The sequence below is a fragment of the Papio anubis genome, chromosome 1 (assembly GCF_008728515.1).
Source record: "Papio anubis isolate 15944 chromosome 1, Panubis1.0, whole genome shotgun sequence".
Lineage (NCBI taxonomy): Eukaryota > Metazoa > Chordata > Mammalia > Primates > Cercopithecidae > Papio > Papio anubis.
This window is the reverse complement of record NC_044976.1, coordinates 54,169,885-54,314,063: the sequence shown is the minus strand read 5'-3', so window position 1 is coordinate 54,314,063 and position 144,179 is coordinate 54,169,885. Positions and strand designations below refer to the sequence as shown.

The 144,179-nt window shown below is 40.1% G+C and overlaps 1 long non-coding RNA gene across 2 annotated transcripts; it reads left to right on the top strand.

Annotated features, from left to right (window-relative positions):
• The first annotated feature begins 57,628 nt into the window (after window positions 1–57,628).
• LOC108587161 lies at window positions 57,629–95,222 on the top strand. 2 transcript variants are annotated; one of them, XR_001905387.3, is made up of 5 exons: window positions 57,629–58,120; window positions 69,610–69,783; window positions 73,698–73,835; window positions 84,479–84,694; window positions 85,381–95,222. It is a non-coding gene; the product is annotated as an uncharacterized LOC108587161 (long non-coding RNA). The 2 variants fall into 2 exon arrangements; XR_002523703.2 differs by lacking the exon at window positions 57,629–58,120 and adding an exon at window positions 61,697–62,009.
• Window positions 95,223–144,179: the final 48,957 nt, after the last annotated feature.

The following is a 144,179-nucleotide window of genomic DNA, read 5'->3' as shown; positions in this document are numbered from 1 at the left end:
AACTTTTCAGAAGACTCGGGTATCATCCTAGTTAAGATGCTCCTTAAAGTAATACTTTCTCTCCTGTACTCAGCATTCCTTCAGATTGTCCCCTTAGGCCTGTGTGTGTGTTGTTTTTATTTTATTTATTTTTTTGAGAGTCTCGCTCTGTCACCCAGGCTGGAGTGCAGTGGTATGATCTTGGCTCACTGCAACCTCTGCCTCCTGGGTTCAAGCGATTCTCATGCCTCAGACTCCCAAGTAGCTGGGATTACAGGTGCATGCCACAGCATTCAGCTACTTTTTGTATTTTTAGTAGAGATGGGGTTTCATCACATTGGTCAGGCTGGTCTCAAACTCCTGATCTCAGGTAATCTGATCCACCTAAGTCTCCCAAAGTTCTGGGATCACAGGCGTGAGCCACCATGCCTGGCCAGCCTATGATTTTTATGAATGACTTCAGATATGCCCTGGGCCTGCCTCTTCTAGGGCCATTATATTTTTCTAGCAAGTGAAAGTACATTCTCAGTGGTCTTATCTGTAACACCAAAATGACACTTCCTAAATCACACGAGTTTGTCAGCCATACTTATTGCACTGAATAGGAAGAATTTGTGTCCTTCTTGACAGGTTCTTGGCTATAAGCATTGAAAGGAGGTCTTATCTTCATTTACTGAGTAATCGAATTTCCCTTGGTTCTCATTTGGAATTATAAAAGATTTCTACTTCTGTTCTAGCGATTAGTTTGGTCAGACTGATCCAAACTCAAGTACTGGAGGATAACTTTCTCACAAATAGTTCTAGAATACAGCTGTACTAGTTCAATGAAGAACTGCCCGAGGCTGGGTAATTTATACAGAAGAGAGATTTAATTGATTCACAGTTCTACATGGCTGGGGAGGCCTCAGGAAACTCACTCATGGCAGAAGGGGAAGAGGCATGTCTCACCTATGAAGGCAGGCAAGAGAACATGTGAAGAAGGAACCATCAAACACTTGTAGAACCATCAGATCTTGTGAGACCACATTCACTACAATGAGAACAACATGGAGTAAAACCACCCCCATGATCCAATCACCTCCACCAGGGCCCTCCTCCAACACAGGATTTTGGGGATTACAATTCGAGATATTTGGGTAAGGACAAGCAAAGCAATATCATTCAGGACCCTGGGCCCTCCCAAATATCCCATCCTTTTTACATTTCAAAACCAATCATGGCTTCCCAAAAATCCCCCAGAGTCTTAACTCACTTTAGCATTAACCCAAAAGTCCAAGTCCGAAGTCTTATCTGAGACAAAGCCAAGTCCCTTGTGCCTAGGGGTCTGTAAGATCAAAAGCAAGTTAGTTACTTCCAAGATACAGTGGGAGTTACAGGTATTGGAAAAAATGCACTCATTCCAAATGGAAGAAATTGGCCACGTTGAATGCTTTACAGAAGGTTTTTAATGTACTTTGCCACACCCATCAGAGAAATTAATGGCAGCTATATCCTCACAAAATGTATTCCTCTAAGACTTAAAAATCAAAATTACTGATCCATAAGCTGCAGAATGGATGTTGTGTTACCAAGCAGGGAAAAAAAAAAAACACTAACCTTCTTGTATATCTCCATCAGAGCACTTGGGTGACCCAGGTACATTGTCAGGGAGTATATTTTGAAAGGAATATTTTTCTGAACAGTGGGTCTCAACAGAGGGCTTAAAATATTAAGTAAATCATGCTGTAAACAGATGTGCTGTCATCCAGACTTTATTCTATTGACAGCACAGGCAGAGTAGATCTAATATAATTCTTAATGACACCAAAATTTAAGTGGTAAATAAGCATTGGCTTCAACTTAATCACTAGGTGCTTTCACCTCTAACAAGAGTCAGCCTGTTCTTTGAAGCTTTGAAGCCAGGCATTGACTTCTAGCTATGAAAATCCTAGATGACATCTTGTTTTAATAGAAGGCTGTTTTTTCTACATTGAAAATCTGTTTAGTGTAGCTACCTTCACCAATTACCTTAACTACATCTTCTGCATAACTTGCTGCTTTACCTTGTTACTTCTGTATTATGAAGACAGCGTCTTTCCTAAAACTTCATGGACTCAACCTATGCCACTTTCTACCTTTTCTTCTGTAGTTTCCTCACCTCTCAGCCTACATTTGAAAAGTGTAAGTGCTTTGCTTTGACTCTGGCTTAAGGGAATGTCATAGCTGGTTTGATCTTCAACCCAAAAGACTGAAATGTCCTCTCTATCAGCAATAAGGCTATCTTGTTTCTTATTCATGTATTCACAGGAGTAAAACTTCACTAACTTTGCCTTTACATTTACAACTTCACTGTTTGGTGCAAAAGGCCTAACTTTTGGCCTATATCAGCTTTTTACATACTTTCCTTACTAAATCTAATCATGTCCAGCCTTGGCTGTAAAGTGAAAGACATACCAGTCTTTCACTTGAAAACTTAGAGGTCATTGTTAGGGTTATTAGTCAAATTTCAATATTGTCTCAGGGATTAGGGAGGCAGGAGAAAGATGAGAGAATAAATGTGTTCTGACTGTTCCAGTGACTATCAATTAAGTTTGTCTTCTATGGGCACAGCTCATGGTACTCAAAACAGTTAAAATTATTACAAAGAATGCTAATCACATAACACTATAACAATGAAAGTTTGAAATTCTGAGTATTACCAAAATGTGACATAGACATGAAATGAGCACATGCTGTTGTAAAAATGCTGCCATTTACTTGCCTGAAACATGATTGTCACAAACTTAATTGGTAACTGCAATATCTATAATGCAACAAAGTGAGGTATGCCTGCATTTGCTTATACCATTCTGAAGACAACACGTGCTTCCATGTATTCCTAAAACTTCTTTAGATGCCCAAGAACGATGCCTACAGAGTGATACTACCTTTAATTCCAGCAGCTATACCTACACCAATGAGAGAACCATGTTCTAAGGTGCACATAACAGTGCAATTGCATAGCTGATACCTAAGTACCACTTTGACCGACTTCAAGAAGTGAGTTGGTTCATTGCAAACATGCCTGGTCATTCTTGACAATCTTTTTCTAAAGTTATACATTTGGTACTTTCTATTTCCTATCTCTTAATACCTATTTATCCTTATTGTCTGAGCCTGATTCTACTTTTTTCCCTGCTGTTCTACATTTGCCTCTATTGGACCTATGAGACAAATATAAAGGCAGAATCACTTTATTTTTGTGGTGGAAAATGAACTTTATTGAAGCTCATTAAAGAACTAGAGACTTAGCATAATATGCAGGTCACAAGGAACAGAATCTCTTACTGAATATAAGCATAAAATATAATTTGGAGAAAAATTAACTTCTGTGGTTCTGTGGTACCACTTACAACTCAAGTTGAGGCTATGCAACTTGTCACAGCTGCAAACATGTAGAATTGGTAAATGGGTGGGAAAGATGCTAACATCAGTTTCTTGGAAGGGAGTGAAGAGAATGAGTTAGCATATTTGTGTCTAAAGCTTCATTTGATTCTAAAAGTCAACACTTCATTGTAAACATCACTTCAAAAGTTTACAAAATCTTGCTCTTAGATTTCAGCAAACTTTTTCTAGAATATGTGTAGGTGTTTCTCATCAATTCTACCTGGATTGCCCTTCTAAACAGGCCTTTCAAATGACTTTTCAGAGAGACCTTCTTAGTTTCACTCTTCCTTCAGGAACACCTATCTACATGTTTCTCCCGTATCTCTCCTCAAGCCTTTGCATCTTCGTATACTGGTTTCTACTCTATCAGAAGAAAGGCTTTCTATATTTGTCTTCATACAGTGGCTCCACATAGAATCCCTAGGATTTTCACTGGACTAGATAAAAAATTCTTATCCCCAGATAGTTCTCATATCAGAAAATGTACCCATTCTTTCAAAGACCCTTAAGATTTATCTGTATTCTTGTCCTGCCATTGGGTTTCACTGGTGTACAAGTGAGCTGTTTGGATCGTGTTTAGTCGTTGCATATACAGCTTCACTCCTGTTCCCTAGCTCTTGTGTTTATCCTTATTGTCTCAGGTTCTTTTCCTGGAATTACTTTCAAGCTTGGTGTTCTTCTTCTTCCCCCATTTCCCTAAAGAGAAGGGGTTTTGAACACTTCCTCTTGTTATTACTGGGAAACTTCTTGCCACTAGTTGTGATCACATTCAGTTAATCACTGAGACCCTAGACAATGGTAAAAGTGTCTAAATGCAGATTTCTGAGTATAACACACTTCCAGTCATGTGTAACAGTCATTTATATAATCCTTTCTGTTGACTTCATTTCTCCACTCCTCACGAATCTTAGCCGTGTGGGGCTGCCAACAATGTTGGAAGGATATTTAACTGTCTTAGATATGGGATGGTAATTCTGATGTCCTTGAGTCAGTTGGGCTAATTTTTTTTTTAACCAGAAGTACAGATCTTTTTAAAGTCTTACCTCAACTAAATTGACTTGGAAAGAATGAATAAACTTAACCACTTACATCTTTAACTATAGAGAAATTCACTGGTAATGGAATATGACCTAGTCTTAACAATAAACAAGCCTTCATGTTTGGGATCCCAACTGTATTCTAATATCCCACAAACTAGCTTCAAAATGTTCTGTGTTCAGGACCTTGTTCTCAGGATTTAATTAACTACTGGGGTTGGAGGAGTCTGCAGTAACTCTAAATCTGATGGGTGTGCTAGATTGGCCTTCAGAGGCCAGATGAGGACCACCACCTCCTGGGCAGAAGCCAGAACGATGCCCACAAAGAGTGATACTACCTTTAATTCCAACAGCATCTAACTCTTACGAACCTGCAGGTTTTGGTCCCACTTTGAGGATCCCACCAAGGAAGCAGGGCTGCAACACAAACAGGATATATTTATGTCTTAGATGGAAGTAGTAAGAAAATGGAGCATGGAAGCTGGACCAGAATGGCCAGCTTGTGGGACTGAGGAAGTAGGACAATCTGTAGGTTCTATGGTCTTTGGCAGGATCCCCAAAACAAATTGCATTTTTATCTATGTAATGTGAAATCACTTAGAAACTGGCCTCTGACCAAAGGCTACTCAAAGCACTGTAACAGCCTTCAGCATTTCTTCCTCTTGAGGAGCTGGGAAGACAATACAAAGTCTTCAGATTATTTATATTCAAAATCTTGCTCTTAGATTTCAGCAAACTTTTTCTAGAATATGTGTAGGTGTTTCTCTTATCAATTCTACCTGGATTGCCCTTCCAAACAGGCCTTTCAAATACCATCACATTTGACCTGAGTCATATTCTAAAGAAGTTACACTAACACATGAAGGAGACCATAAAATTCCAGATAACTCAAACTGAAGTGTAACTGTTTGTTCTTACTTTACCCAGGGATCTTGAGAAGGGATGAAGGATACAAGTAGAGTTAGGAGTTGCTTGCTGTGACCAGAAGCCCTGCATTATAGGGCAAGTTTCCTATTTTAGGCTTTCCTGTTGGGGCAGAAAGGCTTGGCATAGAGGTGATGGCTACTACAGGATCCATTGTTTTCCACTCTGGAGTTCAAGTCAGTTTCCCTGGGCCACTGTCTTATTTTCTTCCCCTTTTCACTTTAAGCAAACAAAACTTGTTCTCTGGCCAATTTTCGTAAGGAATTGTTTTATTCCAATGAGTCAACAGGATCCTAGGGATTTGTAGACAAGCTTGACCAGTGGATCAATCTCACAACATAGGAATGTCAGCTACAATTTGACTAAAAGCCTAGCTTTAGGAGGATATGGCTTTCTCTTAGGGATGTTTTTGCTTCCTAGGAATCTGGTCAGCTTTGTGCAGTACTCCTGAGTATGTGGCATACCCAGTTCTTGGCATGGGGATCCTTGACTATAGGAAGTATTCCATATGGCTAGTCTCAAAAGCTTGCCTTCCTCCAGATACCAATCTCAGGTGCATGTGGCTTAGCAGCTTTTGCTATCAGGGTGTTTTGGCATAAAAAGTTAAAGATCTTACAACTGATTCTGAATCACAGAAAAGCAGATACAGCAAGGAGAGACAGCCACTACCCAAAATCTCCTGCTAGCTTCCTTGTTGCTGTGAGGCAACAGTGTCTGGCGGTATCAGTAAGTGAAAAACCAAAGTTGCCTATCTTGGGAAAGCTGTCCTTTGTGAATGTTGTGAAAAACTTAGGGGTAGATGATTACATTGGCGAAAAGCATGTGGCCTGGCATCTATATTCCTGTCACTCTATAACAGTCTGGATTCAGGTAGTGAGAAAGGGCCAGGTAGACCTGCAAACAACATACGTATACTGGCTTTGGGTACTTCTGAGTACCCTTGGGTCAGTGAGTGGCAACTTTCCACCCAGGTACGTATCCATTATCTTCAGACAGTTACACTTATTGGCATGGGGGCTGCCATCCGAATGCTATTCTTGGGCTGGGTTGAACTTGAATCTTTGGCTGAGAAGATACATGTGCCCATATTCCATCCTGCTTCCTGTTCCCTGCTCACATTTGCATCTTCCAGATTATCAAGGACTTTCTTACTACTTTCCTTACTCTAAGCCAAATCTCTGCTTACATTCATCTTTTTGGATGCTATTTATCTTGTTCTTTTTCTATTCAAAGCTGTTATAAGAAAGTGCTTTTATAGGGGGCAGCTGTAATTTAAAGCCTTTTACTACGTTTTAAGTCTTAAATTAGTCTCTAAAACAGATCTCCCAGAAAGACAATTTCTCAACAAAAATGTTAACGCTGAAGCCTCTTGAGTTTCCTCCCACATCAGCTGCCATGTGTATAACTTACTGTTTTTTTAATGGATTTTAACCCAATCACTGCATACAAGTGAGTGCCAGCCACAAACTTGACCTTGAGTCCAGGCACTATCTAGATGAAACCAGGAACAGGTTTTCCAGAGAATTACTGATACAGTAAGAAGACCTATTCCTTTCATGCCTATAGATAAAAATCCACTAATCTCTACTGAAGAAAAGCTTGTCACATTTCATCACAAGCCTGAGCTCTGTATTTGTAGAGACAATCTAACTTGTTGGGCATAAACTCCGCATACTAAAAATGGTTCACTTATTTTGCAAAGTCTCAGACTGCCTGACATATGTAGCTGGTTCTCCTTTTAGATCTTAAAATTGCTACTTCCTCATGCCTAATCTCTGCTTTGTTACTCAGGTTTTAACATTTCTCTCATAGTGTTTCTTTACATAAGTTTTCTCTGAAGGGGGACTGTTTTTAATTTATGACTAAGAAAGTTGTCTGACATTTTTGTCTTCTCTGGAAACAGACTAGGATCTCTGTGGCTGCCTTGAGAGCCAGCCCATCTGTCTCTGACCCCAAGGAGGCCAATCAGTCTCCCTGCCCATTGGGACCCATGCATCCCTCTTTAGTTCTTCTTTGGTTCTCAAGCATCTTAATCCTTATCAGTAAGAAGTGCCATGTAAGTCTTGAGGATAGCACCTGTATACACCTACAGGCTTTAATAACAAGGATGTTCTGGGTATTAGTTAGAATGTGGGACAAGTTAGTCAACGCAGAACTCTGGGCTTCCCTTCTTTGCTTAATCTCACCCATCTTCAGCATTATCAGCTTTTGAAAACTTCTGCTATTGTGGGTGGGTAGTGTACTAATATAGCATCATGAGTTTGTTTAGGTTTTTCTCTGCATTTTATGGTTAAAATATAGTCTACTTATCAGCCAGCATTAGGTGTTAAGAGAAAGTAACATACTTAGCTTTAGTAGGAGAAATATAAAAATACTTCAGTGTGACATACGGTATTTAAAGAATTTTTAAAGGAACACTTTGACCATATGAAAAGTGAACCTTTTAACCATATAGCTTTCTGTACCTTAGACCTAGATTTACAAGACAATGTGTAAGCAAGACTTCAACATACCTTTCAAAGCATAAACTTATTTTGCAAATGCCATGCTTAGCTACCTCACTTGAATACAGATTAATTATTGTAATAGTAATATAATTATTATTATTAAGTAAGTCTTTGAGACTTAAGACACCATCAATTGGTAAGAATAATCGCAAACAATTCCATAGACTACACCTGTAGTATGATAAAGAATACTTACAGCCTTGTTTGCCTCATCCTTTTAGGTTCTAAGGACACTACTGAAACTGCGGTCACGTTCCTTCAGCAGTCAGCCCATTGCCAGAGTAATACTAGCACAGAGACTGAAATTTCCTTAGCAAGATGCACAAGTCTCCTTCTTAAGCTCTAACACCTGGCCTCTTTCTGTGACCATTGTTCTTGAGTGGTCTGAAGGCCTGGTTGGTTTGTTTTTAGGGGGTAGAGGGCGGGTAGTCTTAGAATTTTTTTCCCTTAGCAGAGTTGCAGGGTCATTAGCATAGTCTTCATGTCTCTGGGATAAGAATGGCCTCAACCGTGCAGTCTGAGGACTTCTAGTAGTCTTGTCATAAACTAATCGATTTTATCGATAGTGGTAGACTGAATGGTGCCTCTTAAAGAGCTACCAACAGTTACTATGATGTAAATGCAATCCCTTCAGTGGTTTCTTGCAGGTTTGCCTGCAAGTTGATTTTTACAGGTTTACTGGCATGACTTTCTCTGCGTTACTTAGAAGAACAATTGGTATTTTTAATCTTCAAAATGTAGGTATCTAATGGTTTGCCATGTGTTTATACAAGTTTTCAGTTCTTACTAAAATTTTGGATCACTTATGCCCATGGTGTGAGACTAACATTTGAGTTACTGGATCCTAAGCTTAGGCTGGTGGGTATACATAGGTGTCTTCATCCCACTGGAAGTCCCATAAATGTCCTAAATATAAATGCTTCAATTGCATTTACTTCGAATCATAATCATATGATGGTACTATCATAAAGATTCTCTCATGCAGATGCTGAATACAATTCATAAATGTCCTCTGAGCCCTTAACTACATCTTATGTCGCAAATATACCCTGACTGTGCTCACTGAAAATGAGTAGCCATCCTAAGACAATGTTTCTTAGCGTACAATTATTCTCCATTTATGCACATCTGCTTCATCTCAGTTCATTCTCTACCCTTCTGCTTTTCTGTGTTCCAGTAGGCTATATTCTATAAACTATATTTCACAAACGTATAGTCTGCTATCCCTGCCTATATACTTATCAAGTAAAAATGAATAACTTGCTTAGAACTGAAATGAGCAATATTTTTCAGATTAGATAAAATGCTTAGCTTTCCTAGTAGATAAAATACTTAGCTTTCCCAGGTAGCTAAATACAGAATGGGAAGACCTAGTAGGCACCTCTATTAATAGGCAAAACTGGCACCATGGAGGAATGAACTTCTGTCCTAGGGCACCTTGAAGCCGAGGTCACAAGTCCAGCCCTATCCTTCTAGTTGAACCAGCTTTGGGACTTCTTACTATGCTTTCTCGCCGAAAGGCCTTCATGTGGCCTTTTCCTTAGAGAATAACCAGCTGACAATAGGCAGTCGTAAACATCTGTCAGAGTTCATCCCAGGTGGGCATACTAATAGAACTCAAACATCTGATTGAAATAGCACACAAAGCCTTGCATATATGGCGAGAAGCACTTTATGTGGGTCATGTCTCAGTCTTGCTGGGACACCTGTATCCCTCAGTTCAATACTTTTCTCTAAGTCTTCAGGGTCCTGATAATTTCTCTTCCTCAACCCCTGCCAGAAGGAAGACAATGGCTTTAACCTAAAAAGCATAACATCTGGCAGTCAATCACTCAGATCATAGAATCAGAGTGGCGGCAAAGGATGTTAATCCAAGTCCTATGTAAGAACTTGAGGCACACTTGCTCTAAGAATCACTAATGAAAAGCCTTATGCTTCCTAAGTTTCAATTCAAAAAAATCACATGGCACAAGTATATATTGGCTATGTGTTTGATTGCTACCTGAAAGATTCTTAAAGCTTGCACATAAGTTAATGGTTAAAAAAAAAAAAAAAGGCTACAGCTGCCCTTATGAATAGCACAATCTTGAACTTACCACCAGAGAAAAGCAAATATCCAGGATATTACTTACTAATAAGTGAGTGTCACAGGAGAGGGCTGTGCCCTGCAAGTAAAGGCATGGAGGCCTGGAATTTGCATCTATAGTGAGCTTTCCTGCATATGTGTATGTTATTGTCTAAGGGCTATGTCCACTGTTATACCTTCAAAGTGTTGTCTAAAGGGAGCTGGTACATCTGAACCCTTTGCAGAAGAGCACGGTGGTTAATTATACCAATGATATCATATAACTGGCCCAGATGAACAAGAAGTAGCAAGTATATCATAGGTACTCCAGAGGGGGGAGAGTCAAAACCCATAAAGACTCATGGGCTGTCACTTAAGAAAAAATTTTTAGGAGTCCAAAGGTCCTGGGGGAATACCACACCTTTTACTCTGGAAGCATGACAGCTAATATGCCTCTTCAGGTTCTGAAGGCGGCATATGCTACCTTTGGGAGTAATGTTCTGACTTATGTACCAGATGACACGAGAGGCTGCCAGCTTTAAATTACACCCAGAGTTGGAAAGGGCCCTGCTACTTGGGCCATACAACCTAGCATATCCCGTGGCAGTAGAAGTGCCTATGATGGTGTCATGTACAGCTTATGCCATGTTCTAATAAAATCCCAATATAGATCTGTGTTATAGCAAGGGCACGACTTCTGTGGCAGAACTATATGCCTTAGAAAAAAATAGCTTCCAGTGGGTACTGGGACAAAAGGTCTGGGAGAGATCACTGTAGTAGGTAGCTGAAAGCCACTCTATGGATGACCCTTTCTACAGTTTATTAGGAGATAAAATACACAGAAAATAAGTATAGAGTTCAACAGCTCTGTGGCAATTCTTTGAACTTCCTGGTTTGAGGCAAACTGACCTCTTTCATTTTTGAAATGCACCTTCTACTTAACTCATCTAGTCCCTGAAGAATTTTTCTCATTACTTAACAAATAGCAATTTCTCTACAGTTGACTTGCTTATTTCTTAAATCCTGACTTAGCCACAAATTCTTGTTCATCAGCCAACAAAGTAGAAACTACTAAATATCTATCTCCCACAAGATTAAATACCTCCTGCAGTGTCCTCTTTAGCTCTTGGCAACCTAGGAGTCCTTGAGACTGAAAACTCAATATCTGTCATCATAAAACAGCTAAAGATTCCAGGTAAATTCCAGGTAAATATCACTCTTTTTTTTGGTTTTGTTTTGTTTTTTTTTGTTTTTTTTTTTTTTTTTTTTTTTTTAGCAATTGGAGCCTGAACTACATGGTCAACATGGCAAGACTAAGCTTTTATATCTTTGAAAAGCAGCTCCTCTGAGTACAACAGCATTTTCAGGAGTGCAAGCACAGCCTGCTGTCAAGCATGCCTTCAGAGCTCAGACTCCTAGCTCATGGGATTAGGGAGGAGATCAGTTCATCCTGGCAATTGGCTGGCTGTGGCTCCCCTCCTAGGATGGCATGGACACACTGAACCCTAGCCCTATGCAGGGTGAGTTTCTCACCTTTTACTCTTGAGGACTTCCATGTTGCTTGTCCTAGGTCTTTCCTAGATGACTCATTCTTTTACTGGGGTCTTAAGCTGGTAATTCCTGTCTGGTTTGTGTTGCCACCTTAAATTGCTTCTGCCCCATGTTCATGGAAACTACTCTGCTGTGAAAGTGAGCATGCAGAAAAAGTTATAAGGAATAAGCCACAGCAAAATGCTTTGCTAAATTGCTACAAAAGAAGGCAACCTCTGATATCTCTCCTCTTGCCCTCCCAACTGGGACATTAGTCCACTTCTGACACTATTAGAATATCCTGCTAGTGGGAGAAGGGGGGATATCTATCTTCCATCCCTGGGACTAGGCACTCTGTCTATCCACCATTGTCAGAGAACCCTCTTGCCAATAGTGCCCCCTCTCCACTGGAGCCTCCCTTCCCTCTGCATCTGAATTGAGTAAACCCTTGAATTACTTGACCACTGGCTCTTTTGTGGTGTTTTTCACCCTTAAGGAAAAGAGCTGAAGACTTGGCAGTGGGACCAAGTTGAACCATAGCATGGACCTTCCGACTGCCCTTTGGGGAGGGCACTTTGTGTAAGATCCTTGGAGATTCGTTCTTCAGCCATCCTTTTTGAGGGCCCTAATCTTGGCTTCTGAGCTGCTTTTCTCTGACCTCTGGCTTGGAAAGCAATGACAATGATTAAGACTTAAGCCTTGAAAATCTGCATTTTCCTGTTATGATGTAAGGTGTTCATGGCTTTTTCCCCAATAAGGGCTTGGAGGTATTTGCCTTTACAACTCCAAGAATGCTATATGTACAGGATTGTATGTATCCTGGATCCCGCTCCTGTGTGAGTCTGAGTTGTATGAAGCCTGGCACTTAAATTGTATATCAGATTTGCTTAATACCAAGATCTAGTCAAGCATGTACTACAATAAAATAAGCTGGTCATGTAGTTCAGAAATCATTAGTAAATGTCCTGCAGAAAGACTTCTGAGAGCTTGATTGTTTTGGTCTCTTACATATTCAAAAACTCTAACATTTTTATGGGTAGAAATATGGGATCAAACTAGTAAGGAAGAGTTATGTATGAGAAGGGTCTGGAAAAAGAGCTGCAACAAGGCTGACTATCCCCTAGACAGTCCTGCTTTACAAACTATTAAATGATAAATATATTTAGAATTAAAAGGTTTTTTTTAATTGAAAAGGAATATTAGAAACTTCAGTGGTGATCATGGAATAAAAATATTAAATGTTTACTAGTGCCTTTCAAAATAGTCATAATTCTATAACAGATTAAATACTGAAATTAAAATCCTTCTATATACAGAGCCCAAACTGTCTGGATCTTGCTGTATCTCTGGTCAATTCTCATCTTTAAATGATATGTTTTTTTACTCAGTATATATTTAGCCCAAACCTGTTTCCTAGTGATACTGCTCTCTTGGCCTTACTACTAACTATACTAACAGAATGAGTCAAAAGAAGCATGGAAGGACATACGGGGAATTGAAATAATGCTTTAATGACTGTTACCTCTACACTACAGGGTAGCTGATGGCATTATCTCTGCCTGGCACTCTATTAGAGAATTCAAATACTAAATTCAAATTAGGATAATTCAATGAGGATTTTCCTTACAAATGGGCAAAATTGCAAACAATATAACAACCCAGAACTAGTAGCAAAGTGTCATCACCCAAAGCTCAAAGAGGAGAAAGCATTGCATGCTAGAATCTGAAAGGCAGAAGTGGGCTACCTTGTGAGAAAGTTGACCCTCTGTTAATAGACACAGCTCACTAGAGAAAGCAAAAGGAAGGGTTACCATGAAATTCCCTTCTCTACTGTCTTACTGAGACTCCCATTTGGCCCAAACCAGATATCTCAGAAGTCCTGTAACATCTTTTATGCATGTTGGCCTCCTGAGAACAGACAGCAGAATACAAAGGAGAAAAAAAAATCCAACTAGGCACACTACTTTCTGATATTGCAAGTCTCACAAAGTATAATTTTCAAGCATACATTTTTATCCTCTTCAAGACAGCCATATGAATGGACTGCAAATAATGCTTTAAAAAGCTCATCTGCTTTTTTTTTTTGCAACCTGCTTTTTCCAATTCTTATCTTTAATATACATTGTATCTGTTTTTTAATATCCTATGGAGATTGGTTTAAAAGGTTTGATATGCTCAAATTTTGACACTTCTCATCACAAACCATAGTATTCAGCAAAAGCAAAGACTTGACTTTGGTACCATGAAGTTCTCTCCTATCCTTTTGTTCTCCACTGTTATTTGCATCATATACAAAGGATTTTCTCTTCCCTCTATTGCTCTACTTTCCATGATCTTCTACATTGTTTATTTGCCAAAGCCTGCTTCACACCTGACATGCCTGCTTTATCTCAAAGACTTATCACAATACATATCATGGTACATGTTGGCATGTGGTGGGTTGGAGACTGCTTTAGTACTGTAGCATCAGCTTGAGTTGGCATGTTCCCCTAGTGTAGCTCATACTAGCCAGTTAAGCACATGTAATAGGAGTCACATGGGAATCCTGAACCTCTGAAATCTACATCGGTGGCTGTCTTTGTGCAGGGCAAGGCAAGAGTGGAGGAACAAAACCGAATTAACCCTAAAGCTGTCTGGCAGCAATTCTTGTAACAAATGAAAAGGTGATATCATTTACATATAAACCACTACCTGAATTTTGAGGTAACTGGTAACACTAAGAATATTTTCCTCCCCAAGTTATATTATAAAATTAACCCCTTAGTTTGTAACATGTGATCTTTGAACACGGAGACTTTGGTTCCTTCACCCCTTTTCCCTCAATGCAGGACATCAATTAATAGTGACCCAAGCCTTGTGTTTTCAGAGTGGAGGTGGCTATGTCTTATTCTAGAATTCTATGGACCATTGAAAGAAAAACAACTTGCTGGGGGTAGATATTGCTCAGAAGCAGTTAAGAGCTCGCACTTAGTCCTGTAGTTCTGATACCTTGATCTGTTAAGGTTAATAACTGGGAAATACCCAAAATTTGAATCTAGAATATCACTTCCCACTTACATATAACTGCAATAAGTCCTGACAGAAGCTGAGACCAGCTATGCAGAACTGGAAAACAGCCCACTTTGTCAGAGGGAAGCTTCTTTTGCCTATGGTAGTTCAGAAGGGCTACTTTATCCAGTCTCCTGTTCCTTGGGGCCCATCTTGAAATGACTCTCTTCAACCAGGTTTAAAGCTAGTATTACCACATGACTCTATGGGATTACTTTCTCTTAGAACTGATGAAACATTGGTTGGGTTAAAGCATCTTTCAGGTCCTCACTGGGGTTGATAAAGTTCAGAGGAAGAATGCTCAGTCAAGACCTCCATGAAAACACATGAAGAGATTTGAAAATTCTTTCACCAAGCTCTTAAGTTTGGTTTATGAAGCTGCATTAGACCCTAGATGGAGTTAGTACAAAATGTTTCTTAGGGTTAACAGCTATGAATCGTAAAGGGGAAAGGTGTAGGATTAGGCAAGGGGGAAGCATGTGGATGTCTACGTAGGTTTGGCACCTACTGAAGGAGTTGCAGGCAGCCCAATAAGAAGCTCCAGCAGAAAGATTGCTCACAGAAGAATCTGAGTGGAAATGGCCGGCCCTGGTTTCTAGGCTGTGCTGTTTTTGGATAGGAACTTCTGGGAGGAGTATGGCCTCAGTTGGAACACTGCAGATCAGAACTTGCAACTAGGGGTCAGCTCTGTCTTAAGGGGAGCTCTGAGGAGTGTACAACCATGGCTGCCACATGACCCAGGTTATGGAGGACATGCCATGATCATTCTGATGCTGGTTTGTTAACAATTGAGTGTTAAATTGAGCAAAGCAACCACATGACAGGATTTCTTGGCACAGGTCTAGAACGACCAAAGAAACCTCTAAACTGAATGTAGAGTTTATCCCCAACAAAGCCAACCCAAGGGAGGAGGATCATTTAATCAAAAACTGTTCATGTTATCCTTCATTGGACTGAAAGCGCTAAGCTTTTATAAAGTCCTTGGCTCAGTCTATAGAAGCAGGCTGACTCTGAAAGAGTTTGACCTCAGGTAGAATAGTTCTCTGAAGCTGAGTTGAACCCTAAAGGAGCTGACAGCTGAAGTCTTCTATTCTCTCTAGCCGGAAGAAAGCCTCTTTGAGGGAGGGGATCTGGACAGTGCATTTTTGTGTCTGGCACAGCCAGTTTCTTATCCATAGGTAAGACCAAGTTACTCTGTTCTTTGGGGCTGCTTAGGGAAAGATACCCTAGGCATCCTACCAATGGCCCAGAATAATACAACCTATATCTATCCCCAGCCTCATGGCATCTGGGGAAAGTTAGTGCTAAGGCATTAAAGTAGTTAGGCCTCAACTACACCACAAGGCAGCCATAACTTGGCAAAAGTATACCCTGTAATATTGTGACTGACTAGTATAAGTGGTTGTCTACTGTGTGTAGTGAGGTTAAAAGGAGAATGCCCAAAGTTGGAATATTATACCCAAAGCTGGGCATTAGAAATCATTGGAATAGAGTATCAGCCCTCAAGTTTGGGTGCATGGGATATAGACTCTTAGCATGTATATAGGATGACTGAATTTTGTGGGTGTGTTTAGCTACAGATAATGAAGCTACTCAGTATAGTTATTGGGGGGATATACTGAGGCTTCAGCCTCCTCAGGACTAAATACTTTATTCTTTACATTGAAAATGCCATTAGAAGCCAGTCAATTCATATGGTCTAATTAACAATAGTTGAATGTGACTATCTGGAATGCTTAGAATCTTTCAGAAATATCACCTGCATAGACCTTTCCCAGGCTGCCATCTGCCTTCCCATGTCTCAATTCTATACTTGACCTACTCTTCATTCTAGAGTATCACTCAGTTAAAAACTAAAGACTCTTGGCTATAATAAGCCTCTTATCAGCAATGGCCACAGAAAAGCGTGCCTTGCAATCACTAGTTCTGATTTCAGTAAAAAATTTGATGTTGAACCATGATCCTCATATTGGAAGGATGTACAAGTGGTAACAACCAGAAGACATAAGATTGGTCATTAAGTCTCCAAATCCTCTTTGATAATTTGTAGATCAGTGAACAGGTACTAGCCAATCTCTATACAGTATTCAAATATTTTCTGCCCTTTATGGGCTCTTTTCTACATGCCATAATTTTTTCTAATTGCCAGGTCCTGTTGTGTAAGATAGCCAACTAATGGGGCTTACTATATTTCAGACACCACTGTAGGCTCTGATGATACTTGATTAATGCAAGAGAAATATTCTTGCTGTCAAGAGACGTATTCTAATATAGCATGAATGTAAGCAAATTCACTAGTCTATATGAAAATGATCATCCTATAAAAATCGACCAAAATAAAGGGGTCTCAGGTGTGCCAAGGGTAAAAGGATATAATTCTTAATGAGTGGTCAGGGTTGAAATCACCAAAAGTTGAGTGAGCAAAAATTTAGAGGTAGAGTAAGCAGATAACAGGAGGAGGCAGCCATGAGCCAGATTCTGCTGGGGACTTCCTGAGGGGCATGTGGAGCAACTCTACCAAATTCCCAAAAGATGGGAGGCAAGATGACTTAGCCATCAGTTTGTCTATTAGCTGAGATTTGTCTCTACCTGTTAAATCTTCAGTGTAGTATAGAAACAAAATTTTTAGGAGTTTGGAATTGGTTTTTCTGACCCAAGCTTTCTAATTTATTTACTAGACAAAAGAAATGCCTGTCATCCTTCCATTTGAGAAATTTAGCCACCGTGAGGCTGGTGCCCAGAGGGAACGTGCTGGTTGATTATTCCTTTGGCTATTTACTCAATTTAGATAATCCTTCAGATCTGACTTCTGACGCACACTAGCAAACAGATGCTTTTCTACTTAAGTGTAATAAGCATGCAGAAAAGGATGCAAATACTCAGTTGACTGAATTATCAAGTGCTGCTTCTCTTTTCTGCAGTGACTTCTGGAGGCCTCTGATCTTTTGAGATGGAGACAAGCCTCCTACTTTCCCACTTTGACTCTGTACCTTCCTCTTTGGCTCATCAAGTCTGTTTTGCTTTACCTGGCTAGAGCAGCTGGCCATGCTGGCCAGATATTCATGAACCTAAATTATGGCGTTCCATCGTATCTCTGAACTAGAGATCCCCACACTCCGGACAAAAGTACTGGAGGAACTTCTTTCCTGTTCTGACTTGATGAGATCTGTGTCCATGCCAAGAATTAAGGGTTGGTGGGGATCAGATCATCCTGGGGATTAGCACACTTGGATAGCTGACTGTGTGCTTCCTCACCCCCACACCCTGTTCCACCCCACACCCTGTTCCACCCCACACCCTGTTCCACCCCACACCCTGTTCCACCCCTCACTTTAAGTCCAGGTATTTTCTTAAGACAGAAGCTTCTAAGTCTCAAGTTTCCATTTTACTACTTAAGTTTTACTCCTTGAATTTGTCACTTATGGTATAAGGTTGTACTAACTTTCTGATACCAGCCAATTATGCAAGAACCAATGTTAAAATAAGACTTTCTACCTGAAACAGAAGCCCACGGGGGCTGCCAGGCTTCACACTTGACATGACAGTGCTTCATTTGAGTATGAACATATGAGAAGAGCCAGAGTTTCTCTGGGCCTGCTAGAGTCTGATCTGAGTGTTGAACCTGCCTCAGCCCCTGCCTGGGGTGGAGTGAGGTGGGTCACACCAAGTCAAGCTGAGGACAAGCTGAGGCAGTTGGTACTGAAATATCATGGCAATGACCAGGTTTTTGAGCAAGGGACTGGGAGGGCTCAGAAGGCAGGGAGGCCTAAGAATCTGGGAGGCATGTGAATTCCTACCATGTAATGACCAAAAGGGTTTTGCATCAAGGTTCTAATAAAGATACCATATCCTCATATGTTCCTGAAATGGTATAGAAATTCATCTGATATACATAGGTTCCTTTTGGTCATAAACCTTAGAATTAGTGAGTACTAAATTCTCTCTAATATTATAGAATTGAAGCTGCAAGTTCTAAGGGTCATGGCAATTCCAGGCTTTTAGTGTAAAATCTGAGCATGCTGTATACCAATGTTGGAAGAAACCTAGATTTGTGGGCCAACTGAACAGACATCAATGTTTACCTGCACAAAACGTGACTGAGTCAAGACTTGGTGAATAAGTGTATCTTCAGTCAAACCCAGATAGAGCATGAGATCAGCTAGGTGATCTTGGAATCATTTCTGGCTGGGTCCGGTAGAGAAAAAGACATGCCCTCCAATGTGCTTTGTCATTCTGTACTCATACCTGGCAGGAACCTGGAAGAGAAGTCTGCCTCCTGGAGGTCATCTCTCCTATCTTCATCTGCTACTGCCAACGTAGAAGATTATATTCTAGGAATCACCAGCATGAGCACCAAAGGACAAACTCCTATGTATTTGACTTTGCTACTCTTAGTTTACCAATGCCAGCCTAGATCCTTCTCAAAAGACACCAAAATAGAATTGGGCATATTAGAAAATGGCCCTTAAAGGATAATGAAGGTAGTAGAAGGTGGGAGATCCTTCAGAATGGCCATGCAGGCTTATACCTATTAGGAGGAGAGGGAGAAGGCAGAAGAATTGAGTAGAAAGAGCCTCTGAGGTACAGCTCAGACTCGCACAGGCCATTGTGGAGCCCTAGAGCGGAATTCTGTATGGGGCAGGCCTAAGGCTTATACTGGGAGCAACCTGGGAAGAATGCAGGCTTGACATGAACATGGAAGTAGATCCTGAAGGGTATAGAAGCTGGAGGTCATCTACACATCTCCACGGGTGACACAATCAGTATTGAAATGGATATGGCCGGGCACGGTGGCTCATGCCTCTAATCCCAGCACTTTGGGAGGTCGAGGTGTGGGAGGATCACCTAAGGTCAGGAATTCAAGATCACCCTGGCCAATATAGTGAAACCCTGTCTCTGCTAAAAATACAAAAATTAGCTGGGCATGATGGTGGGTGCCTGTAATCCCAGCTACTCGGGAGGCTGAGGTGGGAGAATCGCTTGAACCCAGGAGGCGGAGGTTGCAGTGAGCCGAGACTGCGCCACTACACTCCAGCCTGGGTGACAGAGCAAGACTCCGTCTCAAAATAAATAAATACATACATACATAAATACATACATAAATACATAAGAAATGAATTGATAATTGTTTATTTGGTTTTAAACCAAGAAAAGAACAAATAGGTTTCATTTCATGGACCAATGGTAGATGCCACTTAGAACAACATTGGGATCTCAATATATTCTATGAATCAAGAGTATTGGGTTTGAGTTATCAACACACATTCTCAAATTCAGGATCAGTGCTTTGCAAATCCATGATTTGCTTTGCCTGTTCTGGAGGCTTTCTATCTCAAGCTGTGTCCCTCAAATTAATGAAGCGAATTAGACTTGCAAAGCAGTTTCAACTCTTATCTAAACACTGTTACACTGTTATTAGGTAATCACTTAGATTTTATGTTGACTCTTTCTTGCCATATCTTAGAACTGGCTCTACAAATTTCATGTAGAAATGTAAATTTTAACATTTTAACTGCATAGCACAGTAGCAGAATATACAAAGAACATTAGTACTCATGCTTAGTTTTCACTGAATTTTATACTGGCCAAATCTGATCATTTGAATTTGATGTTCGTTATCTTAATATGTTATACTTACACATAATGTTATATATTCAAAAAATCCAAATTCTCTTTACAATAGACATTGTATGCATCTATTTTTACATGGTTAGGTAATATGGTATACCTGATAAGTTATCTTCATTTAAGCCCATCCTAATTATAATATCTGACTGAATGGCACTTAATACCTATAAGCTCAAGTTCATCATTGTGACTGCTGGAAATTCATAGTATTAAGAATAATATCCACATTGATAAGGCTATAAGCAATACATTCAATGTGTTAGCAATTTTTGAAGAACTTATCAATTACATGAACTCTATATTTCCACTTCTGAAAACTTAGATTTGGCAGAGTATAGGGTTGGGAAAGGGTCAAACCTTTCTCGAGTTAGCAGATAAGTTTTATATTCTGGTCTCCCTGCAGATTATAAGCCTCTACTATATTAAAGAAACAAAGTTGTTTTAACTAATTTCTGAGCATTCCAAAATATCCAGGATGTCTTTAAGAAAAAGGAAGACCTTGACTTAGGCGCAAGTTCCATAGTTTCTCATCTTGTCCCTTTAGCAGCAAAGTTCTATTCTGGATAGAGGGACATATACTAGCTCCATTCAAATGCAGGCTGTTGGATAGCTGGAATTTTGGCAAGATGCAATACATCCTAGGTAATTTAGATGCATAGGGTCTTAAGAGATCATGGAACCTTAGTGGTACCAGACCACAATCCTAATACAGTCATATTAGCCTATGGAATAAAAGATATTATAGTGAAGACCAAATAGAATATTCTAAAGCTCACCCTCTAATGGTTAAGACAGAAAATAAAATATACCCTGAAAGGAAATGACATTACTGTCACAATTAAAAATTCCACTATTTTATCACATCTCCATTAAATCAGTCTGACCACTACAAAAGTCAGGATCCTGGAAAGATACAGGAGAAATGAAGTAGACAACTATAATCTCAAGAAGTATATGAGGTATCTTCTATACAGGTTTATACAGCCTCAGGGAGACATTAGCATACATATATAGTCCCAGGGTTATCTCCACTACTATATCTGTAGTCAAAATGTTGTCTGAAGGGACCTGGTATACCTGGATACTGCAGAATATCACGTTAGTTATCTTTATCAATGATATCATAAAATTGGCCCAGATAAACAAGTGGGAAATCTGTCATAGGAACTCCAGAGGGTGAGAATTAAAACCTATGAAGACTCGTGGGTCTGTCACTTCACTGAAGTTTTTAGTTCAGGAATTGTGGGGCATATGAGGACATACCCCCAGAATAAAGGACATCCTTGCCATGAAGAAAGAATTGAAGGCTGACATTGACCCTTCAGGATCTGAAGGCAGCATATGCTACCCTTGAGAGTAACATTCTGACCTACATATCAGATGACACAAGAGGCTGCCAGCTTTGAATGATAGAATTGGAAAGGGCCCTGCTGCTTGGACCATACAACCTGGAAGATCCTATGGCATTAGAAGTGTCAATGATGGCAGAAAAAGGTCACGTAGAGTTTATGGCATGTTCTAATAAAATTCCAACATAGATCTGTGTTACAGCAAGGGTATGCCTTCCATAGCGGAGAACTGTATACTACTAAAAAAAAAAAAGCTCCTGGTATGCTATTAGACCTGCTAGAGATGGAGCATCTTATACTGAATGCCGAGGGACCCCTAGAACTGCCCATCCTGCATGGGTTTCTATCAGACTTCACCAAGTCATAAGTTCAAGTAGGCCCAGCAGTAATCCATCAAAAAATGGAACACACGGTTGAACACAAGAAAACCATAGTACACAATTTGGCTCAGACCACCATGTCATTCACAAACGTTCTACTGATAGCACTCACTCCACTCACACCTATGGACACAGTAGAGGATTTCTTATGATCAACTGACAGAAGTAAAAAAAGTTTATCTCCATATGGGTCATCCCACATGGAGGTATAAGCAAGAAAGGACTGCTACTATACTACAGCTCAACTCATAACTTGAGAGAAAAATCATCCCAATGAGCAGATCATTGAGCACATGTAGACTTGCTTAGTGGGGAAAAATATGTAACTTATAACATACACAGAACCATGAACAGTAGTGACTTGGCTAGCTGGTGAGGGACCTAAAAGAACAAGTATTGGAAGATAAATGTGAAGGTCTGGGAAAGAGGCATATGGACATACTCATAAGAGTTGACACTACAAACACTTTCCTATTACATATTAACCACTATAGAACACCTTCCACAGAAAAAATCTACAATAAAGTAGACAGAATGGCTCTATCACTTGACATTAATGCTTTCACAGTAAGTCTGTGAGTGGAATAGCTACAGTGACAGAAGTTAAGTCTATATATGGGCCCCAAACCATCGGCTCCCATTCACCAAAGCTGTTCTAATGACTAGTGCCACAAAATACGCAAATTGCTAGCAACTAAAACAAATTCTGAACCTCTGAATATGGCACCACCTGTAGAGACCTACTTGTCATTTGGCAGTTTGTTTTATAGGAATAGACACTCCAGGTAAGTGTACCTTTCCTGCCAGCAGGGTCTTGACTATTGCTACCTATCTAAGGCCCATAGAATGTTGGTCCAGTGACAAAATAATGGAACAAGGGATTCACATTACAGCAAACTAGGCTGGCCATGAGCACATGACCATGGGGCTTACTGGTACTATCCCATATGGAATACCCAAAGCTCCAGGCCAGACAAAATGATATCATAGCCTGTTAAAAGTACAGTCAAGATCACAGCTTAAAAATGATCATCCTGGGAGGATTCTTTATCTTATAATAGAATATAACCTAAATTGATAAGCATATAATGGTTCTGTATCACCAATAGCAAAAATACATAACCATATAATGGTTCTATGTCACCAATAGCAAAATTACGTGGAGGCTAGGAATGGAAGAGTGGCTCTACTTCTGTCATTTCCTGTGACCAACTTTGGTAACCTGTCTCCAGTCTGAAACCCTGTGGCCTTGGTTCAGAGGCTCTTGTTACTAGAAGGCCAATCCTTTCATTAGGGGACACAGTAAGAATCTCACTGTATCTCAAGCAATGGCTGTCATCTAGTCACTTCAGGTACCCTTGTGCTTTGAGTCTACTTTGGGACATGCCTTCAATGCTCTGCCAAGCAGTTTACAACTCTACTTTAGCCTCAGCTCCTGCTCATGCAGAGCCTCAAGGCTAGTTGGAAATTCAGAACTTTTCAGGTCCTCTCTGAGAATGCATGCAACTCTTAGTGTGTGCACAGTTCTGAACATGTGTGTCATCTTCTAGATTCTCAGGAATATGTTGGAGCTTTCTTAAACTCTTTATGAGCATGTCATTTCCCAACTCCTTAAGTTTGGCCAGCTTCTTGATTACCCCAACTGTTATCACTGCTACAAATGTTAAATGATATTTTTGATAAATGCCCTAGAGAAAAAGCTGTTTGCAAAGATTAAGCTAAGTCAGGTTCAATAAAGACAAGCCCTGTGACTGAAGATTTCCAGGAAATTGCCAGATAGCTCAAATAATTGTAGTCTAGAAACTGGGCTCTTTGGGAAGAAACCAATCCCATTTTGCCCCTTCAGTGCTAGGCTATTTTTCATGGCAACCATGATTATGAAGCTCTTGGTTTACTAGACTACCCTGGATCTGGGGGAAGGAAATGGAAACAGGACATGTCAAAGCATGAGTCTGCTGTTCTTATAAGATCCAGCTGTTTTCTTAATACTTTTCAGATTCTTGCTGGTTTTCTTAAACACTCCTCATTGTTGCAGACTTTGATTTCCAGATTTCTTAGAGTTGATCTTGATTTCTGGAGTTCTAAGAGTTGATCTTGACAATTTTTTGCTAGTATTACTTTTGATGAGGACTGGATTTTTCACAGGTCCTTACTCTGCCATTCTGGAAGTGTTATGCCAATGAAAGAAACTTTTAAAGACTTAAACAAATGGAGAGAGATACCATGTTCATTCATCAAAAGACTCAACATTAAGTTCTCAGTTCTCTCCAAAGTGACCTATGAATTCTATGCAATCTCAGTCCTACTCCTCCAGGCTCTTTAAGTAAAAATAAATATGCTTATTTAAACATGGAAATTCAAAGGACCTAAAATATCCAACACAATCTTAAAAATTGGACTCAACTGAGTTCAAGTCTTACAAATCTGCTGTGATCAGGATAGTGTGGCACTGACATAAGAATAAACAGGCATTGGTCTGCACTTAATGGTAACTATCTTTGTCAAAAAAAAATCATCTTTATAGTAAATGGTGCTGGAATCATCAGACATCTACTTAGGAAAAATAAACCTCAACCCCCACCCCAAGTCACATAGTACAGAAAACTTAGTTTCAGATGGATTATACAACTAAACTTAAAATTACAATGCATTTAGAAAACCTAAGATCTTTACACTTGGAGACAGGAAGGGTTTTTTAAAGAGGATAACAGAATGAAATCCATAAAAATACAACACATCAAAATTGGACATTCTCACCAAAAAAGATCGTTAAGAAAATTAGTCATGGTATAAATTGGGAGAAAATATTTACAAAACATATGTCTGACAAAGAACTCATATCCAGAACACCTAAAGATTTCCCAAATTTAACAATAAAAAGACAGCTCAAACTCAGCAAAATATTTGAATGGAGACTTCTCAAAGACAGCCACAGAAATAGCCAGTGAAGAAGTTATCTCAACATGGCAGAAGAGAAGGTTTCCAACTTATTCCCCCACCAACAGATGCACCAAATAAACATCCATTCACAGATCCAGGCCCTCTGAAAGAGTCAGAAACAAGTTGAAGCTGGCTGAGCACACTGGCTCACACCTGTAATCCCAGCACTTCGGGAGGCAGAAGCAGGTGGATCACTTGAGGTCAGGAGTTCAAGACCAGCCTGGACAACATGGTGAAACCCTGTCTCTACTAAAAATACAAAAATTAGCCAGACATAGTGGCATGTGCCTGTAATCCCAGGTACTTGGGATGCTGAGGCAGGAAAATCACTTGAGCCTGGGAGGCGAGGTTTACAGTGAGCCAAGTCTGCACCAATGCACTCCACCCTGGGCAACAGGGCAAGGCTCTATCTTTAAAAAAAAAAAAAAAAAAAAAAGTTTCTATGTACTAGTCAACTGAGAAAGTATTCACATCAAATGAGTAGAAAATACAGCACACTCAGACGTGGACCCTGTGCCAGGGAGTGTGCCCATGCAATCACAAGAATTCCCAACACCCAACTTCTCCCTTAGGAGGGTTTGGAACACATTTATAATGCTCTAAGGCTTCCACAGTTTGCCTCTTCTCTCACCAACCCTGAGAGTAAAGGGGATTGGGCATACATGAGTCTGTCTAGATCATAGAGAGTGGTAGTCTTATGCAGGTGTGCAAGCACTCCCAGTGGCTTCATCCCTCGGGATAAGAGTAGAGAACGGGCTAAAACTCAAAGGTCTGTTTCTTTCTGGAAGAAACTTGCCAGCATGCTCTGCCAACTGCTACTGTTGGCAGCTGAGTCTGCATCAGAGAATTAATAGATTCAATAAATAGGCTTCTGGCAGACTGAGCAGGACCTCAGTACTACTTGAGCTATCTCCCCAAGTTCACCCACGTGATAACAGTTTACTAACTCCTCCTGGCAGGAGCTTGTCCACACATCAAGAACCCCAACTTTTACAGCTTACACCCAAAGGACTATATCTTAAACCTCTAAGCTCTGGAAGTAGAAAAGACTAGGAATGTGCAAGTCTCCCTAGATCACCCAAGTGGTGGTTTTAAATGGGTGCACAAGCACTCCCAGCAGCAGTACAGAGAAGGGGCTAAAACAGTTTCATGCTTCTCCCCAGAAGGGATTGACAGTGCACTCTTCCAGTGGTAACTTGACTGCCTGGCTTCTCATTAACTTGCATTAAGTCACTAAATGTGCAGACAAAAAATAGACTTGGTATCCTGAACAGGAGCTCAGCATTTGTTGAGCCTTCTCTAGTTTGTCCCAGTGATAAATTCAGGTCTTCTCATCCTTCCTGGAAAGAGCATATATGCACTGAGTGCCACAACTTCCATAACTTTCACGAAAGGGGACTGCTTTAACAACCTAGCTCTGGAAGCTAATGGGGCTCTGTATTTCCAAGTCTTCCTAAACTGCAGAAAACAAAGATGGACATAAAGTGAGCCCACTTCCAGTGGCTATCTCCTCAAGATCAGAGGGACAAGTCTGAATGTGAGTACAGGCATTTGCCACCTATTCTCTCCTCAACTTAGTGCAGAGACAGTAGGAAGTAAACATCTGGTCCCAGCTTCATGAGTATAGAAGGAACTAGAACATCTAATACCCCAATCTTTTCAGCTACAGCTAGAGGGTCTGGCTTCTAATCTGTCTCTTCTGACAGGACATGGCACATCCTGATCTCCTGGAGGCCACAGAAAAAGTCTGGATAAACACTAAGATTTGCAAGGCAACTTAAAACCTCTGGCAAGGTTAATTAGTGAGAGTCTTCTCAATAAGGCCACTCTGACAATATTGGGATAAGCAGTTATCTAAAAGAGAACATACGGTAAATGCTTCAGGACATTGGTCTGGGCAGTGACATTTTGGATGTGACCCCAAAAGCACAGGCAACAAAAGCAAAAATAGAATATGGGATTGCAAAATACTAAAGCTTCTACACAGAAAGACAACGAAGGAACAATCTACTGATCAGAAAAGACTACTTGCAAATTATAGGATAAGGGGCTAATATCCAAAACATTAACCTGAAACTATGCAATAACAAAATAACCCTATTTAAAAATGGGCAAATAATCTGAATAGACACTTCTCAAAAGACATACAAATGGTCATATGTGAAAAGATGCTCAACATCCTTAATCCAGGAAATGCAAATTAAAACCAGGAGATCACCTCATGCCTGTTAAAATGGCTGTCATCAAAAAGATAAAGTGGCTAGGGTGTGGAGAAAAAGGATCCCTCATACACTGGAAATGTAAACTAACATAGCCATTTTGGAAAACAGTATGGCAGTTCCTGAAACTAAAAATAGAATTACCATATGATCTAGCAGTCCTGATTTGGAATATATCCAAAGGAATTGATCAGTATGTCAAAGATCTGCACTCCCGTATCCACTGCCACATGATTCACAATAGCCAATGTACGGAAACAGCCAAAGTGCCTATCAATGGGTGAATGGCCAAATAGTGGTATATATACACTACAATACCACTCAGTCTTTAAAAAGAGAATTGTCATTTACAACAGCATGGATAAACATAAAGGACATTGTGCTAAGTGAAAAAAGCCAGGCACAGAAAGACAAATACCACATGATCTCATTTATGTGAAATCTGAAGGTCAAACTTGTAGAAATAGAGTATAGAATAGTGGTTGAGGGGCTGAGCAGGGGGTGGTAGAGAGATGGAAGATGGTGGTCAAAGGGTACAAAGTTTGTTAGAAGGAAGAAGTTCTGGTGATCTATTGCACAGCATAATGACTATAGTTACTAATATATTTCAAAACTCTAAAAGAATAGATTTTAAATGTTCTCATCAAAAAGAAATGAGTGGTGATAATTAGCCTGATTATAGGCCATTATAGTATATTATGTATTTAGCCCATAAACACAATTGTCAACTGAAAACACTCTTAAAAAAGCTAATGAGCACACAAATGCTCAACTATTAGTCATGATAGAAACATAAATAACTGAATTCTAGGTTATAGGAACATACCCCTTTCAAAATTCACGTGGCAAGTTTTATTTCATGATGTATCTTAACTAATACTATACAAATGTGAAATTCTTACGTGGTTCAGAGGTAAAATGTCTGATTCTAAAATTAGGAAATGCATTTTTAAAATGTTCAATTAAGTGAACAAATACTTATTGTAGAATTTAGGTTATAGACACATACTACTTGCTGTATCATTTACCTTTTCTGTATATCAATTTCATAATAAAATGTTGGAAAAATAAGTACAAATAGAGGCTAGATTTGTTTGTGCAGGTTTGGATCATAATCCTGAAAGACAAAACCCCAAATGTCATAATGCCAAATGTTAGAATCTTGAAGGATCAAAATCCCACCAAAGTTACTAAAATTCAAATACATTATTTTTAAATGTCACCATTAATTTTTAGTTTGCTATGCTATGTATTTCATCTTTGCATCATTTCCAATACTAAAGGAATAAATTTTATACTTCTAGAGTTCTAATTTGTATATCTTTGCAAGTTTGACTCCATGAAAGTTATCGCAACATTAGCTGTGTAATTAGCATGTATAAACATTGAAACTTAATAAATGAAGAGATGTCCTTTGTACATCTACATTTGTGAAAGATAAAATTTCTCGACCTCTGCTCTAAAAGTGACTGCATATGAAGTTGTGACCCATTGTGGGTTTTCATTTATCTTATCAGAAAACTTGAATTATCTGCCATGGTATTTCAGATTACCAAAATTTATAAACTCAGATGCACCCAATTGTAAGTGATACGCACTTACATATTTCACTTTATGACCTATTTCTTTATGAACATGATTCCTCTGCTCACAACTGTTATACCCAGGCAACTGTCACTAGTACAACTGAGTGTTCATGCTTGTGAAAAATGTATGTTACTGCCTGTTTTGTGTAAAGTGGCCTCTGAAGTATTGTTGTGGTTTTGTTTCTCAAATCCTTCTTCATAAATGTAAATCTCTTTAAATTTGTCACTTTTTTTCCAGAATTTGATATTTTGATCTGTCAGGATTATGACTTTCAAGATTTTAGACTTTAGGGACTTTGAGCTTTCAAGATTTCAACATTCATGATTATGGTGTTTGGGACTGGTGTTTTTATGGGGGGTGGGGGCTGCAGGGGGTGGGTAGTGGATTTTTGTGTGGCCACAGCTGGTATTTGGCTTGTTTTCTACCCATTTCCTGTTTCCCTTGGAAATCAAAGTCTTACTCCATCTATGTGCCACTTCAGATCAGCCCCCACCTGCCTGCCCTATGACCCCTGATTTTTGCCCCAGGCTGCTGCAGCCACAGTGACAACTTCACCTATCTGAGTGAAAGCCTGCTTTCTATTACAGTTGGCTGACTCTCCTTCCCCCAGCAAAGACTGACAGTCTCCATCTCCCTTCCTGTCTGGGGGTATTGAGAAGCTCCACTGCCCAGATCTGACTAGATTGCAACCACAGAGGATTTGGCTTCCCTAGTGTTCTAACAGCAGAGCCAGATTATCCAAACCTGGAAGTGTGGAAAAGCTCACACCCCCACAAGTCCCACTTTGAAGAGTTGTAGGAAAGAAATAGCATTCCATCCTTCATCAGATTTAGGGGGTCCATGTGCCTTTCTCAAGGCCCCGCCTGTGACTAAGCAATTGGCTGTAGAGCTTTCTTGAGCTGTGGCCAGCTCAGTAATACCCCATATTTTATGTGCTTTTCCTCCTTTCCTTTCCACTTCTACCCTTCATTCTTGCTTGGGATTGCACCTCCAATGTGTGAGCTTATGTTCCCTAGAAGATGGAGCTTGAGGCAGATCAAACGCTGTTTTGCTTGTTCTGCAGACATGTTTTTGTTTACTTCTCTAGTACTCTCTGAACTATACAGAGTAGTTCCACACAACTGTACTGGAGAATCTAAATAACCAACAAAAGGGAAATTGTTAAGTTATGGCAAAAGTATGATACAATCATCCAACAAAACTACTTAATATTCAGAACATATAGAACTTGACAGCATTTTTATTAAATATATTTACATATTAAAAAGAGAAATTAGCTTTAAAATCAATGAAGAGACAAAAATAACAATATTCATTGAAGCATATGTGATAGTCAATAGCTGGAAACCATCCAAAAGTTTAAAAGACTCTTAAATCTTGTGTCATAAAATTAGGTTTGCCAGATGAAATAGAGGATGTCCATCTTAATTTTAGGTAAACATCTTGTAATATAATTATGTTGCAAATAGCACATAGGACACTTACACCAAAAGTTACCTAAAATTCAAATTTAACCTGGTGTCCTGAATTATTTGCTATATCTGTTAACCTAATGTAATAGAATACCACATAACAATCAAAATGAACTATAGCCACATGGAGCAATGTGAATAAATTAAGCAATATTGAGCAAAGATGTGACTCTCCTTACACAAAACTGGAACTCGGGCAAAACTAAACAACAGTTTAGAAATCTTCAGAATAATGGTTACAAGGTGAAAGAAGGAGAGGGTGTAGTGATCTATGGGGAGTATGAGCACCTTCTAGGTAATATCTTTTAAGCTATTAGGGAGCTGTGGTTACACAAAGATTTTCACTTTGCTTTAATTCACTGAGCTGTAACTTAATGGATTTTATGCTTTTCTACATCCATAACTTAGTACAGTGTCTTAAGATTAATAGTAGTTACTTGGATTGGGTTTTCTTTGCATTTTTCTTTATTTTTTAACTTTGAATCTCAGACTTGGATTACTACTTATAATCAAAACATTGAAGCAATATTGTATGTAATGATGCAACTTTATCTTTGGATGGACAAAAAACATTCTGCCACAAAGTTTGACCATGGACTCTCTCAATTGAAAGAGAACTCTTCAAATATTTTAAGATGAGTTTATTGTTGTCCTCCTGCCTCTTCACCATTCCTCAATTTGGAGTATTCAAGGGAAAGAAAATACGATGTTGTCCTAGTGGGCTACAAAAGTTTCTGAGACATCACTAATCCCTTTGAACACTTGTCAAAAACAGATTTAGAAATATAAACAACCTGTCTCAACATAGGTTCAGAGCCTGGAAACTTGGCAAAACCAAGACTGAATCCAGACCTGACTACAGTCAATATTGGGCAAGACATTACAGCTCCCTGAGCTTGAATTCTCACTTCAAAATCACTGAAGCTTCAACGTAAGGAGTAGCATGCATAGCCTAGTGCCTGGCACAGAGCAGGCCTTTAAGTATTGACATGATAACCCCACAATTTCTTTGAAGGTCTCCAATGGAGGGTTCTTCCTTCAGCCGCGAACTTCTCATGTACCTAGGTTTGCCTTTCTTCCTCCTACTGGCAGCAGACCTCAGATTGATTTACTCGTGATTTCTTCCTTCCTTGATTTTTAGCTATAAAATACTCCATGAAAATCGGAGGCTGATGAAATTATGTAAGTTAAGATGTTTTCTTCCCAAGCCCTCTGATTCATTCCCAGAACAATCATCTGAGAAGAATACCTTGCCAGATAAACCAGCATATTTGTAAATCTTGAGCAATGACTGTGAAACCACCTAAACTACAGGATGCTTATGTTTTAGTAAAGCAAAATATCTGCTCTACCCGCACCTAATTAAAAGGGCTGATTTCATTATAACACTGTGTCACTTGGCTACCCTTCATGGTCTGTCTTTATGAATATGCTCTGCAGAAAGACATGAGAGATGTGCTTTATCTCATTTCTCTAACTCCCAGGAAACAGTAAAATGATGGAAACAGCAGTCTAAGATATTGGAGATAATTGCTGCTCAATTCTGGATTTGGTTAATGAGCACTGTACAGAAGGCAAATGACAAGACCTCTTTTACAGCACAAACTGTCACTGTATATATTGGGTATGTGTCGTCTGTGTGTATTTTTGCAAATTACATTTTTCAGTGTAAGCAGTAATCCTGCCAAACAATTACAGTGTTTACAGAATCTGATGTAATCCATCTGTTGAAAAGGCTCTTCTGTGTTTAGGCTGATAAAATATAAAACAGTTGGTGAAGACTTAACAAAATCCATAGATCTTTATTCTGCAGGAATGTTATGTTCTTGTATGCCATACAATTGCAATTCATGGTGAAAAGCTTCCAGAATCCTGTTAGACTCTGACAAGGTCTGTGAGATAGTGGCCAGCACTCATGAGGTCTAACTGCCTTCCTGAATACATTACCTTCTCATTAGCAACTGAATACCAAGGCATGGTTAGGTGCACTTGAAATACAAAGTAGAGTTGACTCTTCAACAATATGGTCTTTGTACAGGTCCACTTATATGCAGATTTTTCAACCAAGCAAAAACTGAAAACATAGTATTCTCAATATTTAGAATCTGCATATATGGAAGGCTGACTTTTTGTGTACGTGGGTTCTGCAGGGCCAACTGCAGGACTTGAGTGTGCATGGGTTTTGGCGTATGTGGGGGTCCTGGAACCAATCCCTTGCGTATACTAGGGAATGACTGCCAACGTACGTATTCTCAGTTGGGTGCCAGGGGCACATGACTGTAGTCCAAGGTACTCAAGAGGTTGAGGAGGAAGGATCTCCTGAGACCAGGAATCCAAGGCCACAGTGTGCTATGATTGTGCTTATGAATAGCCACTGCATTCTAGCCTGGGAACGTAGCAAGACCTCATGTCTTGAAGATATAGATATAATACATATTCTCTGCCCTCTTCTGGCATTCTTTTCTTCTACATTTGGCATAACATTAACAGAAAAAGCAACTCAAAGAATCTTAGTTGAATGTCCCGTCTCCCATGAGAGGTGTTTTGTTTTTTGTTGTCTTTGTTACTTGTAGGGTAAGATGAAAAAATAAACTAGATGTTTTACAAATGTTAGCTTTTTTGAGACTGTATCTTAGTTTGGGTTCCCCAAGATGCAGACCATGAGAGAAAGACTTGGTTTTTGCTTCAAGTGGTTTATTAAGGAGGTGTAGAGAACACTGGCAGGGGACTCAAAAAGTGATAGAGAATACAGCCAAGGACTATATTTAGCTACCACTATGGGTAACTGGGGCTTAATCTCAGAAGAAATAGTGTAGGTACGTGTTTTTTCAGGATTATCAAAACTGAGAGGTGAGGGAGCTGGGGTATTTGTGCACTAACTCTCATCCATCACTGGTTGACTGCTGCTGAGCAGTGGTCATCCTTCAGCATTTCCAGCCTGTTGCATGTGGCATCAAGGCAGCTTCTGAACATGAACACTTAGGTGTGCTGCAAGTTGGAAGTGGAGTGAAACACAATAAAACAGTAAATTCTGAGGGATAAAAGTGGGCACCAACAATGCCTGCTTTACTCTTTCCATCTTCCATTTTTGAGGAACTATTAATACTATCCATACTGACTCAATAGTTCTATTCATGAGGGTCACATGGGCAATAAAAATATAAAGGGAGATGGGATACAGAAGATATGTCTTGATGCCATCTTGGCATAGCAAGCAGCCTGTTTTTCATAGGTGGTACAAGTATTTGCCATAACCCATAGGGAAGAATGGAGGAATCTGAGGATGTGGTCAGAGGTACAAGTTACCTCCTTGAATCTGTGACTGTATTCTTCCTGCCTTTTTCAAATGGTGATTACAAAGGTTCTTTGAGTTGAGTTGCTTCCTTAAAACAAGTCCATTTGATAAATTTGTGTATAATTATTGCTCATGAGATACCATACCTTAGAACAGTAGAGATGTACATGGCAATTTTGCTCCTCAAGGGACATAATGATGATGACTAGAGATATCTTTGGTTGTCACACTTGGAGAGACATTACTGACTCTAGGGAACAGAGGCCAGAGATGCTGCTAAAAGTCTTAAAGTGCATGAGACAGCCCCCTACAATGAAGAATTATCTGGTCCAAAATGTCAATGGTATGAGGTTGACTTAAGAAGCCCAAAGTCAGTTTCTTCATCTCTCACAAAAAGGAAGAGCTATAAATTACCTACTTTCTAGCAAGTGATTCTCATATCTTACTGTGCATCATATCGGGGTGCTTAAAATGCAACACTAAAGATCTGCCAATTGGAGCCCTAAAAACTCTGATCTAAGTAATTCTGGAAAATTACTTAGATCTCGAGATTACTTAGGCCCTGAAATCTGTTTCTAAAAAGTACCTCTACTTATTTGAAGTGGGCCATACTTTGAGACACTTCATTTATAGGTTACTTTCCAGAATGCTTAAATTGTTTATCATTTTAGTACTTAATATGCTTTGAAGTACCTCTCAAGTGTAAGCTGCTATCATGACTACTTGTGCTGACTTAGTGGAAAAGTCCCAGCAGAGAAGCAGAATCATCCAGAATAATCAGATCAGGAAGCTGATAGAGGCAAACATCACAGACAGGGCTATGAAAACATCTGATGACTATAGTATTCAATGCCCTGCCCTGATGATGGCTTTGTGACTGGTAGATTGTGGGACTTGAGTTGCTGTATAAAATCTTAGTTAATGCTGTCTATAAAATGCTAGAAATGGAGTGCTTTATAAGAGCAAGATTGTTTGATTTATTTCTATATCTCTAAAACATATCATGTCTGCCACAGTCAAGATTTAACAAATATGCTGTTGACTAGATCAAGTGATAGTACAGTGAAGAAGTAGAGAGATTCCAGTCTTACAGCTGCCTAGATTTCCCAGATTTGGAGGTTGGAATGGGACACCTTCACGCTTAGTGACTGACAGTCATCCCAAGGTAATCCAAACCCTTCAAGATATGGTGACAAGGTATGGCAGAGTCAACTGTTGGGGTCTCACTCAGATCTTATTTCCTGGACTGGCATGGATAGGGGCTGCTAATGACTCAGATGCATACTTCTCCAGAAAACTGCCCCAGCTGATGAAAGCCACTTCATCTTGCTGTGCTGGCCCCAGAGTGGCTCAAGACAAAGCACTGCCTTGTTTCAGGATACAAAAGCACATATCCCTTGCCTCAGGGTTGGACATTACTATGGTGCCATGACTATGGTACCATTCAGAGATCAAGGGGCCATGTTCAAGTAAACTTCAGCTGAAACCGTATCTTTTCTTACCCTTTCCTCTGCCCTAATTTCCCCCCATTCCTCCTGATAGTTTGGACGTTTGTCCCCTCCAAACCTCATGTTGAAATATCCCCAATGTTGGAGGTGTTTTGATCATGAGTGAATCTCTCATAATTGGCTTGGTGCCCTTCCCATCAGTGAGTTCTCACTAAGTGCATGTAAGAGCTGATAGTTTGAGTCTGGCATCTCTGTTGCTCCCTCTCTTGCATGCATTATACCTTGCTCCCCCTTTGCCCTCCACCATGAGGGAAATCTTCCTGGGCTTCGCCAGAAGTTGCAGGTGTGGGTTCCATGCTTGTACAAGTTGCAGAACCATGAGCCAGATAAACCTCTTCATAAATTACTCAGTCTTAGTTATTCCTTTATAGCAATGCAAATGGACTAACACACCTCCTTACAGATTTCTCTTGAAAGCATTCCCTTAAATCACTTGCACAACAATGGCTGGATTTAGGAAACCTGGCATAAGGCACTGAATTCCAGGAATGAAAGTCAAATCCACATGAGCACAGGTGCATAGAGCCAACTGATGCTACCATACAACATACCACCCAGAAGCTTTCTGACCTGATGGAGTAGTGAAGCAACCTCTTACAGGTACAGTTGAAGTACCAGCTCAAGATGATACTTACCATACTATCCTTCTGGATACAGAATATACCCTGAATCCTCAGTCACTATATGGTACTAGGTTCTCACTAGTAAAGCACATGAGTCCAGGAATCAAGAGGTAGAAATAGAAATGTTCTTCTCACCACCATTCCCAGTGATTTATTTGGGGATTTGTGATTCTCTTAACTTCAGGATTTATTGATCAGGAGATCCTAGTTCTCATGTGGAATGCTTCCACTAAGGAGCAGAGTACCACTAATCTTAGCACTATGACTGATGCCTGGTCACTCTGGGATCCCTGTGCCTGTATAAGGAGTTATCACGCTGTAAGCTACTATCAGTCCTGCTCATCATGAGATAGAAACTGTAGCCTCATGATAAAGGCAGAGGAAAAAGTTCATGACTGGTGGCATCTTTTAGTATTTCCATGGTCATTATCACTCTATATGGTCAAACACAGGAATAATGGCCTGATAAGGGTATAGTAACCAGGGTCCAAGATTCTTCAGAGAGTTCACATCACATCAATTATACCCATCTAGACTAGTGGAATTGCGTAGCCAAGTGGAAGCAGAATATAGAGTTAGGTGGTAGAGGAGAAAAATATGTATATTTACCGGCTTTTGGCTCAGTCATAGCAGTGGAGGGTCTCATTCATCCACCAATATTGCTCTTCTAAGTTTCCCCAGAAATTGTCACCAACCAGAATCCTAGAGAAACTGCCAGAATTGAGTAAATTTCATGTGAGCAGTAGAGCTGAGTGGTGGGCTACAATAAATGATAATGGTGTCTTACCCAGATTTTTTATTTATTTATTTTTATTTTTATTTATTTATTTTTTGAGAGGGAGTCTTGCTCTGTCACCAGGTTGGAGTGCAGTGGCACGATCTGGCTCACTGCAACCTCCGCCTCCCAGGTTCAAGCGAGTCTCTTGCCTCAGCCTCCCGAGTAGCTGGGACTACAGGCACATGCCACCATGCCCAGCTAACTTTTTGTATCTTTAGTAGTGACGGGGTTTCACCATGTAGACCTCAATCTCTTGACCTCGTGATCCACCCACCTCGGCCTCCCAAAGGGCTAGGATTACAGGCATGAGCCACCATGCCCAGCCCCCAGATCTTTTTTTTACTAGTACAGGCATCTTCTAGCTGCTTTGTTTGCTTACAGCTCATAACAGCCTTCTTCTCTAGGGAATTTCTACACTTGCCTAGGAGGTTACACTTGCCCTCCTTAGGGTAGTCTACAGCCTATACCAATGAAAGATAACACAATCTCCTTGCCTCAAGGTGGGACAACTTTGTAATACCACTTATACTCCAGTGCCCTTCATAGAAAGAAGGCTGAGATTTAACTTCAGTTGACATCACATCTTTGATGTTCTGCTCTTCTTTGGGCATTTCCTCACTAAGTCGCTTTTATAAGAATCCTTTCTGGCTCTGCTTCAAAGGAACCCAGCCTAAGACAGGGTACCTCCAACAAAACAACAGTCTTCTGCCTTCCTTTAAGATGCAGAAGTATAATCCAACACTTAGTTTGCCAGATGATAAAACTGAGATCCTGAGAGTTAACTGAATTACCCGTTTAGTAAGATGCAAATCTGATCTTGAACCTGGATAAGATTCAAAGCCTTTTCCCTGTCCACAGCAGTATTTCTGCCGATTGCCCAGGCTATCTGTTACATTACTAGGACTCACACTGCTTTGTTGCCATATTTCACCACCCTCTTATCTGGCCTGGCTGGAGAAGGGTGGGCCTGGTCAGGAAAACAAGAATAAGATAGCCATCAATGGGATCTTAGATGGTCACAGTAAACTAGAAACGGCACTCTGGAGGTGTCCATTCAGCTCCAGCGGTGTGCACAACTCTAACCTAGCATTTCTCTTGGAGCTAGGCACATCAAGCAGATGTTTGGATATTTCTAGTTATCCATCAGTTCCAAAGATGGTGTGTGAATTATGTTTCATCAAATATTGACCATTCTATCAAAGTTCATTTGGGCCCATCTCAAACTTCCAAACCCTTATCTAGTCACGACTGGTGCTAGTGAACGTAGGGTATTTGCAGCTCTCAAAGTACCATGTGCATTTACTCTGTTCTAGTCTTAAATGGACTTTGAGAGACGGAGAGTACTCAATGGACAGAACAAGGAGGTGGAGCTCAGCGCTGATGGGAAAGGTTATGATTCATTTGCAGGGAATGAACAATCATGCAGTAAGCATGCATGTTGATGTCCACCTCATTCCACCACAAATCCAATTGCCAGGCAGGCTTTGTGCAACATATGATATGTCTCAAAGCCAGAAGGGGCTGGACTTCATGGGCATGGGCTGATCTGGGTCTGGGAAACCCTTTAGTAATTTGAGACTAGAGAGGTATTTAACAATCACTCTGGGCCAGAAGCAGTGGCTCACATCTGGAATCTCAGCATTTGGAGAAGCTGAGGTTGGCAGATATCTTGACCCAGGAGTTTGAGGCCATTTTGGGGAGCATGGTGAGACCTCATCACTACTAAAAATACAAAAAATCAGCTGGATGTGGTGGCGTGTGCCTGTAGTCCCAGCTATTTGGGAGGCTGAAGTGGGAGGATCACCTGAGCCCAGGAAGTTGAGGCTACTGTGAGCCATGATCGCGCCACTGCACTCCAGTCTGGGTAACAGGAGTGAGACCCTTCTCAAAAACAAAAATGCTGGTAGCCAATGTGGAGAAATAATTAGAAAGATTTATGGATGTTCCTTGCTTGTCCAGTCACAGCAGACTTGTATCAAACAAACTTTATGAACCTTCTTCCACCCACTTCCTGGACTCACAGCAGCTTGTTCTGCTCAACTTGACTAACAACCCTAGGATCCACCTGAGGCCAACTAGTCACTTGCTCTAATGCCAGAGTTGCCGCCCCATAGCCAGGATGACCAGCTGCATGCCTGGATTTTCTGGCTCCACTTGATACTTCTAGTCTAGGGTAAATCATCACAACTGAGGGCATGGGGTCTGGCTGCCTAAGTAGCTGAAAGAGGATCCAGATGATACAACTTCTATATGGCAACTTTTGACCAAGAGAAAACAGGACACGGGAGGTCACTGGGGAGATAAAATCTGCCCCACTATAAATTGTCAGGTATAGCTTTTCCTCATGGCTTCTCTGGAGAAGTCCCACATGCCATGCAACACGTGTCAAGCAATATGCTGTGTCTCTTCAGTTTATCATAAATCTGTTGCCAGCATGACCATGTATCACTTCACATTGCTTCAATACTTCCTTGCCTCACATCCCTTTTGCCTCATCCTTGCTGCCCTAGTTTTGTACTCTTTAATTAAATCGTCACCATTTTGGCCCTTGTTTCAGGCTCTGCTCTCCAGGGAACACTGGCTCACTTAGTTTTAGGCATGTTCTGCCTGCTTTTGGTTTGGTGAATTTCCCACCTAACCTTTATTAACACTTTTTCTTTTTGGCCTTTTCCATGACAATGACTGCCCCCTTTCCCGCGAACTGAGTCAATTCTCCCTTTATATGACTTTTTAAAGACTTTGGAATCTCATACCTCCTAGCACTTACGTTTATTTGCTGTGGTATCTAATAAAGTATGACATGTCTCACACTCTGACGCCCCCATTCACTTAATCAGACCAACCCCTTACATGAGAAGCTCAAATTTGTTGTTAATCTGCTTTACAAACATCATCCACAATGATTTTCCTAGGTCTGTTGCTCAAATATTTATAAAGTAAGTGTGGGGCAAGAATGAAGGAATCTAGTCAGTTACTCTAGTTGGCTCCTGGAAACCCAGTTAGCCATCTTAAAAGGAGCTGGAATAGTTTTATTTAATTAGGGCAGCTGGCTCAGGAGCAAGGAGGATCACAGATTTTAAGGTAGGAATAATTGGGTGGTTCGGAGCACCAGCCAAGGGCAGCTCTTATATAGGCATTGAGTATGGTTACATGTGAACAAATGCTACCCTTTTAAGATGACAGAGCAATGCTTCGCAGACAACCCTTCTCTGACCTTAGAGTGCTGTCTTGGCTGTTTGAGGTTAAATAAGAGCTCTTAATATTTACAGTCCCAAAGGAAGGTGATGTTTTAATGGGCCATAATGAAATGAAAGCTGCTCAAGGGCAGGGGTTATTTGATTACCTCAATTTCCAAGACCCACATGCTAGGTGCTCAGTGACTGTTTCTTGAGTTAATGACTATCAGAAGACTCCACGGACTAAATTTTAAAATGGTTTCCAACAGGCTGATTTGTATACCAAATTTCTAGTCTAGTGTTTAAATAAATTGCCTAGGGACCATTATATGCAGTCAAAGCTCATTCTTTTTACTAAGAAGTTACAATACTCTGGAATAGATGGACCTCTAAAACTGACAGGGAAAAAGTTAATGTAAATATTTACAACCACTTTGCTTCAGTCATACTGTCTCCCTCTGTCACGTATCCTTTCCAGGAGAATTCGGTCTTTATCAGCTTAGTTCCTGAACCTTGATTTTGCAGAATTTGGTTAATTAGCATGGGAGAGAACAGAAGCATTGCATGACCAGGGTAATAACTTATATTGGAGAAGGCAAGCATTTAGTCGCAGAAGAGAAACTAACCTATCCAGAGAAGAGTAAGTTAGATGTGAGCCACTGAAGGTCCAGGTTTGAAAATATGGAAAGTCTGGAGCAAGGGAAGAGACTGCCACACATCTCTGCATGTGAGAGAAATGGGGGAAAAGCTCTAGAACATGTGGCAACATATAGAACCCTCTATCTTTTGCATTTTTGAAATATTTCTAAAAATGTGAAATAACTGACTTTTTTTCTTAAATGTGACATTCTAAGACTGAACCACTAGGCATCTCAACTTTATTTGGATTATAATTAATCTTAATTCTACCAGAGAATTCAGAATCATGACTAGTTTTAAGATGGTTTTTAACCAGTACCCACTATCTCAGAGAAAGTAACCTATTATCAGATACTGATGTGTATGTTACACTGACATGTACATCAATATCAATTCTAAAATGAGAGCTAAGATTTTTTACCACTATTTCTAAAGTGACAATACAATGAATGGGTTCTTGCGGACCTAATTCTTTAAACAAGGTTAGCATTGTTGAGTGTTAATATTTCAACATGATTATTAAAATACAGACTACCTACCCTATGTTCAGTGTGATTTGTGATGTCCTTAGCCAAAAGCAATATAATTGGTTAGAGCTGACTTAGCAGAAACATTTGCTTAATCCTGTTAACATTCACACTAATGAACTGTCCAGTGATCTAACAAGGGGGCCAAGATATCCAGGTGCCTCCCATCACAGGGCTGATTGTTAATATTTTTCAGTTACTTTGGTCCCATATAGCAACATAAGAACTGAATGGGAGACTCGACATATCATCTTATTGGTCAATGACTTCTCTGACAAGCAATTTAAAATGGAAAAAAAAAATGTTTTAAAGTCCGATTAGCCAAGGAGTTTTTTTCTTCATTATGGATTTAGAAGTTTTGAAAAATCTTTTGGGAGATTTCCTGTTAGCTAGCATTTCTACCAAAAAATAAGTAAGTGTGACAAAGCAGACATTTCAGTAATTATAGTCTGTTGACTGGACTTTGGAATTAAGCATTTGCAGAGCCTGGGATAGTGCATGGCACAGAAAGATAATTAGAGGTGGGAGTAGCAACATTCTAAAGCTAGTTTGGAGGAGCATAAGTGTGGGAGAGTAAGAATAAAGAACTTGGCACAGGGCATTCCTTCCACCACTGCCCAGAAGCCAGAACCCCTAACTCTTTACCCCCTGGCAGGTCACTCATCTGCCTCCCACTTGCTTTGTCTACTTGCTTCCCATGTCCTTAAGATCTCTGCTTAGTTGTCACTTCCTCTGGGACCTTCCACCATCTCGGATCAAACATGTCTGATATAGTTTTTTTATGGTACTGATCCTAGCCCTTGTCTTACACTTATTTATCATGTATGACTCATCTGCCAGTCTCTAAGCTCCATGAAGGCGAGAGTTCTTCTCCCACTGTGTCACAGTGCCACAAGCAGTAAGGGCTCAGCTTGCTGAATGAAATTTCTTCTCTGGGCCTACACCTCCCTACTTTTTAAAAGGAAGATTTTTAAGAAACTACTCAGCACTAATGTGATGACTACTTAGTTTTCAAGAAAGACATTCATCTGCTCTAGAGCGTACCAGCTTTCTACTTTTAAAAGATGCTCTGTGCCATTCAGAATTTACAGAGCAACATTAAGACAGGCCTGATGCCCTGATTCCTCATTAGAGGGCTTCAAACACCGATATTGCTGGGGATCAGAGGCTGGCTGCTAAAACCCATTTGGGGTTGTTTTGGAAATGTGGGCTCACTGAAGCCAAATTGGCTTTAAAATATCACTCTGTGTAGGGTGTTGCATGGATGCTGATAGAAATAGATCTAATATTTTTAAATCCCAAACATGCTCAAATGAACCTTAGATTAGAATCTCAAATGGCTGTTTTCTTAGTTTTTTTCAACCGTTTTTTTCCTCTTGGCATGTCAGTGACTAATAAATTGCAGCAAAGCTTGAGTTTATACTAGCTTATAGGTGATTACACTGGACAAGTAGTTTTGCTAAACCCTAGGGCCCCTTGGAAAATGAAATAACCCACATATGGAAGGAATCAGCCAACAGAGGGGCCTCTACCTACCTGCATTCTCTAGCTGCTGAAACTGTTTTGATAAGATAAGAGGAAACAGGTCAAGAAGGAACTTAGAGTCCTAGAAACTGAACTACAGCTCTTGTTGCTGTAAAGCCTGCACCGAATAGGTGAGCTAAGTCTGAGTGACTGTGTTGCAGTATTGCTGAGTTTCATCCGAACTTAAATGTTTAGTCTCTCTCTATCCCATCCCTACCTACCTTTATTGCCCTTTACCCGCTACCGTGACACTATTCCAGCAACCATATATTTCAAAGTCCCATGAGAATCCCAGTTTCAGTGGTTTGGTCCTTCTATTTTCATGACTGTATGAATTTTCATTGGACCAGATATTTCGGTATCTGCCTTCCATAACAAGATCCTTGGAATTGCACACATGGTAGGAGCACAGCCCTAAAAGCTGCTGGGGTGTCAACAGAAAGGAGTAAAGCCACCCAGACAGCTAGTAGTACAGGCCTGGCCAATTGTTGGCAGGGAGAAAACTGGCAGGACCAGCTTTTTAGATCTTCTGACCTTTCAAAATGCTGAATGCCCAAACTTCTGTGGGAAGTATTCTAATTTTTCAAATGTCTATAACTAATTTAAAGTGTGAGTATGCCAAGAAACAAACACAAAACTCCATTTGTCTATGGGCCTCATTGGCCCACAGCTTGCCAGATTGTTTCAATCTTTTCCTAAAATCTCAAGGTTTTATCCCTGTTGATGAATCTGCCCCTGCCCAGATACCATTTTATCTGGTAAAATGACAACTTTGTGAGATAGCTTATCATGTCCCCATTTTTAATTTGAGGACACCGAGGCTCAGCTGTTGCCAATGCATGCCTGGTTATAGATTTCAGACTAGATTTAGGGCTTGAAAAGAATTATTTCAGATCTCCATGTCCCTGCCATTTGTCCTGTTATGCCATTATCTGAAACAAATCATGCCCCCTCTACATTTAAGACACTACAATGATGACCCCTCAAATCTATAAAAAGCGAAATAAGTCTTAATATGGGGTTATTTACCTACAAGAATTGGGAGTCTAGGGCATACAACAGTGAGAAGTAGACTCAAAAAGAGAGTAAAAAACAGTCAAACTCCTAGTGGCCAAATGGACACAAGACAGAAGAATAAGAATACTTAAATACTTGAGCTGGTGTTGTGATTGCTACTGTTAAAAACTTGAGCTAAATTAAGAGTTTAATTGAACAAAGAACAATTTGTGAATTGGGCAGCCTCCTGAGCTAGAGTAGGCTCAGAGACCCCAGTACAGCCCTATGGTAGATTTATGGTCAGAAAAAGGAAAGCGACTTACAGAAATGGCTGGATTGGTTACAGCTCAGCGTTTGCCTTATTTTGAACAAGGTTTGAACAGTTGGCCACCTTTTAGATTGGCCAAAACTTGGTGACTGTCACAAGAGTAGGATACAGTCTATTTACAACTATTTAGGTTACAGTTCATGATGTGCAGACAAACATTTAGGCTGAAATTAAAATATGTAAGGAGGAAGCTTTAGGCTAAACTTGATTTGACACTACAGTTTGAGACCCTTCTCTTTTCCAGTCATTTAGGAAAAGTCTGATGCTGGATAGCTGGTCAGTCCTCTTTACAGGAGTGAAGCAGGTTTTCAGTGTAGGAATGATGCAATGTGAAGAAAACGTGTGAGGGCCAGGCATTGATGAAATGGTCTAATTCATTAGAATCAGGAACCCATAGCCATTGTAACCAGGAAAAATATAAACCTCTTCGGAACCCTCGCATTCAAGAATCTCAAGTTTAGAAGGGCAGTGAGTTTCTCATCTTGTGAGACAGAAGTTTAAGCTAAGAAACTTTGAATCTCAAAGACCAGGATGATTCATTGTGTCTGCATTTATACCTGGAAATAAAAGATTTCCATAACCGCTCCCCACTCATGACAAGCAAAATGAATTGCTTTAGTGTGTGTTCCCATTGCAATTTGTTTTATATGCATTATATTGTAACTATATAATCCTGATAGAGAATGAATCATTATCCCCATGTCTCTAGTACCCATCATGATAGGATACAAATGCTCAGTAATAATTTAAGATGTTTTTAAAATCCTACCAATCTCCAAATTAGTAGCTGTTTATATTGTGTCTGATTCAATCCATTGTGTTTATACTTAATATCCTTGTGTAACTGAGTTTAATTTGCCAGAAGGTACTAATTTTATTGCTTCCAAAGTGGTCACTTTTTCTGTTTATATGACACTTAATGTTTCAATTTTCTTTCAGACCCCTTTGCAGACAACCAGTCAGAATACACACTTGGTAACATAAACCCAAATTAATTTGCACAGTTTTGCTTGACTGGGCTTTTTTCTGAAAGTCACGCTCCATGAAAAATTCTAACCAGGTGAGCTTTGGCAAAGCAGCTGTTTCTCCCACAGTATATAAGGGAGGAATCCTCAAGGTGTGAGCTCAGAGGGGGCAGGTGATTGCCTGGCCTATTTGGGGTCTTCGTCTAATATTGACTTTTAATTATGAAGGCCAAATGTTTGTTTTCTTATGGGATCCATTTCTGCCCCATGGTATTGACACAGTTGCAAAATGAAATCTGTCTGTTTTTTAATGGGGTAGATGAGTAAGTTTATATTACAGTAATACATTCTGAGTGTCAGCTCTTGGAAACTCAGATCCTATGTCTGTCTTGTATGAGTTTCTAATGAAATGTCTTCCATGTCTTCATCAATATAGTTATATTTTTATTATACTTTACAAGCTCACTAAAAATATATTAGATATGCCACCTATTCTGGAAAACACTTTAGAAATATATATATAATACCTTATGTGCGTTTATTCATTTAATATATGGTCTGGCACAAAGAAGGGGTCCTTAATTTATCAAGTGCTAAGCATTCAATGAAGAACAAAAAGGCCTGGCTCCTACCTCAAGAACTTTCATCTTACGGGTCACAGGCAAAAATAGGCCATTATAAGAAAGGGTGTTAAATGCTTACGGTAGCAACAGGCATGAGATATTTGGACCCAGAAATTCTACTTCTAGAAATCTATCCTAAGGAAATACTGTGTAAATCATATCTGCATTTCAGATATGATTTGTTCACTCAGCGAACATTATTGGCAGACCCAATTTATGCCAATATGGTTCACCCAGTGCATTGTTTCACTGTGAAAAAATTGTGGAAAGAGTAGAAAAACTATTGAGCCAATTTGCTATAAAAATAATAGAAAGCACAATGTAAGTGTTAGCAATTCTGTGCCAGAAAAGTTTAAAGCATTTAATCTGAATTAACATTCTCAAACACTATGAGGATTATTACTGTGATCCATTTTATATATATAAGAAAATTGACATCAGCTGGGAGCAGTGGCTCATACCTATAATCCCAGCACTTTGGGAGGCCGACGCAGGTGGATCTCCTGAGGTCAGGAGTTCCCGACCAGCCTGACTAACATGGTGAAACCCCGTCTCCACTAAATACAAAAAAATTAGCTGGGAGTGGTGATGCATGCCTGTAATCAGAGCTACTTGGAAGGCTGAGACAGGACAATCACTTGTACCTGGGAGACAGAGTTGGCAGTGAGCCGAGATAGTGCCATTGCACTCCAGCCTGGGCAGCAAGAGGGAAACTCCATCTCAAAAAAAAAAAAAAAGACTGACATTAAAAAGTTAAATGATTTGTCCAAGGTTACTTAAGTCATTTGACAGGCAGTGTGGCTTGAGAGTCTGCCTTATGTTACAGCCATTAGAAATGTTTATGTACTTTATACTGATATAGAAAGGCTTATGATATTCAGAGTTGGATATATACTACTTATCTTAGCCTGAGTTCTCCTAGAAAGCATAGACTCAGATAAGGGCTTGCTAGCATGCAATTTACTTGGGAAAGTTATTTCAAGAAAGAGAGGAGTTGTGGAGATAGAAACACTAAGACAGAAAAAGAGGAAAGCCAGTGCAAGGATGCACCCTCCATTTCATCACTGAACAGCCAGGGCTCAATCCCACTGGGACCTCTGAGGAGCTGTATAGAATGTGCCTCAGAATGATCCACTCAATAGATGGAACTAGGGGGCAAGGGAGGATATAACCACGGACTCCATTCTTCACTGGTGAAGGCCTACTCTCATGGGTATCACCCCCCTCTATGTCCAGGTCAGCCTAAGCATGAGCATTGAGTAAGTACGCATCGACCTAACTCTGAGGTGCCAGGGAAGACCTAGGGCAGAAAGCAGAGAAAGCAGGCAACAGGAGGTGTTGAGAGCTAATGGGTGAAATGAAAGGAAAGCCAAGAAGACAGGAGGCAGAACAAGAAACATCTAATATCGTCCGTCCTTTCCACCAGTCATGCCCATCACCATTTCTCCTCCATTTCAGCCTTTGAGGTTACTCACTGCAGTCTTCACAAGACTTAGTACAGGTGGAATTAATGAATCAAGATCCAATCTCTTCTATTACAGGTAGTCCCCAGGTTGTAACTGATAGTCAACACCTCCCTCCACCCTACCCATCCTTGTTTCCCTCCTGTTCAGCTTGCACCTGGGGAGGCCTAGGGTACTTGCCTCATAGAGCAATCCAGATTCTCATTATCTAAAGACTCAGGCCCATTTCAGAAGGGAATCTGGGGAGCGTGGGCTTTACCATGGAGGCAGATGACTATATGTTACAGGAAAAGACCTTTCTTCCCATGGTAGACACTAAACCATAGGCTTATAGACCTCTGGTCTGTGGTTTAAGCAAGAGATCCTTTTCTTATTCTCTGGGGATACCACAGAAGCACAGCAGATGTCGTGTCCCTTCCACATTTCTTGAACCTTGTCATGCACCTCAACAGACTCCTAGCTGCTGGTTCTGCATCCCTGAGCCCTCATCACTTTATTATCAGGCTTTGGTTGCTGAACTTAGCCTTTTACAGCTATCATGGGCATGGGATTTCCCAGAGGTATGCTGTTGGACTCCCACTTGTGACCCACACAATGGGGATAGATAACAGTTGAAGGGCTGTTACTGCTACCAAATTGTGCTCTTCATAGTTAAAATGGAAACTTACACACATTTTGCCACAATAAAAAAAAATCCTTAAAATGAGATGATACACTGTTCATATGTAATTTTAATTCCTTTTTTGCTCAACATTTATATGATGCCTTTATGTGGACATGTACATAATACTGTCAATGGCTATTTCTAGGTATTATACATGTGGTTTTTGTTTCTTCCTATTACTTTTATATATCTTCCAAACATTTTCTAGAGTTTCTACAATGAGAAGAATTAGCTTCATAGTTTTGAAATTTTCCCAAGGAAAACATTAGATATTAAGAAATGGCACCTGACCTTCAAAACCTAAATGATATAATGATATAATGTTCCAATCAATCCATCCTTTCTATATTGACTTTTTGGTTAAAACATTTTGGGAATAATTCAAGGGTAAGAAGGAAAAACAGATCTGTGTTCCTCAATTGTAGGAGATTTAGATTATGGCCCCTACAGGGTCTAGCCTCACCCAGCTTTCTGAATAGCTCAGTCCTAGAGAGGGCTGGCATTATTGGCATGATCTCAGACCCTCATCTCTGCAGCTTCTGGTGTTATTAACAGGGGCTTGTGGAGACTACTAGGAGCAGAGTCGATTGCTCCTAATCCCTTGGGTCCCTCAAGGACGTGCCCTGCCAGTGCCTACCTGACAGCCCATACCAGTGCCCCTTGCCTTCTGCCCTGGGGTTTTTGTATCACAGTTCAGATGAGCTAACTTCCTCAGTTGAACAACCTAGAAGTGTCCAGTAGAGCCATATCTGCCCAGTGCAAGGTGGTGAACAAATTCTTTCTTCCAGTGTGGAGACATAGCAGCTTCATAGGGTCCCTCTAAAGATGCCCAGAAAGACTAGGTAATTGGCTTGTTGCCAAGCTGTGGTAACCCAAAATGCATGGTTACGCTGATCTCCCTCTCCCCCATTCCTTTTTCCTTGTCTCTTCCCCATTCCTTTTTCCTTGTCTCTTCCCTTTCCTCCAACTCCTATTTCCTTAGAATTTTATTCCCCAGCAAATTGTTAGCACAGAATCTTTAGCCTCAGGCTAGATGTCTAAAGTTTCTAGAAGAACTGGGTAAAAATTCTATCCACATATTTTTTTAGGCCCTGTGTGTGACTTTAAGAAAATCGCTTAAACCTCTGAGTTACATCTTATGTAAAATGAAGCCAACAGAGCTTAAAGATTGAAGTGGTTGTACATAGAAAGAGTTGAGTGTTTGTTTAATGTAAAAAGTACCCAGCATATTTCCTGACAAAAAATACTCAACAAAAATTTATCTTTCTCATTTTGCCCTTGGCTATCGTACAGTTTTTACTGTGAGCCTGCTTGTGTGGCTGGTAACCTGTAACATAAGTGGAAATTTAGGAAGGTGAATCAAAGGAAAAATTGTCAGTAAAGAGAATAGGGTGTTGGTGATTTCATGTGGTTCAGTTTCATGTGACCTAGGGAAACAACCACATAACCCACTACAAAATGCGCTTGACCACATGAATCTAGGCCCTGTTAGGCAGAAGTCAGTCTGTGGGGTTTTCTGGGAGGTTAGCTGTGTCAGCATTTTGCTCAATGTTTTCTTTATAGGGCCAAGACAAGAACAGGATTTCCTTTCTCATCAGCTTATTTCCCACATGTTGAAGTTACCTCTGTTAACCTTCCCAATTCCAAACAAGCTTGCCCAATAGGGCTGTTTATCTTTTAAAGGGCCAGTTTTGTGTATATTTACATCTTAGTGAAGTTTCATGTTATAATGGAGAGAGCATGGGTTGTGGAGTCGGACAGAATCTGGGTCTGAGTTGACTTACTGTTTAGCTACATGACCTGGACAAGCCACTGAGTCTCAAGTGAGAATGAGAAAGGCTGATACCTATAACATAAAAACTGTTGAGAGAATGGTGACCTAATAGGAGTTTCCATTTAACATAATGCCCAATGTTTAGAGGATACTAAATCTTAAGAAAATGTGTTCTTATTTTGGACTGTTAAATGGTTGACACTTCTATTAGCAACCAGAGTTTTACTTGAATGAATTCTAACACACAGTTGCCATTTTCTTCTGCCCAAGCTGCAACTGTGCAAAGCAGCTTCTGTTTGCCCTTTCAGATCCACTCCCTGCCTTCCTGTTTTGCTCTCTGCCCAAGAGACTGACTTATATGAACCACATCAGTGTGCTCCCCTGCTCTTTGACATCTGGCTGAGTTCAGCCAATGGAGGACCAGACAGGAAAAAAGGAGTGACGTTCAGTGTACTTTAACTCCTTCCCTGTGAAATTGCCTCAGGCTGGCTGTATTCCTCTTCTCTACAATCTCTCCTTCAAGTTTCTAAGAACTACTCCCATTCCCTCCTTCTTTACCTGACCCAAGCCCCAAGTTGGACTATGCCTTATGGTTCCTTTACTGCTACATCTCTAAAATAGCCAACTGTAAATCAACTGTCAAACTCATCCTAATCAACGTGTGTCATCTATTGTGACATTGACCAATACATAGAATCTACGCATCATAGAAATGTTATTTCACCTATTCTTGTGTTGAATACACTTGCCGTTTGTGGGGATTGTATTCCTGTTTAACGGAGGTGCTATAAGAGGTTTGGTAACTCCCAAGAGAACACATGGGCAGTCAGTGGTGGTGATGAGACCTGATTAGCTGCTCTAAGTCTGAAAGTCTCTTCTGCAGCCACTCCTTACCAGCAGTGATAGCAATAGCATAGGTTTATCTGTACATCTGTCACCCTGATATGAAAGCCTCTAGACAGAGCTAGCCAACAGGGATCAGGACTGGGAGCAGTCTTGTAGTCAACCTGAGGGATAAGCCCCTGGATGGTTGCCAAGTAAGGCAGGAAGAAGTGGGCTATAGATCTAGGCAGAGTCCAGTGCCCAGAAGTGTTCAGGAGTGGCATGGGGCAAAAGGGGATGTGCTTTGATTCTAGAACAGTGACTATTTTGCTCAGTAGCCTGATCTATTTGCTCAGTGGCCTGATCTATCTTGCTTCTCTGACCAATTATCATTTTATAAACACACATACCCACAACAAATAAGGATACTGCAGAAATGTTTACCATTGTGGCACTTGTCCCAGGTGCCCCTTATTTTCTCCCCATTGTATTTATGATCCCATTTGATATTTATAGTCTTGAACATAATACATGGAATATAGATGCATTTGGGTTGATACCTCTGAAGATTTTGGTCCCCTAACCTATGTGAATCTTCTGGGCTTGCATATGGGGCCTTCCCCTGCTTACTAAGAACTAGCACACATCCTCTTGCCAAATAAAGTGCTGTAAGAATTGCAGAGATTGTGTGACCTAACTGCACGTCTTCTGTCCTCCTGGTGACCAAGCTTAGGTTATGCTATAACTAAGCCTAATCATATCTGGAAACATGGATAGGAAGTCTTCTCCTAGCCAGTATGTTACCAGCAAAGGATAGGAGAATGCATGGAGAACTGACTTCTGACATGGTTGATCAAAGAGGGTAAATAAAAAGTTTACTGATTTGGGGCACAATCTCCTAAGATGCAGGACTTAACAGCCTGCCAAGGATCTCAGGAAATGGTATGAATCTGCTATTGTGATGGCTTCTAGAAGCATGAATGTTGTAGCTCATACTCAGCAAAGCTTAAATGCAAAAAAATGCTGTGCTTAAATGGCAAAAGAAGGTATTAAAAAGCTTAGAAACAGACTTGCTGAAGGGTATATAATGTATATGACTGGAAACCCCAACAGATGTGTCCTATAGGAAGATGCTGAGGGCAAATTTATGAAGGCAGTAGAAAATGTGCCAGTGAGTAGAACGCTAGCGTCACTAAAATATGCAATGAGGGCTTTCCTGTTAGCCAGATGGAATGAACAATATACATTCACTGTTATCCCCAGGCCTAAGTTAACTTTTCTGCCTTATCTCATAATAGCTTAAAGTTGTCTGGACCATCTGGATACCCCGTAGAACATTACAATGATCTATTACATCAATGAACTTCTGTTGATTGATCCACTTGAGCAAGAGGTAGCCAGCATACTGGCAGCCTTGGTAAGACACATATACTCCAGAATATTAAAAGGTTTGCCATATCCATAAAATATTTAGAGGTCCAATGGTCAAAGGTATTCTCGAATTTCCTCTAAAGTTAAAAAACAAATTGCTGCCACTTATATCTCCTGCCACGGAGGAAGCACAATGCCTGATGGGTCTCAGGTTCTGGAGGAAGCTGATCCCACACACAGGGGAGCTGCTCTGGCTTACGTCCCAGGTGACGTGAAAGCCTGACAGCCTTGACCAGACCCAGAGCAGAAGAAAAAAACCAAAAACAACAGATGCTTGTCCAGGCCATGATGCAATCAGCCCTGTTGCTTGGGCCATATGATCTGGCAAACCCTATGATAGAAGTTTCCACTGGGGGAAAAATGTGTGGAATTGATGGCAAGTCCTGGGATGACAATCACCATACAGCCCCTGGAATGGACAGTATACATTCACTGTTATTCCTCAGGCCCACATTAGCTTTTTTGAGCCATGCTATGTCATCTCTAATGGATAACTGTACAACTTTTTATTTTACCAATTTAGAACTTTTTAAAAGGAATTCACATAGTAAGGTATTTAACATAGTTCCTCATAGATAGTGCTGCTTTATTACTTCTCCATCTGCTTAGTAATCTTTTCTAGAATTTACTAGGAGTTGACATTAAGCTCACTGATCTATAACTTTCAAAACCCTACCTTCTCCTTTTACAAAAGTTGCATATTTTCTACTCTTGCATCCTATTCTTTCTCTGATTAACAGAAGTATTCTTATGTCAAACCTATAAATTTTTAAGTTACTTTCAGATGTGCTCTTCTGAGCCTAGAAAAAGTAGAAATAACTTGATAGTTTATAATCTAGTTGATCTTTTCTCCTAACTTTATGCCCTCATAACTATTTCATATCCTGAAAAAGGTTTTCTTTGATAGAAGTAGAAACAGAAGAGTGGGTATTTTTGTACTATCACCAGTTAGTCCTTCAAACTGCCCTCAACTACCACAGAATTTAATGTTATAGTACCCCCACACTCCCCATCATGAGCTGAATCCTGCCAGACCCACCAAGTCATAAGGTCAGATGGGCCCAGCAACACTCCATCAAAATATTGAAATGGTACATTAAAGATCAAACATGGGTGGAACTGGAAGGCTCAAACAAGCTAATAAACAGATAGCTCAGACCTATCACTTATGCAGCAGTACATTTCCCTCAGTTTATGCCTATGGCTCTGGGTTTGGCCATGTATGAGGTGGTAGACAATAAAGGGGAGATAGAGTCTGTGGCTGTATGTGTGATTTTAGAGCTTAGGAGAAATTCATCAGATATCCAAGTCTTACTCTTGACACTATTCTAAAGTGCTCCACATTAATATTCTTAAGTTAACTTTTGTCCATAACTTGTCAACTCTTGTTACAACTCTTAGCCACCTTGGCATCTTGTGACCCTAATATCAGCCAAGTCCTTACTGCCTTGAGATATCATATTTCAACTATGATACAATGCCTCCTGACTTAGGATATGACCTGTAACCACTGACCCTTGACAACTGGCCTTGGTTTCACATCCTTGGTCACTCGTCTTGCCTCCTAGGTAGTATTTGCAGTCCATTTACCTCTTTTTTTTGGCTCTTACCTCTGACTTGTCCTCAATATCCTGAAATTGATGAACTGCTTGGTTCTCAGAGTAACTCTACAATGACTGAGTCACAGCCTCTTCCAAAGACTGGAAAAAAGGGTTTTTTTTGTTTTTTCACTACCAACAGTTTCAATAAGTGACGAGTAATCAAAGAATCTCTTGGAACTTTATAGAATCATACAGACATTTAACTTTTCCTAATGTTTGTGTGCATCAAAAAGCATGGACAGTGCTTCTTTATTTTTACCACTCACCGAGCAGTATTTTAGTAAACATCAGATACACTCAATATTGAAATAAAACATAGCAGTCAGAGAGCTCTCTATAAGGCAAAGGGCAGAATCCAGAAGCATGTGCCCCTGCCATCAGAAGTAAGGGAGGATAGACAACTGACAGGGATGCATCAAGAATTATTTGTGGGCAGGAGTAGAGGTGTGATGGATAGAAACCAAATGAAAGTCTTTTTTTTCTAGTACATAAAGATTATTGGGAGAGATTTGATAGGCATAGGAACCATAGTTGGCTGGTCTGGTCAGGGACCTCAGCCTGGCATGTCAGTCCCAACGCTTTAATTCAATTCCTATTCTTACAATGGGTTTACTCTTTGAAGCTAATTCTTGATATTGCTCCTCCGACCAATGCTCATAGTTTCTCTTATCTATACTCTATACTGATTTCCTTTCTTTTGGGTATATAACCAGCAATGAGATTGCTAAATCATATGATAGTTAAACTTTTAGTTTTTTGAGGGACCTCCAAACTGCTTTCCATAGTAGTTGTATTAATTTACATTCCTGCTAATAGTGTACAAGTATTCCCTTTTCTACACATCCTCACCAGCATTTGTTATTGCCTTTCTTTTGGATATAAGCCATTTTAACTGGGGTGAGATGACATCTCATAGTTTTCATTTACATTTCTCTAATCAATGATGTTGAGCACCTTTTTCTATGCCTGTTTGACCTTTTGTCTGTTGAGAAATGTCTAATTCAAATCTTTTGCCCATCTTTTGATCAGTTTAGCTTTTTTTCTAGAAGTTGAGTTCCTTATATATTCTGGTTATTAATCTTGTCAGAGGAGTAGTTTGCAAGTATATTCTCATTCTGTGGGTTGTCTCTTCCCTTTGATTGTATCATTTGCTGTGCAGAAGCCTTTTAATTTAATGTAATCCCATTTGTCCATCTTTGCTTTGGTTGTCTGTGCTTGTGGAATAGTGCTCAAGAAGTCTTTGCCCTGACCGATGTCCTGGAGATTTTCCCCAATGTTTTCATAGTCTGTAGTAGTTTCATAGTCTGAAGGCTTTGATTTAAGTATGTAACTCATTTTGATTTTCATTTTTTGTATATGGTGAGAGATAGGGGAGTAGTTCCATTCTTTTGCATATGGATATCCAGTTTTCCCAGCACCATTTATTGAAGAGACTGTCTTTTTCCTAGCATGTATTCTTGGCATCTTTTTCAAAAATGAGTTTACCATAGGCGTGTAGAATTGTTTCTGGGCTCTCTATTCTGATCTATTGGTCTATGTCTGTTTTTATGCCGCTACCATGCTGTTTTGTTTACTAAAGCTCTGTGGTATAATTTTGAAGTCAAGTTATGTGGTTCCTTCAGTTTTGTCCTTTTTGCTTAGGATAGCTTTGGCTATTCTGGGTCTTTTGTGATTCCATGTAAATCTTAGGATTTTTTTTCTTTTTTCATGAAGAATGTCATTGGTATTTTGACAGGGATTGCATTGAATCTGTAGATTGCTTTGGGAAGTATGAACATTTTAACAATATTGATTCTTGCAATCCATGAACAGAGTATTTTTCCACTTTTTTGTGTGTGTCCTCTTTAAATTTTCTTCATTGGTGTTTTATAGTTTTCATTATAGAGATTTTTCACTTATTTGGTTAAGATAATTTCCAGGTATTTAATCTTATGAGTGGCTATAATAAATGCAATTGCTTTTCAAATTTTTACGTTGTTCATTGTTGGCATATAAAAATGCTACTGATTTTTGTATGTGGGATTCTACATCTTGCAACTTTACCAGATTTCAGTCATAAGTTTTCTTGTGAAGTCTTTAGGTTTTTCATCAGCAAACAAGGATAATTTGACTTTTTCCTTTCCAATTTCCATGTCCTTTATGCCTTTCTCTTGTCTGATTGCTCTAGCTAGGACTTCTAGGAATATGTTGAATAACAGTGGTGACAGTGGACATCCTTGTTGTGTTCCAGATTTTAGAGAAAAGGCTTTCAGTTTTTCCCCATTCAGTATTGATAATAGCTGTGGATCTGTCATGACTCTTATTATGTTGAGGTAGGTTCCTTCTATATCCAGTTTCTTTAGGGTTTTTATTATGAAGGGTTAAGTCTTATCAAATGCTTTTTCCACATCAACTGGAGAGATCATATGGTTTTTTATCACTATTTCTGTTGATATATCATATTTTATTTATTTTGCATATCTTGAACCATTTTGCATCCCAGAGATAAATCTCACATGGTCATGATGAATGGTCTTTCTAATGTATTGTTGAATTTGTTTGCCAATATATTTTTTAGGACTTTTGCATCAATATTCATCAGATATTGGCCTGTAGTTTTCTTATGATATGTGTTTCTCTGGTTTTGGCACTACTAGCCTCATAGAATGAGTTTGGAAGTATTCCCTTCTCTATTTCTTGGAATAATTTGAGTAGAATTGATGTTAGTTATTCTTTAAATGTTTGGCAGAATTCAGCAATAAGCCATCAGCTCCTGGGCTTTTCTTTTACTGGAAGATGTTTTATTATGGCTTTGATCTTGTTACTTGTTAGTCTATTCAGGTTTTGAATTTCTTCCTGGTTCAATCTTGGTAGGTCATATGTATCTAGGAATTCATCAATTTCTTTCAGATTTTCCAGTTTATTGGCAGATAGTTGCTCATGGCAGTTACTAATGATCCTTTGAATTTCTGTAGTATCAGTTGTAATGTCTCCTTTTTCATTTCTGATTTTATTTATTTGGATCTTTTTTCCTTAGTCTAGCTAAAGGTTCGTTTTTAACTTCTCAGAAAACCAACTTTCTGTTTTATTGATCTTTTATATTTTTTTCACTTATTTCTGCTCTAGTTGTTATTGCTTCTAATTTTGGATTTGGTTTGCTCTTTTCTCATTCAGGATGTATCATTTAAAGTTTTTCCTCTTTTGGATGTAGGGACTTATAGCTATAAACTTCCCTCTGATTACTGCTTTTGCTATATCCCACAGGTTTTGGTATGTTTCCATTATCATTTGTTTCAGGAAGGTTTTCAGTTTCTTTAACTTCTTCATTGACCCACTCATCATGAGAAACATTGTTTAATTTCTATGTATTTGTATAGTTTCCCAAATTCCTCTTGTTTTCAGTTTTATTTCACTGTGGTCAGATAAGGTGCTTGATATTTCAATTTTCTGAAGGTTTTGTGACTTGTTTTGTGACCTAACATGGTCTATCATTGAGAATGATCTGTGTGCTGAGGAAATGAATGTGTACTTTGCAGCTCTTGGATGAAATGTTTTGTAAATATCAGATCCATTTGCAACATAATGCAGATTAAGTCTTTGATTTTCTGTCTGGAATATCTGTCTAATGCTGAAAGTAGGGTGTTGAAGTCTCCAACTATTACTGTATTAAAGTCTATCTCTCTAGTTCTAATATTTCCCTTATATATCTAGGTACTCCCATTATTTTAAGTCCATATATATTTAAAATTGCTATATCCTCTTGCTGAATTGACCCCTTTATCATTATATACTGACCTTCTTTGTCTCTTATAGTTTTTCTTCAAATCTCTTTTGTTTGATGTAAGTATAGTGACTCCTGGTTTTATTGTTTCCATTGGCATGAAATTGTTCTTTTTATTTTCAGCCTATGTGTATCTTTATAGGTGAAGTGTTTCTTGTAGGCAACAGATCAATGGGTCTTGTTTTTTAATCCATTTAGCCAGTCTGTCTCTTGATTGGAGAGTTTAGTTCACTTACATTCAATATTATTGGTAAAGACTTACTCCTGTCATTTTGGTATTTTCTGGTTGTTCTATGGTATTTCTTTCTTTCCTGTCTCCCTTTAGTGAAGATGATTTTTCTCTGATATAATTTAGTTTCTTCCTTATTTTTTGTGTATCTGTTGCATGTTTTTTGGTTTGAGGTCACCACAAGGCTTGCATAAACATGCAAGCAAAGAGAACTAAAAATTAATCTTAAGTTTGTCCCCTCACTTTAACTTTTTGCTTTTATTTGTATCTTATTGTACTGTTTCTTGAAGTTGTCATTATTTTTGATTAGTGTTTCTACTTAGCATAAGAGTAGTTTATATAGTTAGTGTTTATAATAGTGTTTTTCTGTGTACTTACTATTACCAGTAAGTTTTGTACCTTCAGATGATTATTTACTGTTCATTAATGTCTTTTTTCTTTCTGATTGAAGTATTCCCTTTAGCATTTCTTATAGGATGGGTCTGGTATTGATGAAATACCTTAGATTTTATTAGTCTGGGAAGGTTTTTATTTCTCCATGTTTGAAGAATATTTTTGTTTGATGTACTATTCTAGGGTAAAAGGTTTTTCCTTCAGCACTTTAGCTGGTGGTGAATGCTGGCAGGACTGTTATTTCCTTCAAGGTTCTCCTGGCCCAGGGGTGTCTCTCTAGAAATGTTGTCTGGGGGACTAAGACCTAGAAAGGGGGCCTCTTGACTTTGGTGCCCTAGCCTTCTATGGCTGAGCTGGTATCCAAGGTACAAGACAAAGTCCTCCCCATTCTTCCTAAGTGGAAGGAAGGGGTCTCTTTTGGAGCTGTGAGCTGTACAGCCTGGGATTAGGGGAGGGGTGATGCTAGCACTCCCTTTGCTGCCCCAGCTGGTGTCTCAGTAGGTGGTGTACCCCAGAGAACACTGTCTCTGGGCCTAGTTCAGCTCTACTACTTGCCTACAGGTTGCAGTCATTATGGCCTAGACTGCCTTTCAAGTTTACTTGGAGACCAAGACCGCTTAAGCCCTTGGTGGTAAGGTTTGTGGGAAGTCAAGTTCAGACTTCTGGGATTGGGGATTCTCCTCTGGCTAGGGGTGGTTTAAATGCTCCCTTCGTGGGTGTGGATCAGCTGAGTTTGGTTCAGGTTTCCTTTCTGCTCTAACAAAACATCACTGAGTTCATTGCCTCACAATTACTGTTCTCCCTCCCTCAGCACTCACACTCCACACCACATAGGTGTTTCTGGGGCTAGGGGAGAGGTGATATGATGGTGATTTAGGACAGTTTCGCCAATTCTTCAGTGCCTCTTTCAGCAATATGAAGTTAAAACCAGGTACTCAGAGGGCTCAGCTGACTCTTTTGGTTCTTTATAAAGATGTTTTTTTCTGTGTAGATAGCTGTTAACTTGGTATCCTTGAGGGGTAAGAGATGATTGGTGGAACTTTCTATTTCATCATCTTGCTCTGCTTCCACCTATGTTATTTTTCCCTCTGAAAATAGCCACTCTATTTCCTAAGCCATGAACCTTAATCATATTAGACTTTTCCTCTCCCTTCTGCTACATTCAAGTTTTACTAATTCTACCTCTTCCACCATTGCTCCTCAACCTTCATCCAGGCTATCATAATCTCATGCCTCAGTTACTAAAGATGCTCCACCATGGCTTCCTGCCTATTTCACAGATCTGAAGTTAATCCTGATGAGCAACGTGGAGGCTTGGAAGTATGCTTAGAGGACCTCCTGAGTGAGGCAATCAAGGCCCCACACCCCTGCTACCTTTTCTAAACACATCTTCCATCAGGTGCCCCCGTGAGAACTGCTTTCTCCATCCTGTTACAATTATCCACTTTTATGTGTGGTGATCCTTTCCTTTGGGGTGCCCTCAACCACCTCTACCCCATTTTTTCTACCTCAGGTCTCCTTTAAAGTATCATTTCTTCTGGGACTTTTCCTTATTTCCTTCATTGACACCAGTGCTTTCCCCCACACCTCCCTATTCCATTATAGCATTTATCACAAAGTATTCTGATAAATGGTTTACATATTTTAAAATGTAAGGGCTCAAACATATTTACCCCCTGTATCCCTATTGGATTAATTGATGTCCACTAATATAGAATGTAGGGATGTAGCAGGAACTTAATGAAAACTGAATCAATGAGTCTAACCTAAGCACTCTTGCCCTGGCTTCTATTCATTGACTTAAAGCCCTGAAACCATATGAAAAGTATGTATATATTGTTTAGGATGTTGGGACTCTATTTTTATTGTGAAACACCACTGTGATAGTCTCTTTCATGTCCTTTGTAATCCCACAGTTAGATAGCAGATACCAAAAGAAATTCAGAGAACCAGATCCAGGACTCTTGGGATCCGGGCAGATCAAGAGCGTAAGAAAGGATAAGAATGTAGAGAAAACAAAGGATGTATGAAGATAGCAGTTACTGTCTGGGAGATTTCCACCTCCATCCAAAAGAGGCAGGGAAGTGTTGTGGGGGATGGTAATTTCTTCACTTTCAGCCTAATGTCAAGGGAGCTTCCATAGTACCATTGAAAGATGTGGGGAGACATAAGACTAATGTGGGACTCACTCCTGGGAAAGCTGAAGCTACCTGTGGCACAGGGACAGAGACTGCTCTAAGGTCAATCTGCACCCCCTAGACTCTGTTGAGACTAGAGATGGGAGTATTTCCTGGGGCCAGAAGTAGGAGGGAGACCGATGCTCAAAGGTGATATGAAACCTGCTATATTAGTCTGTTCTCATGCTGCTAATAAAGACACACCCAAGGCTGGGTAATTCATAAAGGAAAGAGGTTTAATAGACTCACGGTTCCACATAGTTGGGGTAAGCCTCACAATCATGGTGGAAGGCAAAGGAGAAGCAAAGCCTCATCTTACATGATGGCAGATAAGAGCTTGTGCAGGGCAACTCCCACTTATAAAACCATCAGATCTCAGCCTTATTCACTACCACGAGAACAATATGGGGGAAACCTCCCCCATGATTCAATTATCTCCACCTGGCCCTGCCCTTGACATGTGTGCATTATTACAATTCAAAGTGAAATTTGGTTGGGGACACAGCCAAACCATATCACCTGCCCCAAGAGCTTCTGCCACAGATCTAGAAAATTTGAGAGCAAGGATCTAAAATCTAAACCTTAAGAAGAGGCGCCAAGAAGCCATGTAAAGAGAATGTGTATGGTCCACATCACAAATACTGTAGGCTCAGGTGGTGCTCAGTAAGAAGCTCCAAAGCCCCAAGGACAAGGAAAGGACACTCAACTCTAAACATCTGCCACAATTAGAACATAAGGCCAGCTCCAGAAGGACTTTCCTATGACTTTACTTCCCTCCTTCCCTTTTTTTTTTTTTCTGTCACCCAGACTGCAGTGCAGTGGCACAATCTCAGCTCACTGCAAGCTCCGTCTCCCAGGTTCATGTCATTCTCCTTCCTCAGCCTCCCGAGTAGCTGGGACCACAGGTGCCTGCCACTACGCCTGGCTAATTTTTTTTTTATTTTTTATTTTTTATTTTTAGTAGAGATGGGGTTTCACCATGTTAGCCAGATGGTCTTGAACTCATAACCTTGTGATCCGCCCACCTTGGCCTCCCAAAGTGCTGGGATTACAGGCGTGAGCCACCGCATCTGACTCCCTCTTTCCCTTTTTGAACCTTTCACACAAGCAGGCCCAAACTGAGAAAGAACACACTACAAATAGTTTGGAGTTCAGGTTAATTTCTTAGATATTCTGACTTCTAAATGAAACCTATGCTTTAACATAAAGTGACCACCGACATAATATTTAGGTGTGAAGGAATCTGTTAGGATTTACATCCTGGGAAATAGGATCTGTTAGGATTTACGTCTAGGTACAGGGGGAAAATGTTCCCAGTGATTATACTGTAAAGGAATAGTGAGATAAAAACCAAGTTTTAATGTGGCTAAGACATAAGTTGCACTTACTCACTTCCTGAGGATCCATGACTTTCTATAGATTTCCAAAGGGATCTGCGATGAAAGAAAAGGTTAAGAACCAACTTGTGTTCTTTATAGAGCAGGGGAATGAGCTGAAACATGTTTATGTGTAAAGAGGACCCGAATAAATGTCTCCTGCTTCCAGCCTAGGTCTGAGACCAAAGCCTTAAAAGTTTTAAACATTCACTGGACATACAATTCTGCATCTAACAAAATCAGATTTCTATATACTTTCACCTTTCTTCCCCCTATGAGCAATCTCAGGGCTGCAGACCGACTGGAAACATAGAGGAAAGGAGAGAAAAAAGAAAGGGTCTGGTTTTCTCCTAGCAAAGCAGACAAGGATCATGTGTCTCCATAATGAGACTCCAGTACTTGCTAAGCCATAGCCCCACTCGCTGCCAACCACATATGTCTACACATTTGATAGACTACAGGCTTCATTTGTACAGGAGTCCCTAATTACCCTTGACAGGGCCAGAAACCCCAAGGCTTTCAGGCTCAAAGAGGCCGGGGGTTCCTGAAGGGCTGGTCAGCCCGGGGGAGTTGTGTCCTGTGCTTTAATGGCCTGGCTCATGGCTGGGGGTGGAAGCAGTTTGTGGATGAATTTCTCCTGGTAAGGATACAGAAGAGAAGTTTGAGGTCTCTGATAACCACCCTGCTCCTGGTGGTAGAAGAAGGAAGGATTATACTGAAGTGGAATGGGGTACAAACCTGGCTCCATAGATGATCTTTCACTCATTAATTGGAAGAGGAAAGAGAACTGGCAGAAAGGATCACAATGATTTCTTCAAATAAATGAAGACTTTACAGCATGGTTGTTTGCATCTTCTCACGCTTGTCTGTGGCACATTCTCCCCCAATCCTCATACCAACTGCTAGCCTTTTCTCTTTTTGGTATGGCATTACTTGCTTGTGTCTCCTAGTGAATCTTAAAAGTAGATAATTTCTGGGTGTAAAAATATGAATAAGACCATCATGGTATCTGGCTTGTGGGTACGTGTGGTGTAATTATTTGCTGAATGTCTTTTCTTTCCTGTGGATAAATAAGCACTAAATAAGACACTGCGTTGGAGATACCAAGACTGAAATATAATCCCTAACTTCTAGAAGCCGCAACCTCTGGGGAGTTCAGACAAGTAAACAGATGAGTATAAGGCATGACATGAATATATGGTGACATGGAAGCATGGGCAAAGTGCACCCAACCAGACAGGGTGATCAGGACAACTTCCATAAGAAGGTGAGGAATGAATTAATGCCTAAAGGAGTGGGGAACGTGAGCTAGGCCAATTGCAGGAAGAAAGGGCCACCAATGAAGAAGAGAGCATAAGCTAGGATACATCCCAGGAAAGAGCCAGATGTTCAGTGAGACTAGAGCACATAATGAATGAGAGGAGAGGCTTAAGAAGATGTTGGGGCCCAATCATCAGGAAGGGGTAGCCAGGTGATATGGGGCTTTGGTTGTGTTCAAGCACATATTTCTATTTGCTTCTCTGCCTTCCCCTTTATCATAGGGATTGAAGACCTAAGAACTACACTTCCCAAATTCCCTTGCCCCCAAATTGATGTTGTGCATCAATCAGATGCACTCATGTGAGAGTTGGAAGGCAGGAACAAGGTGAACGTCATATTCTCCGGCAGTTATAACAGATACAAGGGTTTCAGCAATTACAAGTTTTTGTGACAGACTTTGGGTTCCCATGATAGGAAGTTACAATTCCTTCTAGAGACTGTGGAGGAGTTGTGAAGCTAGTCAAGCTAAGCTAGAGAAAGGAAGACAGTGAGGTGGCTACTACTACAGTTAAAATGAGGAGAGGAGACCCTGAAATAATACGACTGTTGTAATGGGGCATAAAGGGCAAACGGAAGGGTCAAGGGTTCTATCGGCATGGAAATGTTTACAAACACTGAAAAATGCTATTCATAGAATAAAATTAGTATTGCATTAGCAAGAGCAGCATTTGATTATGCTTAGCCTGGAATTATCTCTTGTATCTGAGCCAAAAGGAGATTCTGGGGAAGTCTTTTGGAGGAAGTGAAATATATTTCCTTGGTTCTTGACGAATGAGAATGCTGTAGATGATTCCCTTTGTCCTCCTTCCACCTTTAGCATCTATTCTCCTTAACTAGACACTGCTGGATTCTTTCACATATTATGAAAGCTTCCCCATAACCTACATGAGTAGGCATTTTCAGCCACTTACAAGACACATAATAGCTCTCCCACGGTTACCCAGTTAGAAGACAAATCAAAACGGGATCTCCTAACTCTAAGCCAAACATGTACACTTTCCAGTTTTTCAATCCCATCACAAAAAATATAAGATTTATGTAAGTTTATACCAAGGAGATCTGCTGGGGTGGACTGGAAGGAGGTGGAAGAGGGTGGGGGCAGGGGAGTCTGTGTGCCTGTGGAGAAATTTTATTGATCTTGCAGAACAATCTATTCCTCTCCCACACAGTACCTTTGCCCTATCACATCTGAAGTTCCACACATAGGAATTTACTTCTTTAGGCTATTTACTTATATAAAGTGCTTAAAAATCCGTATGACAAAGACCAGTAACATAACTTAACATGCAAAAAATCATGAACAGTTTCCACTGGCCAAGCTTAACCAGAGCCAGAGGATAAAAACTGTATGTCATCCATACTGATCAACCTTTTGGGATATAGGGCAGACAGAAGCTAGGTGGAGAGTGGATTTGGAAGAATGAATGGATGATACCTAGCACAGTTCATTTAATCCTGCAGATTTCTCTGAAGAGTCCCTTCCTTAAACTCTCCTTAATTACCACTTTATATGTGCTAAAACAGGGCAAATACATATATACACATTTTTCATAAAACTTTCATTTCATAAAATATCCTGAATCTGCTTTTATTTTTAAACTTTTAAAACCTTAATTGTGGTGAAATATATTTAATGCAAAAATGGCTAAGATGGTAAGTTTTTAAAATTTCAACTGTTATTATAGATTAAAGGGTACACATGACAACTTGTTACATGAGTAAATTGTGTGACACTGAGGTTCAGGGTTCTAATGATCCCATCACCCAGACAGTAAGTATAGTACCCAACACATGGTTCTTCAGCACCCAACCCCGTTTGCCTCCCCCAACTAGTGGTCCCCAGTGTCTATTGTTCCCATCTTTATGTTCATGTGTATTCAGTGTTTAGCTCCCACTTGTGAGAGCATGTAGTATTTCATTTTCTTTTCTTACATTTGGTCACTTAGGATCATGGCCTCCAGCTCCATCCATGTTGCTGCAGAGGACATGATTTCACTCTTTTTATGGCTGCATAGTATTCCAATGTATATATGTACCATGATGGGCAACTAAGGTTGATTCCATGTCTTTGCTATTGTAAATAGCACTGCAATGAACATACGGGTGTGTGTGTCTTTTTGATAGAATGAATTATTTTCCTTTGGATATATGCCCACTAGTAGGATTGCTGGATCCAATGGTAGTTCTATTTTAAGTTCTTAAAAGAAATATCCAAATTGTTTTCCATAGTGGCTGAACTAGTTTTCATTGCTATCAACAGTTTATAACCACTCCCTTTTCTCTGCAGCTTTGCCAGTGTTTAAATCATGATTCTGACTAGTGTGAGATAGTGTCTCATTGTGGTTTTGATTTGCATTTCTGATTAGTTATGTTAAACACTTTTAAATGTTTGTTGGCTTCTATGTCTTCTACACCAATGTACAAAAATCAGCATTTATATACACCAGTAATGTTCTAGCTGAGAACCAAATCAAGAACAATCTCATTTACAATAGCCATAAAGAAAATGAAATACCTAGGCATTCATCTAACCAAGTTGGTGAAAGATCTCTACAAGGAGAACTATAAAACACTGCTGAAAAAAATCAGATGACATTAAAAAAAAAGGAAAAATATTTCATGCTCACAGATTAAAAGAATCAATAGTTAAAATGGCCATGCTATCCAAAGCAACTTACAGATTCAACACAATCCCTATCAAAATATCAATGATGTTTTCCAGAGAATTAGAAAAATCAATTCTAAAATTCCCCTGGACTCAAAAGCAGCCCAAATAGCCAAAGTAATCCTAAGCAGAAAGAACAAAGCCAGAGGCATCACATAATCCTGACTTCAAACTATACTATAAAAACTACAGTAATCAAAACAGCATGGTACTGGTACAAAAGACACATAGACCAGTTGACCAGAATAGAGAACCCATAAATAAACCCACACACCTACCTGGTATTTGACAAAATCAACAAAAACAATGCAGGAAAGGACTCCCTATTTGATAAATGGTTCTGGGAAAACTGTCTAGCCATATGCCAAAGAATGAAACTGAACCCCTACCTCTCACTGTATACAAAAATCAACTTAAGATGGATCAAAGATTTAATGCAAAACCTCAAACTATAAATCCTGGGAGAAAACCTAGGCGATACCCTTCTCAACATAGGCTTTGGCAAAGAATTTATGACTACGTCCCCAAAAGCAATTGCAACAAAAACAAAAATTGACAAGTGGGACCTAATTGAAGACCACCTGCACAGCAAAAACAGTTACCATCCGGGTGCAGTGGCTCACACCTTTAATCCCAACACTTTGGGAAGCCAAGACAGGCAGATTACAATGACAAGAGTTCGAGACCAGCCTGACCAACATGGTGAAACCCTGTTTCTACTAAAAATTCAAAAATTAGCTGAGCATGGTGGTACACACTTGTAATCCCAGCTACTTGGGAGGCTGAACAGAGTAAACAGCCTACAAAATAGGAGAAAATATTGAAACTATGCATTTGACAAAGGTCTAATATCCAGAATCTACAAGGAACTTAAACAAATTTAAAAAACATCCAGTCAAAAATGAGCAAAGGACATGAACAGATGCTTCTCAAAAGAAAGTTTTAAGCATAACATTCAGTGACATTAAGTACATTCACATTGTTCTACCATTGCCACCATTCATCCCTAGTTTTTTCGTATTGAAAGACTGAAACTCTGTACCTATTACATAACTGCCAATTCCCTCTCCCTCCAGCCCAGAGCATCTGTTCTTTCTGAATTTAACTACCTCATAAGCAAAATCAAACAATTTATCATTTTATGACTGCCTTATTTCACTTATCTCCAAAATACTTCAGATTGTAGCAAGTATCAATTTCCTACTTTCTTCAGGCTGAATAATATACCATATATGTATATTTTGTATTTGTTCACCTATCAATACTTGGGCTGCTTCCACCTTTTGGCTATTGTGAATATGTTGCCATTAACATGGGTATACAAATATCTCTTCAAGACCATGCTTTTAATTCTTTTGGGCATATACCCAGGAGTAGAATTGCTAGATCATATTACCTTTCTATTTTTTGAATATCCATACTGTTTCTCATAGTGGCTATACCATTAACATTCCTACTAGTAGTGCACATGGTTCCAGTTTTTCTAAACCCTTACCACTTATAAACACTTAACATTTACTTTGTTTGTCATTTTCTCATAGTAGTAATTCTAGAGGATATGAAATGGCATCTCATTGTGATTTGTATTTCCCAGATTATAAGTGATGTTGAGCATCTTTTCATGTGCTTATTGGCTATTCATGAATCTTTAAGGAAATGTTTATTCAAGTCTTTGACCATTTTTGAATAGGGTACTGAGATGTATGAGCTCTTTATATATTCTACATATAAGCCCTTTATCAGATATGATTTTCAAATGTCTTCCCATGCTATGAGTTACCTTTTTATTCTGATTAAGTCCTTTGGTGCTCACAAGTTTTTAATTCTGATACAGTCCAATCTATCTTTATATTTGTTGCCTGTGTTTTTGGTATTATATCCAATAAAATGTTACCTAATCCAATGTTATGAAGCTTTTACCCTATGTTTTATAATTTTAGTTTCTGTGTTTAGGTATTTGAGCCATTTTGGGTTAATTATTATGTATACTGTAAATATCCAAACTCACTTTTGTTGCATGCTGATATTCGATGTTCCGTCCTTTTCTAGTTTCATTCCTTTGTGATTGGAAAAGATACCTTATATGTAAGATATTTGTCTCAAACTTATCGAAGACTTATTTTGTGGCCTAACTTACTGTCTATTCTGGAGAATTAAAGTTCTATGTGTACCTGAAAAAAATGTACAACTTGCCTTTGGGTAGAATGTATATGTTGGTTAGGTCCAAATGGCCTATATGTTGTCCAAGTTTTCTATTATCCTACTTGTCTTCAGTACGGTTGTTCTATCCATTACCAAAAGTGAGATACTGACATCTCCTACTATAATTGTAAAGCTATCTATTACTCCCTTCAATTCTGTCAGTGTTTGCTTCATATATTTGAGAACTCTGATGTTTGGTACACTTGTATAGAATTATTCTATCTTAATGAATTGCTCCTTTTATCATTGTTTAATGTTTTCCTGTCTTTTAGCAGTTTTTAACTACCATAACACTTTGGTATTAACATAGCCAATCTTGCTTTCTTTTGGTTACTACTTGCATGTAATATCTATCTACTAATTTTCAACCTATACTTGTATATCCTAAAGTGAATTTCATTTATGCAGCATATACTTGGATCCTGTTTGTCTCTTTAAAATTCTGCCAATATCTATCTTTTGGAGAATTTAATCTATTTACATTTAAAGTAATTACTTAGAGAAGGACTTTTACCATTTTGGCATTTTTCTGTATGTCTTATAGCTTTTTTTAAACCCTAATCTCTTCCTTTACTACCTGTCTTTGTGTTTAGCTGACTTTTTTTTTTGTAATGTCTTGATTCCTTTTTTTTTTTTTTTTTTTTTTGAGATAGGTTCTCTGTCACCCAGACTGAAGTACAGTGGCATGATCACAGCTCACTGTAGCTTCAACCTCCTGGGCCCAAGCAACCCTCCCTTCCTTAGACTCCTGAGCAGCTTGGACTACAGGTGTGACACCACACACAGTTAATATTTTCTTACATTTTATAGAGATGGTCTTACTATGTTGCCCAGGCTGGTCTTGGACTCCTAGATTCAAGCAATTCTCTTCCCTCAACTTCCCCAAATGCTGGGAGCCCAGGCATGAGACACCGCACCTGGCCTTGATTTCTTTCTCACTTTCTTCTATATTCTATATATAGTTATTGTGGATATTATGGTATATCTAACATCCTAAAGTTATAACAATATATTTTAAACTGAAACCAACAACTTTAATCACATACAAAAACTCCTTTACAACTCCTCATGCCTGTAGTTTATTGATATCACAAATTACATCTTTATATATTATATACCCATTAACATAAGATTAATAATCGTTTATATTAGTATCTATTAAATTTGATAAAAGAATTGAAAATTGAGCTTCAAACCCAAATTTTAATAATACGGTTTTTTGTTTCTCCATGTATTTACCTTTACTGAAGAATTTTGTATTTTCACATGGCTTTGAAGGTACTGGCTGTAGTAGTGTCTTTTCATTTCAACTTAAAGAACCCTTTCATTTACAGGGCAGACCTAATGGTAAATGAATTCTTTTAGGTGCTTGGTGATATCTCATACTGCCCTTAGAGTTGGTTCACTTTTCTTTTTTCTTTTTGTTCTTCAGACTTGATAATCTCAAATGACCTGTCTTCAAATTCACTAATTCTCCTGCCTGTCTACTATTGAACAACTCCACGAATTTTTCAATTCAGTTACTGTATTTTTAAGCTCCAGGGTTTTTTTGGCTATTTTTGTAACTTTACTTTTTTATTGCCATTCTGTTTGTTTATATATAGTTTTCTTGTTTCCTTTAGTTGTCTGTCTCCTGTTAGCTCTTTGAGCGTATTTAAGACGGTTATCTTTAAGTCTTTGTAAAGTAAGTTTAAACATTATTTCTTTAGAGTCAGTTTCTAAAGATTTTTTCTTGAAAGGTCTGTTTTCCTGTTTCTTTATATCCATTGTAGTCTTTTGTTGAAAATCAGGTACTTAGAACAAAAATAGCTATCTTTTCAACCCTTTTCAGACTGGCTGTCTGTAGGGGAAGCCCTTCACTGGTCAGCCAGTCTAGGGTGATGACTAAGACTCTTCTCAGGTCTTTCCAGGGAATTTAACTTTCTTGGATCTGTGCGTGTGCTTTTCCTCCCTAATTCCCCATATCAATGGCTACCTTTAAATATCTTCATTTCCATAAGAGTCTCCTCTCTGCTTCTTCTCAAGGTCTTGAATGTTCTACTGTATTTCTCTGCCCATAAACTCTGTCCCCCAAGAACCTACAGGTCTGCAGCCTCAGCAGCAGTCAGGTGCCATGGCACTGACCACTGCTTTTGTAGCAGGACGAGCCGCAGACAAAACTCCTCCGACAGAGTTAAAGGAGGAAGAGGTTTATTTGGCTGGGAGCATCGGGCAAGACTCCTATCTCAAGAGCTCAGCTCTCCGAGTGAACAATTCCTGTTCCTTTTAAGGGCCCACAACTCTAAGGGGGTCTGCGTGAGAGGGTCATGATCAATTTGAGCAAGCAGGGGATACGTGACTGGGGGCTGCATGCACCAGTAATCAGAATGAAACAGAACAGGACAGGGATTTTTACAATGTCTTTCCATACAATGCCTTTCCATACAATGTCTGGAATTTATAGATAACATAACCGGTTAGGTCAGGGGTCAATCTTTAACTACTAGGCTTAGCTCAGGCAGGCCCAGGCCTGGTTTCGGGTCTGGTTTCTTGGTTTCGAGTCTGGTTCCTAGGCGCCAGGCTACCTGCCTTTAGTTTCACTTCTCTTTTTCTGAGTATAAAACAATGAGAGGGTCTGTCTCTCTTCTCTCACTTTCATCCTCCAACCTCATATTCAAACTGTGCAAACTGTTCCCATTAGAGTTCCAAGTCAAGTAAGACAAATCGTTTCTTGGATGGTCGCCTCCCCCCCGCCACCCCACCTGACAAGCCAGAATGTTGAAAATAGTTTATCTTCTGTCCCAAGAGAAACTGGGAATTGGATGGCTTCTTCCTTCTGACTGCTCTACCAGACCATGGAGGAACTGGGGCAAAAGTGAGCAAAATTTAACAATTTTCTACCATTTCAGTAAGACTTCCTCTTGGTTGGGCATTCACTTTGTTTCTATAGATTCTCACCTGGTTTCTAGAGCTCACATAAAGCTATTTCAGCCAGCCTATTGTGCATTTGATGTTTTCAGGGAGAATGAGAGACTAGAGCTTCATAGTCCACCATTATGCTGGTGTCACTCACATAAGTAACATTTTATCATAAACTTTTCAGCTACATGCAATTACACTAATTTTTATGAATACATTTTCTTATGATCATATTGTTATGGGATCTCCGGGGTGTCAACGTTCTGGCTGGAAACCTGACTTCTGTGGCCATGGCACCTTTGCCTGTGTTCTTGTCCTGCATCCAGAAAGAATGAGGTACACAGACAAGTGAAGGGTGAACAAGATGAAGATGAGCTTTATTGAGTGTTAACAGCTCAGAGGAGACCTGGAGTGGGTAGCTCTCTCTGTAGGAAGATCATCCATTGAGTGTTCAGTTCTAAGCAGAGAAGAGGCCCTGGAGAAGGGTAGATCTTCTCGGCAACTGGTTCTCCTGATGTCTGCAACTCTCAGTGGAGAGGGTAGCTCCTCTCTGCAACTGGTTGTTCCCTCATCTCCAGCTATCAGCAGAGAGGGTAAGTCCTCTCTAGCTGATTGGCAGGTAATGTCTCTGCCCTCTTCATTCTCTGGCCATCCTCTGCCCTGCTTAGGCTGAGCACAGGGCTTTTATGGACCTCAAAGGGGGAGGGAGTGTGTGCCAATTGGTCCATAGGCAGCCATGGGCAGGTTGGAAAAAGTACCACAAGTTCCCACTGTGGTCCGAGTTCCCACTGTGGCTCATGGGACTGACAGCCAGGCCCCCAGCCTTCAGGCCCTCCCTGTCCTGAAGGTGAGGCCTTACTGGGGACCTACCCCCTTCCACCCAGGAATCAATCTGCCTCCCACTGCCATTCATGACCCCAGGCCCCAACCCTATTCCAAGATTGGAGCAGGTGTGGGAGAAGAGAGAAGCCAGGCAGCAGCAGACATCCCTCAGCCAGAAGGGATGTGGGGAGGGAGGTTGCATGGGCCTTCACAGGCCCTAGAGGGTGCATGCTGCAAAGATGCCCAGGTCCTGCACCTGGGAGGAGGGCTGTACCCGGGGAGCTCCCACCCCACAACTCAGAAGGAATGGGGTTCCTGCTTCTCTCTGGCTCCTGCCAGCTCAGTGGAGTGGGAGGTCCAGGTCTGCAGCCTCAGGCCTGCCAACTGCAGCCGCACCCAGGAGGGGACATCCTGACTGCTCCTGGCCCTCTCCAGGAGCACAGGGAGGCTCACACCCACAGCTGCAGTTTGGGTGGCTGTAGCTCTGCCCAGTAGGGCGGGTCTCCTGCCTATTCCATAGAGCAGGAAACCTGGGTCCGCAACCACAGTTTGAGCAGGCTCCTGCCCCGACTCGGAAGGGGCAGATCTCCCGCCAGCTCCAGAGTTTGCAGCCCCAGCCGCGCCCCCGCCCCGCCGCCGCGCCGCCGCGCCGCACCTTCTAGTTAGCTTGATGGCAGCAGCCACTGCCATCAATATAATATACATCATTTGTATAACCCGTATTACAAACTGATCTATTATGATTTAGTGTGCAAGAGAGTGCACTTTCTTTGAAGCTGAATAGATCTAGACCATACACTGTTTAAGGAAAAAATACTAACAGAGCTAATTCTTTCATACATACTTGTTTTTCAAATGCAAACACTAATTTTTAGTGAAAAAGTTACCACTTAAGATAAACCTATTATGATAGAAATTTTAAAACTGTATTATTCACTATTACTGATTTGTGTTCACTATTCACAAATTAGAATTTTACTAGTATTATGTATTCCATTTAGCATAGAAAGTAGACATTCTGATTGGATCTGGGGTTCTTGACTATGAAGAAATACATTTAGTGTGTAGCAATTAGTTTTTGATGTGTGCTACAAGTAATATGTTTATATCGCCTTTATACAAGCTATTCAATCTGCAATCCCCTCTGTTATAGAATAATTATCAAGAAAAAATCAGACTAGCATCCAAAAATAAGAGGTAGCCTAAATTTTTACTGCAGCCTCTTGAGCAATGCCAAGTGTTCCATTCACAGCATACGGCAAATTAACAACATAAATGTGCTCTCCAGTTAGTCAGCTCATCTACATACTCTTTCCCATGACCCAACACACATGTACATACATGCCCAACATGCAGCTGTACCCTGATCTTTTTATTTCCAAAAGTCTTCTAAAACCTGCCTGTGACATCTTTTCTTTGTTGTCCAAATCCCATTTTCACCTTCCTGCCTACCTATGACTTTTTTTTTTTTTTTTTTTTTTTTTTTTTGAGATGGCGTCTCACTCTGTTGCCCAGGCTGGAGTGCAGTGGCCGGATCTCAGCTCACTGCAAGCTCTGCCTCCCAGGTTCACGCCATTCTCTTGCCTCAGCCTCCCGAGTAGCTGGGACTACAGGTGCCCGCCACCTCGCCCACATAGTTTTTTGTATTTTTTAGTAGAGACGGGGTTTCACCATGTTAGCCAGGATGGTCTCGATCTCCTGACCTCGTGATCTGCCAGTCTCAGCCTCCCAAAGTGCTGGGATTACAGGCTTGAGCCACCATGCCTGGCCTACCTATGACTTCTTATTCATTTTTCCCTGGGCCCAAACCCATGTAGGATGGAGTTGACCCATGTTCTTTCTGTTTACCACAATACCTTCACATTAAACAAAAAAACTTGTGAAAGGGCCTTATAAATTGGAAAATGCTACGAAAGTAATTTAGTATATATTAGATTCCAGAGTATTAAAATTTACAAAGTTATTTACTCCAAGTTTTAAAAAACACGAGGAAAAACACAATAACATACAAAGCTCCAATAAGCATATTAAGAAGATATGGCCCAGAAACATGTAAGACCTCTGATATTGCCAAGCTCTTGACCAGGAACCATGAGTTTACATCTCCATGCCTGTGAGATTTACCCAGTGCCTCTGGCTGGTGTACTCAGGGGAAGAAATGTAGGTCTCCAAATCTCTCAGGAATTTTGATTAGAGGTTTGGCTTATGGACCAAAAGACCAGCTTTCTTCCTGTCTCACTTTGTGTCGGAAACACCCGAAAAGGCAAATCTGACCAAAAGGGGACTCTTATGTTTGGGGTAGGAGGATCAGGGGAAAAAGAAGAGGAAACTTGAATTCTTCTTATAGTAGATATAGATGCCATGTTTTGTTTTGGTGTGTGTGTGTTACTGAGTCTCGCTCTTTCCCCTGGGTTGGAGTGCAATGGCACAATCTTGTCTCACTGAACTTCTGCCTCCAAGGTTCAAGTGATTCTCCTGCCTCAATCTCCCGAGTAACTGGGATTACAGATGTGTGCCACATGCCTGGCTAATTTTTGTATTTAATAGAGATGGGGTTTTATCATGTTGGTCAGGCTGGTCTTGAACTCCTGTCCTGTCTCAGCCTCCCACACTGCTGGAATTACAGGTGGGAGCCACTGTGCCTGGCCTATGTTTATTTCTCTAAATATAAAACTCATGAAACCCTCACGGGTAGAAGTAATTATAATTATGCCTATTTTACTAAAGAGGAAACTGAGGTACCATAGAGCCAAATAATTTGTCCAAGGATATGTGGCCGGTGACTTGGACGGCAGGAATTGAACTCAAGTCTATCTTGTTCTAAAGAACATGGTCTTAATTTTTGCCCCCTGCTTGTAAGGGAGGATGAGTGCTTTACTCTTCTCACTCTTACCTTTCGTCACTCTGAAATAGTCACTTAGTATCTTTAAATCCAATGAAGGCCCAAATAGAACTAAAAGTCAGTAAATGTGAACTCACTCTTTGCCTGAGCTGTGGCATCTCTCGACTTCCCTGCTCTCAGATATTGGTGTTTCTGATTCTCCTTAGGACACAGGACACAGACAAGGACTTAGACCATTGGCTCCCCAGCTCTCAGGCCTCTTGACTCAGGTGAATTATACCACCTTTCCCAGCTTTCCAGCTTGCAGACAGCAGGTCATGGGATATCTTGACATCCGTAATCATGTGAGCCAATTTTTATAATATTTTTGTGGATGTATGTTATACTGGTTCTTTCTTTCCCTGAACTAATACAGGTTTTGGTACTGAAAGAATGGTTCTAGAGGAGAATGAAAATAAGTTTTCTAAACTGGTTCTGGGGTTTCTGAAATTGACTTTCTAATCTCTGGTTAGATTTAAAGACACTAATAACTCTTTTCAGTAACAAAGAAAGTGGTGATATTCTATGGCATAAACTCTTTATAGAGACACACAAAATATCTGCATTCAATACTTCTAATCAACCACTTATATCAAGGAGCTTGCTTAGCAACAAGGAGTTAAGTGACTCTACATACTTTCAAACATTTTTGAAAAACTAAAAAATGGCATTGGGTTGTTGCTGCTAATGCCACAGGACAAAGTGGAAAAAGAAAAGGATGAGCTCAGGGACTCAAATTCCTAGCTCAAGCACTATATAAATGACCTAAGAATTTTAGGCATGCCTAGAGGGGAACCTTATCTCCTGTAGCTACTGGGATAAATAACTAAAAATCAAATGCAGAGCCTGATCCTAAAATTAGCTGAATCACAATGCAAGTTGAATTCCCAGCTTTGTAGGGTGTCTACTGAAAAGTTAGGGAATTCCCTGGGAAAAAATGGGATCTTATAATTTGGAATGTGGACATGTGGGAAGATTCTGATGAAGCTGGGGAAATTGAGTTCCTAAGTAAGTCCTTTTTCCCAGAAAAAGGAGCCTCCTGATTCCCAGCAATAACAGCCTTTCTCTCTCAATCTGAGATTAACCCTGCATTGCTTGAGGAAATGGTAATGGCCCACCCCGAGGCAGTTACTATGTAAGACAATGCTGGCTCTGCTCCAGACCTACCAATACCCCTCTTTGCTTTTAGACCTCTAACTAGACTCAAGTTCCAGGAAATATCTAAAGGTGAAGTACAAAGTATTACCCAGGAGGGGCTACACTACACTCGAAAAGAACCTGAGTTTGCTAACTTATATGAACAGAAATCCACAGCCATGTATGGGAATGGGTGTTAAAGGTGTCAGATAATGGTAGAAAAATCTTATGGATCAGACTGAATTTATTGCTATAGACTCACTAAGCAGATTCTGCATTTAATGTTCTGGCTCAGAGTTAGGAAGGGCTCTACAGTTTGATTGGCTGAAATATGAATAAAATGATGGCCTACCATGAAAAAATGTAAATGCTCAACCTCTCTTGGTTTAATGTAGAAAAAAGGAATTCAAAGGCATAGGGAGATTGTAATGTTAGTGTGGCTCTCACTTAAGACCTATGCACCCACTCTGGGAGAGTCCTGAAGACCTACCTTTTACTAATATGTTGAGAAATGCATTAGTTAGGTGAGTTCCAGTGTCCTTGAAGAACTCTATAATTATCTGTAGGTTAGACCTTTCAGTGGGGACTGTGACCACTCAACTGGAAAACCTAAATGCAATGTGAATAATTGGATTTCACAGTGGCAGGGTCCAAGTGGCAACACTGAATCACCAAAAGCAAGTTGGGAATAATACCATAATGGACAGCAAAGTCAAAGCCACAATCAGAATAGTTGGACTCACACAGACCTGTGGTATTGGCTAATCATAATCCTAGAAATGAAATAGATAGGAAGCCCAGTAAACTTCATCTATATAAGCAAAGTCCTAGATCAAGTACAAAAAAGTCTAAGTTGAATAATACAGTCATGATCCCTCAATTCCCAGGATTGAGGCAGATTATAGATGTATACCCCTTGAATGAAGGAGAGGCAAGGTCCCCTCAAAGAAGGCCTTCAATACACTACCAAAAATGTACACTGTTAATCTTTCACCCTGCCTTTCCCAAAGGGACTTACCTTTTTTTTAACCACTTTACCATACATTGAACAAAAGGAAATCAGAACTTTCAAGAACTACTAGACACTGACTCAGAAATGACGTTGATTCCAGAAGCCCAAAACATCACTGTGGCTCTCCAGTAAGAGTAGGGGCTATGGAGGTCGGGTGATCAATGGAATTTTAACTCAAGTCTGTCTTACAGTGGGTCTTGTAGATTCCCAAACCCGCCCTGTGTTTATTTCCCCAGATTCAGAATACATAAATAAAATACATATACTTAGCAGGTAGTAGAAACCCCACATTGGTTTCCTGACCTGTAGAGTAAGGGCTATTATTGAAAGACAGGACTAGCTGAATTTCCTAGGCCAACTAAGAATTCCAAAGCCTAGCTGTGGAAGGTGAAAGCATCCACCTTTAAACACGGGGCTTGTAACTCAGTTCACACACTACCAATCAGGTAGTAAAGAGGGCTCACTAAAATACCAATTAGGCTAAAGGCAGGAGGTAAAATAGTCAATCATCTATCACCTGGGAGCATGGGGGGAGGGACAATGATTGGGATATAAACCCCAGGCATTTGGGCCAGGAGTGGGCAACCCCTTTTGGGTCCCCTCCCATTGTATGGGAGCTCTGTTTCCACTCTATTAAATCCTGCAACTACACACTCTTCTGGTCCGTGTTTGTTACAGCTCAAGCTGAGCTTTCACTTGCCATCCACCACTGCTGTTTGCTGCCATCCCAGACCCACCATTGACTTCCACCCCTGCAGATCCAGCGGGGTGCCCATTGCCACTCCTGATCAGGCTAGAGGCTCACCATTGTTCCTGCATGGCTAAGGGCCCAGGGTTCATCCTAATTGAGCCGAACACTGGTTGCTGAGTTCCATGGTTCTCTTCCATGGTTCACAGCTTCTAATAGAGCTATAACACTCACCACATAGCCCAGGGGTTTCATTCCTTGGAATCCATGAGGCCAAGAACCCCCAGGTCAGAGAACAAAAGGCTTGCTGCCATCTTGGGAGCGGCCCCCCACATATTGGGAGCTCTAAGAACAAAGACCCCTGGTAACATTTGGTGGCCTCGTATGGGGATTCTCCAAAGCGGTGAGTAATATCAGACCACTTTCACTTGCTATTCTGTCCTATTGTTCCTTAGAATTGGAGGAAAATACCAGGCACCTGTTGGCCAGTTAGAAATGATTAGCATGGCCACCAGACTTAAGACTCAGGTGGGAGGCTTCCTGGGAAAAGGCTTCTAACAACCCCTAACCCTTCTGGGTTGGGAGTGTTGGTCTGCCTGGAACCAGTTTCCACTTTCACAGTTTCCTGGGGGAAGCTGAAGGCTGACTAGAGGTAGAAAACTGTCGTCCCGAACTCCCAGAATTGGCCAGTTGGGATCATGGCACAGCCAGAAGTCTCTACTCCAGTCACCCATGCGTATGCCCCTACCTCTTATTCTGACCCATACCTCCTGGGTCCCGACCATGACTTTCCTGAAAGTGTAGCCCCAAAATTCTCCTTACCTCTGAATCTACTTCCTGCAATCCCTGCCTCCTAGGTACTAATGCTTCAGACTTTCACTTCCTCTCCCAAGTATTAGAGCAAGTTGTATCCCCAAAGGGATCTAGGGAAGCTCTATGCTGCATCCTTAGGCATCTAGGCTATGAACCCAGGGAGTCTTGTCCCTGGTGCCCCTCCCAATTTAGATATATAGCTCTCAACATGGGCAGTTATGTGGGAGCTGTTTCCCACCACCCTTGCCAGGGCTCCAAGTTCTACTATGAGTCATGGCCCCAAGTTTGTAAATGACTAGGAGGATTGTTCTCCCATTGTGTAAGATGTTCTTCTCCCCCAATTTCTAGCCAACTTACCCCTCTGCAACACAATCACCAAGCCTTGGCTTCTTGGCTAGGGCCTTAGAACTGATGACCCAGTACTTTAACAACTGGAACTATGTCTATGACAACATAATAGATCAGGATGAAAACGAATTGAGTACATTAAAGGGAGGTATATATTCCTATAGTGACAAATGAGGCAACAAGCGAACATCCTTCCACTGTGTTTCCAAAATCCATCTACAAAGAGGAGAGAGAGGGGAAAGAGGCAGAGAGACAAAGAGGGAGTCAAAGAGAGAAAAAAAGTAGTAGTAAAGTGTGCCCTATTCCTTTAAGAGCCAGGGTAAATGTAAAACCTATAATTGATAATTGAAGGTCTTCTCCCTGATCCTATAACACTCCAATACTACCTTGTTGTCAGTGTAAACAAGGGTGTAGCGTGAAAACACTGAGACCACTGACAACCCGTAGCCTTCCTATCAAAAATCCTTAATGTAGTAACCCACATATGGACCAAATGCATTCAGTCGGTAGCAGCAACTGCTTTGCTGAAAGTAGAAAAGTAATCTTTAGAGGAAACCTCGTTGTGAGCACACCTCACCAGTTCAGAAGTATCCTGTCAAAAAGCAAAAAGATAGCTTACTAACTCAAATCTTAAAGTATGGGGCTATTCTGTTAGAAAAAGGTGATTTAACAGTAACTACTGAAAATTCCCTTAACCTAGCAGATTTCCTAAATCTTCTAGGGGATTTAAATCTTCATTACCATATAAAGGTCCAACCAGACCTAAGAGGATCTCCCTTCAAGACAGTATGATAGATGGTTCCTCCTGGGTGATTGAGGGGAAAAAAAAAACACAATGGGTATTCAGTAATTGATAGGGAGACTCTTGTGGAAGCAGAGTTGGGAGAATTGCCTAATAATTGGTTTGCTCAAACGTGCCATCTGTTTGCACTCAGTCAAGCCTTAAATACAGAATCAAAACCCTATCTCAATCCTGACTCAAAAGGTTACCTACACCCTCTCTGAAACGAGTTTGCATAAGAACTGTTTATGGGAATGCATCTTGATGAGGCAGCTGAGATGTTATGAAATACTCATGAATCCAGCCCAGCTCTAGAACTCACCTCTGAGTACAAAGGCAATGTTGGGCACACTGGTAAAAGACCACTGGAATCTAGCAGCCTGGACCCCTTTCCTTGTGGTCAAGACAGGCAGGAAAAGGGGTGCAGGACTGCTACATTGGTGAGCATAACTAATTTGATAAGCAGAGGTCCATGGGTGGTTACACACCCTGGAAAGGAATAAGCATTAGGACCACAGAGGAAGCTCTAGGACTAATGCTCATTGGAAAATGACTAGGGGTGCTGGCATCCCTATGTTCTTTTTTTCAGATGGGAAATGTTCCCCCCAAGGCAAAAACGCCCCTAAGATGTATTCTGGAGAACTCAGCCCAGTCAGAGTACATGTGCCTTTTTCCCTCTCAGACTTGAAGCAAATTAAAATAGACCTAGGTAAATTCTCAGATAACCGTGATGGCTATATTGATGTTTTACAAGGGTTAGGACAATACTTTGATCTGACATGGAGACAGATAATGTTACTGCTAGATCAGACACTAACCCCAAATGAGAGAAGTGCCGCCATAACTGTAGCCTGAGAGTTTAGTGATCTCGGGTATCTCAGTCAGGTCAACAGAGGAAAGAACAATTCTCCACAGGCCAGCAGGCAGTTCCCGGTGTAGACCCTCACTGGGACACAGAATCAGAATATGGAGATGGTACCTGCAGACATTTGCTAACTTGCGTGCTAAAAGGACTAAGGAAAACTAGGAAGAAGCCTATAAATTATTCAATGATGTCCACTATAACACAGGAAAAGGAAGAAAATCCTACTGCCTTTCTGGAGAGACTAAGGGAGACATTGAGAAAGCATACCTCTCTATCACCTGACTCCATTGAAGGCCAACTAATCTTGAAGGATAAGTTTATCACTCAGTCAGCTGCAGACATTAGAAAAAACTTCAGAAGTCTGCCTTCTGCCCAGAGCAAAACTTAGAAACCCCTATTGAACTTGGCAACCTCGGTTTTTTATAATAGAGATCAGTCAGGAGGAGCAGGCGGAACAGGACAAACGGGATTAACGAAAGTCCGCAGTTTTAGTCATGGCCCTTAGGCAAGTAGACTTTATAGGCTCTGGAACAGGGAAAGGCTGGGCAAATCCAATGCCTAATTGGGCTTGCTTCCAGTGCGGTCTACGAGGACACTTTATTTATTTATTGAGACGGAGTCTTGCTCTGTGCCCCAGGCTGGAGTGCAGTGGCACGATCTTGGCTCACTGTAAGCTCTGCCTCCCGGGTTCATGCCATTCTCCTGCCTCAGCCTCCCAAGTAGCTGGGACTACAGGTGCCCGCCACCACGCCCGGCTAATTTTTCGTATTTTTAGTATAGACAGGGTTTCACCTTGTTAGCCAGGATGGTCTCAATCTCCTGACCTCATGATCCACCCATCTTGGCCTCCCAAAGTGCTGGGATTATGGGCGTGAGCCACCGTGCCCAGCCTACAAGGACACTTTAAAAAAGACTGTCCGAATAGAAATAAGCTGCCCCCTCTTCCATGCCCCTTATATCAAGGGAATCACTGGAAGGCCCACTGCCCCAAGGGGCGAAGGTCCTATGAGTCAGAAGCCACTAACCAGATGATCCAGCAGCAGGACTGAGGGTGCCCAGGGCACATGCCAGCCCATGCCATCACCCTCACAGAGCCCTGGGTATGCTTAACCATTGAGGGCCAGGAGGTTAACTGTCCCCTGGACACTAGTGCAGCCTTCTCAGTCTTACCCTCCTGTCCTGGACAACTGTCCTCCAGATCTGTCACTATCCAAGGGGTCCTAGGACAGGCAGTCACTAGATACTTCTCCCAGCCACTAAGCTGTGACTGGGGAACTTTACTCTTTTCACATGGCTTTCTAATTATGCCTGAAAGCCCCACTCCTCTGTTAGAGATATTCTAGCAAAAGCAGAGGCCATTATACACCTGAACATAGGAGAAGGAACACATGTTTGTTGTCCCCAACTTGAGGAAGGAATTAATCCTGAAGTCTGGGTAACAGAAGGACAATATGGACAAGTGAAGAATGCCCATCCTGTTCAAGTTATACTAAAAGATTCTGCCTCCTTTCCCTACCAAAAGCAGTACCCCCTTAGACCCAAGGCCTAACAAGAACTCCAAAAGATTAAGGACCTAAAAGCCCAATGCCTAGTAAAACCATGCAGTAGCCCCTGCAGTACCCCAATTTTAGGAGTACAGAAACCCAACAGATGGTGGGGGTTAGTGCAAGATCTCAGGATTATCAATGAGGCTGTTGTCCCTCTATACCCAGCTGTACCTAATCCTTATACTCTGCTTTCCCAGATACCAGAGGAAGCAGAGTAGTTTACAGTCCTAGACCTTAAGGATGCCTCTTTCTGCATCCCCTGTATCTTTAACCTCCTTAAGTTTGTCTCTTCCAGAATCGAAGCTGTAAAACTCCATCAAATGGAGCCGCAGATGCAGCCTATCCTAAGATCTACCGTGGACCCCTGGACCAGCTTGCTGGCCCATGCTCTGTTGTTGACACCAAAGGCACCCCTCCTGAGGAAATCTCAACTGCATGACCCCTACTACGCTCCAATTCAGCAGGAAGCAGTTAGAGCAGTCATCAGCCAATCTCCCCAATAGCACTTGGGTTTTCCTGTTGAGAGGAGGGACTGAGAGACAGGACTAACTGGATTTCCTAGGCTGACTAAGAATTCCTAAGCCTAGCTGGGAAGGTGAAGGCACCCACCTTTAAACATGGGGCTTGTAACTCAGTTCACACACTACCAATCAGGTAGTAAAGAGGGCTCACTAAAATACCAATTAGGCTAAAGGCAGGAGGTAAAATAGTCAATCAACTATCACCTGAGAGCACAGTGGGAGGGACAACGATTGGGATATAAACCCCAGGCATTCGAGCCAGGAAGGGGCAACCCCCTTTTTGTCCCCTCCCATTGTATGGGAGCTCTGTTTTCACTCTATTAAATCTTGCAACTACACACTTCTTCTGGTCCGTGTTTGTTATGGCTCAAACTGAGCCATAACACCATCCACCAGTGCTGTTTGCCACCATCGCAGACCCACTGTTAACTTCTACCCCTCCAGATCCGGCAGGGTGTCCGCTGTGCTTCTGATCTAGCAAGGCACCCATTGCCACTCCCGATTGAGCTAGAGACTCACCATTGTTCCTGCATGGCTAAGGACCCAGGGTTCATCTTAATCGAGGTGAATACTAGTTGCTGGGTTCCATAATTCTCTTCTGTGACCCATTGCTTCTAATAGAGCTATAACACTCACTGCATGGCCCAAGATTTCATTCCTTGGAATCAGTGAGGCCAAGAACCCCAGGTCAGAACAAAAGGCCTGCCCCCATCTTGGGAGTAGCCCTCCATATCTTGGGAGCTCTAAGAACAAAGACCCACCTGTAACATTATGATGGACAAGGTGAAGTAGAAGCCATTGTAACTGCCTCTACCTAGGAAAATAGAGCATCAACAGCAATATGGCATCCCTGATGGTATTACAGAGATTAGTGCCACCATCAACAACTTGAAAGATGCAGGGATAGTGATTCCCACCACATCCCCATTCAACTTTACTTGGCCTATGCAGAAGATAGATAGATCTTGGAGAATAACAGTAGATTACTGTAAGCTTAATCAAGTGGTAACTCCAATTGTAGCTGCTATACCAGATGTGATTTCATTGCTTGAGCCAATTAACACATCCCCTGGTACCTGGTATACTGTTATTAACCTGGCCTTTTTATCCATACCTGTTCATACAACTCACCAGAAAGTTTTCTTTCAGCTAGCAAGGCCAGAAATACACTCTCACTGTCCTACCTCAGGGGTCTATCAACTCTTTTGCCCTATGTTATAATTTGGTTTCCAGGGATCTTGACCATCTTTCCCTTCTACAGGGCATTACAGTGGTTCATGACATTGACATGCTGACCTAATGAGCAAAAATTAGCAACTATCCTAAGCTTATTCATAAACATTTACATGCTTTAATGTTTTAAAGAAGGTGAAATAAATCCAACTACAATTCAGGGGCCTTATACCTCAGGGAAATTTTTAGTCTCAGTTGTATATCAAGATATCCCTTCTAAGGTGAAGAATAAGCTATTGTATCTGGCCCCTCTCACAACCAAGAAAGAGGCACAATATCTAATGGACCTGTCTGGATCTTGAAAGCAATGTATCTCTCATTTGGACATGTTATACTCCAGCCCATTTACCACATTAACTGAAAAGCTGCCAGTTTGGAGTGAGGCCCAGAATTTTTAAAAAAGCCTCTGCAATAGGTCCAGGCAGCTGTGCAAGCTGTTCTACGACTTGCGCCATGTGATCCAGCAGCTCCAAAGGTGCTTAAATGCCAGTGGAGAAAGATGCTGTTTGGAGCCTTTGGCGGGACCCTATTGGTGATTTGCAACATAAGCCTTTAGGATTTTGGAACAAGGTCCTGCCATCGAGCTACAGATAACTACTCTCCTTTTGAGAGATGCCTCTTGGACTGCTACTGGGTCTTAATAGAAATAGAACCCTTGACAATGGGTCACCAAGTTTCCACTGCAACTGAGCTTACCATTATACACTAGTTATCTGACTCATCAAGCCATAAAGTTAGGTGTGCACAGCAATGCTACATTAAGTCGAAATTGCATGTGTGTAATCAGGCTCAAGAAGGCCCTGAAGGTATAAGTAGGTTATATAAAGAAGTGGCCCAAATGCTTGTAGTCCCAACTCAAGCTATACTGCCTCTCTCCCAGCCTGCACCTATGGCCTCATGGGAGTTCCTGATGATCAATTGACAGCGGAAGAGAAGATTTGTGCCTGGTTTACAGATGGTTCTATATAAAACACGGGTGCTGCCTGAAAGTGACCAGTGACAGTACTACAGCCTGTCTCTGGAGTACACCTAAAAAAACAGTAGTAAAGGGAAACCTTGCTGGTGGCCAGAAATTTGGGCACCGTACCTGGTTGTGGACTTTGCTCAGAAGAAATGGCCCGATATGGTATACCAATTCATGAGCTGCAGACAATAATTCAGAGTTGGGAAAAAACATGACTAGAAAACTGATGACAAACCTGGAAGAGGTATATCAACAGATCTCTCTGAATGGACAAAAAGTGATGTGTGTCTCATGTGAATTCTGAAAGTGACCTCAACAGAGGAAGATTTTAATAAAGTGATTGGTGTTCACAGAATGGGTGATTTTATCAGTCTTTTTCCCCAACTACCTCTTTCCCCAATGGTCTCATTTTAAAAAATGGTCATGGTGGCAGAGATAGAGGCTATGCATGGTCTCGGCAATGTGGACTTCCACTCACCAAGGCTGACTTGCTGACTGCCCAATCTGATAGCAGCTAAGATGACACTGAGCCTCCAATTTGGCACCATTTCTTGAAGTGATCAGCCAGCCCCCTAGTGTGGCAAAGTTGATTACATTGGATCTCTTCCATCATGAAATGGGCAACATTTTGTTCTTACAGAGTAGACATTTATTCTGGATATGGATTTGCCTTCCCTGAACTCAATGCTTCTGTCAAAATTATCTGTAGACTTTCAGAATGCCTTATCCACCATAATATTCCACACAGAAGCTTATCAAGGAATTCACATCACAGAAAAGTGCGGCAATGGGCCCGTGCTCATCGAATTAACTGATCTTACCATGTTCATTATCCTGAAGCAGCTGGCTTCATAGGATGGTGGGGCTAACTAGGTTAATATACCTTGCAGAGTTGGGTAAGGTTCTCCAGAGACTGTACACTCTCTGAATCAGTGTCCAATATATGGTGCTATTTCTGATAGCCAGCAATCAAGGGGGTAGAAATATAGTGGCACCTCTCACTTAGTAGCAAAACTTTTGCTTCCTGTTCCAACTTTAGGCTCTGCTGGCCTAGAAGTCTTAGTTCCAGAGGGGAAAATGGTTCCCCCAGGAGACCCAACCATAATTCCTTTGAACTGCAAGTTAGGATTGCCACCTGGACTTTGGACTCTGGACTCCTCCTGCCTCTGAGTCAACAGTAAAAGGAGTTATGTGGGCTGGGGTGACTGATGTGGACTACCAAGAGGAAATTGAACTCTACTACTCCACAATTGAGGTAAAGTAGAATGTCTGGGATACAGGAAACCCCCTAGGGTGTCTTTTAGTATTATCATGTCCCTTTGTTAACATCAATAGAAAACTATAACCCAATCCAGACAGGAATTGTCAGGAAAAGTGACCCAGACCTTTCAAGAATGAAGGTTAGGGTCACACTGAAAAGTAAATAACTATGACCAGTTGAGATTCTTGCTGAAGGCAAAGAGAATACAGAATGGGTGGTAGAAGAAGTTATAAATACCAGCTACAGCCATGTGGCCAGTTATAGAAATGAGGACTGTAATTCTCATGAATATTTTCTCATTTTGTTAAATATACATTTGTGTACATATATATAGATACATATTAAGCAAATCTTTTTCTTTCATTCTCTTATGTAACATAAGGCATTGGCTTTAACAGTATTTAATATTAATTTCACATAATATCTAAGTATAGGATAACAGATTAAACATTATTCAGAATTTTTGCTTTTGGGGAGAAGGGATTAATTTTAAGTTGTACACAGGATTATATCATGTTAGAATTCTGACCTTATTATCTTTATTTGGAAACTAGGGTTTGGTATGGTGAAGAGATGTCTAAGTGCCAAGTTGACAAGGGGTAGACTTGTGATGTTAATTTTATGTGTCACCTTGACTGAGCTAAAGGGTGACCAGATAGCTAACAAAACATGTTTCCTAGGTATATCTGTGAAGGTGTCTAGAAGAGATCAGCAATCTAACTGATGAACTGAGTAAAGCAGAAGGGCCCTTCGCAACGTTGGTGCGCATCATCTAATCCATTGAAAGTCTGAACAGAAAAAGCCAGAGGGAGAGCAAATTTGCTCTCTGCTTGAGTTGAGATGTCCATTTTCTCCTGCCTTCAGACATCAGACATTGGTATTCCCAGTTCTCTGGACCCATTGAACTCACAACTCACAAGCCGTTAGATTCAGGCTGAATTACACCACCAGCTTTCCTAGTTTTCCAGCTTGCCGATGGCAGATCATGGCACAAGGTCTCCATAACCATGTAAGCCAATGCCTATTATCTCTTTAAATATCTCTGTATATATTCCATTCGTTATTTTCCTCTGGAGACTCCTAATACAGCTATATGCATTTAAACTTCAAATCCAAGAGTCATGGTCATTTAGAACATGTAGTGTTTCTTTAATCTGCAAGAGATTATGAGGAAGAAGAAATTGACAATTTATGCAAATTATTCTACTGCAGGTGTGATGGCTAAATTCTATGTGCCAATTTGGGCACCATGGGGTGCCCAGGTAATTTCATTAAACCTTGTGTCTGTGTTTCTGGAGATTACCATTTGAAGTAGCAGACTGGGGAAAGCAGATGGCCCTCCTCAATATGAGTGTGCATCATTCAATACATGTAGGACTGAAATAGAATAAAAAGCAGAGGAAGGGGGAATCAGACTGTGTGTGTATTATGTGTGTGTGTATATATATATATATGTACTCTTCTCTTTCTCCAGAGAATCTAACAGCAAGCCTGCTTCTTACTCTAGGTCAGGGGTGTCCAATCTTTCGGCTTCCCTGGGCCACAGTGGAAGAATTATTGCCATGGGTCATGTATAAAATACACTAACAATAGCTGATGAGCTAAAAAATAATTGCAAAAAACCTCAATGTTTTAAAGCTTACAAATTTGTGTTGCGATGTATTCAAAGCTGTCTTGGGCCACAGGTTGGACAACCTTGCTCTAGATGAAATATTTCCAAGCAAATAGAATACAAAAGGGACAGCAAAGAAACTGAAAAATTGAACTTAATTGAAAAACTTTTAAATATAAAAACTTTTATTCTCAGATGATGCATTTTGACAATTCTTGCTTATAAAACAGCTCATCTGTCTTCAGGTCATCCAGCCCTTTGCTTTGATCCATGTTTTTCTGCATCAGAATTATAAGAACCAGTAAAATGAAAGAGTAATCTCCTCAAACACTGCCTATCCAACCAATATGAAATTGATGTTCTTAAATGAAATCTGAGTTTTAAAAGTACAATATTTTTATGAATTTTTGTGTACAGTGTTTGCTTTTATCCAATGTATTAGAATGATGTGTGTTTAGCATTAATTTAACTTGATTTTTACTATGCTTATAAAAATATTTTAAAAGTATAAAATACTCCATCTCACTTGTTTTTAAGTTTTATGAATATTCTTATGAAATACTCTTATTCATACCAGCATTTCATTACATTAAAATGAAATCCTTAAGTATGCATATTATATGTTTTGGGGTTTTGTGGTTTCTTGTTTTTTGGAATTGCAATCACTAAAACATGATCTCTTCTATCCAGTAGTTCATGATTTAGCAGAGAGACAATCTATCTAAACTGCTGCTAGAGATCATTGAGCTTTAACAAAGTCTTGAAGGGTGTACGAGTTAGAGAGTGACATCCCAGGAGGAGGGGACAGCAGGGGTAAATACAGGGAGGCAGGAGATGGCAAGCATGAGCATTGGAATGAAATTAGGAGCAGGCAATGGCAGATTCTACAGGTGTGGATATATACAGAAGTGTGGCCAGGCTTCCAAGAGCTGCCAAAAGCCTTGTTCTCACAACACTCACCCCTGACTGCTTCTGCTACTAGTTTTTCCTCATGCTGCTACTGAGAACAACTTTGCATTGCATATGTGCATGTATGTATGGGAACCATACACATATGTGGCTTGAGTCCTGCCTAGTAGCTGATCCTCAGGCCTGTTTGATCATGATTTTTACATTGTACAGCAGCCCAGACATCAGGGAGATATATGCGACAGAAACTGCAAAGACAAACATGAAAAGGCGCCTGGCTCATGGGCCAAACTTGATTTCATAATGGGTATTGAAACCAGGCCCCAATCAAGAGGTCTACTCTCCATGCCAGGTGATGAGATGCTGACATATCCTCTGTTGCAGTCCAAATAAACACAAGACCCTGCACTGCATCTTGATACCTATGCAATATTCTCTGAACCACCACTTTCCCTCATCTATGTGTGTGTGAGTACACGCTATGCACACATTCTACAAAGAATTCACGCTGATTGTCAACAGGATTGTTTTGATATTGCTGCAGTTCAGTATACCAAAAAGTAAAGGGGAAAGGGTGAAGGAAACTTGTAATAGATTCAGCACCAACTACATTCAAAGACCAATGCTATGTGCTTTGCATATACTGTCTCAAGTCCCACTATTCCTACTCCTGTCAATTCCAATTTGTAGTGGAACAAACTAAAGTTTGAATCCTATTCCTGTCCCTAATAAACTGTAGGGCCTTGGGTGAGTGAACGGTGAAAACAGGAAGCAGCTTGCATTGAGGTGAAAACGTAATATGCGTAAAGAGTTGATACACACTTATTGCAGACCCAGGCTCACGGTAGAATCATGCTATATTTACTTAGGTCTGTGTCCAATGTCATATATTATAACCTTATGACTCCCCCTGCAAGACAAATCCCCAGAAAACCCTGTTTCTTAACCCATGTTAAGAAACTTAAAAATAACCATCTCATTGCCAACCATCTCCCCTACCCAAAGGGAAGCCAAAAAAAAATGCAGTCTTGTAGCCAGAAATAAGTCAGTGTTCTGCTTATAAGGCAGAAAGAAAAAATGGATTCAGATAAGCAACTAGCAATTCCTGCCACAGTGGTTGAAAAGAATTTCAATGTTACCAATGCTTATAATTGTTTGTTTTTTCTTTTTTCAGGAGTAAAACATGGAGTATTAAAAATTGCTATGTCTGGTAGTGAACATATGAATGGCACAGAAAAGTATAGACAGTAATATAATTTTGAAAATTCTAGGAATAGTAATATATATTTTGAGAGTTTTAGAAATAGGAAAATAGGATAACTTTAGGAATGTATCTACATATGCTACTGATTTCTTCTAGAATGGCCCCAACATAAACTTCCTCCTGCCCAGATCCTTCCTAACAACTCCTCCTAAGAACTCAGGTCCACTAGACAGTGGTGGTCCTTTGTGAGCCAGTCAAGTAAAGACAACTACGCCCACCCATGTTCCAGTGTACCAGAACATTCAGTTGAAGCAACAATCACATTATACAATATTACTTACTACCTACTAAACCCTAACCCCCATGAGGACAGTCATTGTGTTGGACACTCCTCTCTGCCCGTTGCCTAGCATAGCAACTGGTGCATAGTGAGTGCTCAACACATTGTTGAATTGTGTTAAACATCAGTTTTGTTTCCTAGACTTAATTTCTTGTGTAACTTAACATGGTGCCTGGTACAGTAAAGAGACTAGGGGAATGAACTAACAAATGCATGAATTCACAACGATGAAAAATATACAAGTGAGAAAGTAAACAAAACCAGTGAATACCCTTTTATGTTGATATTATCCCAATTTCACAGATAATGGCTGTCAGAAAAGTGAATAGTTTCTCCAACAAATTATCCAAGCTTGTGATGGGATTGAGATTGAATTCCAAGGATGATTGGCTCTGAATATTATATTCTTGTCTCTTGATAAGATTTTATACCTGAGCTCTTAAGACACCCAAACATGGATAGTTTCAAGTGTGTTTTGCTTTTGTTTTCCCCAAAACCGTATCATAAACTTGTATCTCTTGAATAATCTGATATTTGCTCAACTTCTAGTATATGCCTTGGGCAGCTTTCCAGCTAGAAAGGAAGCCAAAAATTGTTTTGTAGAACATAGTGTCTTGTTATATGAAGATGCAATTAACAGAATATTACCCTCTTTCTGAAGGATATGGCTGTAAAAGGGTTAAAATCCATGAGACTTACCCCGTGCCCCAAAACAATTGCCCAAGCATGTCCTCTCAAGGAATAACTGGTACAGCAATTACCAGGGTTCAAGGATATATCCTTACTCTCTCAAGAGCCCAGCGGCAATAGAGCTATTTTCTGTAACAGCACAGTTGATCCCTTTATACTTGTTCTGTGACCCAAGTAGACAGACCATTCACAATGTCAAATTCATAAGCCCTTCACAGTGACCTCTGAGAGTCAAGGTCAGCATATGCTTGCTCCCTGTGAATGCATATATTATGGTGGGTGTTCCAATATATAACACCTCTCAAAGGTCCTGGTTTCACAATATGTCTCTGCCATCCTCGGGACGCACAGCCCTTCAGCATCATTAGTGATCCCAAGATAGCCAAAATATAATGAGTTGCAGGGAAGTGTAGACTGTGAGACCATCTGGAATGAGTTTGGAGCCAGAACCCACCTGTGATGCATTAGGCCTCAACCCCAGACTGGCTCAGTGGAGAGAAGCTGCTGGGGCCTGCTAATCGAGGAACTTGGGGGAGTGTAATTGGAGAAGGGTGATTTTTGGAGCAAAGAGCTTGCCAGGATCTGTTTGTCTCCTGAGTGTGCAGGCAGGCTGTCTGTCGAAAGGGTTTAAATTTTCCACATCGTGAAGGCAGAAAATGGCTACCCATAGAGATGGTTCGTCCTTTTCCAGACACCTTCTGTGAGAGAAAGAACTCCCTTTCAGATACACCACTGGGCAAAAGATGGTGGAGCCTGGCATATTGAACCGAAGGTTTGGGGGTCAACCAAGCTAAGTTCTAGTTCTGGCTATGACTCAATTTGCTGGGTGAAGTTTTCTCATCTGGTTTATAATAGCTACTGTCTTAGTCCCCTTGGGCTGGTATAACAAACTCTTAGACTGGGTGACTTAAACAACAGATACTATTTCTCATAGTTCTAGAGGTTGGGAAATCTAAGATCAAAGTGCTGGCAGATTTATTTCCTGGTGAGGACCCTCATCCTGGCTTGCAGGCAGCTGCCTTCTCAATGTATCCTCATGTGGTAGACATGTGAGCTCAGGTCTCCTCCTCTTATAAGCACGCTAATCCTATCATGGTGATCTCACTCCTTCCTCTGGGGTTTCCTAGTAAGGTCCTAGTACAGTCCATACCATACACATAAGAGTCAATAACCATGTTTGAAACAAAGTATCACATGCCTCACAAATACAGAGTTGTCTGGTAACATGAAATTGGATTTTCTATGCCAACGTTAACTTCAACTACAAATAGAGATTTCTTTTCCCTCAGTAGCATTCATATTTCTATTTCTTTTTCATGCTTTATTGCAATGACTAGGAGCTTCAGTAAAGTATTGAATAGATCTAATGAGAGTGACCTCTTTGCCTAGTTCCTGATCTTCTGGGAAAGGCATTCAATATTTGATTACCAAGTATGATATTAACTCTGGATTTTTCATAGATACCTTTTACCAGATTGAGGAGTTTCCTTCCTATCCTTAGTTTGCTAAGACTGTTTTTTAAATTTTTTTATCATGTGATTTTTACTGGGAATAAAAGAATAGAGATTAAGTGACTGATACTTGGGAAATGATCAGCATAATTTTGGTAAAGCAAATATTTTCTAAGACAATCTTATTTGAGAGAAAAGTGTAACATCTAAGTCTTTATATTTCTGTAAAAAAGTATTATATATCTTAATTTGCCTGAGAAAGTTCTAATATATTCTAGTTGTCTTAGCATCCCATCTATTTTAGGACTTGCCCTGAACTTTTCATTTTTAAAAAGATGTTCTTGGTAGTTGCATTAAAATGCCCTGAGATGGATCTGACAGAAAACCACTCTGTACATCAAGCTACTGCCATGGTGTTGCCAAGTATGCATGGGAAAGGTTCTCACTTTAGCACATGATGAAATAGGAAAGAATCACAATAAACCATACATTAATTTTTTCCTGACATTTTTCAGATGCAAGGTAAATAAAATGTTCTCCTTCAACAACAGTTTGCTGGATACTCATTGATAAAATTAACTACACTCAGATATGATTGGATAGAGTTAGCTAACTCCTTTTGGTCCCAAGTAGTGGTGGCAGAAAATTCATTCCGCTTTCCCCCCACCAGCCATTTGAAGTTGTGCTGTGGCCCTTGCCTTGGGCTTTCAGATACACAAATCTTCCAGGCAACTAGTCCATGAGGTAAGCAGGAAGCTTGTGAAATTATAGATTAAGTGTAAATAAAGTATGTGCAAGGGAAAAAAAAACTAGCTGAGTAGTTCTGAGGTAGATTATATATCCAGCAGTGTAAACACACATGCTACAGTGGTCTTGCTGTCATATTTTGTGATAAACATTTCAGCAGCAATCAAGAATGAAAGTGCATGTTTAATGAAAAATTATGTATTAAATTCTCACTTCTCAAAAAAATTGAACATGAAACATTTACAAAACATTTTGCAACATTTCTTGTCTTCCATAGGAGCCATAGTGATATTACTGAACCTATGAACATCAGGACACACAAATCTGCAGAAAGATAATAACTTATTTCACAAGTTAATTGTTCTTTTAAGGGAATACTTAAAAACCTCTACCTGAAGTCCACATGGACAGCTGAAGAAAGTACTTCCACATAACATTCTGTGAAGCATGACTTCTCATTCATCTTCAGGGATTGCTTCTATCAGATTCTTCAAGATAATTTTGTTCCTATTTAACTCAAGGTTTTCTTGTACTTGCATAAACATGAAGTAATAACTATTAATATATTGTCTCTATGAACAAGTAAAATTTTGCAAATAGTTAAACATCAGTGTGATGTTACAAATAGAAATAATCTCAATGGGCAATTTTAAAATCAAGTGTATAGAATCAAAGTAAAAATTTGTTCACTCTGACAAAAATGAAATATCTAATTCTTTTACAAAACTTTTAGAAAAAGTCAAATGTTGAAGATAAAAGTGTTTTTATGGTGGTCATATGAATAATTTTGGTAGAGTATTCCATTATAGCAAATAATATTTTTACTAAACTGAGAAATCTGTGGTGACATGCAAATGTATTTGAAATTGATTTTGGTACACACATAATTTGCACTTGTATTCTCATTGTCATATTCTACAATTGAAATAGAATCTGTAGTTATCAAAATGTATCCATATCTTCAGAGAAATTTAGCAAAGATAATGTTGAATTTGAAATGAACAAATTTTTTTCTGAAAAGGAATTTAGAAGAAAAACTTTATTCCACAGAACAGTTTGCAAACCAGGGGAGATGCTTCCTTCCCTGTAATAATGAGGGCTTTACACAAAAGAGAACAAAGGCAGGATTTGGCTTTTATACAAAGTTCCTGTCCAGGTTCCCTATCAGGTCTGTTTATGCAAAGTAAGGATTCAAACTTGCTCAGGTCTGATTGGTAGTAGCAGCGGAGTTCTGACTGGTTGGTTCAGGTGATGTGAACAGGAACAGTCGGCCATCACATTCCCAGAGTTAAGCAGCCGTGAGGGTTTTCTGGGACCTCAGAGTATGGGTGTGACCTCTAGTCAGCAAATGGCCCCTTGGTTCCATTTTAAAATCAGGCCCAGTTAGCCACTCAGGATTCATCTTAAGGTATTGCCTCTTTCAGGTTCTCACAAACACAGAATTGAATAATAATGCATATCTTTAGTAATTCATATCTATAAAAATTTGTATATTTATAAAAACATGACTGAGCTCTTTGCTGTCCCATTATCAATCGGATTTTAGAAATGTTTGAGCCTAGGAAGAGCTATGTAAATCAACTTTGGAGTCATTTGTAAATTACCACTCTAAACTGTGATTGCATTTTTTCGTAGTCTTTAATCATTCAAAGAAAAAACTCTTAAAAAACCAGCTTTTGAAACCCTGAGTGAATTGCAATGATAGAAAACAAAGCTTACAAACAGAGATTGAAATGTATCTCCATGTAAGCAAGGGAGAAACCAAACCACTTAGACAATGAGAACTCAGTCTGCAACATTTAACTTTGAAATTCTATAATTGCACTTTGGAATATCTTGACATGGGAAAGGATCTTTTGCTGGAGCTACTATTTCTAATTGGATAGATGTGTATTCTGTGCCGGAATACAACATTGAGAATACTTATACTTTTGAAACATCTAAATTAGGTGACATAAGAATCTATTGCATGAGTTATAAAAATATTTGTCAAAGTTTTTCTAGATGGGAAAAGATTGTATCCATGAAAATATTGGGGCTATACATATTTCAATACATAAAAATAAAAATTATAAATATTCCCATTTAACAATTTCCTGAGCTTACCACATACTGGTAGAGTTTTCTCAATTAAAAATATTATACTCAAACAAAAATCAAATTGAATTAAGAAAAAAATTACAACTTGAAGAATGGTCAGGCAATTGAATGGAAAAAAAAAAGACTATACTGAAAAAATGAATCCATCAGAGGGCTACTGTGGAGGAATTAAAATATATGGGTGTATATAACTTATATTACTTTCTAATGTTCACATAGCCAATATAAAGACATATTTAGTTATCAGACATTTAAGAAATAATTTTATTTTCAAAAATAATTTGTGAATACAATTATTTCTAGATTGACAGATGCTAATCAATTTTAAGTTTGTAATTTTAATTATTTTAGTGTACTCAAACGTCCTACCTTGGTAATAGCTCATGTGTTACTCTACCTATAGTAAGAGGAAAATCTCTGGCCCATTTTGTGAACAATATAGTCACCCAAAACTTAGTTATGTGGTCCCTGAAGGTTATATATTATACTACCTCTCTCAGAAAGGTATTGCTGATGGCAGGCAAATCTGCCCACTCTAAAATGCCAGAAATGCTATCTTCCCACTCAATTCCTTTGATTCAATGGGCCAGAACCCTGGTGTTGAAATTCCCATTCACAAGGGAGCTCACAAACCAAAGAAAGTGGCACAGGTAAGACTCCTGCACTAATTAGATCTAGGGGTAGGGGCTTTGTTATCCACTCAATCAGTAATCATTGCGCTCAGTCTTCTGGGGTACAGAGATAGAAAAGTCACAACTCCTAGGCTCAATCTACTGGAGATGGTAAAAGCGTATTCAACTAATTTTAACACTTGACAACATGAAGTAATGCTAATGAGGCACTCATATCAAATACAGTGCAATCCAGAAAAGGCAGCAACAAATTCTAGCTGGGGCATCAGCTGTGGTGACAGTGAGCTGAGGCTTGTGGGATTTCCATAGTGGAGGCAGGTGTTTAGAGCTTGAGGGAACAGTAGATAAAAAAAAAAAAAAAAGGCAGAGTGGGACTATGTCACGCAGCTGGTGTCCAAAAGCTAGTGTTGGGCTGAGGAGTGTTTATTTTCTATGAACAGATCTCAACAACACACATGAGAACCAGCAATAATGGGTAGGCAAGGTGTTGTGTGAGAAATTGCACCCAGGATTTTAAAAGGGAGATCCAGAGGAGGGATGTGCACATCTGATATTCTCCTCATGCTGCTAGAAAGCCCATAAGAAAGATCTGGATGGGAGCTAATGAGGCTTGAGTGATACTGTGCTGCAGATATCCCATAAGCTGGCTCAAGACAGCACAGAAAATGGTGGTGTTTGACAACAGGAAATGTTTATTCTTTTCGGGAAAAAATTCCTGTACCTTTTTTCCCCTGTTCCTCCACCTGTAAAGAGTGTGTTCTGGCCGGGCACGGTGGCTCACGCCTGTAATCCCAACACTTTGGAGGCCGAGGTGGGTGGATCACGAGGTCAGGAGATCCAGACCATCCTGGCTAACATGGTGAAACCCCATCTCTACTAAAAATACAAAAAAATTAGCCGGGCATAGTGGCAGGCGCCTGTAGTCCCAGCTACTCGGGAGGCTGAGGCAGGAGAATGGCGTGAACCCGGGAGGCGGAATTTACAGCGAGCCGAGATCATGCCACTGCACTCCAGCCTGGGCGACAAAGCGAGACTCCGTCTCGGAAAAAAAAAAAAAAGAGTGTGTTCTGACCAATCTTTGGGCTTCAACTGCATACTCATTGCTATACAATAGTCAAACTTTCCAATACTGTGGCTCCTTCCAGGACAGAAAATGAGGACTGATAAAGGCTCATATTCAAGGGAGGAACATAGCTCTTTATTCCCTTTATTTACTTGGGCACATGATAAATGTGTGACGTGAGAAGAGCATAGTTCTCAGAACTTTGGCTTTTTCATTGCTTTAACAGTTTTTTGTTTTTTTTTTATCATTTCACAAAATAGTGTTTGAAAAATAGGTAAGGTTAATAATTAGAGGGTCTTAAATGCCCTTCTAAATATTTCAATGTTTTCACATTGCCTACAGCATTGTCTTAGTCCATTCAGGCTGCTATAACAGAATACCGTAGACTAGGTGGCTTATAAACAAAAGAAACTTATTTCTTACAGTTTTAGAAGCTTAAGTCCACAAAGTGCTGGCAGATTAATATCTGATGAAGCCTCTTGCTTGCTAGTTCATAGACAACCTTCTTCCTGCTGTGTCTCCATATAAGGAAAGCGACAAGGGATCTCTCTGGAATCTCCTTTTAAAGGGCACTAATCTCACTCATGAGGGCTTCACCCTCATAACCTAAGCACCTACCAAAGCCACCACCCACCTCTTAATACCATCACATTGAGTGTTAAAACTTCAGCATATGAACTTGGGTTTGGGCACAAACATTTAGTCTATAGCAAGCATCAAATTCAAAGATTTATAACAAGTATCATTCCCCAACTTACACTTTAGGGGGATCACTTCGGTAGCAATGTGAATAACTGATGGGATAGGAGGCATTACAATGAGTGTTTAATCAAGAGGCTGATTGAAAAGCTATTTTAATGATCAGCATTATTTCCACTGAGGTAGTGTGAAATAGCAAACTCAAACTATTTTAAAAGTCAAATCAATAGAAGGTAGTGACTAATTGGATGTGGAATGTTATAAAGGGTAGAGTCAAATAGTGAAGAGATTTCTAATTGGCTTGTATGGGTGGATAGTGGTAACAACGTAAATTGAGTGTATTGAAGGAAAAAAGATATCAGTTGAGGACTGAGTGATAAATTTTGCTTGCACCAAAGTGAGCTTAGGCCTGGTGGGGACAGACCTCCAGATTGGAAATATTAAGCAGATATTTAGATACATGAATCTAAAGCTCAGGAGAGTAATCAGGACAGTTTGGCTAGAACCACATGGGAAGAAGAAACACCCTCTCTAATTGTCCTATCACCTTTTAAAATTTTAAAGCTTTGTGTCCAGAAATCTGGCAGGCACCCCAGAGACAATTTGGTAACTGGATAGACATTCTCTTCAGATGCCCAGAAGTAAAAAAAATTCTGGAAATGCCAATAAAAGCAGTTCCATGCCTTGTTCTTACAAACTTATTTTATTAGTTAGCTGCCCCTAATTTTTCAAAACCCTGTGTTAATGCATGTCTGTTCTTTTTCTTAATAAAGGCAATTATATTTTAATGCATTCGGTTGAAATACTGCCAAGAAGTTTCAGGCAACAATATGCAACTGTAACTGGAAATACACAGCACCTACTTGGCCAAAAACAACCCTGCCAGAGACCACCCATTCATACAGCAAGAGAGCTCTGTATCATACATGTTCTGCGCCATCCATTGTTCCAGTGGTCCAGGGAGGGGACTCCCAAGCCTGCTGGAAACCTGGACCCTATTTAGGAAGGCAATGAGGAAAACAAGAATATATCATGTGGAGATTATAATGCAGGGATGGAATTTAGGAAGTCCACGCTCTGCTTTGTTCCTGGCCAGACTTAAGGACTGGCCAACTCCCTTAGCCCAGGGCTCTTTCCACGTCCCCTGCCACTGTAGGAGCAGCCCTGGCAAGACTTGGCTTTTGCTATGCCAACATTTGAAGAATGAATTTGAGTAATATCAAGGTAGTTTTATGTGCTTGATATATTAGTTAATGTTCTTTTGGTTTCAAATAAATAGAAACCAACTAGCACTGATTTGGGTTTAAAAGCTTTTGCAGGAAAGAATGCTAGAATATCACATGGAATCCAAAAGAAGTTAATAAAACAACAAAATGGGATAAGAATAGGGATTTCTCTAGAGGCACACAGTAGTTTAAAGACCTTTTTGGAAGCATTTCAATGTATGTTAATTGACTCCCAATTTCTAGGCTCCAGGCCTTGGGTAAAATTCTCAAAGGAAAGAATGTCACCTATTTTAACCAGTTTACAGCCAAAGGGTGCTACAGAGATAACATATCAATATGGCTCTCATGACCCTAATCTATGGATCAGGACCCTCTTCTGCAAAAGAAAAGTGGCTGGGAAGATATTCCAATGCATGTCTACCATACTAGAGTAGTGGCGTCAATTGGGGTGTTCAGTGTCAAGGTTTATCAGTGATATCATTAGGTTATTCCATAACAACATCTCAGTGGTAATGAAACTTATTTTTCACTCACATTACATGCTGCCTTCAAATAGGCTGTGGCTTCGTTCCAGGTTATGGGTCAGCTGCAGGAATGTTTCATGGGTCGTTTTTTATTCTGGGATCCAGGCTGAAGACACAGACCCTATCTAGGACATGCCATTCTTGTGGCAGAGATAAATGAACAAATGTTGAAGCACGGAACAGCTCTCACAGTTTCTGCATGGACATAATTATGTCACTTTCTTTCACATTCTATTGGCTAAACCAAATCACATGTCCAAGCACCGCATCTGTGTTGCTGGGAATAGTTCTCCCATAGGGAAGTACTGCAAATTTATAGTAACAGGTAGATATGTACAATCCTTTACAAGGAAGTAGATATATATAATGCTTTATAAGGAGGGGAGTGAATACCAGATTACCATGATAGTATCTACTGAAAGTGATTGAAGTTGGTCTTCAGACTGAGGTAGTGAAGTCAGCCTAACTTCTGATGCCATTTAGAGCCGGTACACAAGATGTGGCCCTGATCATTAAAATAAGCATAAGCCACTTACTTGGCCTTATGCCTAGCTCTCATTCCTAGTGTTCCCATCACTGTGTCTGGCTGTGCTTTAAGTTACTGACAGGCTAACCTACCTGGTAGCCCTGTTACCACCACTTTATGTGTTTAGGCTAGTCTACTCCTCTATATGGAACATATTTGACAGCTAATAGAAGGAAATGTCAGGTTAAATTGCTTGATAATGTTGCTCAAGTCTTATAACAGCTAGACAGAAAATCAGTAAAGATATATATCAGTTACTTAGAGGGAATTGCTGAAAGCTCTGTGATGATTAATTTTATGTCTTAACTCAGCTGAGCTATGGGGTGCCCAGACATTTGGTCAAATGTTGTTCTGGATGTGTCTTTGTGGGCAATTCTGAATGAGATTAACATTTGAATTGATAGACTGAATAAAACAGATCACCTTCCCCAGTGAGGGTGGGCCTTGTCCAGTCGAAGATCTGAGTGGAACCAAAAGGCTGAGTAAGAGGAAATTTTGCCCACCAAGCTGTTGTGCTGAAACACTATTCCTGCCCTCAGATAGGAACTTGCTCCACTGAGTTTCCTAGGTCTCCAGCTTGCCAACTGCAGAACTTGGAACTTCTCAGCCTCCATAATCACATGAGCCAATTTCTTATAATAAATAGGTATATATACATATCTATGTGTATGTATCTGTATATGTGTATATAATATAAATGTGCATTCATGTGTATATATGTATATATACGCTTTATATATATACACACACACACATATATATATAAATGGTTCTATTTTTCTGAAGAACCACAGCTAATATAATATCCAACTACAATATTTCAATTGTCTTTCTCCTTTCAATGCAATCACTTTTAAAATGTATTTTGGAGTTCTCTTTCTAGGTATATGTACATTTATAACTTATATCTTCCTAATATATTGACATTTTTATCACTATGAAATTACCCTCTTTGTCTTTAGTAATTCTTTTTTTTTTATTGTACCCCAGAATTTAAAGTATATGTGCAGAACGTGCAGGTTTGTTACATAGGTATACACGTGCCATGGTGGTTTGCTGCACCCATCAACCTGTCATTTACATTAGGTATTTCTCCTAATGCTATCCCTCCCCTAGCCTCGCACCCTCCCACAGGCCCTGGTGTGTGATGTTGCCCTCCCTGTGTCCATGTGTTCTCATTGTTCAACTCTCACTTATGAATGAGAACATGTGGTGTTTGGTTTTCTGTTCTTGAGTTACTTGCTGAGAATGAGGGTTTCCAGCATCATCCACATCCCTGCAAAGGACATGAATTCATTCTTTTTTATGGCCGCATACTATTCTATAATGTAGATATGCCACATTTTCTTTACCCAGTCTATCATTGATGGGCATTTCGGTTGGTTCCAAGTCTTTGCTATTGTGAACAGTGCTGCAGTAAACATATGTGTGCATGTGTCTTTATAGTAGAATGATTTATAATCCTTTGGGTACATACCCAGTAATGGGATTGCTGGGTCAAAATGGTATTTCTAGTTCTAGATCCTTGAGGAATTGCCACACTGTCTTCCACAATGCTTGAACTAATTTACATTTCCACCAAAGTGTAAAAGTGTTCCTCTTTCTCCACATCCTCTCCAGCATCTGTTGTTTCCTGACTTTTTAATGGTCACCATTCTAAATGGCATGAAATGGTATCTCATTGTGGTTTTGATTTGCATTTCTCTATTGACCGTGATAATGAACTTTTCTTCATATAGCTTTGTTGGCTGCATAAATGTCTTTTGAGAAGTGTCTGTTCATATCCTTTGCCCACTTTTTGATGGGGTTGTTTTTTTCTTGTAAATCTGTTTAAGTTCTTTGTAGATTCTGGATATTAGCCCTTTGTCAGATGGATAGATTGCAAAATTTTTCTCCCATTCTGTAGGTCATCTGTTCACTCTGATGATAATTTCTTTTGCTGTGCAGAGGTTCTGTAGTTTAATCAGATCCCATTTGTCTATTTTGGCTTTTGTTGCCATTGCTTTTTGTGTTTTAGTCATGAAGGCTTTGCCCATGCCTATGTCCTGAATGGTATTGCCTAGGTGGTCTTCTACAGTTTTTATGGTTTTCGGTCTTACATTTAAGTCTTTAATCCATCTTGAGTTAATTTTTGTATAAGGTGTAAGGAAAGGATCCAGTTTCAGCTTTCTGCATATGGCAAGCCAGTTTTCCCAACACCGTTAAATAGGGAATCATTTCCCCATTGCTTGTTTTTGACAGTTTTGTCAAAGATCAGATGGTTGTAGATGTGTGGCATTATTTCTGAGGCTTCTCTTCTGTTCCATTGGTTTATGTATCTGTTTCAGTACCAGGGCCATGCTGTTTTTATTACTGTAGCCTTTTGGTACAGTATGAAGTGAGGTAGTATGATGCCTCCAGCTTTGTTCTTTTTGCTTAGGATTTTCTTGGGTCTTTTTTGTGAGGGCTCTTTTTTAGTCCCATGTGAAATTTAAAGTAATTTTTTTCCAATTCTGTGAAGAAAGTCAATGGTAGCTTGATTGGGATAGCATTGAATCTGTAAATTACTTTGGGCAGTATGGCCATTTTCACGATTCTGATTCTTCCTATCCATGAGCATGGAATGTTTTTCCATTTGTTTGTGTCCTCTTATTTCCTTGAGCAGTGGTTTGTAGTGCTCCTTGAAGAGGTCCTTCACATCCCTTGTAAGTTGTATTCCTAGGTATTTTATTATCTTTGTAGCAATTGTGAATGGGAGTTCACACATGATTTGGCTCTCTGTTCTTGGTGTATAGGAAAGCCTGTGATTTTTACATATTTGGTGTATAGGAAAGCCTGTGATTTTTACATATTGATTTTTGTATCCTGAGACTTTGCTGAAGTTGCTTATCAGCTTAAGGAGATTTGAGGCTGAGACAATGGGGTTTTCTGAATTATACTATCATGTCATCTGCAGACACAATTAAACTTCCTGTTTTCCTAATTGAATATCCTTTATTTCTTTCTCTTGCCTGATTGCCCTGGCCAGAACTTCCAATACTATGTTGAATAGGAGTGGTGAGAGAGGGCATCCTTGTCTTGTGCCAGTTTTCAAAGGGAATGCTTCTAGTTTTTGCCCATTCAATATGATATTGGCTGTGGATTTGTCATAAATAGCCCTTATTATTTTGAGATGTTCCATCTATGCCTAGTTTGAGAGTTTTAGCATGAAGCGCTGTTGAATTTTGTCGAAGGCCTTTTCTGAATCTATTGAGATAATCATGTGGTTTTTGTTATTGGTTCTGTTTATGTGATGGATTATGTTTATTGATTTGCATATGTTGAACCAACCTTGCATTCCAGGTATAAAGCTGACTTGGTAGTGTTGGATAAGCTTTTTGATGTGCTGCTGGATTCAGTTTGCCAGTGAGGATTTTTGCATCAATATTCATCAGGGATATTGGCCTGAAATTTCCTTTTTTTGTTGTGTCTTTGCCAGGTTTTGGTATCAGGATGATGCTGGCCTCATAAAATGAGTTAGGGAGGATTCCCTCTTTTTCTATTGTTTGGAAAAGTTTCAGAAGGAATGGTATCAGCTCCTCTTTATCCCCTCTGGTAGAATTCAGCTGTGAATCCATCTGGTCCTGGACTTTTTTTGGTTGGTAGGCTATTAATTGCTGCCTCCTTTTCAGAAATTGTTATTGGTCTATTCAGGGATTTGACTTCTTCCTGGTTCAGTCTTGGGAGGGTGTATGTTTCCAGGAATTTATCCATTTCTTCTAGATTTTCTAGTTTATTTGCATAGAGTTGTTTATGGTATTCTCTGATGGTAGTTTGTATTTCTGTGGGATTGGTGGTGATATCCCCCTTATCATTTTTTATTGCATTTATTTGATTCTTCTCTCTTCTTTATTAGTCTGGCTAGTAGTGTCTGTTGACATTTTCAAAAAAACAGCTCCTGAATTCATTTTTTTTTTGGGGGGGGAGGGTTTTTCATTTCTCTATCTCTTTCAGTTCTGCTCTGATCTTAGTTACTACTTCTGCTAGCTTTTGAATTTGTTTGCTCTTGCTTCTCTAGTACTTTTAATTGTGATGTTACGTTGTCAATTTTAGATCTTTCCTGCTTTCTCTTGTGGGCATTTAGTGCTATAAATTTTCATCTGTATACTGCTTTAAATGTATCCCAGAGATTCTGGTACATTGTGTCTTTGTTCTCATTTTTGTCAAAGAACATCTTTATTTCTGCCTTAATTTTGTTATTTACCCAGTAGTCATTCAGTTGCAGGTTGTTCAGTTTGCAGATAGTTGTGCAGTTTTGAGTGGGTTTCTTAATCCTGAGTTCTAATTTGATTGCACTGTGGTCTGAGAGACTGTTATGATTTCCATTCATTTGCATTTGCTGAGGAGAGTTTTACTTCCAATTATGTGGTCAATTTTAGAATAAGTGTGATGTGGTGCTGAGAATAATGTATATTCTGTTGATTTGGGGTGGAGAGTTCTGTAGATGTCTGTTAGGTCTGCTTGGTCCAGAGCTGAGTTTAAGTCCTGAATATTCTTGTTAATTTTCTGCCTCGTTAGTCTGTCTAATATTGACAGTAGGGTGTTAAAATCTCCCCCTATTGTTGTGTGGGAGTCTAAGTCTCTTTGTAGATCTCTAAGAACTTGCTTTATCAATCTGGATGCTCCTGTATTGGGTGCATATATATTTAGGATAGTTAGCTCTTCTTGTTGCACTGTTCCCTTTACCATTATGTAATGCCCTTCTTTGACTCTTTTGATCTTTGTTGGTTTAAAGTCTGTTTTAATCAGAGACTAGGATTGCAATCCCTGCTTTTTTTGCTTTACATTTGCTTGGTAGATCTTCCTCCATCCCTTTATTTTGAGGCTATCTGTGTCTTTGCACATGAGATGGGTCTCCTGAATACAGTACACCAATAGGTCTTAACTCTTTATCCATTTTGTGTCTTTTAAAAGACACATTATCCAATTTGTGTCTTTTAATTGGGGCATTTAGCCCATTTATATTTAAGGTTAATATTTTTATGTGTGAATTTGATCCTGCCATTATGATGCCAGCCGGTTATTTTGCCCATTAGTTGATGTAGTGTCATCATAGCATCAATGGTCTTTACAATTTGGTATGTTTTTGCAGTGGCTGGTACTGGTTGTTCCTTTCCATGTTTAGTGCTTCTTTCAGAAGCTGTTACAGGGCAGGCCTGGTGGTGACAAAATATCTCAGCATTTCCTTACCTGTAAAGGATTTTCTTTTTCCTTCACTTATGAAGCTTAGTTTGGTTGGATATGAAATTCTTGGTTGAAAATTCTTTAAGGATGTTGAATATTGGCCCCCACTCTTCTGGCTTGTAGGGTTTCTGCCAAGAGATCTGCTGTTAGTCTGATGGGCTTCCCTTTGTGGGTAACCTGACCTTTCTCTCTGGCTGCCCTTAACATTGTTTCCTTCATTTCAACCTTGGTGAATCTGACAATTGTGTGTTTTGGGGTTGCTCTTCTTGAGGAGTATCTTTGTGGTGTTCTGTGTATTTCCTGAATTTGAATATTGGCCTGCCTTGCTAGGTTGGGGAAGTTCTCCTGGTTAATATCTGAAGAGTGTTTTCCAACTTGGTTCCATTCTGTCCGTCACTTTCACAAACACCAATCAAACATAGATTTGGTCTTTTCACATATTCCTATACTTCTTGGAGGCTTTGTTCATTTCTTTTCACTCTTTTTTCTCTAATGTTGTTTCCTTTATTTCATTGAGTTGATCTTCAATCTCTGATATCCTTTCTTCTACTTGATCTATTCAACTATAGATATTTGAGTATGCTTCTCAAAGTTCTCATGCTGTGTTTTTCAGCTCCATCAGGTCATTTATGTTCTTCTCTAAACTGATTACTCTAGTTAGAAATTCATCTAACCTTTTTTCAAGGTTAGCTTCCTGGCACTGTGTTAGTACATGCTCGTTGAGCTTGGAGGAGTTTATTACCCACCTTCTGAAGCCTACTTCTGTCAATTCATCAAACTCATTCTCTGTCCAGTTTTGGTCCCTTGCTGCGGAGGAGTTATGATCCTTTGGAGGAGAAGAGGTGTTCTGGTTTTTGGAATTTTCAGCCTTTTTGCACTGGTTTCTCCTCATCTTCGTGTATTTATCTACCTTTGGTCTTTGAAGTCGTTGACTTTCAGATGGGGTCTCTGAGTGAATTTCTTTTCTTTGATGTTGATACTATCCCTTTCTGTTTGTTAGTTTTCTTTCTAACAGACCCCTTTGCTGGAGGTCTGCTGGAGTTTGCTGGAAGTCCACTCCAGACCCTGTTTGTTGGGGTATCACGGGCAGAGGCTGCAGACCAGCAAAGATTGCTGCCTGTTCCTTCCTCTGGAAACTTCATCCCAGAGGGCACCTGCAGGATGCTAGCCAGAGCTCTCCTGTATGAGGTGTCTATCAGCCCCTACTGGGAGGTATCTCTTAGTCAGGCTACACAGGGGTCAGGGACCTACTTGAGGAGGCAGTCTGCCCCTTATCAGAGCTCAAACACTGTACTGGTAGATCCACCCCCATTTTGTGCTGGAAAGCCAGGGCTCTGGTGGTGTAGGCACCAGAAGGAATCTCCTAGTCTGCGGGTTGCAAAGCCCATGGGAAAAGTGCAGTATCTGGGCCAGAGTGCACATTACAGTCCCTAATGGCTTCCCTTGGTTAGGAGAGGGAGTTCCCTGACTCTTCATACTTCCTGGGTGAGGCAATGCCCCACGCTGCTTCGGCTCACCCTCCTTGGGCTGCATCCACTGTCCAACCAGTCCCAATGAGATGAACTGGGTACCTCAGTTGGAAATGTGGAAATCACCTCCCTTCTGTGTTGATCTCACTGGGAGCTGCAGACTGGAGCTGTTCCTATTCAGTCATGTTGCCAGCAACCCTAGTGATATTTCTTAAAGTATTTTCTCTGATAAAAAGAAAGCCACTCCAACTCTCTCATGGTTATTGTTTGCATGGTTTTTTTTTTTTTTTTTTTTTAATTTCAACTTATTTATCTTTAAATCCAAGACTTAAAGACGGATCTTGCATTTTTATCCAGTCTGACAGTCTAGGCCTCTTGATTAAAGTATTTAGTCCATTCATATCTAATGTACTTATTGATATGGATGGATTTATGTCTACCACTTTGCTATTTGTTTTATACATGTCTCATGATTTTTGTTCCCCTTTCTGTCCTTTACTTTCTTGTGTTATACAAATATTTTCAGTATACTATTTTAATTACTTTGATGTTTTAACTATAGTTTTGAAGTGTTTTTAGGGATTGCTCTAGGGATTTCAATATTATCTGTAACGTCACAACTCATCTCAAGTTAATACTCACTTTATTTCAGCAAAAGATAGCAACTTTAAGCCAGTATAGCTTCATTTCCTTCTCCCTTCTTTCATTTCCTTCCCCCAATATTGTCATATAAATCACAACTATATGTGTTCTAAATTCAATTTTACTGAATTATGGCTATTGCTTATGCTTTTTTGAAGAGATTAATAGATGAAATTAATGATTTCTTTTTTTAAAGAAATTAATAGATGAATAAAAGTGCATATTCTGGAATTTTTCATTTGTTTCTGTGAATCCAGGTAATCATACAGTATCATCTCCTTTCAACCTTAAGGACTTTAGTATTTCTTGTAGGTCAAGTATGCTGGCAATGAATTCCTTTAGTTTTTGTTTATTTGTGGAAATTTCTTCATTTCACTTTTAACTTTTGAAGAATAATTTTACTGGGTATAGAAATCTTGATTGACAATTTTTCTTTCAACATTTTGAAAAAATCATCCACTTCTATCTGGACTCCACTGTAACCATGAATTGTTTCATTATATGATGAGTTATTTTTTCTTTGTTTTCAATATCTCTATTTCCTTTGGGCTTTTAACAATTTGACTATGTTGTATCTAGATGGGGTTATCTTTGTATTTATTCTACTGGAGGTTCATTAAAATTTTTAGATCTGTAAGTTAAAATTTTCATTTAATGTGTGGAGTTTAAAGCATTATATTTCAAAACAGATCCTTTTTCTTCTTCTGGGTCTCTGATATATGTATGGTAACACCTGGCATTGTCCCATAGGTAACTGAGACTATACTAAATTTAACAATTTCCTCTCTCTTATTTAGTTTGAATCATTTCTACTTATCTTCAAGTTTACTGATTCTTTTCTCTGTCTTCCCAACTACACTATTGAGGACATCCAGTTATTTTTTAAAATTACTTTCAATTATTTTACTTTACTAGTCTAGAATTTTCATTTGATTCTTTCAAATATCTAATTTTCTACTTGTTAGATTCTGTTTGTTGATTTACTGCTAGGCTATTTTTCTTTAATTCATTGAACCTGGCTTACTTTAAATACTTAAATGTATCTATAAGGGCTACTTTGAACTTTTTGTCTAGGAAATAAAACATCTGGATTATTGCATCTCATCCCAGTTATTCTGTGTGAGTTGAGGAATACCTTTAAAGTGTCAGACAATTCTCAAGGCTCCCTTGGCTTTCTTTTCTTTTTGGTGGTGGGGGGCCTCTCTGGTCTTTCCATGCATGTGTAGTTTTCCATACAGCAGAAAAGTTTAACTTGGACTTTCCACAGTCTCTCCATACAGCTTCTGACTGGTCTGTCAGTCAACCCAAATTGGAATGGCAGTCTTGTTCTTTCAGTGCTGTGGGTTGTTTCCATCCACTCCCAACTAAGTCTGCCATTTTAGCTAGCAAAGTAAGTGTTTGCTTCCTTCCTCAAATTGAATTCATTGCTTCTGGCAGTAAAGCTGCAGGGTTTGGTAGTCAATTCCAGGCCAACAAAGCTGCTGTTTCCCCGCCCCCGCCCGCCCCCAGTAGTCTGGTGGAGGAAGAAAGAGGGGACAAACCCCAGACAAGACTACCACAGAGTTCTTATTTTTACCCAAAGCTCTAGAAGTTTTTCAAAAGTAAATGTTTCTCTTTTTTTTTTTTTGTCTGCCTTTTAGTCAGTTCCTAGTGCCCTGAAGTAACTTTTTTTTTTTTTTACAATGTTGTCCAGTCTTTTATTTTTTTGTAGAAAATTACCAATTGCTTTGCTCACTGTTACTGAAAATAAAGTCCTTCTGTTTCCTTCTGCTTCAATGAAAAAAAATACCTACCTCAGATTTCTGAGTGTGAAGTTAGATACCTATATCAGTCATGTAGTATTCCACAATTTTGCTGACTTACTATACTGAGGATGTAGGCATAGCTTGCAGGTATATTTCAAAGTAAATATAAAAGAAATGCTATTCTCAGATCTTTAAACTTGATCATACTAATAAAAATGAAACATAGTACATCTATATATTTTGCAAAACCCATTAAGAAAAAAATTCAGCTTGTTTACTAGCTAAACATAGATATTGCAGAAATATAAATGGAATAACATAGAACAAAATACAATTATCAACTGTTGTGAATCATGTTTTTAATTATATTTTTAATGAATATACTATGACATGTGTATTGGTCAAATTTTAAAATAAAGCATTTTTAATAATTTGACAAAACTTATAGGTAAAGATTAAGGATTTATTGAAAAGTATAAAAGCAATTGAATTGTTCATGGTTGAAGGCCTATTTTATGGCAAAATTTATTATCAACTCTAAAGTTATTATACACATTTTCTAAAGTTAGAACATAATTAAATAGAAATTATCTTTCTTTGCTAACAATCTCAGTCAGTTTCAACTACAGGACCCAAAGTATTGGCATCATTATCAACCTGGTATCAGTTTCTTTGAATTGCAGAAAGGAGGTGTTTGTAATATGAGGGAACTTACAAAGCTCAAATATAGAAACATTGAAAACACAGGCTGCTTCTATGAATTCATTCATTTCGGGACTCAAGACTTATGCTAGTTCCTTTCCTTTGGAATATCTGAGACAAAAATTAACACTAATTTCTATAAAATCAACCCAAAAATAGGATTCTGAGAAGATGGAGGAGTAGTAAACAACAGCAGTCTGTCTCCCCATCTAGACAATGTTTGTGCTGCCAAATCTGATATAACTACTTTGGAATTCTGAAGTCTATTGAAGGCTTGAAAATTTCAGGGGAGGGCTTTGATGGTAAATTACCATTAATTTTGGTCCATTTTAGCTCTTTGGACAGTACCCATCCGCACCCCAAGACCAGTGGCAGGCAGCTGTTCTTGAAGCAACCTGCAAACAGCTTGTGAAAGCTGAAGTATAGGAAAGGACTCTGTCTCCAAATATCAGGGATCTGTGCTCTGGTTGCTGATTTCTGCTTCTGATCACAGAGGTGCAGGCAAAGGGGCCAGTGGCCATTGTTGTAAGTCCCCTCATATTACAAGCACCTCCCACTCTGACTGAAGTGACTTCCATGGGACTTAAAGGGCCAGAATACTTTCCTCTTGCCTTTTGTCTTTTTTTTCCTTTTTGGGAGCCAGATTAGAGACTAAGACATTCAAATGCAACTATATATATGAAGAAAATTAAAAAGTGACTTTGCATACCCAGGGAAACGTGCAGGTTTAGAAAAACCTGTAAAAACCTTAAGTTTATACCTCAGGCTGATCCTTAGCACAGAGATAGCCTAGAACAACCAAAAAACAAAAATAATAAAAACAATAACAAAACCAGCACACCCTAAAAAATGGAAAGAGTCTGATTTCCAGAGTTACTACAAATACTCAGTTTTCAACCAAAGAAGAAAACACAAGGCATACAAAGAAATAAAATATGGCCCTTTCAAAGAAAAAAATAAAAATCAACAGAACTCTCCCTGAAAAAATATCTGATAGCAGATCTACTAGACAAATACTTTAAAACAACTGTATTAAAAGTGCTCTGAAAACTAAAGGCAGATCTGAAGAAATAAGACAATGATGGATGAGCCAAACGGAAATATCAAAGAAAGAGAACCTAAAATAAAACAAAAAAAATTTTGGAGCTAAAAGATAGAATAATTGAAATGAAAATTTCACCAGGGGGACACAGGGGCAGATTTTAGTAGACAGACGAAAGAATCTATGAACTTGAACATAGGATGATAGAAATTATGAAGTCTTAGAAGAAAAAAAAAGTGAAGAAAAGTGAATAGTGCAAGGGACCAATGGGATACCACCAAGCAGATCAACATATGCCTTGTCAGAGATCCAAAGGAGAAGAGAGAAAGGAGCAGAGAATATTTGAAAAAGTAATGGCTGAAAACTTCCCAAGTTTAATGAAATATATAAATATAAACATCCAAGAAGCTCAACAAACTCCAAGGAAGATGAACTCAAGCCCATAGAAAGACACATTAAAATCAAACTGTTTAAAGACAAAGAGAATTTTGAAAGCAGCAAGAGTGACTCGTTGCACATAAAGTATCCTCAATGAGATTATTGGCAGATATCAAAAACTTTGAATATATTAGTATACTTTCTTCTGGCCTCTAAAGTGTTAATAAAAGTACCTGTCAAGCACAAATCTTATATCTGGTATAACTGTTCTTCAAAAGAGGAAGAAATTAAAACACTTCCAAATAAACAAAAGCTGAGGGAATTTATTACCACTAAACTTTTCCTGCAAGAAATGCTCAAGGGAGTCCTGCAGGTTGAAGTATGAGGACACTAGACAGTAACTTGAAGCCATATAAAGAAATAAACACCTCAATAAAGGTAAATACATAGGCAACAATAAAACCTAATATTATTGTAACAACAGCTTGTAACTTACTGTTTTCTACATGATTTAAATGCACTTCCTAAAAATGTATACTTTTAGAAAAACAGTCTAAAAGCTAGTATTACTGTAACTTTGGTTTGCAACTCCATATTTTGCTTTCTACATAATTTAAGAGACTTGTACACTTAAATAATTAGACATTGTGTGCCTCAAACCATAAACTAAAGATATAATTTTGTGACAACAACCAAAGGGGTGGAAATTGAGCTACAGAGGAGCAGAGTCTGTGTTTTTAAGTTAAACTGGTATAAATTCAAATTAGAGTGTTATAATTTGAGAATGTTAAGTGTAATTCTTGTGGAACCACAAAGAAAATAGCTATAGAATATACACAAGGGAAAATGAGAAGGTAATTTAAACATTTTACTACAAAAAATCAAAGTACAAAAGAAAACAGTAGGGCAAGAAATGAGGAACAAAGAAAGCTGTAAGGCATATAGAAAACAAATAGAACATGACCTAAATCCCTCCTTATCGGTAATTAAATATAAAATGGATTAAACTCTCCAATCAGAATGTAGAGATAGACAGGTTTTTCTATCCTTTTTGCCAATCTCTCATATTTGGAGACTGAATTTTACCTAGTCATGGGATTCAGAAATCACTACACCAATCAATGAGCATAAAATTGATCAGTAATATTCTTGGGATATATGGCAAAAGAAAGCAAAAACAACAAAATATTCTGGGGATATACTTTAAAAAACAAGACCAAACAGGATTGCATCAGGTGGGGAAAATACAGCTAAAGATCAGTTTATATTAAAAAGTTTTAAAATGTGAAGAAATAAATGATTATGGAATAACAATAGCCAAATAGAGTGAGAGGATCAGATCAGACAATCCCCTCCCCAAACTGGAGATAATTAGATTAAAAATTTTAATTTGAAAGGGAAAATATCAATGTTTGAAATATACAAAAACTGCACACATCACAGCTACAAAGCATAAAACATATAGTTTACTTTGACATTACATACCAGTATCTGCTTCTCCTCTTTCTCATCCCCAGGAAGAATGTATTTTCTAGCTACATTATAGATAGATGGAGGAATGTGACTCATTCTGTCTGATAGTCATCAGAAACGTCTGTCATTTTGGAATCAAAGCACTAAAAACTGGTGCATGACTCCTCATGCTCTATTGGTCTGCTCAGGCTGCCATAACAAAATACCATAGACTGGGTGGCTTAAACAACAGAAATTTATTTTCTCATAATTCTGTAGATGAGAAATCCAAGATTAAGGCAGATTCAGTCCCTGATAAGGGCTTCCTGACTTGTGGAAAGTCAGTCTCACTGTGTCCTCACATGGTAGAGAAAGAGCAAGTTTTCTGTCTCTTCTTGTAAGGTCATTAATTCCATTACCAGGGCTTCACCATTATGGCCTCATCTAACCCTAATTACCTCCCAAAGACCCTCACCTGCAAATCATCACATTGTGGGTTAGGGCTTAAACATGAATTTGGGGGTGAAAGGACACAAACATTCAGTCTGTAACACATATTTTCTTCCCCTGCCATCATGACTGAGAAACCACATGTTTCAGATTATGCAGAAACAAAATGTTGGTGGTCCCATCATCTTAGATTTATAAGTAACTGTGAGGAAGGGACCATTCCACTAATTTTGTCAGGACATGAAACATAAACAAAATCCTGTTGTTTTAAGACAAGTTTAGGATGGTTTGTTATTGCAGCATAACCTAACCTAATCTAATCTAAGACACTGTGGAAAAAAAGATCATTGTGAAAGAGAATTAATAAAATTATAGACACAACGAAGAAAATAGAATAATGCAAATGAAAAATTAGTAAACCAAAAATCTGACAAATTACTCAGAATGCAGCAGAGCAATTATACTAGAGGTCCTAAACACCACAATAAGTCAAAACTCTGACTTAAATACAAAAATACAAAATACAGAATATCAAGATTGGAGAAGATAAGAAATAAAATTGTATCATAAGCAGAGATAAAATTATCTACTTAAAATCCAAGATAAACTACATAGAAACTAATATTTCATCATGATTTCAGGTTACTGTATCAACAAACTTCGGTTGTTGCTGCAAACCTGAAAAAATTTAGAAACTATAAACACCATTTACAATACAGCAATACAAAGCATTTAGACATAAATCATTCAAAACATATGTAAGTATCTGTTGACATCTTTACTGAGGAAATTATAAAACTTTATTGAAGAGCACAAAAAATTATCTAAATAAATGTAGAGATAAATCATGTTGGCTGGGCGGGGTGGCTCATGCCTGTAATCCCAGCACTTTGGGAGGCTGAGATGGGCATATCACTTGAGGTCAGGAGTTCAGGAGTTCGAGACCAGTCTGGCCAACATGGTGAAACCTCATGTCTACTAAAAATACAAAAATTTGCTGGACGTCGTGGTACATGCCTGTAGTGCCAGCTACTCAGGAGGCTTAGGCGAGAGGATCGCTGAAACCTGGGAGGCGGTGCTTGCAGTGAGCCACAATTATAGCACTGCACTCCAGCCTGGGCGACAGAGCAAGACTCTGTCTCAAAAAATAAATATTTTTTAAAATCATGTTTATATCAGGGAAGACAATCATACTGATGACATTTTTCCATAAATTAATATAAAAATCTATATAATTTAAATGTGATATCTCTAAAATGGGCTTTTAGGAAAGTCAGGATGTTGATCACAACATTTTATAATAGACTGAAGGGTCAGGAATAACCAGGCAATGGAAGTAGGAGATGTACCTTACCAGATATGAATAGTTATGAAAAAACAGTAGGGTGTTAACACAGGGATAGACAAACCATGAGAAAGAGTCAGGATCTATACAAATATGGGAACCATGAAGATAATATAGGACATTAGATGTCTGTTAGAAAAGGAAGGACTAGTCAATAAATATTGGGGAAATTGGCTACATGGAAGAGAGTAAAATTAGATTTTTTTAAATTCAAAATTTATAAAAGCAAATTCCAGAAGGTTTGAATCCACAAAGGTAAAAGCAAAACTCAAACTGTTAAGCAAGAGAGAAAAGTATCTCATGCCTTCAGAGTAGGGAAAGATTTTTGGTAAAACACAAAGTACATAAAGAGATTGATAAACCTGAATAAATTAGAAATAAAAATGTTTTAATGAAAGCCAGCATACTTGAAAAGGAAAGACAAGATAGGATACATCTGTCATGCAGATGTTGTAACGTTTTTTTAAATGTATGGGAATGATACAAACTTCAGGAGCGCTCTGACCTCAGAGAGGGATAAAGGAACAGACTGGAGGAGCCAGGCTTTAGTTGTATACGGAATTGTTGTATTCTTGGACACAAGAAAGAAATGTAGCACATTTTGCAACACGATTCTATTAAATCTGGACAATGAATATACCTACATGTTTTCTTATTTTTATAGATTTAAAAAGAATAGCTTAAATCTATAATCACTACTACTTCTGTGCTACTCTTGTACTGGGCTATACTGTCTTGTCACACTCTGCTTTTGTGGACATAGAGATGAGAAAAAACTGCAAATAAATCCTAAGTTGTTTATGGTAGTAGGCAGTCTCCCATACCCTTATGGTACCCACTATATATGGGTGCTCAATAAATGTTTGATAATAAATGTCCTTACTTCCCAAGATTCCCTGTGCTTTCAAAGCTCAAAAGACCTGGAACTCTCAAAGCTCCCTGTACTTTTCCATTCCATCCAACATTCATCAAACTTGACTATATCTTAGCACTGTGAGGACAGGGAGAATATCTGGTATATATCCCCAGGTGATGTCCTGACACTTATGAACTGAAACTAATAAAGTTCTTAGTATCCATTCTTCACTATCGGTAACTATCCGAGAAGAGCCACTCCCACCAGATATGAAACATAAATTGGGTTCACCTCATCCATTACTTGCCTTCAAGAGTGATATTCCAGGTCTGCTCCTTCTCGGTTCCCTACCACTGAACTCTGCCTATCTGAAGACCACCTTTCAAAGTGTTTGGACTCAGGTTACCCTCCAACTTTAGTGACCCAGCTCTGTACTTAACTCATTAACCCTTTCTCTCAGACTCCACCTGGAATCCTTTTCATCATCCTCTTAACTTGGGCCATCCAGAAAGAATAATTTGGCCTGAGGAAAAGTTTGTACTTGCATTGAGTTTAATATTGGGCCATTTGGATTTGGCAACCTGCCTACAAGAAAACTATCACTCAGAGTCTCGCAACTGGCCAGGTCCTACCCATGAAGGCACCGAGAAAGCCCTCAGAATCCCTCAAACTTGAATCAATCCTAAATGGCCAGTTTCTGAACCACATAAAAATGCCTAGTGGCCGGAAATGACTCTAGGGCTGCCTGACTTGATGCCCTGAAGCCAGGCCCTGCGTTGGGCAGGGACAACCTTGTGGGTGTCAGACACTAAAAACAATGCTTACCAGTGCTGAGAACCGTGCTACATTGGACTAAGAAAGCTGGGATGGGTGAAATGTGCCCTCATGGCTCTCTTCAGAAGCGGATTCGATGGGGTTCTTGTTTTGTTTTCTTTCCAGTAGCTGAGGTTCAGACACTCCCATCTCCTAGCACTTAACATTCCTACATTGGGCAGCACCACTGCAATCTATCACTTACACTCCCTGCTGACATTTTATGGGGGTGTTTAAAGCAGCAGGTGTGTGAGATAGAAGCCATTGTCAATCATTTTATGAAAAATGCTCCACCCTTTCAAATGCCTAATCAGAGTTTTGATGGGTTGCAGCTGGCTGCTAACCAGCCAGGATTGGAAACTTTCAAGGCAAATAGCACTGATTCACTTTGGAAGGGGAGCAAGTAGAAGGGTAGGGAAATGGGGTGCAGAGAAACTGGGTCTGGGTCAAGGCCAAGGCACCTCAACCTCATGTGGCAGAAAGTGCTGGGTGAACTCATCAATTAGAAGGAAGTTAGTGTAAAATTTATGGTCTTGCCTCCCTACCATTGCTGTTTGTGTGGTGTTAATCACTTGGAAGTCTCCATTCGGAGGAAAGCAGCCCTGTGCAGTGATTGATTCCCTATTTAGATAACCTGAGGGAGCCCCCTCTGAGGGACTTGAGATCTGATCTCCTGCCTAGAGTGTATTAAAGGAAAGAGGAGAAACTGAGCCACTCCATATTAACACCCAGATAGGCTGTAGGATCACTTTTAAGTTTGTCTGATGAAATTGTGTTCATTCAGCTTATAGTATGTACCCCCTTCCTTATTTTGCACAGCTTTTGAGGATAGCACCATAAGCAATGCCTGTGGCAGTAGATCATTGGCCCTTCATCACCTTCAACATCCCAGTGCACCCTCACTTTTCAATGTCAACAGCTTACATTGTCTTTTATTTAAAAAAAAAAATTAAAATCCAAATGTACTACAAGGGTCCTCTTCTGATCCAGCCGGTAGTCCTAAGCTCTGCCTGTTTATAAACACTATCATGTATCAGAATCAGGGTACCATGCTTCTAAGTCAAGTTGAAGAGCTCTGGGAGTATGTACTCATCACTGGATTCTTGCACACTACTGAAAAAAATTAAGTTCTTGTCAATCTTGGTTTTGTCTCTCACTGTTGTCCATTCTGTCTCTTCTTGGACTTCCTGTCTCCTTTCAACTTGGTTCCTGACCTCAGTTTGCTTACTTAGCATGTTCTAGGCATGCTAGCTGGTCACCTGACTATGACTCCTGCATCTGACCTCAAGTGCATACCCTATTTTCATCTTTGAGTGAGTTCTGGCAGTTTATGGGACCTTTGTTTATTAATGTTTTATCCCCACTCCACACCTTTCTGGAAGGTAAGGACTTTCAGCCATACTTCCTATGTAGTAACTCAAATACAAAGTGATCATCTTCTTAATCTCTGCATTATTAGTCCTTGGATCTCTATTATAACCTTTATCCATGTAGGATCAACTTCAAGGAGCTCACAATCCAGTACAAGAGCAAGATAAGTCAACTTAAACTGTTTACATTTAAAAATGTCATGGCTGGGTGCAGTGACTCACACCTGTAATCCCAGCACTTTGGGAGGCCGAGGCAGGCAGATCACTTGAGGTCAGGAGTTCAAGACTAGCCTGGCCAACATGGTGAAACCCCATCTCTACTAAAAATGCAAAAATTAGCTGGGAGTGGTGGCAGGTGCCTGTAATCCCAGCTACTTGGGGAGGCTGAGGCAGGAGAATCGCTTGAATCTGGGAGGCAGAGGTTGCAGTGAGCCAAGACTGTGCCATTGCACTCCAGCCTGGGTGACAAGAGCAAAACTCCATCTCAAAAAAAAAAAAAGTCACAAAGCAGCCAGAAATGGTGACACGTGCCTGTAGTCCCAGCTGCTTCTGAGACTGAGGCAGGAAGATCACTTGAGCCCAGGAGTTCAAGCTAAAATGCACTATGATTATGTCTTAAAAGAAAGAATGCCACAAAGGATGTGTGGCAATATGGAAGGGACAGCCAAGAAGAGCTAAAATATCCTGGGAGAGGAAGATAATTTTTACCTGGGGACCCACGAGACCTTGCTTAGAACAGGTGATACTTATACTGCAAAGACGAGTTGGTTTATCACTAGCAAAAGAGCTGATGCTGAAAAGATGAGAACCTAAGCTATGGAGGACTGTGAATGCTAATGTAAGGACAAGGTTAAAAGACAACGACTTCACTAAACACAGAACTTTATTCTTCTCCCCCATAGTCTGTTCATACCCACACTGGCTACTTTTTTCCTGCCCAGTGGGTGAAAGCTAAGGCAATTCTCTTAATCGTTCTGCTCTTTATTTTTAATCTCAGCAATTAAAAAAATCCCAGCTGCATGTAAGAGTCAAACATTTCTACTTGAAAGTTAAAACATCTTTTCACAAATCTGAGGAGTCAGTGTCTTTTCTGTGTCTGGTCCCCTGGTTCACTTTTTCTCCCCATCTTGTTAGCCCAGAATGTAGGCGGGGTCACAAGAGGAAAAAAAAAAAACTTTCTGATTGGTATGGCTGTGATTTGCCATCGGTGCCCTCTGGGATTGGCAAATGTTCAAAGCTGACATTTTCACTCGTGGGCTGCTTTTGTGGACACTCCAGTGATTACCTTTTGGGAACATTCAACAGTTTTTTGTTTTTTTTTTTAATCAGAAAGTATTAGTTATCTGTGATCTCACAGGTATTTGTAAAATACCCCCAAACTTAGCAGTTTAAAACAATAAACATTATATCACACAGTTTCTGTGTTCAGGAACCCAAGAGCAGCTTAGCTGGTTTTGGCTCAGGCTCTCTCATGATGCTGCAGTCAAGCTGTTGGCCAGAAATGCAATCATCTGAAGGTGTGGCTAGGGCTGAAAGATGTTGCCAAGATGGCTGCATTCAAATGGCTGTTAGTTTGAAGGCTCAGTTCCTAGCTGTGTGAATCTCCTCTTAAAACTGCTCCCGTGTTTTCATGACATTGCAGCTGGTTTCATCCAACACTTTCACCCAACCTCATCATGAAGTCCTTTTGAGTCACGTCTCATACTCAACCTTGTCACTCCAAAAGAACACATGGTTGGCATTTATGGGAAACATGTGGCTTTGGGCCAGACACCAGGGGAGTGAGGCTTGCTCCCAAAATAGCCCCTTATCTTTACTCCACCATTAGGGAAATAGCAAAATCTCTTGTCCTTAATACTTCTAGATGTGAGTCAAGAACAAGGTTCAGGGAACACATGCATGTCTCTTGGATGGACTTTTTTAGGTCTTCACTAGCTGCTATGATTTAAATGTGTCCCCTCCAAAATTCAAGTGTTAAAACTTAGTGGCCAATGTGATAATATTAACAGTTGGGGCATTTAAGAGGTGATTAAGTCGTGAGGGCTTCCCTTTCTTGATGGGATTAAGGACCTTCTAAAAGAGGCTTTATGCAACATTCAGCTCTTGCCCTTCTGTCTTCCACCAAGTGAGGACACAGCCTTCCTCCCCTCTGGAGGATACAGCCAAAAGATGCCATTTTGGAAGCATGAAGCACCCCTCACCAAACAACCAAACTTTACACTGCCTTGATCTGGAACCTCTCAGCCTCCAGAAATATGAGAGAAAAATTCTATTCTTTTATAAGTTACCCAGGCTCAGGTATCTTGTTATGGCAGCATAAACAGGCTAAGACAAAAATGATTACCAGGAGTTGGGTGTCACTATAACAAATACCTAAAAAATGTGTTATTGACCTTGGAACTAGGTAATGCGTAGAGGCTGAGACAGCTTTGAAGTGAATATTAGAAGGACCCTAGGTTACCATGAATGGGCCATTAAGGGTGATTCTGATGCAGGCTCAGAAAAAAAGCTGGAGAGAGAGTTTCAGTTGTCTTAGAAATTACCTAAGTGAATGTGATCATAATACTGGTAGAGATATGAATAGTAAAGGTCATTCTGATGAGGTCTTAAATGGAAATGAGGACTGTCTTATCAAATTAGAGGGATGGTCATCCTTGTTACCAAGTGGCAAAGAGCTTGGATGAATTGTGACTGTGTCCTGGGACTTTGTGAAAGGCAGAACTTTAGAGTGATGAACTGAAATATTAGGTGGAAGAAATATCCAAGCAGACAGTGTTCAGGGTGCTGTGCAACTTCTCTTAACTGCTTATAGTAAAATGTGAGAAGAGAAAATATTTAAAGACAAACTTTATAATTAAAAAGTAAGCATAACTTAAAGATTTAGAGAATTCTAAACCTGGCCATATAAAGAAAAAACCATATGTAGAACATAAAACCAAGGGTATGGCCAAGTGACTGTTTGATAGTGGTTAATATGGGTAGAAGAAAGCCAGATGCTATTCACCAAGACAATGGGAGAATAATCTCAAAAGCATTTCAGATATCTTCAAGTCTGCTATGCCCATCACAGGCCTAGAGCACAAGAGCCTTGAGGGTAGAACAGGTTTTGGTGGGGTGGGGAGCCAGAACAACTGTGAGACCTTAGGACTTACAGCCCAAGACTGCCTAATGTCTTCTCCATTCCCTGCATTTTGGTTCAATACTCCTTGGCCTCTAAGCCAAGGTACTCCTGTGGCTCAGGTGAGCCTGGATATGGCTCAGGCTACCACTCTGAAAGGTACAAGCTGTAAAACTTGATGACATCCACATGGTGCTAATTCTACAGGCTTGCAAAGCGTATATACTGTGGAAGTACTGTTTACCTCCACCTAAGTTTCAAAGGATGCCTCAGTGAGCTCAGGGCCCAGACAGAGAATGGTCACTGGAGGGGGGGCCCTGAAGAAAGCCTTCCTAGGATAAAGCTTTGTGGATCCATGTTGGGAGGGACACCTCTAGACCCCAGAGCTGTAGGGCCACCAGCATGCAACACCAGCCTGAAAGAGTTTCTGGCACCCAACTCCAACCTGTAAGGGCTACTGTGTGGGCTGTGCCTAGTAAAGCCATGGGGCATGGTCCCATGGAGTCTTGGGGACCCAACCCCCACCCCAGTGTTTCTGGAAGCCAGAACATGAAGTCAAGAAAATTATTCTCAAGCCTTAAGACAATATTGTTTGCCCACTTAGGTTTAGGACTGATTTGGGATCTGTTACCCCTTTCTTAACTATTTCTCCCTTTGAAATAGGAATGTCTATCCTATGGCTGTCCCACCATTACCTTTTAGAATCATATAACTTGTTTGATTTCATAGGCTCATAGCTACAGGGAAATTTGCTAAAGGATGAATTGTGCCCTGAGTCTCACCCATATCTGATTTATGTAAGACTCTATACTTTAGACTTTTAAGTTGATGCAAGAATGAGTTAAGACTTTGGGGGCTATTGGGATGCAATTAATATATTTTGCATATGAGAAGGACATTATTTTGGAGAGTGGGCAAAATGCTATAGTTTGAATGTGTCCCCTCCAAAATTCAGGGGTTGAAACTTAATGGCTGATGTGATAGTATTAAGATGTGGCGGCCTTTAAGAGGTGATAAGGCCATGAAGGCTCCTCCCTCATGAATGGGATTAAGGCCCTTATAGAAGAGGTTTCACAAAGCATTTGGCTCTGTTCTGCCTTCCACCATGTGAGGACACAGCATTCCCCTCTCTTTGGAGGATGCAGCAACAAGCTGCCATCTTGGGAACAGAGAGCAGCCCTCACCAAATCATTAAACTTGCCTGCACCTTGATCTTGAACTTCTAAGCTTCTGCAACTGTGAGAAATAAATTGTTCGTTAAAAGTTACCCAGTCTCAGGTATCATATTAGCAGCACAAATAGACTAGGATACTAACCTTAAGATGAGAAAATATCCACAGAGGAGCCAGAGAAAAGAAAATGCCTCCGCATTCAAAAAACTTTCTTCTAAGACCAATACACACCTCTAGGGTATAGAAACAATTGAGGTTGAACAGGCCAAGAGTCACAAAAACCCCCTTTGGTTGCCATCTTTGTTAGGCCTGTGTAGAGTTTTCACCAACTGTTTTGTACCCAACTATCAAAAGCTTCATCCAAAACTGAGACAGAATCCACTACATTTGAATGTGGTTATACCAGGATGAGGATTTCATCAATTCCAAGTGTCAGCCCAGCTCTGCACTTTGTAAGTCATTTGGCTTCAGGTTTTCCCAGAAGCAAACCCTAAGATGAATTTGAGGTGCAAGTAGGTTATCTGGGAAGGAATGCCAGGAAACACCTATAGGGATGTAGAAAAGAAGAGAAAGAAAAGAAGGGAGCAAATAAACGTAGTATTATCAAATCAGAGACTGCCGTGGGCAACTGTGGCTCAATCCTGCTGAACTCTTAGAAACAGAAGAAAACACACCTATAGTTATCCAGTTTTTTTGCCATTTGGTAGAGGATATTTATCTACCAACTCCCTGTTCCTCATTGATTGAGGGTTGCTTCCTGGGCATTAATTTTCTGAAACTTCTTGCTTGCCCTTTCTGAAGGCTAAATACCATGCTACTCCAGGTAGGGTGGCCAACCATCTTTTGCTTAGGACTGAATGGCTGAAATGCAGAACCTTTATTGCTAAAATCAGGACAGTTCCAAGCACTCTAGGATGGTTGATTACCTTACCCCTAGACAAGACATTTTGAATATTGGTAGAAACAGACTTCTTCATGTAGAAGTTAGTGCCAAGGAGATATATTCTGGGTAACAGCAACATCAAGAGAACATGGAAATTTTGGAATAAATCTTTTATTCTCCTAATGTTTTTCTTCTTAAACTAATCCCCACTTCTCTGAATACAAAATCCAATTAATAATCCATTGCTTCAGATATCTTGGCAGGTGCTGGAAATAGAAGCAGCCAGAAGTCCATATCTCTTCCTTTAGATTTTAAAGGCCTAAGTGTATTGAAGAGAGTACACAGGTATCTGTGGGGAGGAGGAGAGAGGGCAAAAACAAAGGAAAGTTTGAAGACAGTCATCAGTTCTTTGTTTTCAGGTCTTAGTGTTACCTAATGGTAAGGCCCATGGAGACAAATCAGCAAAAGGGGATTGTATTCTAGGCACAGGAAATACTGCTTTCATAGAGGTTACATGATATTTGGTAAAGGCAGAAATATCAAACATTAAAATATAAGATATTGGCCAGGCATCGCAGCTCACACCCATAATCCCAGTACTTTGAGAGGCCCCAGGTTGGGAGGGATCGCCTGAGCCCAGGAGTTTGAAGTCACCCTGGGCAATATAGGGACACCCCACCTCTACAAAAATCTTTGAAAAATTAGCCAGGTATGGTGGTGCATGTCGTAGTCCCAGTGACATGGGAAGCTGAGGTGGGAGGATTGCTTGAGTCTGGGAGGTCAGGGCTACAGTGAGCCATGATTGTGTCACTGCACTCCAGCCTGGGGGAGAGAGCAAGACTATTTCAAAAAAAAAAAAAAATAGATATTGATGTGTGCTAGAAAGAAAATAAAATAGCATGACAGGGGAAGAGTTATATTATTGGTCCTGAAGTCTTCTCAGAAAACATACTTGAGCTAAGAGCTTTCATGAAGACAAAAGCCAGTCATGAGAAAATCTGGTGAGTTGGTCGATAGACAGAGAAGACCTCCCTTGTCCTTGACTTGCATAAGACTTTGGGACCATTCCACAACACTTGGCAGAATAAAGCCCCAATAATAGTTAAGACTTATATTCTTACCAGCTCAGTTGGATAGAAGTTCAATCAAAATGAAGTTTAAGGGGAAAACAAAACACAGTAATATACAGTTTTGCACACCTGAATGGATGAACTGCTTCATTCAGAAAGAAAATTGCATATGAGAAATGTGAAAACATTTAGTGACAGATACATTTAAATATCTATATGTTAATCTAACTACATTGAATGTAATCCTCACTAAAACAATATAAACTTAATGTTAGTATCTCCAATTCACATGTAAAGAAAATGAGGATCAGAGTAGTAAAGGAACTTACCCAAGTAACACAGTTGAGAGCCCCATTTGTCGATAAAATGCATTGTTTCTCTATAAAACCCACTATTTTCCCAATTTGCCACCTCCTCCTCCTCCATCCCCCTCCATCCCTAATCACTGAACCTCTCTAGACCCCAAATTCCTTTTACCTACTTGTCTATTTATCTAATATTGAGTTTCTACTGTGTGCAAGGCTCTGTATTAGGCACAGATGAAGGCATGTAATTACACATGAACATGATGTAGTTCCTGCCCACAAAGAGCCTGAAATGCAGTAAGGTAGACATTCTCAAACACAATGCTTTTTTAAATTGTGAATGAAGGGTAAAGTTGGGGTGCAAGGTGATGGTGGGGAGTTGATATGCTAAATGTGAACACAGACTACCATAACTTAGCTACCCACTTTCCATACTGACTTGGAGCCACTTTGAAGATTATTCCCAGCTTACATGGTCCATTGCACAGTTGTTTTGGATGTAGGAGTCAGAATGGGCTATGCTGGAAAGTTACTTCTAAATATGTGTCCTGCAGTGTGGAGAGAATTCAGGCAATCCTAAGGTGCCACTCCAGCCAACTTTTCCAGCCTTATCTCCTGCTATTCTCCTCTCTAAACCCTAATTTTCAGGCCAACCTATTAGGTTGGTGCAAAAGTAATTGCAGTTTTTGCCATTATAATAATTTTATGCTTCTTTATAATGGTGTTCTAAATTATCTCTCTTCCATGTTTTTCCCCTTCTGCTAAAACCAATCTGCTCTATTCCCTGGAAAAGAAGACAGTGCAGCATACTTGCTGGAATTCCTGCAGTCAAAGGCAGGGCAAGGTGTAGTGTGAGGGAGGGTAGTCCTAAACTCAGAATACATAGACCTGAATTCAATCTCCTGCAGTGAGGCTTATAAGTGACATGCTGAAAAACTTTCTCTCTGGACCTCAGTTTCCTCATCTGCAAAATATAAAGTAAGCCCTGCCTATCTGTCAGGGCAGCTGCAAGACTCAAGATAATGACTCTAAAAATACTTTGCATATTGTGAAGCAATCCCTTATGCATGTTTTTGCTTATGCAAACGTAAGGGATTGTCATTAGTATTCAGAATTTTTCTAACTGATGTGTTTTTGCAAGAGTTTGGCTAGAAACATGATGAAGATATGTCCCAGCTGAGCAGCTTCTTCCACTGCAGCTTCATCCAATAGCCACAAAGGGGATAGAATCAGCTTTTTATGATTGTTTTTCACATAGTTGGAAACATTTCAAAGCATCAGACTTTCTTTTTCTTTTAGCAAGCTCTGCTTTATTTGCATTCAGTCTACTTCCAGTGCATAAGGAACATTGAAAATTTATGGTTTCAAAGTTAAAATTGTAAAATAAAAAGATATATCTTCAATTTTTTAAAAGACTCAGAATTTGCAAAGAATTTATGTATCACTGACAATACTGATGGGACACATTCAAAAGGAGAATTGAGGAAGTAATTTTGGTAAAACAGGAAGTTTTTCTAGGCTGACAATGAAGTGTAAAGCTTTCTCCTTGACTGTTGGAAAAACCACAACTTAGGTCTAATCAATTAGTCAATAAATCCTTGAGTAAACAAACAAGAAAGAAAAAACCCAAAACTTATAGAAGAATATTGCTAAGTGACAGATACTGGAGAAGGAGCAGTTTAGGGGACAGTATGATGAATTCACTCTGGAGTATACTGATTTCAAAATTCCTTTGAGAGAGGCCATATTGGAGTTTGGATACACAAAAGTAAAACTAAAAAGTGATGAGCAGAGCTGAGATACAAAGACAGCAGATATTGGCAAAGATATGGATGGAAACTCCGGGAGTGGAGATGGTGCTTGAAGTGGAAGAGTTGCCATCTACTAGGGGTCAGGACAAAGATGAGGATCCAGCAAAGGAGGCTCAGGAGAAGAAGCCAGAAAGGTGTTAAAGTCAAGGGAATGTGGTGTCACATAGGTAAGGCAAGAGTAAATAAAGACAGAGGGGCCAGTGTTCAACAGTGATAAGTTCTTCTGATAAGGCTAGTACAATGGTAACTGGTTGTTCACTGGGTTCAGCACCAGGAAGGTAAGTCTAGTGATAGCTGTTTTGGTGGAATTATAAGAAAGAACCAGATTGCAGTGGGTTGAAGAAGGAATGAAAAATGAAGTGGAGACAGGGCATAGACAGTTTTGTCAAGAAATTCAGCACTGAAGAGAAGGAGAGAAAGATGTCAGTATCTGGAGGTATATGTGGGCTTCAGAGAGTCTTTTATAAATTGAAAGAGACTGAAGCATGCTTGATTATGGATAGCGAGGTTCCAGTGGATGGCCAGCCATATGCAGAAAACTAACATTGAACTTTCTTACAGCTTATACAAAAACATGTAAAACCCAAAACTATAAAACCCTAGAAGAAAATCTGGGCCATACCATTCAGGATATAGGCACAGGCAAAGATTTTATGACAAAAAAACATCAAAAGCAATTGCAACAGAAGCAAAAGTTGACAAATGGGATCTAATTAAACTAAAGAGCTTCTACACAGGAAAAGAAACTATTATCAGAGTGAACAGGCAGCCTATGGAATGGGAAAAAACTTTTGCAATTGATCCATCTGACAAAGGTCTAATATCCAGAATATATAAGGAATTTAAGCAAAAATTTACAAAAAAAAAACCATAAAAAAGTGGGCAAAATACATAAACAGAACACTTCTCAAAAGAAGACATTTATGCAGCCAACAAACATATGAAAAAATGCAACATCACTGATCATTAGAGAAATGCAAATCAAAATCACAATGAGACACCATCTCACGCCATTCAAATGGTGATTATTAAAAAGTCAAGACAACAGATTCTGGCGAGGCCGTGGAGAAACAGGAATACTTTCACACATTGGTGGGAGTGTAAATTAGTTCAACTATTGTGGAAGACAGTGTGGGGATTCCTCAAAGATCTAGGACCAGAAATACCATTTGATCTAGCAATCCCATTGCTGGGTATATACCCAAAGGAATATAAATCATTCTATTATAAAGATACATGCACATGTATGTTGATTGCAGCACTATTCACAATAGCAAAGACATGGAATCAACCCAAATGCCCATCAATGATAGACCAGATAAAGAAAATGTAGCATGTATTCACCATGGAATACTATGCAGCCATAAAAAGGAATGAGATCATGTCTTTGGAGGGACATGGATGGAGCTGGAAGCCATCATCCTCAGCAAACTAACACAGGAACAGGAAACCTAACACTGCATGTTCTCATTTATAAGTGGGAGCTGAACAATGAGAACACTTGGACACAGGGAGGGGAGCAACACACACTGGGGCCTATCAGCGAGGCAGGGGAAGGGAGAACATCAGGATAAATAGCTAATGCATGCAAGGCTTAATACCTAGTTGATGGGTTGATAGGTGCAGCAAACCACAATGGCACACGTTTACCAGTGTAACAAACCTGCACATCCTGTACATGTATCCCAGAACTTAAATTTTAAAAAAAGAAAGTACAGTTGAGAGGGAAAAATTGAAGACACAGGGGGAAAGAGGCATATGATTTCCAAGAATACAAAAGAAGATGGAAACCAAAGCATAGATCAGGATTACCTATCCCTCCTGATGGTACAGGGAGGCAATAATACCTGAGTCAAGCTACCTAAAAGATGAGCAAAATTTCTCCATGTAAGGGGAGCAGATGAAGAAAATAGGGCATTCTTTATCCAGTGCTCTTCTCAGTTTCAGCACTGTGGACTCTTAAACTTGCTTGACTTGAATGGAAGAAAGTGCTCCAGGGTAACATTTTGTGCAGTTGTAATTTTTCTAGACCCATTTTTATAAATAAAATGTAGATTTACCAATAGACACTGCAGACTCCAAAAGGAGAGAGGGAGGAAGAGATTGTGAAAAACTACCTATTAGGTCCTATTTTCTCTGTTTGGGTGACAGGTTCAATTACAGCCCAAACCTCGGCATCACACGATACATTCACGTAGCAAACCTGCCTATGTATGTCTTGAATCTAAATTTTTTCTTGAAATGTGAGTTTACTTACACAAGGCTTATATTGTGTGTCTCCACCCAAGGCATATTTTTCATCTGGGTTATTTCCTTTAGAAAATGTGCAGTCAATGGTAGTGACTCTTAACTCCCAGGTGTCTGTAACCATTTATATAATGCAATGGATTTCCTCACTCCCTGTCACATTTCCTCTATATTTCATAAGTGAATAGTTTCCTTATAATCATAGTAGTGCTTAATTAGAACCTGTCCATCTCAACTGAAAGGGACAACTTGGCCTTTTAGGTGATCAGGTCTGAGCTCACTTGATGAAAAATATCTTTCAGTGGTAAGAAGTTGGGAATTTGGTCTGGATAGGGAAGGAAGCTTAAGATGCAGAATATTCTGTGACATGCACTATCCACAAAGAAAAGCAAGCTGTGAAAAGCAATTTATTTTTTAAAAGTTAATTGTTACCAAAAACTCAATACACATAAAAAATTCACTTGACAGATAAACGCATGGCATAAGATTCAAACTATCTAGTAAGTTTGTTGAAATGAAGTAACATTTTCCACTACTCAATTAGCAATATTTTTTAAATACTAATAACTAAAGTTAATAAATATATGGTTAAACCAGTCTATCCAATCATGCTAAATATCAAGGTAAATTGAATTAATTCTTGTGGAAAGCAATCTGGAACTATGAAATGAGATCTAAAAAGTTTATATATTTTGACCCAGTATTTCTCCATAAGGGAATTTATTGTACAAAAATCTAGATGATACAAAATATATATACATATGTATGTATATTCTTTAGATCCAAGCAATCAATCATTGAGCAAACAAACTAGAAAGAAAAAATAAAACAACGTATATTTGTAGCAAATATAAATTTTAGCTCACTCACAGTAAAATAAGTATCCTATTTCTATCATTCAGTTCAATTTCTGACTCTGAAACCAATTTCTCCCATGGCCCTGGAAATTTAATTTCCATTACTGGGGTTTTTCTAAATACAGAGTTGTGTCATGGCTCAAGGATCATGTGTGATGCTGAAGCTCTGTGGGGTTAGGAAGAGGTTGGTGGTGAGTTACCTGTTGTTACCCACCCTCACCCTTCACGATGCCTTGGGACTCAGGGACTCAGCTTCCCTCTCTTGTTTCTGTGTCATCTGTAAGAGAAAAGAATCATTCATAAGGCCAAAAACCCTTTCCTCTAGGTGCTACATCCCACACCATTCCCAGCCCTTCTTAGGTCTTGCCACCTTCCCAGTTGTCCTCCCAGGATGAAGACATAAGATTCCTGCCTTTTGGATATTCTTGGGAATGTAGTTTTCTCTCTCTCTACACCCTAATATGCCAAGGAGGTTTGGGAGATAGTAACATTAAAAAAAGAAAAGAAGAGTTATGTTCTTCCCACTTTTTCCAAGACACTCTGCCTCTCTCCAGATCCCCTGGCTGTCCTCTCCTTTCAGCTCCACTCTCACTCCCACCTCAAGCTTTTGAAAACAAAAGTCAGGAACAGAAGAACTTTGGAGATGGCTGTGCTTTTAGCCCAGCCTCAAGCTACCTCTAGGCTGGAGTAAGAACAGCTTCTCTGGGTTTGAGTGGGAGGTCAGAGATATAGAAGAAAAAAATTTGTATCTCAAAATATCCTTGTCATGCATAATGACAAACGATAGAAAGATTGCAAACATCAAAATTATTTAATAGTGGGAACATAATCTTGTACCACTCAGTAGAGCAGATTTTGTTTTCAAACATTACCATAATTTAATCCTCATAATAGTCTTTGAATATAATGTAATAATTAGGAATAATTTTGAAGACAAGGCATCAACCTGGATACACTGTAAAGACCAAAAGTCACCAACAAAAATGAAAATATCTGATGTTTGGGTGGTGGAATTTTGTGTGAATTATTTTTGTAACAAGGATTATGTAACATCATGAAAAAGAAATAGAAACTAGAGAAAATACTTTTTTCCAGATTTGACATGAGAAAAAGAAATCCTTGTAGATTTTGCCTCGAAGGGTATTATCAAAATTCAGTTCTAAGAATTCAAAACTATTCCAGCTGCTGCCATAGCTAATGAGTTGAGATTATAAAGATGATTTGTTTCCCTCTTGATTTAATCTTCTCTAATTCACTAAGACCTATTGTCTGCCTCTCTAGTCCTACCCATCCTTTAGATCCTGGAGAAAAATCTAGAAATAGTCAATGAGGCTCCTGACAAAAGATAAGCCCATGTGAAAGATTTGTTCTAAGGAGGGGAAATCACATGTGTTGAGCACCCTTTATGTTCCAGAAACTGGGATAGATACTTTTCTATTTTCATCACATTTAATGGCATATATTGGTTCCATTTTACTGAAGTGAAAACTGAGGCCCAGAAATGTTAAGTGATTTGCCTAATGCCACCCAATGACTGAGAGAATTCCAACTCAAGTCTGGCTGAGCCCAGCTCCAGTTATTTTCCACTATGTTGCCTCTCTTCGAAGCAGCCCTCATGGGCAATTCCATACTGTCTGCCTAAGGTAAAAATGTAAAAAATGAAAAAATTTATTGTTACTATAAATTAGTGAAAATACTAATATACTAGTTTTACTGGAAAGCAGTGACACCATTGATAAGGTTTGGCTGTATCCCCACCCAAATCTCACCTTGAATTATAATTCCCACAATCCCCATGTGTCTAGGGAGGGACCTGGTGGAAGGTGATTGGATCATGGGGGTGGTTTCCTCTATGCTGTTCTCATGATAGTGGGTGAGTTCTCATGAGATCTGATGGTTTTATATGGGGGTCTTCCCCCTTCACTCCTTGATCTTCTCTATTCTGCCACCATGTGAAGAGGTCCTTGCTTCCCCTTTGCCTTCCACCATGATTGTAAGTTTCCTGAGGCCTCCCCAGCCATGTGGAACTGTGAGTCAATTTAAACCTCTTTCCTTCAGAAATTACCCAGTCTCAGTTAATATCTTTATAGCAGCATGAGAACAGACTAATACAACCATTAACCAGGATTTCATGGAAGTGTTTTCTGTGAAATGCTCATTGATAGAAGTGTTTTGTGACCAAATTACATGGGAAGATGCTGTATTGAATAAACCCCCTTTTGGAAATTCACAGTGCACTTAGAGGCTCTGAGTAATTAGGGGAAAAAAAACTTCCTTCTTAGCTCTTTAAATCCAGTGTTTCCCAGACTTACCTGGTCATAGAATTTTTTTGTCATAATACTATTACCACTCCTAGACCAGCTGCACAAACCTGTGTTTGAGACCATGGAAGGGGCCTCCAGGAGAAGGCCAAAGGGAACTATTTTCATGGAGAGGGAGGATGCTTTTTGTAACTAGAGACAGCTGTGCTCAGTGAGATTGTCACGGTAGGAGAGGGGAATGTTCTCCTCAACCCTGGGTGGAACTGTCATGGCCTCAGCATAGTGAAGGCTCTAGGAAACATGACTCCACTTGGGCACAGCAAGCACTTGCAACTTTGTGAACATCAGGAGACTGGCAGCAACAGCAATGTGGCACAAAGTGAGTCATGCCAAGCAGAACCCAGCAGGGATGAGAGGTCCTCCTGTAGTGTCAAAGTATAAACCACAGTCAGGGCAGTTAGAACAAGAGAGGATGCCTAACCCAGGGCAGGCACTGAATCAATACATCCAATGTTAAATGCTAATAATGGCAAAGGAAAAAGTTTCCTTGGATTTAATCTGGCTCCCCCGGGACTCCAAGAAGTATCTTTATATAGCATCTTGGTCTTGGCAGGAAAGAGGCAGTAAAGTCAGCAGGGCTTCACTGAACAATAATTTAATGAGGAGAATTTTTACAAAGATCGAGAGAGGGTGAAGGGATTTAATCAAGGATGGTGTATTAGGGTTCTCTAGAGGGAAAGAACTAATAGGACATAGATAGATATATTATAAAGGTGAATTTATTAAGTATAAACGTATATGATCACAAGGTCCCACAATAGGCCATCTGTAAGCTGAGGAGCAAGGACAGCCAGTCCAAGTCCCCAAACTGAAGAACTTGGAGTCCAATGTTCAAGGGCAGGAAGCATCCAGCATGGGAGAAAGAGGTAGGCTGGAAGGCTAGGCCCATCTCTCCTTTTACATTTTTCTGCCTGCTTTATATTCGCTGGCAGCTGATTAGATTGTGCCCACCAGATTAAGGGTGGATCTGCCTTCCCCAGCCCACTGACTCAAATGCTAATACCTCTTGACAACACCCTCACCAACACAACCAGGATCAACACTTTGTATCCTTCAATCCAATCAAGTTGACACTCAGCATTAACCATCACAATTCCAACCCCTGTCAACTTGAACCTATACACATCTCCTGAGATCATACATAATCATAAAGACAATAATGTCATAATTACACCTAACATAATACAACTATCCTTCATACGACCGGAAAGGCACCAATCCCCAACCCAAATACTATTATATAAAGTTAACAATACTTAAATGCTGATATGAAGTCAATAAATCCTATGTCACACCATACAGAAAAAGCAAATAAAATGAAGATATTTTCTTAGTACAAGTGTATACATGTACAAACATGATTTTAGCAAAAGAAGAAATACTCATGACAATTACAGTTCCCATTTCTGCAGCTGGTAATGTGGTAGTAACTGGTGTTGATGACTACCTTCTTCTACTAGCCATTCTGTATTCATTCCGTTTGTATTCAGCAAGCACCTCAGCAGGTTGTGGTTTTTTTTCCTAGTGGAGTGATCCAAACCTTCATTCCTGAGGGGTCTGGGCCATTTGTAGTCCTGCCTAGATTGAGCTGTTGTAGTTTCGCGTTGACCTTAATCACAGGACATGGTAATACTAAGAGATGCCTTAATGAATCTCCTGTATTCCATGCATACTCTTATTTACCTCCATTGTGAAGTAGTAGACTGACTTCATCTTGATAGTCTGGTCAGTCACCCCAGTCAACACTAACTCCCTTCTTACCCTGTTGACTTAAAGGTAGGAGGAGCCCAAAGTGTCCAGGTGGCAATCTTAACTTCAAGTTTAATGGAATCATTGTTGTGTCTCCTGGTAGCAGTGTTCCTCCCTCTGGAACTAAGACCTTTAGGCCAGCAGAACATAATGTCGTGGGAACAGGAAGCAAAAATTTTCTAGTGGATCACTAGAGGTGATGGTGAGTGGTGCCATTTCCGCTTCCACTTCCATCCCTTGAATCCTGGACCCATGAATCCTGGCTATGGGAGAAACAGTGTCATATATTGGATGCTGATTCAGAGCATGCATGGCTTTCTGGAGAACTTTGTCCCAGCCCTGCAAAGTACTGTAACCTAGCTGGTGTTGTAATTGTGACTTCAAAAGGCCATTCCACCACTCTTATCAATCCAGCTGCTTCAGGATGATGGGGAACATAAGACTAGCAAATTCCATAAGCATGAGTTCACTGCCATGCCTCTTTTTTTAAAATTATACTTTAAGTTCTAGGGTACATGTGCACAATGTGCAGCTTTGTTACATATGTATACATGTGCCATGTTGGCGTGCTGCACCTATTAACTCGTCATTTACATTAGGTATATCTCCTAATGCTATCCCTCCCCTTGCCCCCCTCCCCACAATAGGACCCAGTGTGTAATGTTCCCCTTCCCCTGTCCAAGTGGAATCTCATTGTTCAATTCCCACCTATGAGTGAGAACATGTGGTGTTTGGTTTTCTGTTCTTGCGATAGTTTGCTGAGAATGATGGTTTCCAGCTGCATTTATGTCCCTACAAAGGACATGAACTCATCTTTTTTTATGGCTGCATAGTATTCCATGATGTATATGTGCCACATTTTCTTAATCCAGTCTGTCACTGATGGACATTTGGGTTGATTCCAAGTCTTTGCTATTGTGAATAGTGCCACAATAAACATATGTGTGCATGCGTCTTTATAGCAGCATGATTTATAATCCTTTGGGTATATACCCAGTAATGGAATGGCTGGGTCAAATGGTATTTCTAGTTCTAGATCCTTGAGGAATCGCCACACTGTTTTCCATAATGGTTGAACTAGTTTACAATCCCACCAACAGTGTAAAAGTGTTCCTATTTCTCCACATCGTCTCCAGCACCTGTTGTTTCCTGACTTTTTAATGATCACCATTCTTTTTTTTTTTTTTTTTTTTTGAGACGGAGTCTCGCTCTGTCACCCAGGCTGGAGTACAGTGGCCGGATCTCAGCTCACTGCAAGCTCTGTCTCCCAGGTTTATGCCATTCTCCTGCCTCAGCCTCCCGAGTAGCTGGGACCACAGGCGCCCACCACCTCACCCGGCTAGTTTTTTTGTATTTTTAGTAGAGACGGGGTTTCACCATGTTAGCCAGGATGGTCTCGATCTCCTGACCTCGTGATCTGCCCGTCTCGGCCTCCCAAAGTGCTGGGATCACAGGCTTGAGCCACCGCGCCCGGCCAATGATCACCATTCTAACTGGTGTGAGATGGTATCTCATTGTGGTTTTGATTTGCATTTCTCTGATAGCCAGTGATGATGAGCATTTTTTTGTGTCTGTTGCCTGCATAAATGTCTTCTTTTGAAAAGTGTCTGTTTATATCCTTTGCCACTTTTTGATGGGGTTGTTTGTTTTTTTCTTGTAAATTTGACTGAGTTCTTTATAGGTTCTGGATATTAGCCCTTTGTCAGATGAGTAGATTGCAAAAATTTTCTCCCATTCTGTAGGTTGCCTGTTCACTCTGATGGTAGTTTCTTTTGCTGTGCAGAAGCTCTTTAGTTTAATTAGATCCCATTTGTCAGTTTTGGCTTTTGTTGGCGTTGCTTTTGGTGTTCTAGACATGAAGTCCTTGCCCATGCCTATGTCCTGAATGGTATTACCTAGGTTTTCTTCTAGGGTTTTTATGGCTTTAGGTCTAACATTCAAGTCTCTAATCCATCTTGAATTAATTTTCGTATAAGGAGTCAGGAGAGGATCCACTTTCAGCTTTCTACTTATGGCTAGCCAATTCTCCCAGCACCATTTATTAAACAGGGAATCCTTTCCCCATTTCTTGTTTTTATCAGGTTTGTCAAAGATCAGATGGCTGTTGATGTGTGGTATTATTTCTGAGGGCTCTGTTCTGTTCCATTGGTCTATATCTCTGTTTTGGTACCAGTACCATGCTGTTTTGGTTACTGTAGTCTTGTAGTATAGTTTGAAGTCAGGTAGCGTGATGCCTCCAGCTTTGTTCTTTTGGCTTAGGATTGTCTTGGCAATGCGGGGTCTTTTTTGGTTCCATATGAACTTTAAAGCAGTTTTTTCCAATTCTGTGAAGAAAGTCATTGGTAGCTTAATGGGGATGGCATTTAATCTATAAATTACCTTGGGCAGTATGGCTGTTTTCACAATATTGATTCTTCCTATCGATGAGCATGGTATGTTCTTCCATTTGTTTGTGTCCTCTTTGATTTCACTGAGCAGTGATTTGTAGTTCTCCTTGAAGAGGTCCTTTACACCCCTTGTAAGTTGGATTCCTAGGTATTTTATTCTCTTTGAAGCTATTGTGAATGGGAGTTCATTCATAATTTGGCTCTCTGTTACTGGTGTATAAGAATGCTTGTGGTTTTTGCACATTGATTTTGTATACTGAGACTTTCCTGAATTTGCTTATCAGCTTAAGGAGATTTTGGGCTGAGACGATGGGGTTTTCTAAATATACAATCATGTCATCTGCAAACAGGGACAATTTGACTTCTTCTTTTCCTAACTGAATACCCTTTATTCCTTTCTCTTGCCTGATTGCCCTAGCCAGAACTTCCAACACTATGTTGAATAGGAGTGGAAAGAGGGCATCCCTGTCTTGTGCCAGTTTTCAAAGGGAATGCTTCCAGTTTTTGCCCATTCAGTATGATATTGGCTGTGGGTTTGTCATAAATAGCTCTTATTATTTTGAGATACCTTCCATCAATATCGAATTTATTGAGAGTTTTTAGCATAAAGGGCTGTTGAATTTTGTCAAAGGCCTTTTCTGCATCTACTGAGATAATCATGTGGTTTTTGTCTTTGGTTCTGTTTATATGCTGGATTACGTTTGATTTGCATATGTTGAACCAGCCTTGCATCCCAGGGATGAAGCCCACTTGATCATGGTGGATAAGCTTTTTGATGTGCTGCTGGATTTGGTTTGCCAGTATTTATTGAGGATTTTTGCATTGATGTTCATCAAGGATATTGGTCTAAAATTCTTTTTTGTTGTATCTCTGTCAGGCTTTGGTATCAGGATGATGTTGGCATCGTAAAATGAGTTGGGGAGGAGTCCCTCTTTTTCTATTGATTGGAATAGTTTCAGAAGGAATGGTACCAACTCCTCCTTGTACCTCTGGTAGAATTGGACTGTGAATCCATCTGGTCCTGGACTTTTTTTGGTTGGTAGGCTATTAATTATTGCCCCAATTTCAGAGCCTGCTATTGGTCTATTCAGGGATTCAACTTCTTCCTGGTTTAGTCTTAGGAGAGTGTAAGTGTCCAGGAAATTATCCATTTCTTCTAGGTTTTCTAGTTTATTTGCGTAGAGGTGTTTATAGTATTCTCTGATGGTAGTTTGTATTTCTATGGGGCCGGTGGTGATATCCCCATTATCATTTTTTATTGCATCTATTTGATTCTTCTCTTTTCTTTACTAGTCTTGCTATCGGTCTATCAATTTTGTTGATCTTTTCAAAAAACCAGCTCCTGGATTCATTGATTTTTTTGGAGGGTTTTTTGTCTCTATCTCCTTCAGTTCTGCTCTGATCTTAGTTATTTCTTGCCTTCTGCTAGCTTTTGAATGTGTTTGCTCTTGCTTCTCTAGTTCTTTTAATTGTGATGTTAAGGTGTCAATTTTAGGTCTTTCCTGCTTTCTCTTGTGGGCATTTAGTGCTACAAATTTCTCTCTACATACTGCTTTAAATGTGTCCCAGAGATTCTGGTATGTTGTATCTTTGTTCTCATTGATTTCAAAGAACATCTTTATTTCTGCCTTCATTTCATTATGTACCCAGTAGTCATTCAGGAGCAGGTTGTTCTTTAGCCATGAAGTGAGTGCCTTGGTCAGGCCATGCTGTGTGGAATACCATGACAGTGAATAAGGCATTCCATGAGTCCACAGATGGACTTCTTGGCAGAAGAATTGTGTGCAGGATAGGCAAATCTATATCCAGAGTGTCTATTCCAGTGAGGACAAACCTCTTCCCTTTCCATGATGGAAGAGGTTGAATATATTCAACCTGCCACCAGGTAGCTGACGGATCACCCTGAGTAATAGTGCTATATCAAGGTTCAGGGTTAGTGTCTGCTGCTGTCAAATTGGGCACTCAGCAATGGCCGTGGCCAGGTCAGCCTTGGTGAGTGGAAGTCCATGTTGCTAAGCCTATGCATAACCTCCATCCCTACCACCATGGCCACTTTGTTCATGGGCCCATTGGGCAATGACAGGGGTGGCTGGGGAAAGAGGCTGAGTGGTGTGCACATAACAGGCCATTCTATCCACTTGATTATTAAAATCCTCCTGTGCTGAGGTCACCTGTTGGTGAGCACTCACATGGGATACAAATATCTTCAGTTTTTGGCCACTCAGAGAGGTCCATCCACATACCCCTTCCCCATATTTGTCACTAATTTTCCAATCATGCTTCTTCCAAGTCCCTGACCATCCAGCCAAACCATTGGCTACAGCCAATAAATCAGTATATAATCGCACATCTGGCCATTTCTTCTTTCATGCAAAGTGCACAACCAGGTGTACTGCTTGATGTTCTGTCAACTGGGAAGATTTCCCTTCACTGTTGCCCTTCAGGGATGTCCTAGGAAAGGGCTGTAGTGTTATAGCTGTCCACTTTTGCATGGTTCCTGCATATCATGCAGAATCATCTCTGAACCAGGTCTTCTTTCTCTGTCAATTGATTATAGGGAACTCCCCATGAGTTCATCGGTGCAGCCCGGGGGAGAGCAAGCAGGGTGGCAGGAGTGGAGACCATGGGCATTTGAGCCACTTCCTCACATAACTTGTGCCTTCAGGACCTGCTCGAGCCCAATCACATATATACCACTTCCATTTGATGATGGAATGCTGCTGTGCATGACCCACCTTATGGCAAAGGGGGGTCAGAAAGCACCCAGTTCATGATAGGCAGTTCAGGTCACATGGTGACTTGATGACCCATAGTCAAATGTTCAGTTTCCACCAAAGTTCAGTAACAGTCCAAGAGCTGTCTCTCAAAAGGAGAGTAGTTATCTGCAGAAGATGGCAGGGCCTTGCTCCAAAATCTTAGAGGTCTCTGCCGTGATTCACCTATGGGGGCCTGCCAAAGGCTCCAAAGAGAATCCCTGTCTGTTACTGACACCTCAAGCACCATTGGATCTCCTGGGTCATGTAACCCAAGTGGCAGAGCAGTTTGCACAGCAGCCTGGACCTGTTGCAGAGCCTTCTCCTATTCTGGATCCCACTCAAAACTGGCAGCCTTTGAGGTCACTCATTAAATGGGCCATAGTAACACACCCAGATGAGGACCACATTGCCTCCAAACTCCAAATCAGCCCAGTAGGCATTGTGCCTCTTTCTTGGTTGTAGGAGCGGCCAAATGCAGCAACTTATCCTTCACCTTAGAAGGAATATCTTGACAGGCCCCACACCACTGGACCCCTAGACATTTTACTGAGGTAGAAATTTCCTTAATTTTAGTTAGATTTATTTCCCATCCTCTGGCAAAGAAATGTCTCACCAATATGTCCAGTGTGTTTGCTACTTCTTGCTCACTGGATCCAATCAGCATTGTGTCACCAATGTAATGAACCAGGGTGATATTTTGCAGAAGCAAAAAGCTGTCAAGGTCTCTCCAAATAAGATTATGACAGAGCTGGAGAGTTGCTACATCTCTGAGGTAGAACAGTAAAGGTATATTGCTGGCCTTGCCAGCTGAAGGCAAATTGCTTCTGGTGGGCGCTATGGACAGGAATGGAGAAAAAGGCATTTGCCAAGTCAATGACTGCATACCAGGTATACATTATTCAAGCAATGAAACCATATCTGCTACAGCAGCTGCAATTGGAGTCACCACTTGGTTAAGCTTATGATAATCCACTGTCGTTCTCCAAGATCCACCTGTCTTCTGCACAGGCCAAATGGGAGAGTTGAACAGGGATGGGGTGGGAATCATCACCCCTGCATCTTTCAAGTCCTTGATGGTGGCACTAATCTCCATATTGTTTTTGATTTACTATTTGTTTTTTTATTATTTGTTTTGATAGTTTTTGATTTACTATTTTTTCTACGTAGAGACAGCTCTAATGGCTTCTGTTTGGCCTTTCCCACCATAATAGCCCTCACCCTACCAGTCAGGGAGCCAATGTGAAGGTTCTGCCAGTTGCTAAGTATGCCTATGCCAATTATGCATTCTGGTACTGGGGAAATGACCACAAGATGAATCCAGGGACCTACTGGACCCTCTGTAAGTAGGCCCTGAACTAAAACTCCATTAATTACCTGACCTTCTTATGCCCCTACTTTAACTGGAGGACCACAATGATGTTTTGGGTTGATTCCCCTGGAATCAACATCAGCTCAGAGCTAGTGTCCAGTAGTCCCCCAAATGTCTGATCATTTCCCTTTCCCCAGTGCACAATTACACTAGTAAAATGCCAGAGGTCTCCTCAGGGAAGCATGGGAGAAAGATTCACTACATAAATTGTCGGTAATATAGTGGGGTCCTTCCTCAAGGGGACCCGGCCTCCCCTTCATTCAAGGGGTTCTGGGTCTGTAAACTGGTTCAAGTCTGGAAGTTTAATGAGGGGCCATGATTCTGTTTTTATAATTCAAATTAATATTTTGTCCATTTGACCTAGAAGTTTTCTGCTTGTATAAATTAAGTAGGAATGCAGTAGGCTACCTATCAATTTCCCTTCTAGGAACACCATGATTAATTAGCTAATGCCAGAGCTCTACACAAGTCGGACTATGCTGATTGCAGCTTTACCACTGCTGTCCATTACAGTAGCTAGGCCCACCTTGCCTTTGATGGTTCAGTGCTGCCACTTGGTCCCTGACACCTCAGGATCCAATTATTCCCACTGTATTTAAATTTTGTAGTTGAGTGATTGCAGTTTCCACTGTTACATCTGACATACGGAGAAAAGCAATTACAGGGCTCTTCAAAGATGTAGGTGCTGCCCTCACAAATCTATTTTGCAAGGCATTGGTCAAGGGTATATCTTGCAAGGGCATTGGCCAAAGAACAACTTGTCCTTTTAGGTGATCAGGTCTGAGCTCACTTGATGAAAAACATCTTTCAGTGGTAAGAAGTTGGGAATTTGGTCTGGATAGGGAAGAAAGCTTGAGATTCAGAATATTCTGTGACATGCACTATCCACAAAGAAAAGCAAGCTGTGAAAAGCAATTTATTTTTTCAAAGTTAATCATTACCAACTAAAACTCAATACACATAAGAAATTCACTTCATAGATAAAGGCATGGCATAAGATTCAAACTATCTAGTAAGTTTGTTGAAATGAAGTAATGTTTTCCACTACTCAATTAGCAATATTTTATTTAAAATAATAGTAACTAAAGTTAATAAATATATGGTTAAACCAGTCTATCCAATCATTCGTAGTATCAGGGTAAATTAAATTAATTCTTGTGGAAAGAATTATCCAGCTGGGATAAGTAGGTCTAAAGTGACAAATCCATTCCACCATCCCAATCTCCCTAAGCTTTTGGATCCCTTCCTGTACATTAAACCAAGGGAGATCAGGCATTTCCAGCTCACTCACAGTGGGGCATCTTTAAATCCATATTTCAGCTAACCAAGCAAATAAACTATTAGAACTTTTTTTTAAAAAAAAACTCCCTGAGCTGCATCAAAAGCAGAGTCCCTACTTAGTGGACCCAAATCAACAAATTCAGCCTGATCCAACTCTGTTCCTTCCACTGTTATCTCATAGCCTTAATATCCATTCCCATTTCTGTTGTCCAGATTGCTGTTTACATACATTAGAGAACTCCAACAGTTATTTTTGAGTGTAGCGCACCACCTCGTGGGTCACACTCTCAACCTCACCTCTAGGGGCCTGCTGGGACTTTAATCTAGTTATAGGTCTAGAAGTAAACAGAGGTGTTAAGGTGACTCCTGAAGAGAATCAACATTATCTTGCCTGGAAACTGCCTCAGGGGAGGCCATCACTGTTGCCTCAGGCAGTGCAGGGCTTATCTCCTCAGACAAAGGTGGAAAGACTGATGGCAGCATGGGTCAGGGAGGGGATGTTGCCACTACTGGGGATGGGAAAGCTGTTCCTTCTGGCACAAAGGTTCATATATATATGTGTGTGTGTGTGTGTGTGTATTTATATATATAATATGAACCTTTATGAATCTTGATATATAACCTCTCTATATGTATGAACCTTTATATATGAACCTTCATATATATATGAATCTTCATATGAACATTTATATATATATATATGAACCTTTATATGAACCTTTATATATATGTATAAACCTTATATGGCCTTTTCCCCCATCTGCTTCTGCAGGCCCTTTAGCCCATCCCAAATGTTCTACTGGGCTGGCTCTTCTCTGTCTCCCCAACACCCCTGTCAGATGGTGCCAGTTCTCAGCTAGGTTCTGATAACATCATCTTCCCTTCTCCCTTCTGACCTAAGGGTGGTAAATCCTTCCTTTAGGCGCTGGTCCCTGGGTGCCTCACCATCTGTGATGGTTAATACTGAGTGTCAACTTGATTGGATTGAAGGATACAAAGTATTGATCCTGGGTGTGTCTGTGAGGGTGTTGTCAAGAGATATTAACATTTGAGTCAGTGGGCTGGGGAAGGCAGACCCACCGTTAATTTGGTGGGCACAATCTAATCAGCTGCCAGCGAATATAAAGGCTCCCACCCTATATCTTTCTCCCATGCTGGATGCTTCCTGCCCTCCAACATTGGACTCCAAGTTCTTCAGTTTTGGGACTCCGACTGGCTCTTTGCTTCTCAGCTTGCAGATGGTCTATTGTGGGACCTTGTGATTGTGTAAGTTAGTACTTAATAAATTCCCCTTTGTATATATATGTGTATATGAACCACATATATATATATGAACCATATATATAGGAACCATATATATAAGGGTTCATATATATAACCTTGTATATGTGTGAGGTTATATACAAGGTTATATATATATATTACCTTATATGTAAGGTTATATACATATAAGGTTCATATGTATATAACATTCATATATATGGTTCATATATATGGTTCATATATAAGGTTCATATATATATGGTTCATATATATATATAAAGGGGAGTTTATTAAGTATTAACTTACACCATCACAAGGTCCCACAATAGACTGTAAGCTGAGAAGCAAGGAGAGCCAGTCAGAGTCCCAAAACTGAAGAACTTGGAGTCCAATGTTCGAGAGAAGGAAGCATCCAGCATGGGAGAAAGAGGTAGCCTGGGAAGCTGGACCAGTCTCTGCTTTTCACGTTTTTCTGCCTGCTTTACATTCGATGGCAGCTGATTAGATTGTGCCCACCAAATTAATGGTGCGTCTGCCTTCCCCAGCCCACTGACTCAAATGTTAATATCTCTTGACAACACCCTCACCAACACACCCAAGATCAATACTTTGTATCCTTCAATCCAATCAAGTTGACACTCAGCATTAACTATTACAGATGGTGAGGCACCCAGGGGCCAGCACCTAAAGGAAGGATTTACCACCCTTAGGTCAGAAGGGAGAAGGGAAGAAGGTGTTATCAGAACCTAGCCAAGAACTGGCACCATGTGATGGGTGTTGGGGAGACAGAGAAGAGCCAGCCCAGTAGAACACTTGGGATGGTTTAAAGGGTCTGCAGAAGCAGATTGGGGGAAAGGCCAGTGAAATATGGGCTATTATTATTAAAGGGACACAATTTACATGAATAGACTTGGGAGTCCTAGAGATACAAGAATTACACCAAGAAACTCAAAATCTAAGAAGCTCAGATTTTAATATTTTCAAATATCAAACTCATTATTCACCTGGAGAAAATAATTGGGTGAAATTGAGACTCCCCTTCCCATTTCTGTAGCCCACTGAATTTGCCTCCCACTCATTTATGCAAAGCATGCTGAGTTAATTTATGTGTGTGCCTTCTTTTCAGCATTCTTCAGATGGGACACTTAGAAATAACGGTAGCACATTTATTTGCTTAAACCTTTCCTGTGGATGTCTCTGCCCACTGTACCTGGGAGAGGGATTATGCCTCAGGAGAAGGCATAATCTACTCTAGCTATTAATAGGCTATCAGCCACTCCAGGGGCCATTCCCTAAAACACCCAATGGATCAGGTCCCCATGTCCTTTTCAAAAATGTGCTTGGAAACCACAGGGATGCCTGGATAATAGCCCAGAATGTGTGGAACGCAGGGCTCCAGATTTTGCTGACCAAAAATAAAATGGATAAAGTCAGACGTGTCTCTGGGAGTGGGCTGTGCATGGGGAAGAGATGAAAGAGTGGCCAGGAAAAGGTAAGGTAACTCCAATATTAACCACAGTAGAAGGCCACTACCAGAAGGAGGATGAGGGAGATGGAGGAAGGAGCTATTGTTTCCAAAGCTCCAAGGAAGCTGGAGCCTCAGCAGGTCTACTCAGTAAGAACTTGGATCCACAAAGAGAGGATTGTCCAGTGGTAGACAGAATCATGGAGAAGATGCAAGCCCTGTTGGAGGGGCTACTCAAAGCAGGGAGAGACATATTCTAGCTGGTCTTTTCCTTCTGTCCACCAGTAATTTTTCTGCCAGTTTCTCCCATAAATACGATCTGCTCTGAAGCCACTTGGCAAGGAATATTAGAAACTGAATTTCCTTGCAATGTAAAACTAAGAAGTGTGGAATGGGATGGATGTGAAATCAAAGAAGCAAGGGATCAACACAGCCTTCTGTGCAAATGTTCATCTCTGTGCCGTCATCAATGTCACCACGTCTCTGAACTGTCCTCATCTCTATTACCAGTCACCTGCCCATTGCCAAATACTATGGTAAATTCGTGTTTCTTAAACTCTCAACAGCACTTGAATCAATCATTTCTTTTTCTTCTTTTCTTCACTTAGCTTCAGGGACACTTCCCTTAACTTCTGGCTTTTCTCCTAAACATTTGCTATGACTTTTAGTCCCTTTTACTGGTTTCCCTCCCTACCTCCCCACCTCCCCACCTCCCCACCTCCCCACCTCCCCACATTTCCCCATTTTCTATATTGGAGTGCTTAAGGATGCTTTCCTTTGGTTATGTCCTATTTTCTGTCTTTACTCTTACTCCATTGGTGATCCCACCTGGTCCCATGGACTTAAATGCCACCTATCTAGATACTATCACTCTGAAATTTCTATTCATAGACCCACCCTCCTGTGTTGCTCCGCTATTGGTATATCTGGATGTCTATTAGAGAGCTCCAGTTGGGTGCTAGTGGGCATCTCAAATAGTGTATGTTCTAATTTTTAAAAATTTTTCTGACTGGGTGCGGTGGCTCACACCAGTGATCCCAGCACTTTGGGAGGCTGAGGAGGGTGGATCATCTGAGGTCAGGAGTTCGAGACCAGCCTGGCTAACATGGTGAAACCCCATCTCTACTAAAATAGAAAAATTAATAGGGTGTGGTGGCTCACTCCTGTAATCCCAGCTACGCGGGAGGCTGAGGCAGGAGAATTGCTTGAACCTGGGAGGCAGAGGTTGCAGTGAGCCAAGATCACACCACTGCACTCCAGCTTGGGTGACAGAGCAAGACTCTGTCTCAAGAAAAAAAAAAAGGAAAAAAAAATTTTTTTCTCCTGCAAATTTGCCCTTTTCCCACTTTGAGTTCAGTTCTGTGCTCATAGTAGATGTGGAATGTATATATACTCTAACAGTTATTGTGAATACATTTTTCATAACCATTATGAAGTATTTCACAAGCCTTTCATTCAACAAATACTGGTAGAGTGCCTGAGAAATGCCAGACCCTGCACTAGTTACTGAGCGAACAAAAGTGAATCAGACATGGTACCTGATCTCGAGAGGGAAAGATGGCCATTTGTGCCTATTTGTGTATATAAAATTATATCCTCCACCCAGCTTTAAGTTACCTAAGAACTAGAGTATTGTAATGGTTCGTGGAGTGGAAATGCCAGCCAGTTTGAGTAAGAACTTAAGAAGCAGGATCTTGGGATCTCTTTCAGAAGCCAGGGAAGGTGCAATAATCAAACCCCAGAAAAGGCAGGGACTTCTTCAGCAGTGTGTGAGTCTTTTCTCTAGTGGGCTGTAATAACAAGACTTAGCTTCAACTTCCATTGACACTGGAACAACAGAATCACAACGTGTAAGAACAACAAAGGAGATAATCTCTGTGAACCCCAGCCTCCTTGTTTGTAGAAAGGAGAGATGAATAATGCCCATAGTGTGGTTGTAAGGATTAAAGACCATAAAATACATGAAAGATGGGGCATGATGCTTGACCACAACAAAAGCAGCTACCATTCACGGGGTATTTGTTATTTTTGTTTTTATTATTATTATTTATACCAACTCCTTGTTTTTTTATGTTGAAGGAAGACCCAGGGAGAAAAAAGCAACTGACTTAATGTCACCCTGTAAGTTAGGCAGGCACAGAACTGGGCCAGACCATTGGGCACCAGATTACCAGCCCAGCGCTATCTTGATGACATTGCTGTGCCTCTTCATTAGGTTAGTCCTCTGGGCCACAGA